At 41.5% G+C, this 141,649-nt stretch overlaps 9 protein-coding genes across 18 annotated transcripts in view; 5 read left to right on the forward strand and 4 right to left on the reverse strand.

Moving 5' to 3' along the window:
* Nucleotides 1-6,026: 6,026 nt before the first annotated feature.
* Nucleotides 6,027-8,716, reverse strand: neflb (neurofilament light chain b). Its single transcript, XM_075469100.1, has 4 exons — nt 7,615-8,716; nt 7,111-7,235; nt 6,613-7,022; nt 6,027-6,526 (listed from the first exon to the last, which is right to left on the reverse strand). Exons 1-4 carry the CDS (start codon nt 8,683-8,685, stop codon nt 6,324-6,326), a joined length of 1,809 nt encoding a protein of 602 aa, XP_075325215.1. The 5' UTR covers nt 8,686-8,716; the 3' UTR covers nt 6,027-6,323.
* An 848-nt stretch (nt 8,717-9,564) lies between these two features.
* On the forward strand, nt 9,565-50,533 carry cabin1 (calcineurin binding protein 1). Of its 5 annotated transcripts, none has more exons than XM_075468434.1 (39): nt 9,565-9,734; nt 10,274-10,341; nt 10,484-10,576; nt 10,679-10,792; nt 11,124-11,258; nt 11,409-11,589; nt 11,682-11,811; nt 11,926-12,075; nt 12,376-12,683; nt 12,807-12,993; nt 13,087-13,220; nt 13,309-13,526; nt 14,685-14,757; nt 15,094-15,281; nt 15,394-15,531; nt 15,728-15,916; nt 16,191-16,433; nt 16,517-16,670; nt 16,752-16,867; nt 16,996-17,157; nt 18,445-18,651; nt 18,836-18,981; nt 19,143-19,404; nt 19,575-19,745; nt 20,327-20,416; nt 20,567-20,727; nt 20,819-21,030; nt 22,879-22,944; nt 23,579-23,758; nt 23,870-24,261; nt 25,980-26,093; nt 38,866-39,029; nt 39,115-39,211; nt 39,324-40,007; nt 41,769-41,843; nt 46,440-46,701; nt 48,264-48,422; nt 48,537-48,739; nt 48,853-50,533. In XM_075468434.1, the coding sequence occupies exons 2-39, from the start codon at nt 10,339-10,341 to the stop codon at nt 48,994-48,996; spliced, it is 6,705 nt and encodes a 2,234-aa protein (XP_075324549.1). In that variant the 5' UTR covers nt 9,565-9,734; nt 10,274-10,338; the 3' UTR covers nt 48,997-50,533. The 5 variants fall into 5 exon arrangements, with proteins under 5 accessions (XP_075324549.1, XP_075324551.1, XP_075324553.1 ...); XM_075468436.1 differs by having other exon boundaries at nt 46,443-46,701; XM_075468438.1 differs by having other exon boundaries at nt 48,826-48,914.
* Nucleotides 50,534-55,697: 5,164 nt separating this feature from the next.
* Nucleotides 55,698-59,023, forward strand: tbx16 (T-box transcription factor 16). Its single transcript, XM_075469101.1, has 9 exons — nt 55,698-56,278; nt 56,436-56,592; nt 56,679-56,781; nt 57,085-57,249; nt 57,354-57,500; nt 57,591-57,661; nt 57,743-57,831; nt 57,920-58,133; nt 58,222-59,023. Exons 1-9 carry the CDS (start codon nt 56,263-56,265, stop codon nt 58,658-58,660), a joined length of 1,401 nt encoding a protein of 466 aa, XP_075325216.1. The 5' UTR covers nt 55,698-56,262; the 3' UTR covers nt 58,661-59,023.
* A 2,551-nt stretch (nt 59,024-61,574) lies between these two features.
* klhl22 (kelch-like family member 22) lies at nt 61,575-69,113 on the reverse strand. Of its 3 annotated transcripts, XM_075468442.1 has the most exons (8): nt 68,802-69,112; nt 68,306-68,628; nt 66,495-66,660; nt 66,099-66,422; nt 65,574-65,983; nt 63,773-63,965; nt 63,391-63,624; nt 61,575-63,143 (listed from the first exon to the last, which is right to left on the reverse strand). In XM_075468442.1, the coding sequence occupies exons 2-8, from the start codon at nt 68,551-68,553 to the stop codon at nt 62,802-62,804; spliced, it is 1,917 nt and encodes a 638-aa protein (XP_075324557.1). In that variant the 5' UTR covers nt 68,554-68,628; nt 68,802-69,112; the 3' UTR covers nt 61,575-62,801. The 3 variants fall into 3 exon arrangements, with proteins under 3 accessions (XP_075324557.1, XP_075324558.1, XP_075324555.1); XM_075468443.1 differs by having other exon boundaries at nt 66,111-66,422; nt 68,306-69,113; XM_075468440.1 differs by having other exon boundaries at nt 68,306-69,112.
* Nucleotides 69,114-81,165: 12,052 nt separating this feature from the next.
* npy8br (neuropeptide Y receptor Y8b) lies at nt 81,166-85,521 on the forward strand. The gene is made up of 3 exons (XM_075469102.1): nt 81,166-81,307; nt 81,619-81,769; nt 83,296-85,521. Exon 3 carries the CDS (start codon nt 83,427-83,429, stop codon nt 84,516-84,518), a length of 1,092 nt encoding a protein of 363 aa, XP_075325217.1. The 5' UTR covers nt 81,166-81,307; nt 81,619-81,769; nt 83,296-83,426; the 3' UTR covers nt 84,519-85,521.
* Nucleotides 85,522-91,770: 6,249 nt separating this feature from the next.
* LOC142382978 (progonadoliberin-1-like) lies at nt 91,771-93,500 on the reverse strand. The gene is made up of 4 exons (XM_075469103.1): nt 93,448-93,500; nt 93,174-93,312; nt 92,978-93,076; nt 91,771-91,925 (listed from the first exon to the last, which is right to left on the reverse strand). The coding sequence occupies exons 1-4, from the start codon at nt 93,456-93,458 to the stop codon at nt 91,878-91,880; spliced, it is 297 nt and encodes a 98-aa protein (XP_075325218.1). The 5' UTR covers nt 93,459-93,500; the 3' UTR covers nt 91,771-91,877.
* Nucleotides 93,501-93,802: 302 nt separating this feature from the next.
* Nucleotides 93,803-98,560, reverse strand: kctd9a (potassium channel tetramerization domain containing 9a). Its single transcript, XM_075469104.1, has 12 exons — nt 98,391-98,560; nt 97,969-98,090; nt 97,837-97,880; nt 97,656-97,746; nt 97,479-97,537; nt 97,262-97,390; nt 97,098-97,165; nt 96,923-97,018; nt 96,680-96,829; nt 96,249-96,354; nt 96,040-96,173; nt 93,803-95,350 (listed from the first exon to the last, which is right to left on the reverse strand). The coding sequence occupies exons 1-12, from the start codon at nt 98,436-98,438 to the stop codon at nt 95,234-95,236; spliced, it is 1,164 nt and encodes a 387-aa protein (XP_075325219.1). The 5' UTR covers nt 98,439-98,560; the 3' UTR covers nt 93,803-95,233.
* A 456-nt stretch (nt 98,561-99,016) lies between these two features.
* Nucleotides 99,017-102,201, forward strand: ankrd39 (ankyrin repeat domain 39). The gene is made up of 4 exons (XM_075469105.1): nt 99,017-99,438; nt 99,559-99,662; nt 99,761-99,964; nt 100,068-102,201. The coding sequence occupies exons 1-4, from the start codon at nt 99,348-99,350 to the stop codon at nt 100,212-100,214; spliced, it is 546 nt and encodes a 181-aa protein (XP_075325220.1). The 5' UTR covers nt 99,017-99,347; the 3' UTR covers nt 100,215-102,201.
* A 13,309-nt stretch (nt 102,202-115,510) lies between these two features.
* fgfr1a (fibroblast growth factor receptor 1a) overlaps nt 115,511-141,649 on the forward strand; it is a 27,277-nt gene continuing 1,138 nt past the window's right edge. Inside the window, exons 1-18 of one of the 4 annotated variants that reach the window (XM_075468444.1) lie at nt 115,511-115,830; nt 120,505-120,685; nt 127,133-127,375; nt 128,340-128,429; nt 129,556-129,728; nt 131,481-131,604; nt 132,497-132,687; nt 132,924-133,074; nt 135,999-136,195; nt 136,591-136,736; nt 136,926-137,047; nt 137,612-137,722; nt 138,206-138,396; nt 138,507-138,629; nt 139,734-139,804; nt 139,888-140,025; nt 140,596-140,701; nt 140,814-141,649. The exon at nt 140,814-141,649 is cut by the window's right edge and continues 1,138 nt beyond it. In XM_075468444.1, the coding sequence (XP_075324559.1) occupies nt 120,532-120,685; nt 127,133-127,375; nt 128,340-128,429; nt 129,556-129,728; nt 131,481-131,604; nt 132,497-132,687; nt 132,924-133,074; nt 135,999-136,195; nt 136,591-136,736; nt 136,926-137,047; nt 137,612-137,722; nt 138,206-138,396; nt 138,507-138,629; nt 139,734-139,804; nt 139,888-140,025; nt 140,596-140,701; nt 140,814-140,990 (2,508 nt within the window). In that variant the 5' untranslated portion in view covers nt 115,511-115,830; nt 120,505-120,531 and the 3' untranslated portion in view covers nt 140,991-141,649. Of the gene's footprint in view, nt 115,831-120,504; nt 120,686-127,132; nt 127,376-128,339; nt 128,430-129,555; nt 129,729-131,480; nt 131,605-132,496; nt 132,688-132,923; nt 133,075-133,836; nt 133,982-135,998; nt 136,196-136,590; nt 136,737-136,925; nt 137,048-137,611; nt 137,723-138,205; nt 138,397-138,506; nt 138,630-139,733; nt 139,805-139,887; nt 140,026-140,595; nt 140,702-140,813 lie in introns of all 4 variants that reach the window. The other 3 variants (XM_075468446.1, XM_075468445.1, XM_075468447.1) reach the window with 3 other exon arrangements.

The following is a 141,649-nucleotide window of genomic DNA, read 5'->3' on the forward strand; positions in this document are numbered from 1 at the left end:
ATTTAAAGCTATTATTGAGCAAAAATATCCAAAAGAGCAATGCTAGAGGCCTTTTACTGTCCAAAAGGGGAATGAAATCAACTAGAAATAGGCCTACAATCTGCTCTCTGGAAAGTTAACATTTTGAGTCGTGTCTTTTTGGTGCAAACTTCTGATTCCTTTTTCCTCCCTCTCAAGTCCGATAGCTAGTTTTCTTTCTATTAGATGTAACAAATCTTTCACAGCTAAATGATTCAATTTCACAGACTGGGCACATCCTGAATAACAGAGCGTATGAGTGCATGTTGCAGCTTTATGCAGATTTTTTATTTTTCCAGGTTATGACTTGAGTCCTTGTCAAGATTATTGTGACCTATTTCTGGGTGAGCTGTAGGTGCTTGCTGGGTATTTGGATTCATTGTAGGGGGTGCTTCACATCTACTCCTGCCAATTCCACTTTTGATTCTCCTTATACTTTTGGCAAAATCTCCCACAGCAAAAGATAAAGTGCTGCTTCTGTGCTATCAAAACTAACAAGAGAAAAAACATAATCAAAACTGCAAAAAGGAATGCAATATCGCCACCACCTGACTGCTCTTTGCTATTGCATACTGTAAAAACCTCCACATTGTGTCACATGTAGTCATCATTTGCTTTTAAGCTACTTTTCCATAATTCAGTGGTTAACTGGTGTGTTTGCCTGTCTGTGTGTGATGGAATCCATGTGAGTGGGATTGTGCATGCTTTACATTAACGAGCGTGACAGCTTGACAGGCAGCGTTATACTGAGTTCACCTGGAGTTGAATGCTCCATAAGCAGTGGGAGAAGACAGGCTTCCCCAGCAATTCTCTCTGTCCTCATCTTCTAATTTAAATCATGTGGTTTTATGTCTCAGACATGCTGATAAATCCACACAAGGTGGAGTATTTTAGTTATAAGGTTCAGAAAAAAAGAATCTACAAATGTCTAATTGTATAATCCAGCCACGAGCAGATGTGCATGGTAAATGGAAACAGGTGTACATGTGGATGAAAAGCCTGAACAGCTGGGACATAAAGACTGCTTGTGCTCATTTTCTGCATGAAAGGAAGGAGGAGGTCCTGGTGAGTACCGGCTGTAGCATCTCTAGCTAAAACGCAGGGATGGAGGTACTATTTTTGTTCCCCCATGGGGATAGACTTTCTGTTTACCTTGACCACGGCTTTCTCTTTGTGTTGCCAAACAGATGAATGAACATCTAGCATGACATGCAGAGTAATACATATGTTCCCTATCTACCAACCCTCATTCTACTCTGTTCTAGCATTTTAGTTGGGTTTCTGTGCACACATGCTTGAGTGCTGATGCCCGTGTGAACGTTGTCTTTTATGGACTTCATAAAAAATGAAGCACATTAAGCATCCATATGTATGAAATTTAGTATATGAATAATGCTTGACCTGACTGGATTCCATCAGTGGCTGGCATTACTAAATTCAGTGAACTGTGATTTATTTTATGGAGTGACAGAGGGATCTAAACACATAGTCATACAGTCCCCACTGACAGGGTTCAATTCTTCAGACACAAGCAGACAGAAGAGGAGCCTAATGGATTTCTGGGTCCATTGCCAGAACCACAGGATGCCAGAGGCAGCTAGAGGTCGAGCCTCCACCTGGCTGTCTGGCTCTGGAATCAGGTAATTGCTCCGTCCAGCAGTGCTTTGAGGATGGGTCAATGCACTGTCCTCATCCTGGGGAATAGGCTGGTTTTGCAGTTAGCTTTTATTGAAGGAAGTCATATTCAAACTTTTCCTGTTTCACAGCAACTTCAGGCATTGTCAAAAAAAAGAAAAAGTGAGTGTATGTTAACTGCATGATACCTCATTCAGGATTTGCATAATGAGTGCTGTGTAATAATGCAAGCCAGACCAATTTTGCACAGAAAGATTTGAATAGTTGGCTTCTCTGAAGAGATACTGACAAGACTGCTGGAACTAATCGACTATATGTTATCACAGAATCTGCAAATTTTAAGCAACCCCACATTTTTCTTGATATATTTCCAGTAAAACAGGAAATAGGTGCAGGAATTTATTAGAACATGTGCAAACATAAATGGAAATATAGCACATAAGCCTAAAAAAGAGTTTGTGCAAATCTAACAAGCTTGAACGTCGATATTTGGTAAGAGCACCTCACCTATGTTCTTCAACACAGCCTGAACCACCTCAAAAAGCTTGCTTGTAATTCCTTTAATTTGTCTCCAGGAAAAATTCTTCAGGTTTCTTTAAGGACATCCAAAGTTCTTCTTTGGATGTTGACTGCCATTTGTTCTGTTCTCTATCAAGATGATCCCAAGCCATGGGAAGGATTCATCCCTCCATAAGACCTGTTGCCTCTGATTTTCAGTGCAGTTCTTGTATCATTTGGCATACCTCAGCCTTTTCTTCCTGTTTCCCTTCCTTAAGAATGGCTTCCTTACAGCCACCCTTCCATGGAGACCATTACTGATGAGGCTTGGCCAACAGTACATGGATCAGCTGAAGGTCCAGATGCATCTCTCAGGTCATGTGTCAGGTCTTTGTTGGATTTTTTTCCTCTTTCTTAAGATTAAGATTAAGATCAGATTTATTTGTCATGCATACACACGAAATTTGTCCTCCACTTTTAACCCACCCGTTGGCACCTGTTGACACGCACATGCACAGGGTCACACACTCATAGAGACAGATGCATGTCTTAAGGGCATCACTTTCAGATACTGGTCATCTGCTGTTAATGTTTTTTTCTACCCACAACTTCTTTTTTTCCCCCTCCACTTGGCCTATTTCCTCATGTTTTTAAGTACACATTGCACACCATGCTGACAACAGCTCATTGGGAATTAACTTGTTGGTGCAAGAATATAATTTTATGTCTGTCAAACTGTGTTATCTTTGGTATAGATGCCTAGATGCAAAGAAATTGCAATAAGTGATGTGTCTCTGTGATGGCTGCTGTTAACAGAGTGCCTAAAAATACAATTCAAAGTTATTTGCTAAGTTGTCTGTTATGTGTAGACACAACACTGGAAGTTAGGTACGTTTTTTTTTTTTTTTTTTTGCTTGAATGATGCATGGGTTAGTGTTAAGAAGCTTAACAAACAAAAAACAAATTCCTCTGAAATTGGTCGGGTACAAAGATTGGACTGCAAATAAGTGGAAAAGCAGCCAGTGTTCAAAGAAAAACAAAAAAACCTTCAGTAAGCCTGTATAACTATTGTTCAAGGTCACTTCAGATATACAAGAAAGCCTGGCTCCTTGGAAGCAAAATAAAAAGAAATGAGGGTTGGCTCAAGACTTTTGCACATTACTGTCGGTTCCTCATATTTATTCACATCTCCTTCCTTGTTTGCATTTCAAGTCAAATAATTTCACCCTGAGGCAATATTGCTCAGGAAGGCATTATTTGTACCACTGTGTTGGTAGATGGGTACATGAAGCCATTTGATAACTACAGGTATAACCTTTATGCACTCCAGAAGAAACATGCATAGTTTTAGAATTGAAGTCCAATATCTTCCTTTGGAATAACTCCTGTGTGCTGTCCATCAGTAAAGACTCTTTCTCCAGAGGCATTTAATTAGGTGATAGTCTCAGATCAGCAGAGGGAGCCCCAACTCTTATCTAGATTTCCTTTTCTTTACATGAACAAAGCACAGCCGTAGCTGTGTGATATCCAAAAAGACATACTGCAGCATGAACACAGTCACAGTGCGGACAAGAGCCTGAGGGGACCACATACACCCATCAAAGACTATAGAAACCATTATCTGGATTAGAAGTGCTTCTTGAAATATCATCACTCAAAAGACATCAAGGGCATCAATTCTGGTTTTTGCTCTCTGCTACCAATGTTTGTTAGATGTCTCCATAAAGCTGTATCTTTCTTTTGCATGTACCAACATAATTTTACCTCAGCTTCAACAGTGCTGGTGGTAGTCTGCTTTGTAGATTTCCCACAGCCTGCAATCTAATATGTATTTGCATTAAATGAAAGCTTATAGTCTTTTTGTTTGCAGCCAAGCCACACATTTTAAGAATGTGCTGTCATAAATAATTAAATAAATGGTCATTTAAAAGACTTTGAAAAATGTAAATGTCTCAATGATTTGACAATACCCTTGAAGGTTCCTCTCAAAACATAATCAAGCAGAATGTAGGAAACTTTGTAACAATCACAGTCATTTCTATTTTGGGGGAAACTGCCGCACACTTTTTCCTCTCTTGTTTTACAGGAAGTTCAGCTGTTGTTGATATCTCCTGCTGCATGTTCAGTTCTTTGTTTTTCATGCAAAGATTATAAGTCTGGGAGGTCTCTGTGGGCCCCACTGATGGGCCTGCCTTCCTAAGACTTAATGTATACCCCGAGGATATAGTGAGTCATAGGATTTATGTAGCAGTCAGTTCACAGCCCAAAGGTGACAGATGAAGCACGGGTGGAGACTCAATATCTGAAAGATAAAATGTGATAAAAATAACACAGCAGTGTTTCGATACACTACATTTGCAGGGGATCTGTTTCCTTCTGTGCTCTGAGATGCACCAACAAACATACGATACATGCACAACACACACAGAGCCATATAAATGCAAGTGGGTGAGTAGTTTACTATGTGTCTTGTGAGAAGCTTTATCGCTATCACTGCTGTTTTTTTTTTAAAACCCAATAAGGAAGCATTTGCAGTATTGCTGTCTTTCTAAGTGATGAAAAGTGTGGGTCTAGCAAAGTCAAATTCATTGTAAAGTATAATGTCTTACAATTAAATTGAGTGCTGCTTTGGACCAGCTTTAGTTCTACTAAAGGAAGTGAGAGTGACAGGAGGGGAATGAGTGTGGTCCAGCTCAGGGAAGGGTACACTGAGGGCAGGGAGAAGCGAAGAAGAGTACTCTCATCTTAAGGTTGGTGAATTTACAAGTGCAACATCAAGTGGAGCATGTACTGTATGTTAAAGTGCAACTACGGGCTTATGTTCTAATGATTTGGTGCGGTATATCAGGGGGTGCCTCTAATGCATCAAACAGTGCCTTCTCCATTCATGTGCACTTATTTGTGTGTGATCATCTAAATCAGTGAGAACAGAAGAGCAAAGGTAAGGGTGATAGGGAGGCCCATGATTCTTCTACCTCGTTAGTGAATAATAAACATACTGTCCTCTGTCAAGGTTTAGTGCAGTGAAATATAGCTCTGCCTCTCCCCTCTCCTGCTCCCTTCAATTCCTCCTCAACCTATCTCTCTCTTTAATGAAATAAAGAAATTGCTCTGTCTTTTTCCTCTCCTTCTTTACACTCTGCCTGAGCTGACACTTGGCCAGATTCTCTGGTGCAGCAGGAGCTGAGTCATAAAGGTTTCAATGAGCCCTGATTTATGGACAGAGATGTAGATGGGGGTGAAGCAGCGGGAAAAACACTGGTGTCAGCTCACTGATCACAAAGAAGCTCGTCAGAAGATGATCTGCTAACTACAAATAAAGACAAAAGTGCAACTGTAACTCAACTGTTACATTATACTCAAGTTATCAGAAATTGTACGCTTTATTTGCTTTGTCATGTTGAAATTGGTGTTTCTAGTTTTATTCTGTTTGTTTCCCCCTTGCATTTTAATTGACTTGCTGACTGTGCTAGTTCACTGCTGCATCTCCATCCTGTCAGCTCAATTTATCAGAGGGGATCGAACCAGAGATTTTTTTCCTGCCATTTATGTACTTTTCCATTAACCTCTATTAAAGAAGAAGATTAATGAAAAAGGACCTCTGGGCTAATAATCATATAAATATCTATTTTCTTGTTCATGAATCACAATGTTTGGACTTTAAATATGATTTTGTGTGTGTGTGTGTGTGTGTGTGTGTGCGTGTGTGTGTGTGTGTGTGTGCGTGCGTGTTAAATATGATTTGATTTGACTCCTCACTGCAGCTGTTTGTTTATGTAAATACAAATGAAAAGCCTGGAGGTAGTTTTAGGTTGACAAGGCTTCAAGGCTTTATTGGAGTTCAGTGCAGCACACCATGGACTTAAAAGCACTCAGTGGGGACTTGAGGTAAGGCATTTCAAACTGCTTATTGCACATAGATAGTTGTACAAGCACATTTTGGTGACAGTAAAGCACCTGCGAACAAATCTCCACAAAGCAGATATTGTTTTTTCCTGACACCTTCTGTCTTCACAATTGGTCTAACTTCTTTGCTGTTACAGTTTGGACGTGTGCATTCATGCTATAAGTCGCTCAAGTGCATCAAACAGATCATAGATCAGTTCAAGAAATTTTCATTTGATTTGAGACATTTCTGCATATCAAGCACCAATTAACTTCGACGACTACATTTAAACTTTCCTGTCTGTTGTTTTACCACTTTTCTCTTCAGTATCCACCTCTTCTTCTTTTTCAGTTTCTTCCTCTACCTCTTTTCCACCTTCCTCGACACCCTCTTCTTCTTTCTGCCCGGCATCCTCCTCTTCTTCTTGAGACTGGCTCTCCTCTTGTCCTTCTTCCTCATCTTCTTTGTCTCCATCTTCTGCTTCAGCCTCTTCATTCGTTTTGAGGAGGGATTATGGTTAGAAAAAGTTTCTCATGATACACATGCATGTCAATAAGGCAAATGACTATACTGACCTTCTCCATCTGCTTCCTCGTCTCCCTTTTCTTGTTCTTCCTCCTCTTCCTTTTCCTCCTCTTCCTCTTCCTCACCCTCCCCGTCTTCCTGCTGCTCCTTTTCCACCTCGTCTTCCTTCTCGTGTCCCAGCTCCTCTTTTTCCTCCTCCACCTGTTCTCCCTCCTCCTCTTCTTCGGGAGGGCTGGCCCCTGCCTGATATGCTTGGCTTGCAGATATTACCTCCTCTGTGGAGAGTGACGATGTATACAAGCGGGAGCTCAGCAGGTATGGAGCTGCTGAGGCCAGCTGAGATGGCATGGAGACTGGAGCTCTTCCAAAGGATGGAGCAGAGTACATGGCTTGGGAGTAAACAGAGACAGATCTTTGTCCTGCCACGTTGAAGCGATTCTCCTCTCCTTCAAGAAGCTTCCTAATGGAAAAAATGATTGGGGCTGCTGATTCATTTCAACCACACAGTTGCAACACAGTCTCGAAACCACTGTGGATAAAACACTTACCTGTATGCTGCAATTTCAATATCTAATGCCATCTTTACATTCAAGAGGTCTTGATAATCCCTTAAGTAGCAAGCCATGTCATTCTTGTTTGTCCTCAACTCTTCCTCCAGTTGACTTATCATATCCTGTTTAAAGAGAAACATCAAAGAAGCACATTATAGAAATGATGCAAAACAAATATCTCATTAAATCTTTTAAGCAGCACAATTAGAACTGAATAACTGGTCAGGCTTATCCGAATCACAGAAACTAGAAAAAAAATAACCCAAACAAACAAAACAAATTAAACTTTTAAAGTATTTTTTTGGGCTTTTTATGCCTTTAATGATAGGACAGTGTGAGAGAGACAGGAAGCAGGGAGATGGGGAAGACACACAGCCGCTCAGTGTGGGAGTCGTACCGGGGCCCGCTGCATCGAGGACTAAGCCTCTGTACATGGGGTGGCTGCTTAAGCCACTATGCCACCGACCACCCCAAATAAAACTTAATCTTAATGTGGTTTACCTGCAGTGCAGAAATCTCAGCACTCTGTTTCTCCTCGACATCCTGAAGTTGGTTTTCCAGAGCTTGGTTCATGTCTCGGCAGGCATCAATCTCCAGTGTTTTACCTTTGAGCAGTTGACGGTACTCTCCAGCTTCATCTTTGGCACTGCGTGCGCTCTCTGTGTTGCGAGCAGAGCCTACGGTCATCACATTCATCTTGTCACAGAACCATTCTTCGGCCGATTTAAGGTTGCGTTGTGCCAGCTTCTCATACTGGCCTCGAATGTCACGAAGAGCAGCAGACAGGTCTGGCTTGGAGATCTCCATCTCCACTGACACATCTGCGCTGTACTGTATTTGGGCCTGCAGCTCTGCAATCTCGCCCTCACAGAGGCGCTTCAAGAAGGTCACCTCATCCAGGAGGGTCCCAACTTTCTTCTCAAGCTCAGCCCGGCCCAAAGCAGCTTCATCTGCTCCTTTCCTGGCATCCATGAGCCGTCCTTCAGCCTCCTCTCTGCCCTGAACTTCATCATCGTAGTGTTTATGCAGATTTTTCAAAACATTCTCCATCTCATCCCTGTGGTCCTGGGCTGCTTGCTTCTCATGGCGGGCTTCTTCAACAGCAGCACGGAGCTGGCGGATCTCATGCTCATACAGGCCCCGAAGATTGGTAGGCTGTGTCTGCCTCTGCCGGAGCAGTAGCAGCTCAGTCTCCAGCAACTTGTTCTGCTGCTCCAGTTCATGGACCCTCTCAATAAAGCTTGCGAAGCGATCATTCAGGTCTTGAAGCTCAGCCTTCTCCTGGGTCCTTAATGTTTTGAACTCAGAACTGACTTGGGCTGCTTGGTCAAGGCGTAGCTCAGTGGCAGCTGCAGCACCTAGACCAGGACGTACGGTAGAGTAGCTCGAAGTAGCTCGGCTGTACGTTGGATAACTTCTCCATGAAGATGCATAGGAAGTCACTGGAGCAGAGTGGGTGGAGTAGGCAGACCTAGATCCAATTCCTCCTCCAGCTCCATATCCTGCACTGCGCACAACTACTCTCCTCTTGTAAGTAGGAGGGAGGTAAGGGTCAAAGCCGGCCGAAGTCATGACTTGAAAGATGGGCTGCTCTCTGTAAGGGAATACAGCTGGGTTGACTGCACAGTGAATCTGCATTACTCCGGCTTTTATAGAGCCAGTAATGACTGTGACGTAAGCTATTTTTTGCTTGCATGCTGACAGAAAGAATTGATTATGGTGCCTGCCAGCCAGTCTCAGTCAAGAATGAGATAGGGAGGGGTGAGGATGAGTGTGTGGGTGGAGGAGGTGGAGAAAAGCCAGGATGAAGCAAAAAGGGACTGCAACAGACAGGGTCACCAAGGACACAAACGGTATACTATTACTCCCTAAAACTGCATAAGAAGTTAAAAAATGCCACCATAAAACCTGACAAAGACATACCTATCTGCCACGTGCCTGCTCCAAACTCATCTTGGTGAAAGCACGATTTGCTTAATTTTTGCTTTATTTTTCACTAGTTAAACAGAACATCAATAAAAATATTATCAAGATGTATAATCAGATAAAAAGTATCACTGTAAACCAATACAAAGATGAAGGTAGAATGATAAGATTATCCTGCCTTACATCTTACATTACATGTAACCCTCTAGTGGTTGTCTGTTTTTTAATTCAGGTTACACAGAACATTTTTATTTTCATATTTATACGCATATATATATATATATTGCATGACATAGTTGCATATGATTCTAGCCTAGTTTAATAAGCTGTTTCAAAATGCTAAATTATTACTTATGATTTATTGCGAACAGGAGCTTGGACACATGTACTTTTGTGACATATTGCATCTCAGAAATTATTGTTGATAGCAGTGTCATCCAATATCTAAATATATCATTGGTCAAATGAATCAACCCACAGCTCATTGACCAATGAGTGACTACCTTACTTATTGGCGGGTAGCAAATGTCTTCCTATGACGCAAACGCGTAACATGCATGTCTTTTAACAACAAAGGATGTTTATAAATTTAGTTTCGAAATTTCTTTGTGATTTATAATCACAGTCGTTTAGGAGTTTAAAGTCTTGCACATGTGTTTTCAACTTTAATCATGCAGTTACACCGGGAATGAACGGTATGTCGCCTAGCTTTGGGAGTGATGGTTGCCCTGTGAAACACAAGCTAACGTTAGCTCACATAATTTCTTTACAGATTTTAGCTAGCTGAGGTAACAATTTGAGTTGTAGATTATTTGAATTTGCAGCGTCACCGTAGCGATTAATGTATATCTACTGTCCATAGTGCTGATCGTGTTCCTCACTGATACCTATACTTGCTCAAGGCAAATTGAGCTTTTTTTCCCCATCTTATACTTAAGCTAACCAGGCTAGTTTAGCAAGTCGGTTCCAAGCCCCTCTGTCTGGGTAATTGTGTAGTATTAACACTTGACTACACTGTATTTCCTTGCTCTGCTCTCCGTCTTGGAGGATATATTTTCGTCTCATATTCTCAGGCAAACTAAATGAATGACAGAAATAGTCGAATGGTATCAAAGTTTATATTGTGAAAGATATTAAAAGTTTTACATTTCGTTCCTCGGGTCACCGTATATTTCTTGCTGAGTTGTTAATGTTCCCTGTTTGTGTCGTTTTCTATCCCGTTTGGACTCATCAGTTCCTGAAGAACCAGTCAGAAATTGATAAACTTAAAGGTGGAAAATCTACTTTCCAGATATTAAAATGGTAAGTGGTTTTTCTTAAATATGAGGAGGAAAATATGATATTAAACTGCTGATGATTCATTGTGTACATTGTTCTGTTCTCAGCTTATGATGTATCACGAGTTGTTTTTTGCTTTCTCCCTTTTTCTTTTTGATCTTTACAGATTCGCATTGCAGCTCTAAATGCTGCTTCAACAGCTGCAGATGAATCTCAAGACCCATTGAGAACTATCAAGAGTCAGACAAAAGAGGCTCAAGTACAGACCATATGAAGATGAATTAGCAATATTTAGCCATACTGCATGATGCAAATTCTGTTCATGCTAATGAGTCTCATTTTCTGTTGTCTCTCTCTACAGGAAGCAGAAGCCTTTGCTTTATATCATAAAGCTTTGGATCTGCAAAAACATGACAAGTTTGAGGAATCTGCCAAGGCCTATCATGAGCTTCTCACAACTCCTCTGCTCAAAGAGGTAAAAATACACCACAATACATTATGTTTCCTGTTAATATTGTCACAGCAAAAAAGTAGCCACAGTAGTCTTCAGTGAAGCTGTTGGAGGCATTTATTTAGTTCCAGCTTTGCGTTGTCGCATCACATATCTCCTGCTAAATACCTTTTGTACGCAGTGTGTGACATTTGGTCAGTTTTCTAGTCTTGGCGTGTAAATTTCCAGTTTTTACTTCAAATTTTGCATTTTGCTTGCACAGATCTCATTCTCTTATGAGAGCTGTAAATGTCATTATTCATGTTGCCGCTTTAGATTGTACTTGCCAAATCTAATATATCCTGTTGTATGGAAGGCCATGCCCTCGGATGATCAAAGAGTGGGTCTCAAACATCCTGGACTGATGCTGAAGTATTCAACTTTTAAAAACTTGGCTAGTATGGCTGCATCTCGGGATGATTTGGAGACCGCTATGGAGTTTTATTTGGAGGTAAAGCAATGAAAGTGTCATCTTAGTAATTTGTTATTTCGTAATTGACATTTGGTTGTTACATATCAATCCTTTGTGTATCATTTTAATGTATTTCAATAATACTGATGAGTAGTCATGCAATATTTATAGCTCTTTCTTGTTTTTCAGGCAGTTATGTTGGATTCCACTGATGTGAATATGTGGTACAAAATTGGTCAGGTGGCTGTGCGACTGGTGCGCATCCCTCTTGCTCGTCATGCATTTGAAGAGGGATTGCACTCTAACCCAGACCACTGGCCATGCCTGGACAACCTCATAACTATTCTCTACACACTCAGCGACTACAGCTGTATGTAATATATAATCTTAAGCTCATTGCTCATTACAAGTATGACAGCCCAAGTTTGGAAAGAAAGGTAACTATTATCTATTATTTTCCAGGCTGTTTGTACTACATTGCCAAAGCCCTGGAGAAGGACCATTGTTACACTAAAGCCCTGGTGCTGAAGGAGAAAATCTTTGAGGAGCAGCCATGTTTGAAACGGGATACGATGCAGATGTTCATGAAATGGTGAAACCAGCTCGCTTTTTAATACGCCATCTTCTTTATGGTGCTCTCTGTCTGCATCTTCATACTTTCACAAAACTGAAAATCTTATTTTGCTTTGGTGTGGATCATTTTCAGCGACATGTCGATTCATTATGTAGAAGTGGAAGAAGAGGAGCGCAGATCCATCGTGGAGGAGGCACTGGAGATAAGAAGGCGCAGGCAGGCTCTCTCCCACTGTGAACCAATGCCTGACCTTGTCCTTATTCAGCCCATCCGCTGCCTCTCGTGAGTTGTTGTTTACTTTTCCTATTTTGGATGTTAAGTTTAGATGCTACTTTAATTATTTGAAGAAAGAAGAAAAATAATACATGCACAGCTTTCATACAAAGCTGTTAGGAATTGGGATAAAATGCACTCTATTGAAGTTGTTGGTAGAGTATCCCTAATCTTGATGTAGGTTTCTTTATCCTGGGCTCAGTTTTGTGAATCTTTTGTTGACCTCTACTGATGAGGGGAGAAATATTTAGTTTTTCCCCCACAATTTTTGATCTGTTTATCAGAAGTCTCTCCTCTGTTTATTCTCAGATGGAAGCATGTTGGTGAAAGCCTTCTTGCAATGTACAAACATCAGACCACATGTGAGCCACCACGCCCGAGTCTCGGCCGCAGAATCGACTTGTCGGAGTACCAGGACCCAAATTTGCTGCAGAACCTCCCCCAACCGAGCAGCCCAGTCAGTATGGGCCAGACCCTCGTGCTGAGCAGTAGCCCCAGTTCCTCTCTGCCGCCAGTTACCTTCTCTGAGCCAGCAGTGCTGCTCCAACCTGGCGTTCAACCTCAAATTACAACAAGCCAGATGATTGTAGAGATCACTACTTGTCCACCCCCTGCTGGTCAGTTTCTGAAAGGATTTTCTTTTTTTTCTTTGCTTGTCAACATGATTCTTTTTGGAAACTGAAAATTAAACTGTTTCACAAATTTTCTGTAATATTGTTTGTGTTTACATATGATTACAGCTACGGGATTGACAGGAATGGAGGTTTCTCTGTCAGATAAAGTGAAGAAAGCTCCAAAAAGGAAGCGCACAGTGGAGGATAGTGGCGAGACAGCAAAGCGTCGATCGGCACGTGTTCGAAACACAAAATGCAAGAAGGAGGAAAAGATTGATTTTCAGGAGCTGCTTTTTAAATACTTACCTTCGAGGTATCTGGTACTAAACCTAACACACAAAGCACAAATACAAAAGCTGTCACAGTTTTGTTAAATTTTAAAATGGATTTTTCTGGTCTGTGTTAGGCTAAAAAAGTTTGATCCTGATAATGATGATGAGAGCCTAAGTAATCTTGAGACACGGTGTGATGGGAAGGAGGCTATTCAGCCAATACATGGGAGTGGTATGCCGCTCGACTCAGTTGAATACATGGAATCTGGTATGTATTGCATTATGTATATGTATTTACTATAAGCTGTTCTGTTTTGGCATTTTTTTTATACTAATAGTGAGTATTTTCTTTAAAGAGCAAAAGGATGTCCACAACTTCCTGCTCAGTAATATGACCAACGGTGGAATACTGGATCTGATGATGCGTTATCTGAAAGCAGTGGGTCAGAAGTTCACGGAGGAGTGGCCTCGGGGGCTAACTGCTGTGGTGCTAGAGGTCTATCAGACATGGAGGAAGCACAGCAGTGGCCTGCCCAACCCTCTCCTTCGGGACTGCAGCAACCAACACATCCGGGTAAATGACAGGAAAACTTGTTCATTTCATGACTGCTTAAACTCGTTTTTGGTGTTAGAGTAGTTTACTGTAAGCCCAAGACTTCTTGACAAAAATAGATAACTAGATTGAAGTCCATCTGCTGCAAAAGAGCCCAGGCAGCTTGTTCTTCACAAAGGATAATGCTTCTTTTTTTTCTATCAAAAGTTCTTTTTTAGCCTACAGTCCAGCTCTGCATCAGATGTCATTATAATGAGCAATCCCGCTAACAAACAGTCAAACGAAACAATCTTGTTCCTCCAACTCAGTTCTCAAATTGGCGTAGCAATTACATGTCATTATTTCTGTAGGATTGATTTAGTGACATATTAAATTGCAAGCCTTTGTTGTAATTACAGCTTGGGAATTGTTTATGTTTATTATCATTAAAGTGTCATTTCACCCCCAGTTTTGCGTCCAACTCCACCCCTTCCATAGTTTTAAATAAAATACAAAAACGGGGGCAAGCTTGAGCTAAACGGGGCCAGTGGGCAGGATGTGAGACATGGAATCATCAGACATCTGTCCATTTCAGAATCCCTACAGTAAACATCAATGTGAGGGAGGACCACAGTGGTCCTAACTAAGTTAACTAAGTCAATTCAAGCTGCTTATTCCATCCATAGTCATGCCTGAAGCTGGTGCTCTGGAAGCTATGGTTCAAGCAGAGGCAGTATTTGGCCAAAGCTTGCGTCAAGCGTAAATAGTGAGTTGATCAGCATTTATTGATCATGGTCTTTGAGACTCAAACTCAGTTTGGAGAGCTGGGGGAGGTGAGCCACCAACATCCAATTAAAGGCTGCTAACTTTTTTTTCAAATTTACATTTATATGAAGTTTGGGTTGGAAATGTACATGTTCTTTTCTTGATTTTTGATGACATTGGTGAGGTTCGCCACAGCACAGCTGTATGGTAGATGTTTGGCTGAAACTGGTTTACCGTTGCCTTACAAACACTGTCCGGTATTCTTCTGGTATTATTAGTGTTTCTAGAACACTGGATACAGTTTTGAAAATGTCAGCAGAATTTAGTTTCTCGTTCGGTTTAAATTTTCTTAGATTGGAACCGAGGACCAAAGACAAAAGTGTACTCGTCAGACTTTGCCTCAATTAAATGATTTCATATGTTTTACATGTTTAGGAGATGATGGCAATGAGCTTGGCCAGTATGGAGTTGCAGTTGGAGCAATGGTTACACAACAAAGGGAAGACTGGTAAGTCAGTGAGCTCAATCGCATCATGTCTGATTGGCTCTTTATAAAAACTTGGTAGCATGATGCTTTTCAGTGGTATGCAGGAGTATTTATTTTGCAATGACTTGGTGTAGTCCAGAGGGGAGCTGCAAAGTCTGTTCATCAGCCTGTATCAACTGTCAAAGCTCTTCAGTAACTGTAAAAACGAATCATAACATGCATGATTTGTTAGTATCACTGCTATATAACAGTCCATAGATTAATGCCACCTGCCAGCTCATTCTTGATTTTTTTTTAATTTACTGGAATATAATTATTTACACTTTGGCTTTTAGTAACATATTATTTCTTATCTAGTTACTCCAAGAAGAAGCTGTAGTAGTCCCAGCAAGGATGCAACGGACTCAGAATTCCCTGGGCCGCACTTCCATAGTGATTTATTTCTCCTAGCCCTTGGTTCTTCCCAAAAAGATATTTTTGAGAATGATTGGTTAGATGTTATGGTGCGTGTCTACTGGCTAAAGGCGCGGTTCTTGGCCCTCCAGGTAAAGCCAATAATTTCTTCTTTCCCCTAGCTTGATATTTGGTTATACAAGTCTTTTTCACACATCTCATTCATATGTGACCTGAGAGGCTGAATTTATTCTCTGTTGACAGGGGGGCATGGAGTTGGCCCTTGAGAGCTATGATGTATGTATAGGCTTGTTGCAGAACAAACCAAAGACCCCTGAAGGAAAACATTACACAATCAACCTGCCCAACCTACGTGTAGATGCAGCCATATCTGTGGAGGAGGTCAGTTTAATGGACAAAAAAACATTTCTGTTTCATTTCCTTATGTCTAATGTATTATTCCTCCATGTCCAATCCTTAACACTGCCAAACAAAGTTTACAGAGGTAGTGAGATGAATGCTGAAACATGTTACCATGTCCAATATAAGCGCTTCTGTTGCAACTGTTTGGCTGAGTTTCCTTTGTTCCCATGGACAGATTGATAAGAGGCTGAAGTCTCTGGAGCGATGTCAGTCTTTAGAGGAGATTCAGCGTCTCTTTGAGTCTGCAGACTTTGAGTCTGTTGTGCGTCTGCTGCAGCCCACTCTTAATTATGGAAACAGGAGCAAGTCTCTGGAGTTTGTGAGCTCAGCACCGGAGCGTCCTGCACAGCTGATGCTGCTACAGGTTAGAAATACCACAACAACAAAAAAACTTCCTCCGCAGGAGCAAGCGAGCCGTTTTAAGATGAATTGCAATATATGCTAGCACAACAAACACCAAAACAGCTCTCCATTGTCATGTTTTTGTTTGAATAAATCCATAGTTATGTTATGTTTGTTATGCTCAGGGGAGCACCTGTTCTGTGTTCCTGCTGTGGAAAGGAGACTGATAACAACTGAGTATCTAAATCATGATGTACATGTCTCCACGTGATGTGAGTTTTGATTCTCTGCCTTAGAATTCGTTGTTGAAGCTGCAGGAGCACCAGCAGTGTTTGGAGTACAGCGAGCTGTCTTTGAATGAAGCCCTGCAGCAGCTCAACTCTGCTTCAACCGGCTCCCCCCCGAGCAAGGAGGAGTGGGTTAGCACTATTGGAAAGTTGCTGGATGGGATTGAAGTCTGCTTCACCAAAGAGTCTGAGCTTCTAACCAACGTCCCCCACTTCTCTAGCATGGCTCGACTTGCAAACAACCTAATTCAGGTGGCTGATGTGACTGTAAGAAACGGATTAAGATTTGTGAATTCATCATTTGTGTGTTTACTTTCTTTTCTTTTTTTTCCCAGTTGATTGATCTTAGCATGAGCATTTCGGATGATCCCAAAGAGCCTTATTTCTTCTCAGTTCTGCCTTGGATTATCTTGTATCGCATCATTAAACACGAGGAGGCTGCTTTTGACTGTATGCTCCGACAGCATATGTCTTTAGATGACGATGAAGGTTTGTTAGCATCTTGTTTTCATGCCTTTGATCCTCCCTCGTATTGTTACACTTAGCAAAACTTTGAAGTCTTATTTTCAGATGAGCCAGACACTCCCATGCTGCCCTCCTCCCTGATGCTCTTGAACACGGCCCACGAGTATCTTGGTCGTCGTTCTTTGTGCTGCAGCTCAGACGGTGCACTCCTCAAATTCTTTGTAAGGTTGATTTTGATCTTTTCCATCAAATACTTTTAAAATGTCAGCATGGATTTTTGCATGTTGGTCTACAATAAAAATAAATCTTTTATCAGTGACTCATTTTGTTGCATTTTTGTTTGGTGTAGGTTCGAGTTTTGGAGAAAGAGTTTGCAACTTCTACCAGCGTTGACTCTCATCCCTATAAAGAAGAGTTAGAGATGGCTTTGGAACAATGCTTTTTCTGTCTGTATGGCTACCCCAGTAAGAAGAGCAAGGCCCGTTACCTCGAGGACCACTCATCTCCACAGGTCATACCTTTAATTTGCCACTTAAAAGGTGTTCTATGAGCTTGAAGGGAATCTGTCAATTAGAAATAAAACTGCAAAGTTAAATAGCCAAAATCTAATATTTTCTAAGGTTGCCGGACCCACTTTTAATAAACAGGTTATTTAACTGAAAATGTAAAACCAAAAACAACAAATGTAGCTGAGCTGCTATTTAGATAATAACCAAATGGCGATGAAGAGGCGGTGAAATAACGAAGAGGTGGCAACGCTTTGACTAATTGGTACAATTACTCAGCGATATTGGCAAACTCATATAAGATAGGTGTCTGAAAAGAAGCAGACTGCTGACGATGCAAGCAAGCGCCCTCACTGACCTTCACAAAACAGAAGCAGGCAGTTTTTTTTTTTTTTAGCGTCATTGAAGTACGCTGATCTGGTAGCATTGAAATAAATAGAGGCATTTGTAATAGCATTCGTGAAATAAAAGCATTAATTCAATTAATGAGAAATGTGAACAGATTTAGATAAGCCAGGTTCGTATTGCTCACTGAAAGTACTCAGTTGTGCTCTCACTGTTATTTAGCGTTTGATGGACTCTTTCTCTTCTCCTCAGAGAGCTCATAATGTGCACACTCTTGTACAGCTCATATTGTCTTTACAGAAAAACACACAATTACTAACCACAACTTGTCACGCGGAGGTTTCGAGACTGACAACTCGCATACAAAATCAGATGAGATTGATTGATTTTACAGTCTGTAGTAGAGCTGAAAGCTCACTATACTCTGCTGTGCAGGGCTGACATCCGCAAACCAGTCAAAAATGATAAGCTAATTATCTCAGATAGTCGTGCTTATCAGAAACTGTTATCCAGCACAGCCCTGAGGATACAGTGTAATGCTATTGTCTCATGATGCCGTGGTTACAGGCTTGTCCCCTGATAGTAAACTGAGTGCAAACGTGCTACAACTGGCAGCGAGAAAGGATTTGATGGGCTTGTTTTAGCCGGTGTACCCACGATTTAAAAACCCATTTAAACATGCTACCTTTGGGGCGGGGAATGGCATTAGAGTTATTCATAGCCGCAGGAGAGTTTTGTGCAACACCTGATCTTATGTATCATCTGTGTAATACCTGTGTCCAACCACCAGGTGGGTGTCAGTGTGTAATTACAGAATTCTCTAATTATGGACTACCACAGTGCAGGAGTAGAGTCCCCTTGTTGCAGTACCAACATTTTTCTGTAGCACAGTGTGTTGAAATCCCATGCCACTAATGATTTCTATGGAACTGATCTGTGATCTGCAGGTTGAGCTCCTGTGGGGTGATGCCCTCTTCATGTTCCAGTATTTCAAGCCAAAGTCACTGCCTGAGTTTGACAGCTATAAGACGAGCACGGTGTCTGCGGAATTGGCCAATCTGCTGAGGAGGTTTTCCGGCATAGCCCCCACAAGTGACACTCCCATTCTCACCATGGATGAAGTGGCAGCCTACATTGAGGGCATGACAGAAAAGGTCAATCAGTGGGACCACATTGAAAATATTGAGCTCCAATGAGTCAGACATACTAAACATAGATTTCATTAGGGAGCAATCTTTTTTGAAAGACTACATCTCTGTCACTCAAATCTTCATTTGCAGGCTTGTCATTGTGTGAAGCAAGATAATTAAATGCATGTTCAATTTTGATTTCTTTAAGGCTCCGTGCCTTCCTGTGGGCAGTGTCCCTGCACCTCCTATCACCAATGAAATCTACTACCTTCTGGCTGACTATCACTTCAAGAACAAGGAGCAGTCCAAAGCAATTAAGTTCTACATGCACGACATATGTGTCTGCCCTAACAGGTAGCTCATTTCTCTACTTTGGTGTCAGTTACATTTTTTTTAATTAGATTAGCTTTGTTTTTTTTGTTTTTTCTTATTTTACAATGATACTTGCACTGTAGTAACTGCAGTGACGTTTTTCTTCAGCGGAAATGATGCACAAAAAAACCGTCTCTCCTCAGGTTTGACTCCTGGGCAGGTATGGCTTTAGCCAGGGCCAGTCGTATCCAAGAAAAGCTCAATTCCAATGAGCTGAAAAGTGACGTACCCATCTGGAAGCACTCACAGGCTGTGCTTAACTGCTTTAAGAGGGCCCTGGAGATAGACCTTTCAAACCTTTCCCTGTGGATTGAGTATGGCACCATATCATATGCGCTGCACACATTCGCCTCACGGCAGCTCAAACAGTGGAGAAATGAGCTTCCCCCGGAGGTTGTTAAACAGGTACGGCGCACGTAGCTTCCCACATCAGTATATGTTATGTCAGCTTTCATGACAGCTGTTTGTGTCACTTTTGATTCTCCGCTTTGGAGTTATAAGCAGAATGAATTGATTTGTCGCCTTGAGATAAATGACTCTTGAAGTCTCTTTTGTGTTTCATGTTTTGGATTCAGATGGAGGAAAGAAGAGACGCCATGTTGGAGACAGCTTTTCAGTGTTTTCAGGGTGCCTCCGGCTGTGAGGGTGACAGTGATGAGGAAGAGTGGCTTATTCACTACATGCTGGGAAAGATAGCAGAGAAACGCAAAAAACCTCCGGTGGAATATATGCACCTTTACAAAAAGGTAAAAAAAAATCTGTAGTTGAATTCCTGGTGTGTTACAGAGCAGACAGAGAAAAAGGGTTCAAGCTTAAAAGTCGTTTTACAACTTTAACACGGTACTGTACACTGCAGTGTGAGCTGCACACAGTGTGTTTGTGATGCTTGGGCCAGGTTTTTTTTTTTTTTTCTAAATGATCTCTATCCACTCTTCACTATGTAACAGCCAATCCGCTCAGTCTGATCTGCTAGAGTTTCTGTTAATCAGCCCAAACCGATCTGATCCCCAGCACCAGTTTGGGCGTTTTCCTTGCTCTCCTTGGAGTTGTTTCAAATTACACCCACAAAAACAAAGGCCGCTGCCTTTACACACTTGCATTGTTTTTCATTTCCCTTGATGGAAATATTTATGGAGTTAGTCATAGCTTTGCTTCTATGATTCAATCATTGGAAGCTGGTGAGCCAAATGAAACGCGCTGTCATGGAGGTCAGCAGTGTGAATGCAGTGAACCCTGATGTCACCACACATAGCTGTCTCCTACTCCTTGTCACGCTTCATTTTATTACTTTGGGAGTTAATTTGTGTTCTGTCTTCTGTATTTATAGGCAGCCCACTATCTGCATGAAGAAGCTGCCAGGTACCCCCGCAAAATTCATTACCATAATCCTCCTGACCTAGCCATGGAGGCCCTGGAGGTGAGCTGTCAGTGACTGGTAGCTCAGACAGTTTTGCTTAAGTCACACTGATACAGTGTTACATAAGATGCGTGTAAGAAAACATTAACATTTGGAGACAAAATCCACTTACCTTCTGAGCTTTAAACCTGTTTTTCTAACTTCATCTAGCTGCATTTCCGTCTGAGTGCCAGCATCCTTAAATTACTAGAAGCTGAGGAGCCTGACCTGGAACACGAGCTCTTGTTTACCTTGTTGGTTGAGGCAGCTACGGGGCCATTTGCGAGGGGTGAAGAAAAGAGCATGCCAACCATGCCAAGGTCCAACGAAAAGTAAGCTATATGGAAATAGGACTCACTAAAAACTACAAAAAAAGGTTGATTTCTCAGAGGAACGTTCATTCTTGTTTTCATTTCATTTCAGAGAGAAACCTTCCTCGATAATGGATGAAGACTTTAATTGTTCCTCAGTTTGCATAGGAAATGTCCACAGCTCCTCACTTCCATCAGTTGCCACTCCAGGTCTGACATCCCCTCCTTACGTGGCCACGCCATTTGACCACGATTACGCCAAACGTAAAACACTCCGAAGGCAGCAGTGGCAGCAGCAACGGCATGAGGAGCGGCAGGCTGATGGTACAGTCCCAGTCCTAGACGCTGTCTCTGGGGTTGGGCTCTTTGCCCTTTTTGCACTGGTACAAGAAGCCCACTGGGGAGTGCTCAGATTGCTAATCACCATGCTCAATGGCTTCGTTTTCAGTTACTATGGTCCCCATGCACGGGGTGATTGGGGTGTGGTGAAATGGGCAATATGGCTACTGATTATTTGACTAATTTGCTTTGCATGATAAAGCACCAGTTTTGAAACAAACAGAGGCCTTGGTGGAGCTTTGATGAGAGCATTAGGGCCTGTGTGTGCATGTGTAAGTGTGTGCTGGTATAACATCAGTCTCTTTTTGCTGCTTTATTTCGATTCTTATTTTCTCACCAATCATCCAGCCTTTCCTGGTAAGTTAAAATTGGTGTTTCATTTAAACTTCCTTATGCTCATAGCGTCGCATTGTGCACATTTGTGCTGTTTTTTCATTCTTCCAACTGCTCTGAATTTGCTCTGTGCCAAATTGATCCCAGTTGCCTGGCCCGAATGTTTTGCCATTTGTGAAGTTTTTTTGTTCCAGTTGTTATATGTTCATCAGAAATAACCATCACTTATAATCAGATATTTCTTATATGACTACAATAAGTTGAAATGTAGCCCCTTGGATGGGATGTTTGATGTTTTTGGTGTTATACAGTATGACCCATATAGATGTTTATTTTTTTCTCCCATCAAGCTGGGGATGAGAAAAGGAAAAGGGCTGATCTGAAAACCATGTAAAAGTTACTACCATCACCATCTTTTATATTTGCATTTGAAGTGGTTTGTGCCATTTCTGTGTAACAAACACTGTGATATTTGTCCTCCCACCCCATTCGTGTATGGTGTTTAGCTTGAATGTGCAAATAACGCAGCCATATTGCCCATGTTGCCAGTTTTGTCACCCTTTTCAGATTCCTTCCTACCTACCTGCCTACCTACCCACCTACCTACCTGCCTGCTACCTCTTTGCCTGCTTGCTTTTACCACCTGCTTTGCCATTTATATGCATGTAGTTCTAGTGGGGTGACTGTTTTCACAGCTGGGCAAAGTCAGTCCTTTATAACAATCCACTAAACTGTCTGGTGTGTCATAAAGTCACGTTGTTTGGTTTGGGGGTATTTTCTCAAAAAGGGAGATGGGAAATATTTCAAAATCTTCCGTGAATCATGTTTGCTCTCTTCCTAATTGGATAAAATGTCTAATTATGGTCAATTAGTTAAAAGAATGTGGCTGCCTTATTATTGGAACACAACTCTGAGACTGAAGTCAGAAAATGCCCCACCATGCACATGGCTGCTGGTAGGTGTCCCATCTCTGACTTGAGACTTGGTGAGTTTGTCGAGGTGATAAACTGTAGAACCAAATTCAGACATGCATTTTCAAACCATACTCAAGTAATCTTTTTATTGTCTACAACATGATAATTATGCCTTTATGTGTATTATGAGTGATCGAAAGTCAGTTACTGGAAAATAACTGCAACCAGGACGACTTCTTTGTCAGCTAAGCTACTGTTTTCCACATTTCTAAACAAGACTGCTTTCAGATCATAGATTGTGGCCTTCATTTTCAAGGTTGCGGTGTTTATTTGAACCTCGTAAGACCACTGAAATAATACCATTTTGCATGCATTGCAGATTTGGTGTAGGTTTTTGTTGGGGAATATTTGTCTGAATTAGGTTCTACGTTTTCAAGGGGAGTGCCATCAAATCTGTACTCCATTAAGAAAGATACATCATTTCATTTAAGTTTATTAAAGATATAATTTTTGCTCAATTTAGAGGTGCAATTATGGTTTATCTTCATTTTATTTTTTTAAACCAGCTTCCTCATATCTTCAACAGCCTCACCAGAGTTTGACCATGATTACTGCCTGCCCAGGTCTGCAATATGGCTGGCTTCACTCAATGGTACTGCCCTTCTAACCCACCAAAATAAGGTGCTCTCTAGTAAGAAGCACTGAGTACACAGCTGCTAGCTTACACAGTCTTTTACAGTACCATAGTAATTTTGCTGTTAACTCACAACTGTTGTGTGCATTAGTGTTTGATTAGCAAACTTGCTTTCTTATTAACAGTTCCCTGCTGAGGATGTTTTGCTGAGGCTGCAGAACATTGCTTTTAAGAGGAAAGCTGGCATTTTGGTTTTGGACCATTTGCAAAAACAAACCATCTCTCTTTCCGAACAATGTGTCATCCGTGATGCATTGATAAGAATTTGTGGCTATTGACTTATTTTAGTACAGTATGATAACTATATATTCTGTTGGTCCCCACATTAAAACAGTGAATGTTTTTGTTTTTTTTCTGAGCAACCACCACCTTAAAAATTTTAAGGCATTTTACACAACCAGAATAATTTAATGTTGTTTACAAATTAGATTATTATTTCTGAAGTCACAGAAGAATTTATTTAAGCTTTACGTTTTGGACAAAAAAAACTCATTCATAGCTGTATCGGTCCACATTGTCTCAGATGCTGAGAATATCTCCCTGTGTGCGGCCATGCAACTGGCAGCATAATCTGTGTTTTCTGTTTTGGCAGAGCGAAGTCAGGACAGTGAGGTAGTATTGCTTTCTGATTCCAACTCCACCCAGGATGCCTTCACAGATCCGACCAGCTCACAAGACAGCAACCACAAACCTGCCTCTGTCAAAACTGGTTCATCGTCATCGGAAAACACAACCCCTGTGAAGGACGGGCAGCCTTCATCAGAGGACACAGGTAGTCCGGCTTCAGAAAATGGCATTTTTCTTGATATGCTTTACTTTAATTATCATTACTTCTCTTAAAAGTGGTAAACTCAGATCCTTAAGTGTCAATATGATTATTTAGGTTCACATAGAGACCATACTGGCATCCCGACAGAAGAGAAAATCATGCAAGAAGTAGAGCCCGTAGTGGTGGTAGTCCTTGATGCTTCAGCCCCGAAGGCCTCTTCAGACCCCTGTCCTCATGCTTTGCCTGTCCCAGCCACCCCTCCGAAGCCAGCAACTTCTCAGCAGGCCTCTGCTCAAACCCCAGCCAGTGAAAGCAAGAGGAAGCCAGAGCCCCCTCCTGAGGTGATCGAAGTCCCCAAAGCCCTTCCCGCTGAACGAGCAGATCAGAGACACATGCTGGTGGAGATGTGTGTCCATGCTCTCTTCCTCTGCCTCAGTCGTTTCCCTCAGCACTACAAGAGTCTCTACCGGCTAGCCTTCTTTTATACCAACAGCAAGACCCACCAGGTCAGTCCTACACTGTCAGCTGATGGCACTTGCATTCATGTAGCACTTACAGGTCAAGCCATCCATAAAATCCAGGCCACACACTCATAACCCGTGTCTGCTGTGAGCAGGCCCGCCGATGGGGGGGACAAACGGGCATTTTGTCCCGGGCCAAGGAATGGGGGGGGCCCAAAAAAAGAAAAAAAAAAAGGAATATGTGCATTAGTCCGCAAATATGTCCAAATGTTTCAGGCACGCACGCCAATCAGGCTGAATTGATTTGAGAATCATCCCCGGTCAGCTGAATGACAGCCAGTGTAACGCGGCTCTGGTTTAACCTTATTTTGTTTAAAATAAGCCGGTATAGACATGGCAACGTGTGAAATTGCCATTTAGATAGAGTTGAATGTAACGAATGGGTTATAAACGTGACGTTTTGGGGTAGCCTGTAACTTTCGTTTAGACTGATTTAACTTGACACTCGCCAGATGAATGGGCTCCGCCTTGTTCCCCGAACATTCTCAGAAAGTTCAGCGGACATACACGCGGGTCTGGCGATAAATAAAAGTATCCTTAACATGATTCCCTTGGTCAAGTGAAAAATGGTTGATGAAATGTGCAGTTTAGGGGGGGGCATTCAGAGAATTTTGTCCCGGGCCCAGCCAAACCTGTCAGCGGCCCTGGCTGTGAGTAATGTTGGCATTTACAGAAGATTGAGATGCTAAGAATTCTATATAGTTCACTCAAAAGTCCCGTCCATCTTTGACATCTTTTGTCATTTATCTTAAAAGAATATCCGATGGTCTTGTTGATCATCGTATTTAATTGCGGGTTTTTCTTGTGGGCCTGTAAGCACTGCAGTGATGTATGAGTGGCTGAAACAGCCTGTGTTGGCTATAAGGCTCTGTGGGCAGAGGTGTGTGTGTGTGGGGGGGTTTTAGCGCAGTGCTCTCTCAGCTAGTTTGGCACAGGGAGACAGTGTTGAGCCTTTCTGTAATGGCAACCTTCTGTCAGCACTGAATTTAATACAGCCTCCGTCCCTGATCAGTAAGGGCAAATGTTTTGTATGATAATTGTTCAACCACAGCACTATCTCTGCAGTATTGTGGTTTTATGGCTCATGTTTGTACTCACCACATTATTATTTTGATTCAATTATTTGTGGTGAAAAAATACATTTTAGATATCCTCTTAAGTTCCATAAAGATGATTGTCAGTAAACCTTCCCTGGGTTTTTACATTTCTTGGAGTTTTCAGCAGCTTGGATGAAAGCAAATAAACCCTGGCAGTGACTTGATGACAGAGTCTGTTGATATGATGTTGTTGACACAGGTTGCTTAGCCACCCTCACAGCCCCAACACTTTCAGTGTTAAAAGCTTCTGTGCCCCTTTTGTTTTCAGGAAAACTGTTCCACTCACATTGACTGGACATTTTTACCCTCTCTTTTAGCACAGTGGAGGGAGCCTTTGATTTCAGGCTTCAGGCAGGTAGTATTGTGAAAGATAACACGAAGTGGCATTGGCGTGCTTTCTTTTGAAACGGGGCGCTCGTATCGACACTGAATTTATGAGTCATCGTGCTGTGAAGAGGGCTGCATTTTCCTGATTACAAACGAGCAATATTTTCCTTTTCTCATTAAGATTTGTAGTGTGTGTGTGTGTTTGTTTATGAGTGTGTCTGTACAAAATGTACATGCAAATGCATGTGGGTTTTTTCTCATTTATTTATTTTCCATCAGAACCTACAGTGGGCCAGAGATGTGTTGCTAGGAAGCAGTGTCCCATGGCAACAGCTGAAGCACATGCCAGCACAAGGACTTTTCTGTGAAAGAAACAAGACAAATCTCTTCAATGTAAGTTCATATACATTCTTGTTCTTAGTCATGTCAGCACATTTTGAATATAGACAACATCATACCCCCTAAATGTGTATTTCTTAAAGTCTTTGTAATTTAAACGGGACAATTATATGTAAGTGTACCCCCTATTTAGTTATTATGAATGAAGAAATTGGCCAAAGGTATTTTTTGTTGTACCAGGCTGTAAAATTCCTCATGTTGGGAATTTTAACATCGTGGGTTGATTTGCTTTTGGAGCCAGCCTTAAGTTTCCTTTTAGAAAAGATTTGAATATTGGCAGTCGCTTCATGGGAACCCAGAGTTCCCAAAACAGAAAGTCATTTGCGTTTTTATGTGTGTTTATGTGAGAAAACCGAGGCTGGGGAGAATGCTTTCCATCTGGAAATCCCAGCCTGCCTGAGGAGAATGTGTAGAAGTAAAGATAAAAATCCAAGAGAGAATTCAATTCTGGCTACAGCTGGCTATCTCTCTCTTTTAACTCACAGTTGTCAACATTATAGGTGTAATTCTTCTGAATAATTCTGATTAACACAAAAAGAAATCTTAGGAATCTGTAGCCAGTGTCTGAGCATCCTTCGTCACTTATTGCAAGGCCTGTTTACGCCTGCTATAAAGATGCATTTTGGGGATCTGTTCACAACCTTTCAGCAGTAAGAATGTGTTTAACCAGAGCACTGTCTTTGCAGCAGTGTGGTTTAATGGCCTCTGGTGTACTGTCAACGTTACTATTTCCATTCTACTATTTGTTGTTCACACCGAGCTTTACTTCGTGCCCACACTTGGATCCTGACTGACTACTGATGGGCAGATCTCAGTTACCTACCTGGTAAATATGTACAAATAAATGTCTACCCCACTTCTCACAGTCTGCTGAGTAACACAAAGGACATCAGCAGTTCTACTGAGGTTTCTGAGTCTGAGCAACTGGATCTGAATCAGTCCTAACTCGGTGCTTCCTGAGTATGTTCACACCTGTAATTAGCACTATCCACTTGTGATTGGATCGCCCAGTATGCATGTTGGCGTTAGTATCCTTGAGACGCAATGTAGTTATTCCAATATGCGTCAAGTATTTCCAGTTCAAGCTTTAAACATCACAGCTGCAAGCAGCCATAGATATCCTGTGTAGCTTCATTTTATTGTAAAGAGAATCAAGTGCATGGCTAAACTCAAACTACACTCTTATAAAAATAAATTAATAATGGGTACTTCCACAGTACATCCTTCTTAGGCTACCATGAAGGAAGAGTCATAACAAGTGTGCTAACATGACACTGATGATCACGCCATCACCTACACCCTACACACACAACAGCTGAAAAATTGACATACATACAATGCATAATAAATACATACATATACATACAGTTACACAGGTAGTATCCATTAGCAGCTACCAAACAGCCATCTTGTGTATGTAATTTATCCTTTGCTGTACTTTAATGGAAGACATCCTGGGAACAATAGCTGTTAAAGTGATGGTTCGGAGTAGATTCACCCTAGGGTCATTTGAACCGTGACATCCAGCCAAGTAGCCCACCCGAAGTTTTTTCGATCTTGGCTGAACATCAGCTGAGTTACTGAGTTATCCCGAATAGCTTAGTACAAGCGCCAATGGAACCTGGCAGTATCTCCAAAATTACCACACTAAAATCACATGCCATGACACCAAACTTCTACAGTAGTACAAATATGGTCTGTACTCACAAAACGATGCATTTGGAAGTTTGTACATAGTCCAGGAGTTTATTATTATCAACACAAGCCTAATAGCTTCTCTGCTGCTAAAGCTGCGTCGACGTCACTTCCTTGATCTGGGAGCTTCAATGTAAAAAAGCAAGGCTGCTCAATTTCTCCATTGATAAAATAAATTCACAACTCTACAACATAAAAATTCATGTAGAATATAGCATTTACTTTGTTGTCTACAGTAGTAGATCAACCCTCATCTTACTTTGAAGCTCCCAGATCAAGGAAGTGACGTCGATGCAGCTTTAGCAGCAGAGAAGCTATCAGGCTTGTGTTGATAATAATAAACTCCTGGACTATGTACAAACTTCCAAATGCATCGTTTTGTGAGTACAGACCATATTTGTACTACTGTAGAAGTTTGGTGTCATGGCATGTGATTTTAGTGTGGTAATTTTGGAGATACTGCCAGGTTCCATTGGCGCTTGTACTAAGCTATTCGGGATAACTCAGTAACTCAGCTGATGTTCAGCCAATATCGGAAAAACTTCGAGTAGGCTACTTGGCTGGACGTCACGGTTCAAATGACCCTAGGGTGAATCTACTCCGAACCATCACTTTAAAGGCCAACTTCCACTAAAAACCGGTTTTACTCGCTCCTTCTGAAAAAGGGAGGGTCACCCCTAGTTACATACACATACTAGGCTTCCAAGTAAGATGTTAACTCAACTTAAACTCACTTGTATCAGTACAATGCAGTATAAAAACATTGAACAAAGAAGAGGGACAGGGACGTCTGGGTTTCTCTGATCAAGCTGCTGCCCCCGCGACCCGACCCCCGGACAAGCGGAAGAAGATGGATGGAAGAGTGCACACGGCGGTGCTAATAAAACCATTGACTTACCCTTAAAACTTCCCAAAGGCCTGCCTGCCTCTCAATGTCCACCACTACTCCGAAATCACGCTGGTCAAAGCGCCTATCGTTGTGAAGAACCTGTCCCTTGCACCCTCCTGGTTCTTTTTAGCACATCAGGATTGCTTGGTTGATGAGGCGTTGTAAGATCCGTGCAGCACTCACTTGAATAGTGCCCATGGCTTGCCTCAGCGAGGTTTGGTTCGGTTAGTGTAGTAGTTGAAGAACATTCGTCACTTGCCCCTTTCACACTGAGACCATCGCGGGTCCAAATTGCCACTTCGACCTGCGTCGAGCAATGTGAAAGCTTGGCGTATTAGGTGACCCGTGTAACTTGATGTAAAACAGAGTGAAACTTGTCCTCACCTGTCGCTGTTGTTCTGAATCAGCTGTCCATTCTGTCTTTTAAACTCCTCACGTCACGCCACGCCCACCCCACGTCAATTGCTTTCACATCAAACTCGGCTCGGCAAAAAGAGACGTGGGTCGAAAGGCGAGTCGAGTTGACACGCCAGCCCGGGTCGTCAGTGCGAAAGGAACAGCGGACACGCTAAATTCGCGAATTAAACGCGGGTTCTTCCTCAGTGTGAAAGGGGCTTCTGTTGCTTGGTTGGTCCACAGTTGAAGGTTGGGGCACAGCTGTCCCATCAGATGATGCTGTGCTTTTTACTTGTTTTGCTTTGAAATATTCAAAAATGGGTTTGTGCCTTTTCATTTTGGTTGTATATTCCACGCCACGAACAATCTCTGCAGTCTACCACAATCACTACTTCTGCCGCACGATTTTCAATGCTGCGCTGTTATAGGCCTACATTTTGCAACATTGACGTGTGACGTGAAAAATATTGGTTAAGGAAAACGCTTGATTAAATTATTAACGCATGGGTTGTGTTTAAGTTTGATCTTCGACAGGTTTTGAGTTGGAAAAAAAACTTGCAGGCTTTCGGATACACACAAAGCGGGGAGGAGGGGGATTCATTCATTCATTCATGGGAGGGAGCCAATCAGAGACGCCTCATTATCGCGTCACGGATATGCATGTGAAGGACCGGAAAACCCTGTCGTATCTCATCAAGCCATTCTTCCTGCCCACAAAAACAGCTTGAAACAAAGCAACCATAACGTTTTTTTAAACAGAACCGACGCCCAATGCATTGAAGGATTTTGCTTAAAATCAAGAGAATTATGGACAACCCTGAACATCCTCTCCATGAGACTGTTATCGGAAAACAGAGTCTCTTCAGTCAAAGGCTTCTTCAGTTTGGATGCAAAACGGACCGCTACAGGAAATCTTTCCTGCCCACAGCCATCAGCATCTATAATAACTCCTTGATTTAATTGAGCTACATCAACATTTAATTTCCCTCTGGGATAAATAAAGTATTTTTGAATTGAATTGAATTGAATTGAATTCAATTCAATTCAATTCAATAACAATGGTGAACACAGCAGTATTAATGAAATGACGATGGAAGTTGGCCTTTAAGGATCTTTACATGACTTTGAGAAGCTCCTCGTGTGTCTCCTCTGCTATGACTCTGATGGAAATGTGCTCGTGTCATTGTTTTTACGTTCATGTGCACAGCTCTCTTCAAGTTGAACATTCATCCTTCACGAACCACCGACTCTACGCTGTATTTACACAAATTTCACACGTGGGGAAAAGTGGATCGTACAGTCCTTAGAACTTCCTATCTTCCACTGTTGCTAGGCAACCAGCATGACGTTTTCACTCTATATCCCTTTTTTAAATTTTGTTATTTTCTCATTATTCTTCTTTGCATTTTTCTTGCACCCAAGAGAGTTGTGTAAAAGTTAATATTTAATTAACAATAAAGTATTGTTGGCTCTTTGATGGCATAAATGATGCATTTGCATTTGACTGAAAATAACTTCTTCTCTGCTGCAAGTTGTTCTCTAACTAAGACAAAGATTGTTCATTTCTAGCAATATCATTACTTCTAGCTGTTAAGAATTCCCCATCCTATTCTTCCTTCTTTTCTTTTGGCTGTGTATTTGTTTAGTTTATATGCTTTTGGGGGTGTTGCATATGAGCCTCTATGTGATTTGCTGTGGTGTGAGGAAGCTACTTCAGAAGCCCAGTGATTGTATGGGATAAGGTTGCTGGTCTTTACATGTTATTTAAGAACACGATGATGACTAATGCAGCCTCCCAAAGGAGGAACCTGAACACTTTATTGTGTGTTCTGTCATTTGTGCCTGATTAGCTGTGTGTTTTCTGACTGGCCTACAGCTGTCAGGTTTACCCCACTCACATATATTATTCTCTTGAATAAACTGGATGCACACAAACCATCCCTCTATCAGAATCACTGGATGCAGACACTTCTATAATTGGAATCACACAGTGGGAGATTGTTGAATTATCTGCCTCTCAGAATAACAAAGCCTCTGTTGGGTTGCTGTGGGAGCGATTACTATCTGAATCCATTTTCCGCTCTGCGTGTCTGTTCACTAGAAGAAGATATTATGACTTTCCTGTGTGTCCGGGAATCGGCTCACCTTTGATGTATACCTAATGTGATTTGTAAAAGCCTAAAGGCTCCCACATTTTTTTACAGAGCAGAGGATATTCCAGGCAGAATGTTGCATCTAGTCAGCACCTTATTCAATCATTCACTTGTCAGGTGTGTTTTAGCAGTGAACAGGATTTTTGACACAGTTGAATCTGTGAGCTTCAGAGTCGAATGCTGTTTTCAGAACAGACTGTAGACGTGATGTGGGCCAGCTCTGAGCTGGAGATGAGCTGTGCTGTGCTCTGGCTCCCACTGGGTTCTCACAGAGCCCCTTCTGGAGGCAGACCTGCCACTGTGGCACACCAACTGTTGGAGCTTAACTGTTCTCCTTGAACCAAGGCACGGAGGCCTCTCCCATACGACAATGCAAATATTTCTAAACTGGAATGGAGTCCACAAGTTCAGAGCAGATATACACTGTGCTTTGTGAAAGATTCTATAATCTGATTTTAAAAACCTCTTTTAACCTTTTAGCTTCACGAGCGTCTTCCTGGAGGCTCCCTCTACTCGGCTCAGGCAGGTCGAGATGGCTTTGAACCAGTACCCATGAAACTCAATCAGTTGTATAAGCGTGTTGTATATGTTCATTTCTTCCGTGACAGAATAGTCACACAAAGGGCATGAGAGATATTGATCTCATCAAGCATTTTGTATCACAAATTGTACCTTCATGTCAGAAGCTGCATTTTAACCTGAGGTGTACTTTTATCACTTATATCCCTACAGTTGCGTTTTTTTGTTGGTTGTCAAGAAACTAAAAACATTTCCTTCAGGCTGCAGATTTCAGCTATGATCTAAAGTGCCAGTAACTGCTGCTCGTCTGTGTGAGGCATGAGTCTGAGCTGCAGTACGCTGAGAGAGCAGCGAACCTCCAATGAATAGAGAGGAATGCCCTTAAGCTGAGGTCACTCAAATCAGCAATGTGACACTTCCCTACATGGCAGTGCTGAAGTTTGGATGTTTTCTTTTTTGTTTTTTGGTACCTTATTACATAACTACTGTGAAATGTTGCGAAACAAGCAATGGAGACAGAGAGGTTGAAATAATGGCGGTGAGATTGCTCCCTCCTAACCAAGTCCATATTGGTGGTTAAGATCTCTCCCTGGGTAAGAATGCAGCTAAGGAGATCAGAATCTCAGTTGAGCACTTCAACCTCATTGGTTGGTTTAAAAGTTCAATGTGTAAGATGTTGTGACATCTAGTGGCACAACATGAAACCAACCAAAACCCCTTCACGTACCCCTAAACTCCTGTGGCAGCAGAAAACGCATAGGACCCCCTCTTTAGCCCCTCTGTATGTTAAAATGCGCAGGTGAGCTACAGTTCCAGATCAACTTAGCTATTCATTGGACTATTATTCTCGTCTCAGTGTACATGCACGTGAGAGACATCAAGTTATTAACAGAAATATGTCCGGCGCTGTAGATGATGAGAGAAAACATTAAAAGTATTCAGCCACAATATCTGAGCCGTTTAGCTGGCCGACATAAGAAACCAAAAAGGTCTGTGTATTAATATTAGTGGTGGGCATAGATTAATTTTTTTAATCTAGATTAATCTCACTGAAATCTTGAAATTAATCTAGATTAAAATGGCTCATTCAGGGGTCCGGCAATCCGCGGGGTTCGCGGAAACAGACGTGTAAACTTTAGTTCCTATCCAAACAATAGTCGTTTAATCCTGAGACTGTTGCAATTGCCGTGTCGAGTGCTTCAATACAATAGTGTAGTAACCCCACGCATACCTTTCTCACTGCAATTAAGTTTTATTTCGGATTTATTTCGGATTTTATTTCGAATTTAGTTTCTTTTTCACAGCTGCCTCTGCTATTCCTGCTCTTCCCAGGTGTACCTAATGTAGTTTTACATCATTTGTAACGTGATGTATATCTTGAATAACAAATTGTAAATAACAACACGTTTATTCGTGTCCCTGCCCTCTCTTTCCTCATGTTTTTTTCTCGCGGGGGTGCTGCACAGCCGCGGGGCCTTTAAGAAGTTAACATTGTAAATGTGACGTCACGAGCTACCAAAGCAAATTCTCAAGCGAAGCTTCTCCAGCGAGGTCGCTCTTGGTGTACACGCAGCAGGCAGACCAGCTTATTCACATGCATGGCTCCAGCAGTTTCTCTAGCTTCGCCAACTTCTCATATTCAGCACTTGTTGGGAGGGCCAGGTGGTGCTGCTGTTGCGTTGTGTGCAGTGCGTCTCTGTTGCGCCACACGCGCATGATCATCTCGAGGGTGGAATTCCACCGTGTTGGAACATCTTGCACGAGCGGCTCCTGAACTTGCCCAAGGAAGGTTTGCTGGACTTTCAGCTCGTCTGCGTTGGCCGGACTGTGTTTGATATAAAGTGATATAAAGTTTGGTAAAACTCATCACAGTTTGCTTACCTATTTTGACCCAGTTCCCAACCCAACTTTGAGAATAGATTAACAGCGATATTTTTTATATCGCCCGATAAGACTCTCAAATTATCGCAGCACGTTAACGCCGATAACGGCCCACCACTAATTAATATACACTTCCACTTTACTGTTTTTACAAAAAGATTTAAAAAACATGACACTTTGAAGCACCTTGGTCAATTTAAGTTTTGCGAAGCATGTATCCGCAGACATGATCTGATCCCCAACCACATTATCAGGGTTTGTCAGTCTGGTTTTGAGATGCTCAGTGGAGTCAGATTCACATGTAAATCCATTTTTTGCTCAGACTAATCATTATTTTTTTTCTTATGTAATGTAAACATGCATTTGGCTTGTCCTTTTTCGTCTGCCATATAAACACGGTAGAGGAATTTGGAGGGGCAACCAGAGACCTTTTTGGCTGTACAATACTCAGTCTAAAGTAACTCTACTTTGTTTTTTTTTCCACACAATTCAACACCGGTGAAAATATAGGCATGCATTTCTGCTGATGGATGGCCTGAAATGTTACACACTAGAACTTTGATACCAAGTTTCCTGATGTAGGTCATGATGGCCTACTTTTCCTTCTTGCTTTGGCTGGGTTGCATTAGCTGGGGCCTGCGTAAAGTAACCTACATGCAGCTGCAAAGAAATGATCCAGACGAGGTAGTGTTGCATAATTTATCTGTGTGGTTGTCAACATGATTGATTTCTAGGACCAGCTCACTTTTACACAAGTAATAAACTATTATTAGTAATGTAGTTGTCACTAAAAGGAAATGTCGAGGACTTAGACCGTGCATGTTAATCGATTAAAAAATTATATTAAATCATGTTGAGATACAGGCAAGACTACATTATAATACACAGAAGTGTGTTGTGATACTGTTTGGGATACTGTTGTGCACGCGTTTCCTACCTCAGTCGTCTTAACTCTTGACAGCGACATGCATATTCATATCTAGTTTAGAAGGGTCAGGCCTTTTCAGCTGCCTTTGAAAATGTTTAGTTTTTTTAATCTAGCATGTATTTGTTTTTGAAGAATTGCTTTATTTCAGGTATACAGTTTCATCCTCAGAAATGATTGCACATGGTGTTACGTAATATAGACCATGGAAACATTAGGATTAATGTTAACAATCAAAAATAACAAAAAATAATGTCATGAAATGACATTAAACTATTGGAATACAGTTATTCCCAGCCATAGCAATTGAACATAAAGGTTGACTGTAGCACTATTGGGTCTAATGCTGCTGTAATAGCAGCCCCTCTGGCTGTCCAGGATTGCTGTTGAATAGTCGTGAGTAGTGCCTGTGCATTCACTCAGGCACACTGTTACCTCCTGCTGCCTCCGCCCTGTGCAGCACACCCCACACACATACTTACATCTTGCTTACATATTCTTCCTCCCACTCAGTGCACTCTCGAAGCTCCAGAGAAAATGGATGTCCTTACTAAAATATTTTCCGACAAATGTAGATCGAATCAGTTTTTATTTTTCTCAGTTTTTATTTTTTATTTTATTTGGAGTTTTTTTTCTCAGAGAGCATCTGAATTCTTAACCGATTGGGCTGTGAATAGGTAGTCCGCAGTGTGTTGTTCCATTAGGTGAGCTCAGTCTTATGGGTTATACAGTTAGACTGGCATTACTCAACTCGGTTCGGTTTGTGACTCAAACATTTGTGTTCAGCTGTGTAATGTGCTGTAGGTGGAGCCTCGCTCAGGAGGACCTCATGTTTTGGTTTTTCAATATATATATTTTTTCCTTACAGAAGAAGTACACGTCCAGTGAATACACTTTGTGAAAGTTTATATGTTGGAGGTTTTTTTTAGATGAATTCTTTTGGCTTGTAACTGGACGAGCTTGATTTTTTTTTTTTACCTTGCTCACTAAACGGGAAGTAGGAAAAATGAGGTGTGTTTGCTTTGTATGGGTTTGGTGGCCAGCTGGAGATGCACGACAACAGTTGAAAGACGGTGAGGGTTGCTGTCATTACGCTGCAGACTGACTGAGGAAATGTGTGCTCGCTGAACAACCTGTTCAGGCAGCACTGTTCCTCACTCTGTCAGTGGCTAATGTGGGCTTTATTTATGCAAACATTTAGCCTTTTCCCTTAAGGTTCTTGCTCATTATGGGTCTGTCGTCCTCTGGAAGGCTCTATCCACTCTGATGGGGTAGCACTGAATTAATTTTTCATCCTGTTTATGTTCTCTAGTTCTTTTCCTGTTGCTCAGTCTTCAGGGTGATCACACTCTGCCCCTCCCCCTGGCTTTTTTTGCTTTACTCATCTCCTCTCTGTGTTGCACTCGTTCTTTTTCCTCATTACTCTCTCTGTCACTCCCCTGTTTGTGTGTATATTATGTGGGTGTACACTAATGGGCGGGATTTTCTCCAAAAGCCTGCGATTGGCTGGCAATGGCCCACCGTGATTGGCTGTGTGCTGTATGTAGTGGGAGAGAACTCCAGCAAGCTGGGGTCAGGGGAGAGCTGAGCTAAAGTGCGTGGGTGTTTTTGTTTTGAGATGGCAGGGTTTGAAATCAGGAGAGGAACGAGTCAGCTCGCCTGTCAGTGGCATACTGAGCTCATAGGCCCTGACTCCAGCGCTGTTTCTCGTCTTGCCAAGGCAGCTGCCAGTCTCTTTTTTTATTCCTGTTCTGCCATGTGCAGCGGTGCTTCCCTCTTTTCCTCTCCAGCAGTTCTCGCAGCCCTCGCACCCGAATGCAGCCCGTCACTTTCTCTCAGTGCGTGAGCCTCGTTCGGGGTGGAGGCGCCGCCAGAGCTGCTGGTTCTGCTACCGACCAGCAGGAAACTGTCCAAAAGAATACTAGCACAGGCGCTGTGGAGTAGCTTTCTTTGGTGATGGTGAGTTGCTTTCTCTTTTTTTTCTTTTTTTTTTTTTCTCCTGGCTTTTACAGAATCAGATTCATGATTGTAGGCACTGTATTTTAGAGTCTAGTCTGTTTAATGAGTAGTACTCCAGTAGAAGAATACAGAACTGCCAAGAAATAGCTTTTCTGTGTGTGTGTGGAGAGTTTTTATTCGACTTTTTCTATGATTTTTGCGTGTCTGGGAAAACTCACGAGAAGAATGTGAGAACCAACCACCTGCCAATCTTCCATTTTATTTGATTTACTTTTTCTAAATTTTGTTTTAATTGTTGTGATAAGTAGGCTGCTTCAGTTAACTGCAAGTTGCTACAAGACAACTTCACAAAAGGTTGTGCAACTTACTTTCTGTTTTTTTTCACCAGTGGCATGTTAATATATGAGTAGATAAGAAATAAAGGTCAGGGTTCGGCTGATGTTTTTCAGGGAGTGTGTAATCCAGCATTTTGTGTTGGCTTTCACCCAGCAGAGTACATTTTGTTCCTCTTTAACAGAAACATTCCCTTGTGCTTTTTGTGATGCAGCACGTCTGCTGTCCAACTTTTGTCTTCTAGCATTTTGTTTATCTTCTTTTCTAAATCTGAATGTAGTTTTAGGAAGGTTGCATTCCTTTTTGGAGGAGAATGTTCTTGCTGTACTTTCCCTTGATTGCCTTGCATCTTGATCTTAGTCAGATGCTTGCGTAATTTACTGGTCACGTCTGTGCCAAAGCTGCCAGTCCAGATATCAAGCAGTGGTCATGTTTTCTGTCACTGAAATAGAAAAAAAAAAAAGAAAAAAAGATGCTTAAAATTACTGCATTTAAAGTCTTACAAATCTGCTTTAGCTGTTGTGCCTCTCCATAATCTGTGTAAAGCCATGGCTCTGCTTTCCCTTAAAGAGATTTGCTGTCATCGGAATGTCCTCTGATGAAGAACAACTTTCCTGCATTATAGATGTCTTTCTGAGTGAGCACAACCCACCCCCCCATCATACTTGTCCCTCTCATTTTGAAGGCTTTCTGTAATCTGTGCATTGAAAGTTAAAACCTTCTGGAGAACTGATTGATTCCATCATATAACAATTCTGAATCATATTTTAATTCAGGCATTTGTGCCATATTCCTCTTTCTGGTTGTTTTTGTGGTTTTCTGGTGACATCTGGTTCTAAGAAGCGTTGAGAACATCAGCTTGAATTTAATCCTCGCTGTAAAGAACATTCCAAAACACATTTTGCAACCCACATGAACTGAGAATTCTGATGGGATTAAGGAAAATTTAAGGAAAACGTAAGAATGAAATGAGTTGGTTTTCTGTGTTTTATTTGAGGTGACCTGATCTGACACCTTCTCAGTGAGAAGGCTGCTAGCTCATCCTCAGGAATGTGCTTTGTTGTGTTCCCCTCCACTGGCTTTGAAAATGTCATCTGACAATCTGGAGCCATGTGTTTGGAGCACCCAGCTCCCTTTGCCTCCAGCAGTGGATAGAGCCATCGCATTTTGTTTTGTTCCATTCTGATGTGGTCATCTTTGTTTTGTCTCACACACATTTTGAGTCTGCGGCCATGCTCTGTGCCATGTGCTTTCTGACTGTAGCCTGTATGCTGCCTGAGCCACCATCTGCACTCACATCAGCAACTTCAGAGTGACGACCCTCGGCTCGGTTCACCTGCTGAGAGGACATGTGCTCGCTGAAAAGGTGGACTCTTCCATCAAACAAAACCCTCCTCAGGCCTTCTGCAAAGCATGACAGTGTTTTTTGGCAGCCAGTCTGCTGGTCTGTTACATGGCTTGGACAGAATTTAACACTAATGAGGCTGCCTATCATGTGTACCCATAGATGGAGCCCCCTCCAATTTCTCCTCTACACCTGCTACAAGGCCAGCTAGTCCACAGATCTCTCCTGCAGCCTGTCCATCCCCTCATTAGGGCTTTCTTTGAATGCCATGTGTTTCACTCGCATTAATTCCTCTCTCCTTTCGGTTTTTCCATATCTCACTATTAATTCTTTCCATGTGTCATACACTCTGCAGGCCTTTGCAGCATAGAACCATGATTAAAAGACAAAGTTAGAGTTTCATAAAGTAGCCCGATGGGGTTTTGACCAGTCGTGTCATCTTGTCATGTGACATCTTCTCCTCTGCACTATTTGACCTCTTTCATTCATTTTTTAATAATGATGTGTATCTGCACACTATCTTTTGTAATTAGCAGTGGTGTTTTAGAATTATTCTTACTACTTCCATTTACAAAGGTGAACATTAACAATATGCTAATCAGTCAGAATAATGGTCTTTCTGGCACAGTAAAAGTTAACTCATGATTAATTGTCCTCCTTGTTCTCTCCAGGGCATTTGGCGTATTCCAGTAGATGAGATTGATCGCCCAGGAAGTTTTGCATCTCATATGAACCGATCTATTGTTCTCTTGCTGGAGGTGCTGTCTCAGCTTAAGGATCACGATACTCTGCTGAAAGTCTCTTTCATGCTGCACCGCACCCCTGACCAGGGAAAGTAAGGGTTGACTTGATATGAATCTCTTATTTCTGTTATGTCTTATGTATTTGTTTCATGACATCTTTCCTCCTCTTCCATGTAGGAAGTATTTACGGGATGTTGATCGCCAGCTTTTGGCCAAGAGAGCATTTTTCCTAACTGTAAAAGTCCTGGAGGACAATCTGAACAGTCTCACAGGGGTAAGGAGGCACAACCCACTGTATACATAGACTAACAGACGAAAGCCGTTCTGTGTTGTGGACGTCTGGCATGCACACTCTTCATGTTTTGACAGGTTCTGTTCTCTCTCAGGTGTCTGAGCAGCTTCCAAAAGCGCCTGCCCCCTCCATGGGGGAGATGACCACGACGGACATATCCAACAGGCCCAGTTCAGAGGACGGCAAACATGCAGTGCCTAAAAAGCCTGCGCTCACAGAGGGAGTCTGTGTTGCTCAGAGTGGGCCCAGGGAATCCTCCCAGGCACAGCTCGCCCCTCCACAGCTGTCTGCAGATAAAGGGAGTAAGACTCAAGAGGGCCTCCCTGGGAAGGTGGAAAGTGCTGGGAATGAGGGGCACAAAGCAGGGCCAGAGGAACCTATGGAGCTGGACATTGGCCTCTGGAAAAAGCCCTCTACTGCCACAGATTCTCAGGGTAACCAAACGGAGGCTGAGACCTCCCTGAGCATCATGGAACCCCCGCAGAAAGTGACTGAAATTGGTCGGACACCAGAACTGTCTCTAGAAGAGCTGAGTATCAGTTCAAGGCAGCAGCAGCTTCAAGCCTCAGCACCAAAGGTTACCATGGCAGCCGGTGGGGCTGATCAGGGGTTACCACGAAAGCCAAACAGAAAAAGGAAACTTCTAGAGGACGTGGAGTCCGGAAAAACCCTACTGCTTGATGCTTACAGAGTGTGGCAGCAAGGCCAGAAAATCATGACCTACGACCTGGGCCGCATTGAGAAGATCATGTCAGAGACATACATGCTCATAAAACAGGTAAACGTCATAGGGTGCGCCATGCAGATAGCCCGTAGATGACATTATTGTGTGTGTGTGTGTGTGTGTGTGTAGACATGTTTTTATTCTTTATTACTTATCTGCTAAGTCATGCATTCATGAAATCAGTCCTTAATTTTAACTTGGGAAACCCCTCTGTTAACAGAATTAGTAACTGAAGAGTAGGGACTTTCCCTCTTTCAGTTTTCAGACACAAATCTCTGTTGAGTTGTGTTTTTACTCTCAATAACCCAAATTTGGTTGCGTCTTTGGTTGCTGTAGGTGTAACCCTGCTGGGTATTTTAAGATGAATTGGGCTTTGGTTTTTTTTGTTTTTTTTTCTATCGCTTCCTAAACAGTTTAGGATCAGTAATTGCTTAATTATTTATATGAATTACAAACTGCAGGCACCCTGGATCTTTTTTTATTTACAGGATTAAAGTTGGAAAGTTCTTACTTCCAAATAAAACACTGTCCTTACAAACTAGTCAGTTCTTATGCTCTAATTAGAATATCTTGGATTCATGTTTAGAATGCACAGTGTGTTGATTGCACATTTTAATTGTCCGTGTTGCTTTATGAACGTGTTGCAGATTCTATTTTTTTCTGTACAAGACATAAAAGAGAACGCAGTAAAATCAAAACACACAAGAGAAATCCGAAAACAGCTGTAACACGATTCTTACAAACAAATGTTTTGATATTTTTAAAAATCATCTGCTGATTGTGAATCTACATGCAGAAACTGCAGGTGCTTTGTGGTTTTACGGTCTATTGCTGTGCACTGCTGCACGGAGCATTTCCTGCCATCAAAGTATTCCATCTCGTCAAGTTAAGAATGAAGGCAGCTCAGCTTTGCGCATAAAGAGGCCTCACGTCATCATGCAAGAGGCTCGTCAACTTTTCAACTCAAATCATTGCTTCAGAAACATGTTGAACCGCGATAGTTAGATTCACCAGATGACGACTGTTTCATAAGCCCTCCATTGACTGGATGTGTCAGACTGCATTCCCTTCCTCTCACCCCATTTACATATTACATATGTCCAGCATCCCTTTCACTGCGAGCAGGCAACCTACAATATGAAAATGGCTTTTCAAAGTTTTGATGAAGATTTGGATTGTGTAAAAGAGCAGGTTTGCTTGCATGTTCTTTTTTTTATTATTATTTAGAGAATGACTTCTCTGGCTGGGAGGAGAGGTGTACATGTGGTTTGACAAGCGAGGCTTGCAGAAATGTCAACTTGAAAATGCAAAGCTTTGGTGCGGGGCAGCTCGACTCGGGTAGTTTAATAATTGGAAAAATTCAAAAAGTCAAATTGATTCTGTAAAATGTATCCCTTTGGGGGGGTGGTGGGGGTCCTGAACTTGCTCAAACTGCTGCTGAGGGGAACATGGCAGCCGTCATGCTCACACAGCTGCTAGTTCTGCTGTGTTGCGCGGTGGCTAAGTTTGCCAACTCCCACACAACCACCAGCTGAAGTGGGCCTTAACATGAACCTTTCTTGACCCGTGCTATTCATCAGAAGCAGAGATTCAGAAGAAATCCTGCTAGTCGTGTTACAGAAACAGATTAACTTGTTGGTTTGGCATTGGTGTAAAGTGAGTACCTTCCAAGCAGTGCTCGCAGGACAGGTCATAAGAATTATAACTTCTTATGTGCTTCATTGTGAGATTGTTACTTCCCAGGAAATGACACCGATTTGACACAGAGGCATGTTCTGCTCTAATGTCCATGTTTTGCCTGTTTTCTTGTTTCAGGTTGATGAAGATGTAGCTCTGGACCAAGCTGTGAAGTTCTGCCAGATACAATTGGCAGCTTCTGCACAAAGACAGGTAAAGCTGTATTACTCAGCAGGGTCTGTCCTTTTTCCACCACCTTTTTTCATGCCCTTTGTTTCTTTCCATTGTGACTTTAGCTCACAGTTTAGAGTCTGTTTATCTACACTACAAATTCATCTACAACACTCTCCTCAATTCTCTTCCCGTCTTTTTCTAAGTGTGGTATTGGTATTGATCAAAAATAGTTAAAGCTGCAGTCTGCAGGATTTGTTGTTGTCATACGTAAAGTCCTAATTTTTGGCATTTTAAGAGTTTACATAATCTATCATAACGCTTGAAGTTGAAAACGGTGACCTCCGTAGTCGCAAAATGCAAGAAATGCTTATTTTTTTAACCGAAAAATAAAAAGTTATTCAACTTCCTGTCCCACCCCATCAAAACACATGAGAACTCGTGCACGTCTACGTGCACGTCTACATGCACGCCAGATGCGCGTACACGACTCCTCATTCATCAACTCACCTGTCATTTGCGATCATGGAAGACACAGTAAGTAGACTAGCCCGTAATGAAGTTCAATAGTCTAGATAAATAAGCGTTGGGACGAGCCTACCTTGTATCGCGCGTGCACAATCGGTGATTGACAGGCAGCAGAGCCCAGCTCATAAACCTGATTGGTTACCTTTTACCGGTCCGGTCTGCAATTTTGTAAACAAACCTGCTGGCTTTGGAGGGACCTAGCGGGACATATAGGGGACCTAGAGAACTCTTTTTTTTTTTTTTGTATTGGGGTATTTAATGTACTACTTTCAGAATCCCCGGACAGTTCAGGCATTATGCTTGAAAAAGAGTTGCAGACTGCAGCTTTAAATCTGGATGTTTTAAGGTTCTGTAGCAACTGTTTATTTCAGGATTTTAGTGATTTAAAGGTAAGTTTTGTAGCTTCGGTCTTTAAAAAAATATAACCACAAGTTCCAGAATTTTACAAGGCCTATTTTTGCATTCCTGTTCAAGATTTAAGATTAATTTATGTGGCATTTCTTTATGTATTTCCATATATTAAAAAAACTATAACACATACATTTGTTCGGGTTATATTACACAGTTAGCTTAGTTTTTAGCCAAAGCATGGTAGCAAACATATTAACGCCATCAGAAAAGTTTTCAGATTTCAGTCCTTTAGAGCCCAAAAGCTGTCTCCAGCAAAAAAAAAAAGTAACACCAATATTTACTCTGGTTTTAGTTCTATTTTTGTCGTTTTGTCTCAATGCTGCTGAATGTGGTTTCGTCTTGGGAGGAGGTGGTGGTGAACTTCTACTCTGCAGACGGCTCTGTGCACAGTTCGTTTGCCTCTGTGCTCTGTTGTATATCCGTCTCTACAGCCTCATCTTCTCCTGGTGGCTCAAGGGCAGATTAGATGCTACGGGGATTCACATCCCATCTAGAGATGCAAAGTAAAATGTGGTCTGTCCCCAAAGGATCTCAGCTGTATAGCTACACTGCATTACATGGGTGTTATTTATATAACATCATAGATATTTTTTTTTCTCTAGTTCTGTTCTTTCTGTAATTGAATTTTTGATGTTTTAAACATTTTTTCTACAAAGAGCAGCTTTAATGACACAAATAGAAGCTATGAAGATATGGCTGTCTTGTAGTCTAGCTTACAAAGGTTTGATGAACTGTGACCAACTTGACGCTTAACAGATATACTTTCCGTCAGCATTACACATCTATGTTCCCAAAGTTTAAAGATGCAATAGCTGTTTTTTTTTTTTTTTGTTTTGTTTTTTTTTGTAGAATTTGCTAAAACTTACATCTAACTTAGTTAGAAGTCAGTCCTTCCGCTTCACTCATTTAGTCAAACTTGTCATTAGCCGCATTCGGACAGAGCAGTTCTAAGAACGCCATTATGAGAACGGTCCACTTCAAATTTCGTTCTAATAACTGCCCTTCCCCAGAGGAACTGTTTCATTTTGCATTCGCACATGAGTCAGGACCTTGATAGGGACTGATGCGACGCATAGAACCCAGAAAAGACCCAGCTGAGGAGAAGGAGCTAAAATGGTTATAGGAACTGAGGGCCGTGGTCCCTAGTTCCTGTTTGTCCAAATGCGGGGAAAAAACGTCCCCTGTAACCTGAAAAGGTTATAGGAAATGCAAAAGGGTCCTACAGTGCGAATGCGCCTAATGCAATCATTAAGAGTGTCTAATTCTAGTGAATGGACTGGGTTATTCTTGAGCTACAGTAATAGTTATCTCAGTTTTTTTCCTTCAGGATTCATGTTCCCTATCCATTCATTAGCTGCTCTGCCTTCTGTGTCGGTGTCTCCCCCTTCCTCTCATCCCTCCTCCTGCCCACACAGTCATCAAGGATCTCTCTGCCCACATCCTGTTGTCACGGTGATGTTTCCCTGAACCTCAGATTTATTTTGCCCACATCCACTTCTCACGAGCCTGTGTTCCTAGTTCAGCGATTAGATAGTCTCATTTTCTAAATAGTTCTTTTAGTTGCCGACTGCGTTCATTTTAGTGTTTCAGGATAATTGGCCTGTGTGACGCTGCAGTTAATGTCCGTCTCTGCCCAAGATGTGAATAAAGAGGGGTGCTTTTATAGAAATGCTCATCCTGTAGTATTATCCAACTGCTGTTAATGTGTTATTATTGTGCCACTAGCTCACGTTGTGGTTTGTATTTAGTTTCACTTCTGTCGAGTGGGTAAATCAGCTTGAAGGCGAGGGGAAATTATTTCCTGCTTCCTACAGATTCACACAATTTTTTTCTAAGCTACCACAAGTGCAGAAAGAGATCTCCCCTCAGCTATAATGATGTGTGCGTGTTTGCCCTTTGTTTGATGCGACATCAGCAGGAAAGCACTGGCCTTCTTTCACTGATTGATCATTTCTTCATTGTTGGGGTTTTGCTCTTCCTGCAGGTGATAGATAGTTTAGCTTTCTGAATGGAGGCACTTCATTAACACACCTCAGTCTCACCTGCTTTATATCAGGAGGCAGATTCTAAAGTACGACCAGACATCAAGACTTTTATGTGCTCTCAGGCTTTACTTTGCTGGCAAATAAACTATGTCCATTTCAGGCCAGACGTTAATGTATGTGCATTAATTCTCTGGAAGGACACAAAGATCCTGATGGAGACTAAAACAGCCTTTGATTTAAGATGCTGCATTTGTAATACTTCCAAGTAGCTGCGGCAGCTCGTTGAATGTTTTCAGTTTAGCGTTCTGCGTGTCTAAAAAGAACGGGGATGGAGGTGCATACCTGCTGTACCCCTTTTTGAACCAAAGCGGCTCCAGTTTTGGTTTGGGGCTGGAGCCGGCACTGTAGCGGTCCAAACAGAAGGAACTGATTCTTATTTGGGCTCTGGCTCTGAACCATCACTGGAAGAAGTTTGGTGGAAACACTCAGATTGTTGGAGCTGTGTTTGGCTGACACTCTGACCGCAGCGGCACTCGTGGAGCCTGCATTCTGCATGCATGATTTGTGCTTTAACTTTCCCAGGTACAGTGCTTCTCTGATGTGTACAGTCCAGCTGACTTGCTGGTTTCTTAGTGGGTGATGTTTAATTCATGAACCATGAATCATCAGAGCTGACTCTGGAGCTCTTGAAGCTGCTGTGCTGCTCTGTGCTGGCTTGAAGGATCTGCTCCTGACTAAAGCTACTCTGTTTGTTTAATTTGCCTGTGCTCTGTGTGATACCTCTGGGGAACTTGGTCACACACAGCTGGGATTCGGAGCTCAATTTGACTCTAACTCCCAGCAGATCGCCTGAGATGAATGGCATAAGAGCTCGGTTATTGCCAAATGATCTCGTGCATACTGCATCTGTCAGAGCTTGTTCGTCACGACAGTATGTAATGTGACCGCGAGCATCGGCTCTAGATTTTTGTGAAATCTTGACAAAGCTGTTTGACATTTAATCATCTAATTAACCTCTGCCATGACAAATCTGCAGTCTTATTTACTTTATAAAAAGCCTGCATAATTGATGCTGTGTGGTTCTGTGCAGCCTTCCAGTAAATATAAAAGTCTTTGTTTTTTCAGCTTGTTAAATTTAGCTTCATGTAGTACACCAGGCTGATAGTCTCCTCATTTCTGGATTTAGATTCTCAGAAAGGTTAGTTTTCATCCAACTTTTCATCCATTTTGAATCGAAAACTAGAGAGGGCTGATTCATTTCTTTTTACTGTGCTCCTGTGTTACCATGACAGCAGCTGTTGAAGCAGGGCGGCTGTCGCAGGTTGTTTGTGCAGCTCTTGTGTTTGTAAGTGGTCCTCCAAAGGACACCCAGGAAAGTGGCTCAGAGGGATATTAGTGTAGAGCTGAGCTCCTCACCAGCACCCAACACTCTGTCCAGCATGCAGGTACTGTAAGCGGGACAACACTGCAGCTCTCTACAGGATATTATTACCTTTTATGTGAAAGAGTCTGGACTAACTTTGCTGATGTATATTGTTTGAAAAGTGCAGTGGTACTGGGTGTGGGTCAACACTGGGTCTCAAGGGTAGGAGATGTACTGTTCTCAGAAATCTGCCGGAGCAGGGGGTGGTTAGCGTTTCAGAGGGTCCCCTGCTGTCACTTTCATCTCCTCTTGGCAAACTGCTATAAAAGCTGCACCTTCTTCTGTCTCCAGCAGTCTGCAGGCGATGCCCCGACCACGCCCAAGTACACCAAGGAGCTTCGAGACATCTTCTTCCCCGCCTCTCTCCCGACGCCCGTCCTGCTCAGCCACTCCACCTGCCACCCGTTGTCCGCTCAGGACAACCAAGCCAAACTGGTGTACGAGCCCCTGAGTAAGCTGTCCAGACCCCCGACGTCAGGCTTCCACGATCAGCTGCAGCACAGGAGAGCAGGCGGCCAGTCTGCTGCGGCCATGACCTTCCCCCCACACACAGGTATGATGACCTCTTCTCAAGCTGCATCTCACCACTGAAGGGTTAATTATAGAAGTCATAATGAAATACACAAAAGCATCTGTTTATAACGTCATTTTTTTAAATGAAACACTTTTATTGTTAAAATGTTTACCATTGTTGCTGAGGGTCAGTTGAGTTTTCAAAAATAATATGCTTCAGTCCAGGTGACCAGCAGAGGGCGCCTGTGGTCTTCCACAGATAAGTTACATAACAGCAGTCTTTGCCCTGGTTATATTTTCCCTCCTGGGCTTAGTCTGTCCTCCAGATTGGGACTCTTTTCTACTTAAATGAGCTTCTAAAGGGATTTGGAGGAATAATCATTGTTGATCTCATTGTAAATATTCAATTTGTGTCATACTTAATATCTGAGAATGTAGATCCCTCACTCTGTGTTTTCAGCATGAATTCCCCTGATATTCAAAATGAAACTGTGAGCTTGAGTCTCTATTATTCACATTTTTAGTTCCCTTTTCTTCTCAGTAGTCTAAGCTTTTATTTTGTTACTGGATATGTTAGTTATTGTCTGTCTCTTTGAGTAGAACTCATCTATCCAGGTTATTTATTTTTTTTATTTTTTCTCATTTCAAGCCAGTGATAGCAGATCAGTCTCTGGAGCGCTGACACACACAAGCCCAGTGATAATTTGTTTAGTTTGAAATTACAGGAAACAGAGCTTCCTTTTAATTTTAAAGTGCCTTCAATCATCTGTTACATCGACGCAGGGGCTCAGCTTGAGCCAAAAGCTTCCGGCTCTCACAAACACAAGCGAAAAGTTACATTTTACTAAAACTGCTACTACTTTGTACTGGCAGTGAATCCAGTTTGTTTACTTTCTTACTATCAGTTTCCTAAAATTGGGTGATCTTTGATGTCTGTGTAGATGCATGCAAAAACGTGTTTGTATAAACACGCATTTACATGCAGTCAGTCACAGGTTTGCGTCAAGCAACACCTCACAGTTGTTTCCAAGGCAACATTCCAGGATCAACCTGAAAGAATAGTACATCAATTGTTTTCATATTTGTCTGCCAGGGCTGCGTAGGAAAGTTATTTCCCCTGACTATTCCCACTTCTACAAATACTTGTCAAAGAAACTTTGCTTCAAAGTCACCGTCAAGTGAGCGGTAAAATTGTTAGTAAACCTGGCAGTTATTGTCTCCCAATGAAATGACAAAAAAAAACCTTCTATTGAGTTCTGTTTTATATCTCCAGTCGGCATATGTGACAGCCGGAATCGCAAGTTGGTAGTCTTGATAATGTTAAATAAACATTACATTTAGATGTGATGTTGTGTAAATGGTGCCAGCAACAATTCTGCAGATCATGCCTCCAGTTCTCACACATAGTTTATCATTTTAGTCGTCAAATGGCAAAGTCATTCATCAGGTGAAGTCCGTTTTTTTTCTGATTGTCTTTGATGAGCAACTGTCCTTTTGAAATTGAAACTAGTTCAGTTATTTGTGAAGAATTGCACCAAAGGTATTTTGAAGTTGGCAAATGTTTCAGAATTGAGGACTATCATATGTTATTTCATCTGACAGAGGAGCGGGAGGAGCCCTCAGAGGGACTCTTGTACCGTCAGCAGGAGTCGCACCTTTGCCAGCAGATGAAACTCGCCACTGTATCGCAGGTGCAGGAACCAGCAGCTGGCTGGTTCCAGGAGGAAACTGCAACATGTAGCACGACACAGCCTTGCCCAGGTCAGAACAACAGGATGAGAGTTTGCTTTAAAGTGCATCCAAACAAACTCTCTTTACAGTTTCGAAATGTTGGGATATCAAGTAATACCCTGTTAATTTCTCTCTCTCTCTCAGACCAGCAGCAGTACGCCAGCAATGAGCAGTCAAAGCTTCCAGACCCCAGCAGAATCCGCTCCAGAGTCCCCACCAGTATGCCAAAGCTTTTCATCCCTTCCACCGTAACCAAGTTCCCACCAGAAATCACAGTAACGCCTCCGACACCCACGCTTCTCTCCCCAAAAGGCAGCATCTCAGAGGAAACCAAACAAAGACTTAAGGTATGCTCTCTGTTTCTGAATGTGAGCACCATGCCCATCCATAATGCTCTCTGCAGCAGCAGCTTGTCCAATCTAACACTCAGCAGTGACCTCTGCTGTCTGCTCCCGTACAGAACGTTATCTTGTCATCCCAGTCTGCCGCCACAGTCAAAAAGGACACTCTGAGCCAGCCGGCGCTGGAGGTGCAAGAGACATCCAGCCAGGAGTCGTCTCTGGAGAGCGAGTCGGACGAGGAGGACGATTACATGGACATCTGAGTCGCCCCAAGGCCTGAAACTGAACTCTTGTGCCATCCTGGCCTGACTGCCAAACCCCGTCTCTGCCTGTCTTAACAACAAAAAAAAAAGAGGAATGGTTTACACCTCTGCAGCTGTCCATGCTAATGCTTTTGTTCCTCACGTGCATTACAAAAAACAAAAACACCCTCAGAAGGCAGCATTCTCATCAGCTGTCCGCTCACAGTGTTGCTCTGGTTGTCTGCAGTGGTGACAGTGTGTCTCAGGTGGTTTTAGTCCCACAGCATGCCATTTATGCATATCACACATCAGCTTCTCGAGCTCTCCTGCTGAACAGTGAATCTGCCAAAAAGAAAAAAAAAAAAGAAGAAGAAGCAAAGACTCGGCCTTTAAAGCCTACCAGCGCCATGTTTATGCATCTTTTGTATGTTGTGTGCTAACTGTATCTCCGAGCTGCAGCTAAACGCTCGTCTCGAGAGCTCACCGATCTGTGGTGCCTCAGTCTGGCTTGACGCTCAGCAGCATGCACTCGCTGTCCTCCACTTTAATAGTTTACTCTGGCATGAGATTTCCTCTCTGAGTCGCTTGCATCGGTACATGATACATGTCATTGAAAAGAAAGGTGAAACGAGGGCATTCGAGGTTCGTCTGTGGCGCTAACAAGCCACCAAGCCTCATAACCTGTAGCAGATTGAAAACGTTTACACTTAACATTAGGGATGTTTTTCTTTTTGCACTTAACTTTGTGCTATTTTTGTACTGACTGTATTTCTCGTAGTCCTGTATATTTTCTTAAGTGTGCATCTGTAGCTAAGAGGAGCAGTTCTTAACAGGAAGATGTCCCGTCACCAGCACTGATCTGAATTAAATGAAGAGGGGATTTCATTTATTAGAGATTAGCTTTTGTACATATGAAAATCCAAAAAGAATCTTTTCAACAGGTTTGGCTGTAATGGGTTGAGTAATGAGCTGGAGAAACGTGTGCATGCATGAGAGTGTAAACATTAAGATTAGGGTCACTTCAGTTCCAGTCAGCTCAGGAAACGACTCGCCACTAACAGCCGCTTCACACGATCTTTCCTGATTTCAGAGGAATTGAAAATTATGATGATGATGATGATGACGAGGAGGACTTTCTAATACTGATGCCTTTCCATTGAAACCATTTGGGTAAATTTGTCAGAGTTCTAGCTTAACTCAGAGGAAGACAACAGAATGTTTTTTTTACAGATTGTTTTCTATTTAAAAAAAAAAAAAAAGAAAGATTATGTTTCTTGATAGCTGTCTAAAAGGACTTTTTAAAAAGAACACAAATGGAAAAAGTTGTAAACTCTCACCCTTGATTTAAGAGGTTGTTTTGTAATTGAGTTAATTATATTGCTTATTTTCTTCGGGGGGTGTTTTTCTATTGTTCTGGTGAGCTTCTGGGATTATACCACAGCTAAAGAGGTGACCGGGCATGAGCTTGGCCCAGCCCCCCTGGAGTGGAACATGTTCTCTGTCTCTGGATTGAATGCATTATAGATGTTTAACCAAAAATATATTTGAGAAACACAAATTTGTTGTTTGAGTCTTTGCATCATATGAGGTGGCTGTTTGGTTTCTTCAGCTCAGGCTTCCCACACCTTGAGAATAACATAAAAGGTAAGACCACCTGCCTCTGCCATACCTGTGACTTATCTTACCCGTGATATTCCACGAATGCCTCTGAATGTGTCACTTTTGGCACAAGGATGCATTATTCGCAACTAATCAACGATTTCTGGCCAGATTTGTTTCTCTGAATAGTCTGCATTCAATTTAGAATGTATACAGGGGAAAATGCAAATGAGCAAGATTAATATGATCTGATTATTTTTTTTGATTGTTAAACAAAAAGAGATTTTCATGCAGTGAAATAAAAGACTATTAATATGTAAAATGGGCCATAGAAACCGTTATTAGCCGCCTTCACTAGTACCTGTAGAACCTTTTGCGTCAGTGATGACCTCTAAATGCTAAATGTAGTCATCATGAAGAGTCCTGCACACATCTGCTGGGGGGTTCTGACTCGTTCAGGTATGCAGGACTTATTTTTGCAGACCGTACATCTTCTCTGTCTCAGATATTCCTTTATGATGGTGCCGGCTGAAACCGCCACTGCAGAAGTCTTGTTTTATTTTCTACATTTTATTCCAGGAACTCATTTAATCATTCGAGTGGCTGTAATCCATTTTGTGAGATCTGCATTTTGAGGTTTCTATTTCTTATTCAGTATGACAACAGTTTTTGATGGTATCCAGTATCATTTCACATTTTTAGCAAAATAGGCTAATTTCACAAAATTGGTGCATTAGCAGCGTGTGTGTGGTTGTTTGTCTCTGTGTGGCCCTGTGATGGACTGGCAGCCTGTCCAGGGTGTACCCCACCTCTCGCCCAATGACCGCTGGGATAGGTTTCAGCCCCCCCGTGACCCGAGCCACGGATTAAGCAGTTATGGAATATGGATGAATGGATGGTGCATTTGCATTTATTCATAAAGTTAATGTAATTGCTAAAATTAGGGGCTGATATTGATTCCATTTTGGGGAGTCAATGGTAATTTGTTCTTGTAATTGAACAGGTGTATTTCCCCTTCGTGTCATTGCTTTAAGGTTTGCTGTATCTTTCATATTTTGTTTGGAAAACTGTTTCAAGTTAAGAAGCAACTTGTTCATTTATTAATTTTTAAAGAAAATACTCAGCAGGAAGTGACTCCAGTTAGACCCACACCCCCCAGGGGGACTGTGACACGTTCATTTACACTGTGTGTCACAAAGCTCCCAGTTGATTTGATTTGAGTTGAGTTCTTTTGGGTCAGATATGTCAAAGCTTCCCGTGCATGGGCCCTTACTCTGTCCACAGTACATTGTACAAGTGTTGATTGTGAAGATTTTCCTGAAAAGTCTCTTCTCAAAAATTGAAAATTCTACAAACCCCATTTTCAGAAAAGTTTGTTTTTTCAACATGAAACAAAAACTTAAATCTGTCATTCTCGATCTCGTTCGAACCTTGGCACAAGAACAGAGGAAATTATTTTGAATGGTTTCTTCCTTGTTCTGGCATAAAGCTATTCTCCTTCCATATTATCCATATTAAATCAATGCTTTACAAAATAAAGCATTGATTTATTTATTCAGTGAATATTGAATAATATTCAGTGACCTCACCAACCAACTTCGTTGTATTTAAAAGATTTGATCAAATTTAAATGTTCTGGAAGATTTTACAGACAGGAGATTGATTGTCATCAGGTGGAAGTTTCAGAATTTTGTGTAAAAGGAACATCGACTAAAGGCTGAGTCTAATTCCAAGAAAGGATGGTCACTTCATCTCAAACTCTTTCAGAGAATAATCAGTAAGTTCCAAAAAAAATATATGTATCAACGTTTTTGTAATTCACAAGGAGGAAGCCATGGATCCACTCTGCTGCTGAGTTCTAATGGGCACAAGCTCATCTCAGGTGTGGTCAGATGAGTCCACGTTTCAGATACATTTGGGGAAAAAAGAAAGAAGAAGAAGGCTTTGGGTACTGTGTGCTACCACTGAGAAAAATTCCATCCAACAAATAGTGCAAAAGTCACCGCTTTTGATGGTATGGCAGTGCGCCAGTGTCCATCGGTAGGGTGACTTCCATTTATGTGAAGGTACAACTGATGTAGAGGTGTATACCGGAATTTTGGAGACATTCGCTACCATTTAGATACATTTGTTTGTGTGTGTGTGCACTCCAGATCTGTGTCCTAATGAAAATGGGAAAAAGGTGCATTATGAGAACATGAATCGCACAACAACCACACACTTCTAAGCCACTGAAATCTTCTATTCACCAAGAATGGACACAGGCTCCTCTTGATAAACTGCAGCACTTGTTTTCTTCTATTCCTAACTAATTAAAAAGTATCATTATAAGGAAGGCTGATGGTAAACATGATCGTATTCAGCCTTAAATTTAAGGTTCAAATCAATTTTTTAAAGTGAAAATTGAAGTTTTAGCTGCAATGTAGAGATGCTCCAAAGTGTTTTCAAAATGTGGTTTTTGAAGATGTTGAGATAAAGAGTTGTTGTGCAACATCTGTCCTCTTCCGGTCGCCATGTTCTCTGAGGTGCTGTGGAGTTGCTGAACTGCTGTAACTGGCAGACCTCCCTGCTGACCACACCGAGTTTGTGGTCAAAGGGCTTGTACACTCTGGTGTGAATTCTCTGACACGAGGGAAGTCATTAGTCTTCATTAGCAACTTCCAGGAGTTTCTTATGAAGTGCTGTGAAGTTGTCATTTGCCCCTTTGCCAGGAAAACTAGATCTGAGCTTTGTTTTCTTATGTGGAGGACCAAATGTGAGCTCATCCAGCCCCAGAGATCATGTTCACTGTAGATGCAGGACACGAATGAAGGAGGAAGCAGATTTTTCTTTCTAATTTTTTTTCCACTCGAATGAGAACTGTTGCTAATGAGCACAAAAGGAAAATGTTGAATTGGCACTCTACTAATAAAATGAGTCATGTCTCCACGTTGACAAAACACAATAATCCATGCTATAGCCACATTATCTGTGCTTGAACGTTATGAAAATCATTTCAAATCATTGCACATCATCTACAAGTATATGTAAAAGCATCTTTCTGCCTATATCATGTTATTTCCAGCCCAAGTCCTGCCAAAGTGGCCATTTAAGCATCAAAAGAGCATGCTGCATGGCTAATGTGGGCGAAAGGTGTGAGATTTCTCGTCAGTCCACTCCAGGGGCTCTTTATTGGGCTGCTGGAGAGCCGTCTGATCCCCGGGCCTTGGCTGTATATTGGCAGCTGTTAACTGAGGAGCACATGGGGATCTGCACAGTTAAAGCAAATGGCCAAAGACTGACACCTGAGAGGTGGAACATCGCTGCCAAAGGTGAACTAGGAGTATAACTAGGGAGGACAGCCACTGTGGAATCAAACCCAAGTCAGTGTGAACAGGAGGGATTGGCCATTCAGCATAACTTATTTTTGATTGCTCATTTTTCTGTGGGGGACTCCTGCTATCACCTGAAAACAATCGCTCCAGTATTTCTGAGCCTTAAGTAAAATAAGTCTTGTTGCAGCCTCTACCAGCCTTCTCCAGACCTCCCTGCTTTGTCGCCAGGCCCGAATCACCCGCAGACTGCTGTTACATAAGGCAGTGCTCTCTGTCCTTGTCTTTGTGCCATGGCCGTGTACTGAAGCCTTCCCCAGTAACACCTCCCAGACCCACTGCGTAATGGGACTGACGCTGCCACTGCTGAAATGTACACCTCTGCTCTGTCACGCTCTCTGCACTGAGTCATCAGAGGAGAGCTGATCTCTTTTACTCTCCCGCTCCCAAACACCCAGAAGCTGTGTGACCTCTCTGACCACAGAGGTTGTTTAAGGGGATGTCCATGTAGGCCCAGAAAAGCCAGCTGACTGCTAAGTGAGGACAGTGGCACTGAACCTGTGATTAATAACTCCTTGACAACAACTGGTTTCACATAAGGACGATGAAAACTCATCGCACTTCCTCAAGGCCAATGTTGTGCCAGCAAGTTCTGCTGAAGGAGGGCCGAGGGAGAGCCCTTCATCCAGGCTGTTAAACAATCAGATTTAAATGTCTGCATCTCTAAGTGCGTTGTTACAATCGGACTGTTGTCCTTTTTCCTTTTTATTTGACATCAATCCTGCCGGAGCTTGTCAATATCTTCACAGGGGGAGGCTACTTACTCCTCTTTATGCACACTTAACCACTAATTCCACAGAGGGCCGTGTTGCCTTACAAACGGCATGACTGTGCTTCTTGAATTGCTTTAAAAAGTCTTGGCTTTGGTATTTAACTTGTTATCCATACAGTACAGCACAGAAAAACATACCTTAGTGTGTGGGTGTAAAAACGCTGTGCCTACAGAAGGCATTGTATGCAGCACACAGGAGTGAGAATACAGTTAAAAACCTTTTGTGGAAGTGTAGGGTCTATGCAAGGGAAGAGGTTGAATGAGATGTGAAAACCAGCTGAATTCAATTCATGGGAAAAAGGGAGTGGGAATTGTGGCTTGAATTTCCCCCCTCTATGCTAATGCCATGTTTTTCCCTGTTGTAATGAGGCATGATGCAGGCAGGGAGTGACATACTGATGAATTGTGACGCCCTTGGATTTTGCCTGGATGTGGATAGTGGGGAGGTCGGCCGGCTTGATGCGGCAGGTCTTTATTCTCCTCCCCCTCCTGTTCCATTCATGGCTGACTTGGGCTTGTGGTGCTAACTGGCTGTTAATTGCCTGCCTATACACTGGGCTTTTTTCCGCATGCAGAAACTGGCTTCTTCAAGGGAAACTGGCCTAATGAGATTATCTAGCAGAGCATGGGCCTGTCTAGACAGCCCAATACACAACCACCATGATCAACACTCACTGCCTGCAGGACTCATGGAATGCCCTCAGGTAAAAGTTACCTGCAGAAAGAGTGTATGTTATCAACACACCATTATGGGTTTACACTGGGTTTCCCACCCACTGTAATTTGATGGAGAAAGCCGTGGTACAAAAAGTGTAAAGCACATCGTTGTGTATGGCAAAGTCTCACCTGCTCACATAGCCATGCTCACACTGAAAATGTATGCAAGTATACACAAGCTTACTATTTCTGCTCCGACACGTCCCTTGAAATATCTCTACTTTTAAGAAAATATCCACCCTCGTGCTTCCTCTGCATTTCTCTAAAATGGGTCAAATGAATTTTACCACACTGCTCAAACACACCAAGTGGCATTTTTGTGTGTGGTTATATGCGTGATATTTACACAGCTTCTGGTGCCGCTGCAAGAGCTGATCTGCAGCAGGGAAGTCCATCCATATTTGTTTTAAAGTCTCTTAGCAGTTAATAAAGATGCATTTCCTCCATCCCCCTTCCTGTGGGGACGGTATCAAGGCTCTGTTAAGTCTCTTTGATTTCCAGCACCCTCCAATCACAGCAGAACACTGACTCATCATTGTGCCACTTCAAAGCCTGGGAATGGCCCTCCTGGCCCCACCTACTCCAAGGTTCCCCTTAAAAGTCATGGCCACCCTCTCCTGCAGCTGCATCTCTGAAAAATATCTGCCTCAACAGGACTGAGCTTTCTGACCACTCTGAACTGCTGGATTTTTCTTCTTCATATGAGTCACAAGGCCGAGCACGGAGCTGAGTTCATATTTTGGATTTGGCTGACACTCGGATTGCTTGTCAGCCTTTTATGCAAAAACCTTTTCAAGTTTTCTCCTGCACTGCTGCTGACCCTGAAGAATGCAGTCCATCAGAGGTGAGTGCCAACGGGCTTTCACTGAATTTACACTGCATTTTCCCAAGCAATGTGTATGCCAAAAAGCGCCCCGTCTGTCTGCTCACATCACTCCTGATAATACATTTTTCATCAGTTTTAGCATCGCGTGGTTATGCCAAATCTTAATTTCTTCCAGACTTGAAGTCCAACTTCAGTGGCCCTCCTCCCAGCTCCATGGCTGCTGGCCCTGAAGCCTATCTCCAGGGAAACATCAGGATGACTCTAGAGGACCCTGAACTATGGAAGTCTTTCCATGAAATAGGAACAGAAATGATCATCACTAAACCGGGCAGGTGAGATGACAAGAGTGAGGAAAATATTTGGAAAGTGGTGCCCTCTGTTGCTGTTAATAATTTTTTCTCCCTCACATGTTTTCCAGGAGGATGTTTCCACACTGTAAAGTGAGTCTATCTGGCCTTATTCCATGCGCCAAGTACATCCTATTGGTTGACATGGTCCCTGAGGATGGTTTCAGGTACAAGGTAAGGCTTATGAACTCAAGCAGCGGCTTTGGCTATAAATAACCGTAAGTGGTTACCAGTGTCCCCAGACAAGTCCCCCCAATTTATCAGCACCCCTCTCCTAACATTGTACATCAAAGGGTGCTATCTCTTCCTGTTTTTCTATCCCCTGCCGGGAGCTAACTGTACTACCCCCTTTCTCTGTGGGTGGTATCAGCCAGTCTTTTCCCTCCACTATCATGGGAAGTTAAGGACGATTAAGTTTCTTCTGTAAATCACCTTCCTGTAAGACAGATTTACTTACCATCTGTCTCCTCCCTTCAGTGGAATAAAGAGAAGTGGGAGGTGGCAGGAAAAGCGGAGCCCCAGCCTCCCTGCAGGACCTACGTCCACCCGGACTCTCCAGCCCCGGGGAGCCACTGGATGAAGCAGTGCATCTCTTTCCTCAAGCTCAAGCTCACCAACAATACACTTGACCAGCATGGCCATGTAAGTCTGAGCACTCGAGAAACTTAACATATGATATCCACAATATGTTATTTAGGGCTGTTGAGAGATTTGGTGTCATCAGACTTCTAACTTCCTGTCTGCAGATCATTTTGCATTCGATGCATCGCTACCACCCCCGTTTCCACGTTGTCCAGGCAGACGACCTGTTCAGCGTCCGTTGGAGTGTTTTCCAGACTTTCACCTTCCCAGAGACTTCCTTCACTGCAGTCACTGCCTACCAGAACACCAAAGTTAGTTTCTGCGGCAGCCAACCCAAACAAAAGTCCTGTTCTGAGCTCATCACATATTTCTGAGGTTTTTAACTCATTTTCTTCCTTCAGATTACAAAGTTGAAGATAGACCACAACCCGTTTGCAAAGGGTTTCAGAGATGAGGGCACTAATAGAAAAAGGTGGGTTTTGTACATGGTGCATATGACTGCTGAATACACTAATTGTTGTGTCATTTTAATAAAACTGATTCTCCTCTGCAGGCGTGCAAACAAAAACCCGTCATGCCTTGAGAAAAGAGCCAAGATGCAAGACAATTTGAATAGGGACACGAAAGACGACAGCTCCCCAGGTACCCCCTTTAAGACTCTTCCTCTTCTTAATGTAATTCTTTACTCTGTCGTACTTGTAATGTCATCTGATGACTTCTGCCTTTTCAGATTTCTGCCAATCGTCATACGATGGTTATGAAGGAGACGAAGGAGACCTGCCCAAAAGGAAAGATGAGGATGCTGTTAAAGAGGAGCGTTACTCTCCGTGGGGTGCTGAGAGGGAGCAAAATGTGAGGACTGACTCTCCTGCTGGGGTGGACACAAGAGATATGTACAACACAGAGCAGCTTGTTCCCGCTCCAGCTTCTTACCAGCCATACAGGTAAATACCGGTGAAGTTACACCATAACTAAGGCAGTAATGTCCCATGAGTGAGAGGAATAGTGACCGCCATCTTTTTAATGTTCCAGGGCCCATGAATACGGGAAATCTCCATCTCCCTCCACCAGCACTGGCAGCACCCACAGTGGATCAGGACGCAGCAGCTTTGAATCCAGGGTTCCTGATGTCACCACTGTCCCTGACCATGACTCTTCAAAGCCTCGAACACACGAGGCTGGTCCCTCCCACTGCGGCCCCCAGCACCTCTCGGGCCACCAGGACTACACCGGGGTGCTCAACATGACCATGGCCCAGGCCGGCAAGCCAGGGGTCATAGGCCACCACATTTACAGCCCCTACAGTGCAGAGCAGCCCCTGGGCCAGTGGAGTGGGCCCGGTCCTGCACAGTATCCCCCTCCTCACCATCTGACCGCTGACTACACCACACAAGCTGTGCACCATAGCTATCACCATGGTAATGTGGCTGAGTGGAGCCAGTACCCACTGTTCTCTTATTCCTGCTGGTGAAGGAGATTTTTAATGTTAACTGACTGAAGAGACTTCACCATCTTCTGGCTGATGCAGCGCTCACAGCAACGAGAATGCATGCCCAAACACGGCTGAAGGCTGGAGGCCTGCAACGAGAGGGAATCAATGAAAGGAGAAAAGAATAAGGAGCAGCCCGCTGCTGGTTTTTGATCACACGGGCAGGATTCAGACTCCCTTTGTCCTGAGTGGAACTAAAGTGTAAAAAGACATGCTGAGTGATTGTTTTACTGTCTATTTATTTTGTATTTCGTCTCATCTGCCAGCGTAAATATTATTTTTGTAAAAATGAAAGAATAAAACATAAGTGTGCAATTAATGCCTGTCTTTGAATTGTGATGTGAACTGAGAATAAATACCTAAAGTAACATGATTTGATGTCTTGAGTGTGAATACATATTTTTTATTGCATTTTACCAAATCCTTCCTGAATTTGTTCCAATGTTCCAAGTACGTAGTGGCACAATTTAGATAACTGGCCATCATCACCTGGCTGAAATTAAGGACACAACAAACAACATGTGGTGTTATCCTGCTGCACAAGGTAATTGGATGTTTTTTTTTTAAATAGTACTTTTGCAAGTTTCTCCCTTATTTGGCTTACGTTCATCTGAAATGTGGTTTGTCCAGTCTGTTTCTATTAAAAGCAGCAGAAGGCCTGATTTCAGCACAAATCTGTAAATTCTGGATCAAAGTTTCAATCAGCATGTTTGCAATTTAGTTTTTCCCATCCAGTCCATATTTTGCATGCAACTTTACTGAAAGTGTATTTTCCTGTCAGCGGGTGCACTTCTGCAGGCTTTCGAACTGACCACCCTGATAAGCAGCCCAACCTTTGGTGCTGTTTGTTTGTGTTTCCACTAATGGGGCCCACTCTTTGGTTTCGACAGGCCCAGCATGCATTAAAGACATTGTATTACAGTGACTCCGGCTCACCTGCTGAGGTTTACCCACCGGCACATAAAGCAATGCACGACCCTCGTTCTCCATGTCAATGAGCCTTAAAAGGCATGAAAATAGGGGGCTGTTGGCTCCTTTTCACGACTGAAAAACACAGGCAGGGCCTATCGCCTTCACCCTGAGTGGATATGAGCTGCTAATGACTGTTGTAAAATCCAAAGGGAGGGAGGAAGAGGAGGGGGAAGTGATGGAGGTCACCCTTCAGGAACAATCTAGTGTGGTGTGGGTTTTATTTAGTGCTATTCATTAGGGGCCTTGCTTAACCAGTGTTTCCAACCTCCAATTTTCTAATTTACTCATTTTATGAGGACAAGAAACAACTAGTCTTTTCATTAATCTGGTGAGGAGGTCACAATGACAAAGTTGAAAGGATATATTATATTTCCCAGACATTAGCCTTTTGATTAATCCCAGTAAATCCAAAGTAACAATACTTGGAACTACAGAAATCTTAGTTAACTCACAATTGTGATTTTGCAACAAACTATTATTAAGGATCCTTCATGTCTCAGAGTTTGTTGTGTTATGTTCATTATGTAAATAATCTCAATTTTCATACATACACGTCTTTGACAATCCCAAATTTGAACCTTATCTTTTGAAATCAATCGTATATTCTCGCTGAACCCTAAAGCCATACTGTGCAAGTGGGGTTTTTTCATACATGTTCATGCTATGAAAACCGTTTCTGTTTTCAGTATTTGTATTAATGCAATATTTATATATGTAATATAGTGATATCACTGTGTTTGGATATGAGGTGGACATGTAGTTGAGTCTATTCTACAAAGGGTGGTGGTAGAAGCTGCAGAGCACTCAGGAAGAATTGTAAATTAAAGACGCAAAAGAAGAAAAAAGTTCAACCTTTTCTGGCCTCATTACTTTTGAGGGATTTTGTCAAAGCAAAGAAAAAAGCTATTAGTCTGTATTATTTAAGCTGTGGTCACATTTTCAGGCTAATTTCACAAGGAAGATCCAAGACATGAGAGAACAGTATACAGCGAACTTCAGCAAAGGGAAAATCTGTCTTATTAAGAGATGAAAAATACTTTTCTTTCCTTTGCATGTAAAACGAAGCTTACTGTGAGAACGAAATACTCGTTCTAGTGCCACGGTTTCAGCACTCACTGAACAAGTCGTATTGGTGAATATGTGTTTTAAAAGTTGTAAAAGAAAGATGTTTTGTGGCTCTTGGGCCCTGATGCCACAGGGCTGATAAGAAGGAACATCTCAGAGTAAAAATCTCCATCCACCAGTAGTTTTCTTTGTTCTCCACCGATTTCCATTTCCTTCCTCCTCTCCAGCACAGCAGGTGAGTTGAGAGTGAAAGTGGGCACTTAGTAAAATTCCCTTGACTCACTCACATCCTCAACTCCACTGGGTTTAATCTGCATAGCTCTACATCAATGGCTAATGTGGACCTTTTAATTGCTTTGATAATGGTGTAGCAAAGAGCGCCAGATCGACCTTTACTCAGATGTTTGTAAAGCCCACTGACATGGTTAAGTGCCTGACATATGTCCTAAGTGTCCCCCAGGTGGTACTATAGCTTTGGAATAAAAAAGACTGACCCATAAACACAACAGACTGTTGATCCTGGATGTCCAGTGCTGGTGTCAGCAGATCCTACCAGACTACTTGCCGGGGGCTGGCACAATAGTGTGAAACAGAAGGAGGGAGGGGGGGGCTCACTTAGAGCTGGTGGGGGGTAACAGATGTAGATGAAACAGCCTCGGAGAGGAAAACAGCAGTCAGCCTTCATAAAGCTGATGGAGTTTAGAGCCAAATGGAGAGGAACTAGTGGAGACTGGGTGGAATAAAAGGGAACAAGGTAACAACCACCGCTGTCAGGAGTTCAAACGAGGACAACCAGCTGTGGAGATTCCACGTCATGTTTATGAAACTGTCTTGAATAAAATAAAAAGCCACACTGAGGTCATGAGTAAAAGCTCTTTATGCCGTAAGAAAGTCTGCCGGAACTATTTAAAAAGGTCACGTGGATTACAAAAATTCTTTGAAATGAGCAACTGATTCGACTCAACTTTCCTTTATTTCACTGTGTTATTGGTACAAGATTACAGGCTCCTTCCAAGACAGTCCCAAGAAATTATTGCTTTGTCATCCAACATTAAGTCTAAACACCCACCACACATTCAAGACGAACCCTGATCCCCAACGAGATGTGCACAGGAAAAAAATGATATATTACTATTTTTATTTTGATGTCAACACTAGGCTACTGGGACAGCCTGCTTTCTTTTAAAACATAACTGTCTTCTTATTAAAAATAAATACATATCAGAAGGGATCGAACACGCAACATAAACACGGGATGCAAAGTGTAGAAGGTGTCATTTGTCTTATTTCCTGTCTCTGTTATATAGAGTTAAGAAAGAACAGTGGCAACAACCGGAAGCATATGGAAAGGCTCAACTCAGCAAACAGAAATAATCCAAAACTTGTTCCTCTCTCATTTTGATGCATATTGACTTGTACGAGATGGCTCAAATGACACGAAATACATACAATAGTGGTTTGGTTTTACGTTCCACAAATATCAGGACTGGGTGCTCATGTCATTTACTGACGTGGTGAGCTCAGGTCTACAAATTGTAGCACCACTGCCTCATCACTCGGTTGCAAACAAAATCATCTACAATGATAACATAAAATAAAGGCTAAGGATGTGACAACAAGACAAGGCACAATTAAACAGCAGTCCAGATGTGATGATACCTTCACTGTATATCTCACCGTAATAGCAAACTGAGAAACAGAAGCAGCTGTCTAAGATCAGTTTTAGAAGAGGTCCTATGTCCAAAAGCTTTATTTGAATAAACCTTGGCAGCTGAATATAGCCTGCGCCAAGCTACCATGTTTTACAACGTAGTCTTCGGCTTCACATCATGTAGACAGACAGAAGAGAACAGCAAATATGGAAGCATTAACATTTGAGTTGGGAGGGATTCCTGGATTGTGTGTTACCGTAAATGTGAGAACTGACAAAATGGATGCAAAGCTCCCAAAAGACATTTTTGTTCAGAGGCGCTCAAAGTGGTCCACATGCTAAAAAGGACACCATGTTGCTGTGAGGAAGACCACCAAAAATATCGGAAAAAGAGAAATGCATGACTGCCGATGGATTCAGTTCAACACAGCTGCTTCAGTCCTCACTTGAGTCTTCTGAGTTGCTCATGTGCAGATCTTCCCACGAGGCCTTGGTGCGCTGCTCCCAGCTTCTGGCCTGAGCAATCACAGCAGGAGGCATGAGCACCACGCAGGCTGCCAGGCCTGACATGCGCTCCTTAAACTCCGTCTCGTTTTCCCACTCGTCTGCGTCAGTGTTGTACACGTGAACGTATTTCATCCTGTTTCCTTTGTCATGTGAGCGACCTCCCAGGACGTAGATGCGACTGCCCAGCACTGCTACGCCAGGCTCTCCGTGTCCAGAGGGGAGGGGGGTCATTAAAGACCAAGAGTTGGCGGTGGGGTCAAAGCATGCCACCTGGAAAAGGACATGAATTACTTTTCTTTTTTCTTTTTTTAAAAAAGCTGCTCAAACAGCCTTGCTCAAGAATCAATTTAGTTAGCTCAATAAATCAAACCCTCTGGCTTCTCAGCTCATGGTGGCCTTCATAAGAACAACCACTCCAGGCAACATTTCATACTGCATGACACATGTCGAGACCACCATTTACCAGCAACCTTTAATGAGCAACAATAAACAGTGGTGATAACTCGGGACAAAGTACCTTCAGGACATCACGCCGATATCCACGCTCATCGTTACTACCCCCGATGACATAAACGCGTCCATTGACAGCAGCCATGCCATGCCACGCCCGCTCCACTGGTCCCTCTGCACACGCTGTCCAGTGATTGGCTGCAGGGTCATAACAGTGGGTCTCTCTGAGGTACGCCATTCCTCGACGCCCACATGTTATGTAAATCTTCCCATCCACCACTGCTCCAGCATGGGCATACACCTGGGGGGGAGGGGTAGAGTAGTATAAAACGAAATATCAAGAAATGGGGAACATTACATGTACAGCAGGTGACCATGTGGCACCATCAGGTGGGCAGTGGCAGTATCACATGCACTTCTTTTTCATCTTCAACCCTGAAAAGCCATACTTCTCTCCTCAGAGGTGTTACAAATTCCCACACGTTGTTGTGTGGGTCGTAGCGCTCCACTGAGTCCAGCTCGCAGCTGTAGTCGCGCCCTCCGATGGCGTAGATATGGCCGCCCACCACACAGACACAGTGGTCAGCATGCTGGTGCTGCAGAGGCTGGATGGCGCACCAGCTGTTGTGACGAGGGTCGTATCTAAGAGGGGCAGACACGTCGCAGAAGATGAGATACAGATATCTGATCATACAACGTGGGCAGAAAAAACTGAATAATCTATCAGGAGCCGTTCTGGGATCAAATCATTTAATCTTCATCAGAAGCTGGAAACTGCCCAGCTCTCATGGAAAAAAAGTGATTTTCAAGCTTGATCATATAATCATATAATATGATCCAATAAATCTTGTACCTTCTGGATCACCTTAAGTTTACTGGCAAAATTTCAGGTATCAGACATTTGGCATAAACAGCTCAGGTGACGTAAAACATCATGAAGAGGAACTGAAACTGGGGTTTACAATTAACAGCGTGCACGATGAGTCAGCTAAAAACTCCACAACAAATAAACAGACCTTGTGCTTCAACTCATTCCCAGCGGCCACTTTCCAAAGTCAGAAAAAACCCTGATCCTCAGCTATGACGCAAGTGTTGGCTAAAGCTCTCTTGCTCAAAAAAAAAAAAAAAAAAAAACTGAACAAAGTCTATGTGCTGATGGGGATCATGGGATACAGCCACAGCCACAGGCACAGAACAACCAGTGACCAAATCTTGTTGCAAGATAGAAAACATTTTTAACTGAGAGGGATCACAGTGAAACCTCCCCAGCAGAAAAAGTCAGTAAGATCATGCGCTACAAATTTGGGATCTCTTTCTGGCACTTGTTTACACCCCCCCCCCCCCCCAAAATGCACATTTGGGGAGTAAACAGCCAGATACAGACAGTTTTAAAGAATTAAATCTGATAACACAAATATTCAGTTTGTGGGTAAGACAAAAAAAAAGAAAAGGTTTTGGTGTTTGCGAGTACAGCCAGGTGTTGATTTATGGCTCAATGCATGAAAAACTGGTTTTGCTTATTTGTTTTTTAGAAAACAGACGTTTAAAATCTGTATTGTAAAAAATTCTGACTCATAGAATGCACCATCGGTACAGCCTCTGTAACTGTTGTTACACAAAAAAATAAAAACAACAGAGAAATATTGGCCATAAAGGCAACAGTTTACCAAAATAAGTAGGAATGGAGCGACAGTGCAGTTCAGAGTTTATGGAGCCAAAATGTGCCGGAGGAGTTATGAAGAGTTCTGTGGTATTATTAACCGACCAGGGGCTGTTATGTTCTGTGGTGCGTATTTTAACAACTTAGAAAATGCTTTAAAATGGACAGCTATATTTGAATTTTGGTTGTTTATTTGTAGTAGTCTGAAAAAAAGACATTTTATGTGAGCAAATTAGCCCAAGATCTCAAAACTGCAATCGATTTAGACTGAATTCAGTAAGAGATGAAAATCCCAATTTTATGACATTTACATAGATAAAACAAGGTGATTAATGGTAAATGGTAAATGGACTGTACTTGTATAGCGCTTTTCTAGTCTAGCTGACCACTCAAAGCGCTTCTAACTACATGCCACATTCACCCATTCACACACACTCATACAGCACGTCTATGTCTATACACACAGTACGTGCTTTCTAATCATTCACACACACATTCATACTTACATCTTACATCAATGATGAGAACTAATCGTGATATAAACCAATAAAGAGGTTATATGTTGAGTAAATATTCTGTTGGGTTCTCACCTCCAGCAGCGATTCTCTGCTCGAAAGCCACTGCTGTTCTTATCTCCTCCAATAAGATAAACAAAGTTATTGAGCACAGCGACACCCTGGTTGGACATTCGGGGAGCGTGAGCTGCAGTGAGCGTCCTCCACTCCCCCCAGCTCGGGTGAAACACCTGAAACAGGTGCTCGATGTCTGCAAGAGAGCTGGAGCTGAACATCCCACCGAAGCCCAGGATACAGTGGAAGGTGGACCGCGGCTGTGTGAGGGGACTCTGCAGGACGGGCTGCCACACCTCCTGCTCGTGGTACCGCAGGGCAGCTGAAACGGAGTCTTTCAGTGGACACTGCTTCAGTCTGCTGTGCAGTCTCTGCAGCACTTGTTTCTCAATCAGACAGAAACGCACAGCATCAATCATCTTGAGATTGTCCTTTGGGACAGAAAGACAAAAACGGTTCATAGCAATTAAGGCATTCAGTGTAAAATGAAAAGGATTTATGATAAACAAAAAAATAAATAAAAGAGAGAATAAAATGAAGACACACCTTTGAACTGACCTGCAAGTACACCTGGTCAGTTTCCACCTCCTGAGGACTGTAGTGATAGTGAAGTGCAGCCTCGTACACCTCGTTCTCACTGGTCACCTGAAGCTCGTCACTGCTCAGCGCTCTGAAGACTTCATCTTGGGGGAGCTGTCGGTACTCATCTGTTTGAGACAAAGTCTGAATGTTCCTGAGAATGAAGAAGTGGATCCGGTCTTTAAGCTGCTGCAGTCCGTAGAGATCGGCAAGGTGATGCACCTCTAAAATGTTGCTCTCATCCATCCAAGAGAATAGGAAGTCGCAGCAGAAGCCAATTACATTTTCAAGCTGTAAAAACACCAAAGTTGAGCTAAACAGAACAAAACAGGAATAAATAACATCTTATAAGAATGAGCCTACCTGGACCAGCGTGGCAGCTATCAGGACCTCCTGGACACACTCCAGGTCTAACTCTATCTCTGAAGTGTAGATGTAGTCGAGTATTTTTTTCATGGCCATGTAGGATACTCCATGAATTAAAATCTCCTTTTGCTGCGTCTCCCGCAGGCCTCCAGCAAACATCCCCCTGGTGGAAAGGGTGGGACAATGGTTCAACCTGGCCCCCGTTTTTGATGATGAGGCTCACACCAGATTGAATTCAGGCTGCCTGGCACCCAGTATCATTTACTGCAAACCTTTTTATGTTCTGCACCAAATCTTTACTGAACAGTTACTCATTCAGCTGCTGAAAGCACATCTGACATGTCATTTAGTTCAACTTTCTCTGTCAGTGGAAGCTATAAGGCAAGGCAAGGCAAGGCAAGGCAAGGCATCTTTATTTATAATAATTTATAAATTTATAATTTAATTCTGGATATGTTCTTAAGTTGATAAAAGGCTGATTTGGTGACTGATTTGATATGATTGTTGAAGGTCAGGTCTGAGTCTATCAGCACGCCGAGGTTCCGGACTTGGTGTTTAGTTTCTAGAGACAGTGACTCAAGATGTTTACTGACAGCAAACCTCTTCTCTTTGTTGCCAAACACAATGACCTCAGTTTTTTCTTGATTTAACTGAAGGATATTTAGGTTCATCCACTTTTTGACTTGCTCTAAGCAGTCGCACAATGACTCTACAGGACTGCAGTCATCTGGAGACAGTGCGAGATATATCTGTGTGTCATCTGCATAGCTGTGGTAGTTGACTTTAGAGTTCTTCAGAATTTGACCCAGAGGCAGCATGTATAGAGTGAACAGAAGGGGTCCAAGAACTGACCCCTGAGGAACTCCACATGTCATAGCCACTCGATCAGATTGATTACTTCCAATAGTCACAAAATAACTGCGCTCCTCCAAGTAGGACCTGAACCATTCTAGGACTGCATCTTCAGCCACCTCTTTAGTACAAGATTACAGCTCTACTTACAGAAAGGAGCTCTTGACAGTTTACTGACACAAAGTCTATTCCAGAACATTTCCCTCAGTAGGATGAAGTGCTAAAACTTAACTTTTGTTCGGCTGTCTGAGCAAAGCTGTATTAGCAAAGAGACACACGATCACGCAGTGTTAGCGATTAGCAGCGTCATCTCACGCAGATGAGTTGTTGTTCTACAATATGCAGCAACTGTGTTTAGATTAAAACTACAGATGAAGTTCAAACAGCACACTCTGAGAACAAAGCTGTGAAGTTTTCTTTGGTTGGACTCTGGTGCAGAGAGAACAGGTTTAAACCAGTATGGCAACTTTAACCGCACCTCTGCAGACAACACAACAGGAAGATTCATGCGGTCATCTTATGACAATGTTGATAAGCTGCATCATGATGTGCAAGAGGAGAATATTTGTTTAAACTGGACTCTGCAACAAGCCTTGGCTGGGTCTTGTGACAATAGGCTACAGATTCCTTAACTGATTAGAATACATTCATGCATATTTTGAATAGTGGAGGAAAACAAAACAAAAAAGAAATGACATCATCTGAAACTATTTACATTGAGATACTTTAAAGACAAGGGAAGTAACTGACCATTCAGGCTTGTTTAGATTAGGAATAAGACCAGTATGCTAAATGCTGCCACGTCTGGAAGAGAAGTCTTGGCTGTTATCTTGTATCTTGAGGTAAACGTGAGGGTTGCACAAAGTGATGCTGATTAAAGTGGCAAGCAAACAGCAACTAAAGCAAAACTTTTGAAATAAAAACAAAGCGGCAACAACAGCTTCTGCAAGTTTTACCTGAAATAATCACAATAGGCTGCCAGAAGTATACGGTGGGCTTGGATAGGTCGACCCTCAACCACCAGCACAACATCGAACAGGATGCCACTCTCTCTGAGACTGAGCAGGCCGTCGAGCAGGTTGCGGAAATGGTCTGAACTTTTGAAGATCTGTCGGCCCGGACGGCCCGACGAGCCTGCGCGTCCTCCCATTGGACTCAGAGCTGCATCCTCAGCCATAGTAGGACAGTGGCGTTCAGGTTTCATTGCTTCATCTGTCTGTTGCCGACATAAGTCAAAGTATTCTTCTCCAACTGGATTTAAGTCACAGCGGAACGCAGACTAATAAACAGGAAAGGGAGATGTAAACTGCGAAGCTAGCGACCGAGGAAGGCTGCTTTCTGTTTCTCAGCGTAGTCAGTGTAACATTACAAATTTATGACATGTCACACACACGCAAGTTTAATCTACATAGCTCTCAATGACATTAATGTCGTTAGAAGTATATTTCCTACCGTCAACCTGCTGCTGGATATAACTCCGCTGCAAAGCCGCCAGCTAGTGTCATATTATGTGTTATGCAAGCTAAAAGCTGGTTAGCATGCTAGCTCATGAAACGCACTACAGAAAAAGCAAACGGGACACTTAAAAACCGAAACTCTGTGATTGCACAGAATTATCGTCGTGTTCCCCGAAACAAAATTGCTCCTGGGCAACACACTGAGCACAGTAACTTGAAATAATGTTCATAATTCAGTTGGCTGAGCCTATTGATCTTTTGACATATCAAAACAAGTATGTTTACTTTTTGGTGTCAGGCAGAAACTCAAACACTATTGGTCCGTGCTGCCAGATTGCCCCGCCTAGTTTCTAAATACGAGCCAATCTTGGGCGTCTCTTGTATTACAGCGAAATAATACGGAAGCGCTATTTTATCTTTTTAAAATAATCACTCGTGAACTGTGTTGGTGACTATGTTTTTGTCGTTCATATTATTTAGTTTGGATATTTTAGACAGTTTAAATATGTCAAAGGCAAAGCGGGAATTTGTCTGACAGTGACGTAATGTTTTGGTATGTGACTGTCTGCTCAACACAAGAGGGTGCTACATGCTCAGATATTTGTCACTTATTTACGGTCATGATACTTGCTGTGTAAAGAAACAGGAGAAAAATGGTCTCCGGGGTGCATTTAATCTTGTACTTAAATTGCAATTTTATGTCATTGCCTGTACGACATACTGCTGCAATTCAAGGTAAACACTGAATTGTGGATTACATAGCTTGATGATGATGATGATGATAGTAATTTATTTCAGACAAAACATTTCACCGGTCAGTGCAAAGCAAACACAAAGTACATAATAAATTATAAATAAATTTCTTGAAGACACATCACATCGGTGATTATAAGTCTGAAAAGGAGTATGATGAAGTATAACTTATATAATCATACCCCTTTTCCAGTAGTAATTTATCACATTATTTTCAGTTTCCAATATCCTTTCTGACAACATGAAATAATAATTATAGTTATATTTCCTCAGAGAGATGAAAGTACTACATACACACACATATACATATGTACACATACATATATACACATCCACATATACATACACCTATACACACATATACACACCCATCTGCTTATATACAAAAATAATACACAACTATTTACAGACCTATATACATTTACCCACACATGCCCAGACCTGCACACACTTGCTGAAATCATACATAGAGTTTTAATTCCCAGCCAGGATCATCCCCCTTGTTCTTCCTTATACCTTTGAATAATAACCATTTTGAGGCCTTTCTTAAAATATCTCATGCTTGGACTTTGCTTCAGCTCTTTAGAGAGTTTATTCCAGATCTTCACACCAACACCAGAAATGCACATTCTTTTCATTGTTGTTCGAGCCTTCAAAGTTCTGAAGTTGAGGTTTTCTCTATAGTCATATCCCCCCACTATCAGAAAATAATATTTGAATATTTTCTGGCAATGTTTTGTTTCTGACTTTATACATAATCTGTGCAGTTTGAAACTCTACCAAAAAAAAAAATCTACAAAGTGATTGACAAAATAACATCAAATCATTATGATGTGTCAAGTCCAAAGGGTTTTTTCACCCAGTTATTTCAAATCATCCACACCAGCTGTTTATTATACCCCCCACCCCATTTTCAGGATTTGGTCTGTCTAAATAAATGCTTTCCAGATTGATTTTCCACAGTTTCAAAACCGCATGAACTTTCAGACAGATTTCCAAAGACAGCAAGTCGTGATGCTTTCTTCTATATAAATGACTGTGGTGCTTATGTTTGTTTGGCTTTACTGTCTCATTCATCTTCTGTCAAGGCTTCAATTTGCATACATAATTTTTCGAAATGCAGAGAGGATTTGTTTTTTTCAACATGCAAAAACACTGTTACAATAATCCTTCACTTTATCCATTTTCCAGTCCAATATGCATAGCTTTGGAGTGCACCTGGAAAATTGAGTTACAGGCAAGGGGCTGCTTTCCGTATTGAGTGCAAAAAGAGTGTTTTCTACACTCAAATATACAATATGATGAAAAGCGAATCAAAACGATTTAAAATTGTGTACATGTTTCATCTGGATGATGAAAAGCCTCACCACGGTTACAGAGCAGCAAACATGTTGACTCAATACACATCTATTTTTATTGATCACATCATGCAAGCAGGTACACCAACTTTTCATGCATTATCCCAGAAAGACATCAAGGTTGCATGAATCTTTGCTCTTGTTGAGACATTGTTGAGACAGTGTGGTTTTTATTGAACCCTCCTGGTAACAAAAGTTGGTTTCGCTATTACAGAGAGTACAGGATTCTAATGGATTAGCGGAGCATCTCCTTTCATCGGGAGCTGTGCAGAGGGCGGACCACAGAAATGACAAAGGAAAACAAAGCAGGAAGCATTTGCAGAATTAGTTGTCAAGTTATACCACACAAACACTTAAAAAAAGGGATGCTGGCAGCAGCGTTTACCAAGACACAGATTAGTCCATTCAATGACCTTGGGCTGTTATAGTAATGATACACACTTAGGCTTACTCAAATAATTGCCCATGGTCCAAAGCTTGGCTTCTGTTTACTACTTTTGATAAGACCCAAGGACAATACAACTGATTAGTTTGGGACCGCAGAGCTCCAGTGGTGACAGTCAGTTGGCTGACACCCATTTTTTTTCCTTGCACAGAAATTGTGACTGGCAAAATATGACACACATTTAGATAAACAGTCGATCACTCTTGCACGCAGTACTTGAATTTGTAATATCCTTATATCCAGGATGTTTAAACTGAATAGCAGAAGAGGGGGAAAGCCAAATCTGCCGACAGCATGAAAACCGCATGTCAAAATTTAAAAATGGATAGCTCATAAAGAAGCAGCATCAGTGTGCATGGAACCGCATCTACTTTATTTTATATATTACCTGCGCTGTGATTCATAAGTTGAAAGGGTTGCTGTGAAGTGACTTACTGTAGGTAAGGCCGTGGCAGGTGCAATTTTCTTCGGGCTGCTCGGTGATTGTGAGGGGGAGCAATCAGTTTTTTGTCACCGCCAAAGTCTTATAACACAACAACTTCCATTGCTGCTGTACGATGAAGCCTGCCAACAGCTTTAAGATAGCACCCACAAGGTGATTCATGGTTGTCCCTAAATGATGAACAGTGTGGGGCCATTTACACTTCCATGAGGCAGATCCGCCTCAGTGTTTTTTGTTTGTTTATTATGAATCATTTTTGTTGGACACCACAGTGTAATTGTTGTAAAGTAAAAATAACAATGCAAGTTATCTTTTGTATTCAGCGAGGAACTATGCTGATTGCTGACATTTATTGTTTGTTTTATTAATTTTTTTCTTTGAGTTTATCTCTCACATAAGTCAGAGTCTACTTGAGGTAAGGCTGAGAGATTCCCCTCCTGCCTGGGAGGTAATTTCAGCAGCAAACCAATGAAATATTTAAAGCTCCCCACATTATGTAGAGCTCTGGAGGGTGGATGAGTTGTTAGTTAACATTGGTATTGAGAGAAAAATATGGGGGAAAATCCACTGTTATAAGCTGCTCATTCAATATTTGAAAAAAGCTGGGTGGTAACCTTGTAGCCTCTTGCAGAGCCAGGCTGAGGGTGGGTCATCACTTTTTCACACATGGCCCATACACATCAGGAAGCTGTGCAAGTCCCAGAGGAAGGTATTATACAAGACAGCAAGCAGGGACGTGATGGCACTGGATAGCTTAGCTAGACTCTGCCTTGACAGCAGCGCTCTAAAGGGAGGTTTGTTCTATGTCATGAGCATTTTACTTTTACTGCTACAGGAATTTAAGAAACAATCTCCATTTACCATGAGATTTTCTAAGTGTCATAGATAGCGCCTCATTATAACCACCATCCTCTCTAACCCTTGTAAAGAAGCCAAGAGAAATGGGACTGACGGTGGATAAAATTTTGATTGGAATAGAATAAACTGGGTTCGTAAGTGTCGTGTCCTAGGGATTGAGATAAACTCTGTCTCTCCAGCTGACATGTTCTGCCGTCAGTGAATTCAGGTTTCACCCATTGATGTTATGAGATGTGCTATTTTTGGATTGTGACATCTACCACCCTGTTTGCAGTGAAGCTCGTTGTATATTCTGAATCATTTGTGGGGAACACTGAGCCAAAAGCAAGGTGGTTAAAAGAAGAAAATACAAAAAAAACATTTTAGTCAATAAAAGGAAAGGGGTAAGGCATACCAATGCATATTGGATTGATTCTACCTTTCGGTCTGCTAATTAGCAATTGTCTTTTAATAAACACCAATCTTGGACTTCTACTTTATTTCTTCTTATTTCTCTTCTTTTGTCTCTTCCACTGTTCATTTATTCCCTTTTCTCCACTTTTAATCCATTTATTCAACACCTTATAAAAACTTTTAAGAGGCATGTTTCTGAAGTGAAATCACATTTTAATTTATCTTTATCTCATCCTCTGCAGATTTTCCATGTGTTTTTGGCTGGGGAGCAAAGAGAAACTGGCTTCAATACTTAGTTTAAAGGAGAAGTGAAATACTTGAGCCATTTTAATGATGCAGGTGGAAATTTTGTAGATATGTTAGGATGTAGTTTGGCTTAAAAGTTAGTTTAAAATAGCTGAATCTGGAGGAGAAGTGGAAGAAGAATTTGGGAGAAATTGGACCTTACAGATAATTATGCTGCCAAGAACCAAGATCAATAACATAGATTCATATACTGAACTGGATTACTGAACTTGATGCCATGGATTCACTCAGATATGCAGCTTGTAAAATACCATTTTGGACTAAGTAGATGTCCTTTGAGTGATTTTAGAAGTGAAAAAGCTTGCAAGCACTTTTTGCCATAATTGTGTGGAAGTTTTGCAAATAAACAAGCAGGTTTCGTGTGAAAATCAGATTCTTTACATTAGTAGTTTCCTTGGAACATTAGTGCCTATGAAACTGACATCTTGCAAATCTGGAAAGGTTTAGTCAATGAAAGGTATTTACAGGTTTTAAAGCAACATATGCTCCCATCCAGATGTCATGTTTCTCAGGGAAGACCTTGCATATTTCAGTGAGTCAATATCAAATCACAAACTGCATCTATTACAGCAGCATGGCCTCATAGAAGAAGACCCAGACTGACCTGCCTGTATTTATTACTTTTCATCAACTGATAACATTTGGCATATTGTGAAACAAGAAATACAACAAAGAAGACCCAGGAGTGTTGAGCAGCTAGAATCATCTATTAGATAAGAATTGGACAACATTCCTCTCCCAAAGGTCCAGCAACTGGTCTCCTCAGTTCCCAGACTTATACAGACTGTTGCTGAAATAAATCGGGATGCTACAGCTACACAATTGTAAACTTTCCCAACTTTTTTGAGACGTGTTGCTGCCAGAAAGTTGAAGATGAGCTGGTATTTGTCTCACTTTCTATATTTGATATGTTTTCAATGTTGTATCGGAAATTGAATTTTGGTTTATGAGACATACCGTTTCATTTGCATTTTATACAGCTTTCAACTTTTTTGGAACAATGATTGGATTTAATAGACAGTAAGATTATAAATCTGATTGGATTCTGTCTGCCCAACAGAATAAATGTTCAGATTTTCCTTTCAGAAACCTGGTCACATCACTGCAGGTTTACCACAGCAAATTAGATACCGTTGACTCGCAAAGCAGCATTTTCATCCATTGTTTATATGAAGATATTGATCTCCACCTGAGCTGCGGTTTTCTGTGACGTAAAAGGCCCCAAATTTGCAGGATGTGCTGCTACCAAAAGTCACATTTTAAGAGAAGAGCATCAGGGTGAGCTTTGTGTCAGATTAGATCTGTACAACTGAAGGTTGTTTGTCATCTTGCACTACCTGAGGCATTGTGGCATTTGTACTTGGCTGGGGTTATTTACAGCCTTGAGGGATTTATAGAACTGTGTTGCTGTGATGGTGTCAAGGATCACTTCAACTTGCTTCATGAAGAAGGCTGTTATACTGCAGGGGAGAGTGTGTCACAGTTCAAAGCACGACAAAAACAGGCAGACAAGATTTACATGTAGTTTCCTTGAAATTAGAGCACTAAACAGGCACACAAATGGCACAAAAGGAGCTGGCAAAACATTTGGTTACACACACAAATAGACAAAGTAAAAACTGTCTCTGTGGATGCAGGTTAGTATGGCCAGAGCCCGTTGAGTAGTAGCGCAAAGGTAATCTGGCAGAATAAATGGACTATAAAATTTTTGGTGAGTACTTAGTCAGCATCCTACCTCCAGCAGACAATGGTCAGAGTGTTCTTAGTTTGAAGAAGCAGAAAGTTTCCTGGAGGGCATGCTAAACCTAAAGAGCTATTCAGAAGGGGCCATTTTTCACTATTCAGCAGTTTTCATCCATTTCATGGATTCTTACACTGCATTACTTTTTCATCAGACAGTTTTTGAAATGTCGCTACACTTTTAAAACCACTGAATTACTGTGCTGCAGCGCAGTCCGAAGTATGCTCCTAAACGGTCCAGGTTGCAACGCACTCTGTACAACTCCTTATGCAAATATTATACACTGTTTCAGTGGTTAAGACACTGACTACTCATAACAGCTCTGCCAAAACCACAAAATATCCCTTTAAGTAAAGGAAGGGGACACACTCAGGGGAAATAGGTGAGTTGGCTGGGTGGGAAACAGGCAGAAAGTAGTGCAGAAGAAGCTTGGCCTGTCATTGTGCTTCACTCACTGCACTATTTTGGTAAAATGGTTGTTCTGTATGATCGATACAGTTTGTGTTTGATTTGAATTTTTTTTTTGAAAATAAGTTATAGTTAGAATTAGACCTTAGTCCCTTTGTACTGTTAGCTGTAAGTTTTTCAAGCCATTCAATTCCTGGAGTAATATAGCTGCATGAAGGTGCTATGTTGGATTCAAATAGAGATGTATCTGACATATTCTTCTGTGTATTTCCCTTGATATTTATCACACCTCCAGTTCCATATAATTAGAATCAGGGGTTTAAGATTAAGTGTGAATTTGTCTTCTTTAAACCTATCACATGTATTACTTGGCGCTATCTTTGCAATTGAAGTGGGAGGTGTCATTTGAAGAGCTCTTAAACCTATCCCTTTTTGATCAAATAAAAATAACCACACACATGCTCACTCTTAGGGACAATTTAAAGTCACCAATTAACCTAACACGCATGTTTTTGGATGGTGGGAGGAAGCCAGAGTACCCGGAGAGAACCCACGCATACGCGGGGAGAACATGCAAACTCCACACAGAAAGGCCCCAGCCGGGAATTGAACCTGGAACCCTCTTTCTGGTGTAGATTTCTTACATCTGCCATTCTAGCCAGGACTGATTGAGTTCAGATATTTAAATGCAAAAACAAATCTCTATTCAGCCTGAATGGAATAATTTGCTGACCTTTTTACATGCCTGTGATGGACCTACAAGACAAATTTATTGATAGTTGCGAGATGTATGTTGAGAGAATGTGAACGCATCTAAAAAATGTGGGGATGATTAGATACCGAGGTAAGTAAACGCTGGGAGAAATACAATTCACAAGGAACATGGAGAGTTACCACAGTTAAATGAGAACAATCTGGCTGGTTGTTCCTGCAGCTCCTATAAGTGTCTCATAATGAGGGTAGACGAGGAACAGGGGTCCGTTTCACGTAGCAGGTTCAACCAACTCTGAGTCTATTCCTGATCTCTGAGTTGATCTACTCTGAGATAGAAAACCCTGAGTTTTCGGTTCCACAAACGCTGATTTGAGTGAGGTTAATCAACTCTGAGTAAGTTCCCCTTGAGTTTAGCGCGTGCACCACAACTTTAAAAAGCCAGTAGGCCTATCAATGGAGCCCCGATTCGACGAGTCACCTTGGCAACGGGGAAGAGGAGGGGCTACGTTTTTCACCAACCTCGAATTGGAAATCTTAATGCGCTCATACGGCGAGTTTCAATACGTTTTTAGAAATAAGTGCAACACCGCTGCAGCAGCAAAAGCGTAAGTTTAAATGTAGTCCTTTGCAATCACAATAATATTACAGGGAAACTGCTTGAATGGTAGCCCATTCATTTATTTCATTTAGGTGCAATCCCACAGGGGAGAAGCGCACTGGGCAGCAGTTTAAGATGAAATATAAAAACATTGTTCAAACAGGTGAGACCTCGGCATGGAGGTACCTCATTTTGATCATGTTTTACACTGTAAAATAAATATTAAGTGGCTATTTGACTGTGCAGTTATTTTATTCCCAACATAATGCTGTTTTCACACACATAAACTATGTCTTCTCATCTATACCATCCATCCATCCATCATCTATACACCGCTGAATCCGTCAGTCGGGTCGCGGGGGGGCTGGAGCCTTTCCCAGCGGTCAATGGGCAAGAGGCGGGGTACACCCTGGACAGGCCGCCAGTCCATCACAGGGCCACACAGAGACAAACGAAACAAACAACCATGCACACTCACAGTCACTCCGAAGGACAATTTAGAGTCATCATCTATATCATGTTCTGTTAAATAATTAAGCCTATTTAAACTAACACAGACTTCTACTGAGTCAACAGAAAGAGGGCAGATGCCCGTAAAACGGGTGGTGCCCAGCACCACCACCTCTAACGGGAGGGCAGTGGCTGAGGGAGTCCACCCCCAAGACACGAGTGTCTTTATAAAATATAATAGGCCTAAATATGTCTTTTTTAAGCCTATTCATACAAATATTTATTTGTCTTTTATGTCTTTTTTTTTCTTTTGTCCCAACACATTCTGATGGTGCCGCTCAAAAAGATAATTGTCTGTAAATGCAAAAATCTATGCGCGGTCTGATAACCATCTCCAACGAATATTTATTTCTCTGCGCAATAATGCTGCACCTTCATCCACGGGATCGTTGTCAAAAGGACATGTTCGTGAAAAAAGTCGCCTCCTACTGTGCCTAATGGACTTCTAGAAGTAGAAGAACTCGCTCTGCTGACTGAATGAATGAGGAAATCAAATGGCGTGTGTGGCTGAAAGAGGGCGGAGACAGAAAGAAACTCGAGGTTTCTTGAATAAAACCTGGTCCCGACCAGGTTAGGTTCAGAGAGTCTGTTACTACGGTAACTGACCGTGAGGTTAAGTTACCTCTCTTTGTGAAACAGGCTAGAGTTACCCCTCTTTCTCGGGGTTGAGTTACCTCCCTTTGTGAAACGGAAAACTCAGAGTTTCCCTCATTTCAGGGTTAACCAACTCAGAGTTTTCACTAAACCTGCTACGTGAAACGGACCTCAGGTGTGGTAGCAGGAACAATCAAGTCTCCGCCCCAGACTTCCAGAAGGCCTGCCCAGCCCCGCCCAGAACTCAGAAACAACAGCCACACATGATCATGACAAAAAATAAGTTATTTCTGCAAAAAGTTGCTTTACAGACCAAGTGTGTTCTCACTATTCCACAAAACAAGATTACATTTTTGAAAATTTCTGGTGAATAAATGTTTGAAAAAGCGAATATTTCTTGTGGATGTGTTTGAGTACCTCTATCTTCAGGCTTCAGGCATCACAACCTGTACATATACACATCACAGTAAAATACTGCAACAAAACAAGACATGGGTGTCACCCATCTTCTAAATGTACAAATAAAACCTATTTCAACATCTTTGTCAGACAGTATGAGCAGCATTTTTGCATATTTTAACATATTTTTCCTTACTTATGTAGGAGCTACACAGTGGTGTGGTGGTTAAAACTGTCACCTGACAGCAGGATCGTTTAAGTCCTGTTTTTAAGTCTTGACTGGGGCCTTCTTTTTAATTGGTAGGTCTAAATTGAGTTGGTGATGGTGAGCTCGCATGGCTGTTAGTCTCATTTGTTGTGTACTCTACCTGTTGACCAATGGTGAAAGGCTCCTGTAATCCCCCAAAAAGCTATGTGGGAATTGAAAATGATTATACGTTGCTGTTCTCTGCCTTACAAATGCGTGTATTAATTCTAAGTAATATACTGTATGCAGCCATGTAAATTGTTGGTGTGGAACACTATTCCCATAACCTCCTGACTGACTGTAAATCTCTTTGAGGTTTTTATACTGACATCATAACTGAGCTGTAAACAGCGATCCCTGAGCAGGCAGAACTCAACCTCTAATTCATATTTACATTGCCACTATCTTTGTATTTTATTATTTACAGTATTATATTTATATTACAGTATATTTGCCATGTTTTGACAAGCAATTTCCTTTGAAGAAAAGCTTATCATTTTGAGTATTACTGTTGGCTTTTGTTGGGGGTTTTTGAGCATCAACAATAATTAATTATTAGCCGTGAGTAACATTTCAAGCCTGGATGCACACAGCACCAAAACACAAAAGTTCTTTTAAATCAGTCCTCATATCATCCCTGAAATATTTCCCAAATTGTCAGCAGTATGAAACTCTTTTCTTTCTTTCTTGCCTCGTTGGTGGTAAAAACTGTTATGAAGCGCCACTGTACAGCACAGGATTTTAAAAAGTCTGTTAAAATGAGAGCCTCTGTAAACACAAATAAATCAACAAAAACACGCTATGGCTCCGTACTAAATCCTGAAAATGGGGAGCTACAGCAGGGGACCAATTTGTTGTTAATGGGGCAGAGTACTTTATTGATTTACATTGCCACTCAAACAAAAAGTTATTAACAATATTCCCACGAGAGCCACTTGTATAAATGCCTTATGTAACACAAGTCTCTCTCTGAATCCAAATATGGCCATATTGAATCAGGTTGCAAATTGTATTGTGTAAAGGGACACAAAATGGGTGACTAAACATCTGATAGCAGGTACAAAATAAAAGAAGTGATCAGCGAGAGATCAGATATTTCATGTGTCGATGGGGTAATATTTTTAAAGATACGTTTGGAACATGTTATCTGTTTCCCTCCCTTATCATACAACATGGAAGAAACCACATCTGTTCTCTGTTTGTTTACGCACTCTGTGGCTGAAATGTTGGCTTTAGAAACAATGTTCCTCGTTCCATGAAGAAGCGCTCTCCTCTCCAGACTGTACAAACCTTATTGGCCACAATTCCTTGTACAAAATCAAGCTGACACTTTTCAGTCATATTAAAGTGGTGGACCCACTGTCAAACAAGCAATTTCACGTCACAATAACGTCCAGTTGTCTTGACATGTAAGAAATGTTTCACAGACAGCCCCCTACCATCAAACCAACACCAGTTAAGAAAAAAATCAAAAAGTGACTGACAGTACTGCTGATTGCTCAAGGGGAGAGGCTTAATAGCTATTCTATGCCTCAATGTATTAAATAGTTGTTCATTAAAAAACAGCCCATCCAATAATTTCCATCTAACCTGTAGTTGCATTCCTGCTTTACTCTGAGAACTATGCATAGATTGGTCTTCTTGAGTGATTTGACACCGGCGTCTCCGTATCAAATAAACACCCACAGAACTGTTGTTGGTGGTGGCAAGTCATTTCGCCATTTTGCCTCTCGGACAAACAGCTATTACTGTTCTCTCAAACAGCCTCAGCTTGAAGCAGGAGTGTGTGGGGACAGTGTGAAGAAGCAGTTAACAATCTGTTGCACAAGCAAAGGAGGTGCAAAAAATGGGTTGAAAATAGTCATAGGTGTTAGCAGCAGTGGGATTCAACCAGGGACTGAAATCGTGATGATGTTTCATCAGGTTTGAATGTAGAAGAATTATGTAAAGGAGCCGACTGAAGATGCAGATAAAAGTGGGTCCGGATGGTTTGTCAAGATTAATGATCTTTTTAAAAGAATCAGGATGTTTGTTTGTGGCATCACAAGACTATCTCCTTTGATAAAGATCCATGTCTTTCAAGGTTTTTTGCATCACGTTGTTGTATGAAAAATGTATGTGTCAGTGTCTCTTACCAGCATCATCTCTAATCACAGCAAACTATTAAATCCAGAATTTGCATGTGGTATTACTCTGAAAAATCCACCATGTGGAAAGCTGAATTGCTAGTGTGTTTCGCAGGCATGTTATAATGAATACATACAAAATATCCTACAGGATTTTTAATCACTGCAGTACAATAATTTCCAATATGAATATTACATTACTTAAATATTATAGCCGCTCTCCCTGTGGGATCTAAAGTTGACCTCAGTACGTGAAGTCTCAGCATGCTCCTCAGATGATTCATCTAATGTCTTTGCTAATACATATCTGAGTTTCAGGTGGGTGAACCACACCATGCTCAGCCTACACATTTCAAATAACTCAATTTCCCCGTCTGCGCCCCTGTATTGGCGCGCGCCTGCGCCCGCATGTGCACGGAGAAGTTATTACGTAAGATGTTCCCAATCACATCCCTCCCGGAGTCTGAAGCATGAGTGGCTTTAAGAGATATCGCAGCTCTTATACAGGCAGGATACCTCCTACCTTTTCCTCGAGCACCTGATGTCCAACAGTGCCACAAGTCACAGAAAAAAGGATATTTCTGGAAGAAACGACGGCTAATTTGAAGGGTAATTATGATATGGTATTTAGTTCTTGCATATGGGGATGTGGGTTATCTTTAAGTAGTTACATTTTCCTGTGGGGTCCTGTGGCTATTTACTTTTCCTAATTAGCCACAGCAAAGCTCTAACGATTCAAATAATTGATATTTCTTCATAGAGTTTAATAACAGCATCACACAGCCTGCGCAAACGTCTAAAGTATTCGAATAGGACTCATTGTTTCCTTTTTATTTGCCTCTGCCTGCACTATTCTCCACACCAAATGCTAAAAGTGTAAGTAGCGGTTTTTTTTAGTGGCCATTCCTCTGGCTTTTTAGGTGGAAATCATGTTGGGTCTCCCCCGGCCAGGAGAGCAGTGAGCTCACACGGACACAGAAGTCTCCGCTCTACCCGCCTGGACATTAAAAAAGGTTCACCTCAGGAGGTGCGAGCAAACGTTTGGATTCAGGACCGCTGCAGAGACCCCAGGTAGGATGCACACAATTTGCACAACGTCTAATCAGAATTCTGTGTGGTCGTTTAATCTCTCAAGTGGCTTAAAGACGCAACTCAGAAAGGCAAATATTAAGTTAAAGTAAAAATATATAAATACATTTATATATAAGTTACAACAAATCTTAAAATAGCTGAACGAACCAAGCAGTTATTCGTCAGTTGTTATTTTCTTCTGCAGGATCTTATAGATTACAAACAATTAGAATGCTATGATTTTTCACATTAAGGATCAAATCTCATGTGGGCTTAAAGTGAGTGCTTTAGTTTATTTCCTTGCTAAATTGCTTCTTCTGTTGACACAACAAAACACAGTACACATCAATGCATCATTTTAAGTGTCCAAATTCTGCCATAAATAATCAGCATCAAGGCGGCAGATATGTGCTAGCCACATACTAGGAAATACAGTTGGGTTAAGCTCCAGGAGAGTGATTGTGTTTCACAAAGAAATTAAAGTGGTGCTTGAAGTTCTTTGTACAAGAATGCCTTTTGTTAGGAATACTCTGGCTAATTACCGTGGCTGAAACAGCGCATCCTTATAGGACATTACAGCTCATAACAGAGACAGCCACAAGCAATTAATGTCCCACCTGTCAACATTTATCATAGTTAAGGAGTCCTCCATTAAAAATGATAAATCACTGAAATCCTGCATATGTAATTCTGCTTGCATAGCTGTGTTGCAAAACTAATTTCTAGGGAGCCGTGGGCAAAACAGATCAGTTAAACAGTGCTGTTTTCCAGTGATCACAATGTGAGCACATTTAGAAAAATGCACACAAAAATGGACACACTACTTAGCTTGGCTTTGGGGTAATGAAATTGTATTTCTGTTATGTTTTCGGTTGGAGCTTGTAGGGACCTCATGCGCTGTTGAGGCTGGGAAGCTGCTGTGTCTGTTTAGTGACAATGAAAGGTGCCGTTTAAGGACAGATACAGAATAAATTCTCACCATCAAAATGGAAGAAAGCAGTGAGAGCGAATTATTGTCTCATAGAGAGCAGTCATCATTACTGTTATTGTGATGGAAATTCAAATCAGCTGCTACAGCAAGAGCGCAAAATCGGAATGTGCTGTTTTCTTGATGATTTTCCATCAGTGCATTATTCTTTTAGCCTGCACTAGAGGAGAAGGACAATCTGTGTTCTGCTCACAGCTTCATATCTGCAAACTCACATTAATCACCCTCCTCTTATATTTCTGCTTTTGTTACGTCAAATTCCAAACAAATCGCTGCACGAAAAAGACATTCATTGGATCTACATCCAAAAAGTGTTGCAACTTTAAAATCCTTGTCCTCCCTAACCAGAATTAATTTAGCTCGTTTTTGGAAAAGGTCAAATTCCAATGATGAAATCAACTCACAGCAAGTTAGAGTCTCTCTTACAGTTTTGATTTGAAAAAACAATCTCTTATTATGCCAAAATTTTAAATTGTAAAATGACCTTTACAGGACTGAACATTTGTTTGACTTTGCTCACTTTTTAAATTTTTTTCAGACTACAAATGAAGACGACTGTGAGGAGTGCCAGAGATTAAGGATCAGGCAAAACTCTGAAAGATGCAAATGTCCTTATATTTACTGCAGGTTTGACAAAGTAAATTCATTCTCAAGCCCACAAAAGTTATCATGGAACTGCAGCAGAGCACCAATCACAACCAAGCGAGCAGTCCTCGGTGGGATTTCACTGAGGACTGCTCGCTCTCAGTCAGTGGCACCACTTTCCTTATAATTGCTTACAGCGCAGTTATGGCAGTGGGCCTCATCGGGAACTCTTGCCTGGTGTTTGTGATCACACGGCACAAGGAAATGCACAACGTTACTAACATCTTCATCACCAACCTGTCTTGTTCTGACATTCTAATGTGCATTATATGCCTGCCAGTGACTATTATCTACACACTGATGGACCGCTGGATCCTCGGAGACACCTTGTGTAAGCTCACACCCTTCATCCAGTGTATATCAGTCAGTGTTTCCCTGTTCTCTCTCGTCCTCATCGCCATCGAGCGCTACCAGCTCATTGTCCATCCAACTGGATGGAAACCTCTGGTAAGACACTCCTACGTGGCAGTGGCTGTCACCTGGATCGTGGCCTGCCTAATCTCCGTGCCTTTCCTCTCGTACAACGTGCTTACCTTGCCTTTCCAGAACCTGAGCATCCCAGTCAACGACCACCTTGTTTGTATGGAGATCTGGCCATCTGTTCAGCTGCGGCGGGCTTACACCACCTCCCTGCTTGTCTTTCAGTACTTCCTTCCTCTCGCTCTCATCACGGTCTGCTACCTGCACATCTACTTGCGTCTCAAGAGGCGAAAGGATATAGTGGAGCGCGGCAGAAACACCACTCAAAAGAAGAACAAGGGCTCTACAAGGATCAATGTCATGCTAGTCTCCATAGTGGTGGCAGTTGCCCTCTCCTGGCTCCCTCTGAACGTCTTCAACACTGTGTTTGACTGGGATCACAATGCTATCTCATCATGTGGCCATGACATCATCTTTTCATTCTGCCACCTCACGGCCATGGTTTCCACTTGTGTTAACCCCATCATCTATGGTTTCCTCAACAGTAATTTCCAAAAACAGCTCAAGTCCACGCTGTTGCGCTGTCGCTGCTGGGGGGTGGCAGAGAGGTACGAGAGTGTCCCGCTCTCCACTGTCAGCACAGAGATCACCAAGGGGTCAGTCTTAAGTAATGGCTCAATAAGCATCAATACATAAATTCATGACTTAAGTAGGAGACAAAGAAACTAGTTGGTGCCCGTCGGCCATTATTGTGTCATCATTTGTGCTTTTTTTCCATTATTAAACCTCAGAACAGCAGTGCAGCAAAGCAAACTGGGGACACTTAGCTAGCTTTCACACAGTGTTCTTGATTCATTATAAGTCCACATGTAAGAGGAAGTAGATAAGAAAATGATAGTGCAAATGTTGGGCAAATACAAGTATTGTAGGTGAACTGAGGACACTTTACATGTGCACATTTTCAGTTGTAGTCTGTACAGTCCATCGCCGCCGTGCGCTGTGGGCACATGCAGTGCAAATTAAGAGATACGTGTATCATGTTTTCTCTCTAAAGTTTGAAGATCTGTTCAGAAGTCATGTTGAAATAAAAACCAGCTCTTATCACAGGCTTTTCACACTATTACCTGCAGTAACCACTAGAGACTAATGAAGGGGACAAAAGCCAAACGCTATATTCAATTTGTCACTGTTTTATGTTGAGGGTATTGATGAAAATATTAAGGGATCATGAGCTGTGATGTGTTAATGATTATCAACAGAAGAGTTTATTATGTGACAGAAGGAGAGAGTATTAGTGCATTGGATGTGGCTCCAGGCGTTCATTCAGTCAATTTACTTGCATCATCTTAATGCTTTTTTTATTACCCAAAATCACCACTATCGGTGTAACGATCTCTTACAGAGAACCTTGGTAAGAGCTGTATACATCTCACGCTGTCAGCCAAGGTCTGAATAGTATATATTTGTGTGTGTGTGGGATGGTGCGTCGTAAAATGTGCCATACAACAATCATATATCAGCTGCAATAAAACAAAAATAAAAGTGACAGTAAAGGACTGTGTCAGAGCGGGTCTCTTGTGCTGTATATATCACATGACAGAATTACAGTTTATGGTGTGGTCTGCAATAAAGAGCACTTTGTAGCATGGCAAGCATCTTATGGTAACCTGTTGTTAGTCACTGTGTGGAACTGAACTACATTAAATATATACTTCTTCTTCAACAATAATGCCTGTGTTGTAGTATTTGGATTGCACACTTTTCGATCTTCAGTTCAAAAAGCTTTTGATTAATTTAAAAAAAAATTTAAAAAACATTTTTGAATAGCTCATGCTGGATCACAGAGACATGTAGCTGATGTTGAGTTATGAAGGACATTTCCAATAAGTCAGTGTGCAGATTTGACAAAACAACCTTTTTCTTTTTTTTAAAAAAAGGATTGATGATTTTGATCAGAAACACACACACATACACACATTTGGGACTACTCACTTAGCACGTACAAAAGATTTTGAGCTTCAACTCTAAAGAGCAGCAAAATTTCAAAAACCTTTATATCTCATAACTGGCTACATTGTCACGAGTCAGACAATTCACCTTCCAAAACCTTAAAGAATCACAAAAAATGCACACATACATCTAAAAAACCTAAAATGTCCATGACTCTGTATTTTCTGAAAATTTGAATAAGGGCAACTGGATTTTTGGATCGTGGAGGACGTTTCACCTCTCATCCGAAAGGCTTCTTCAGTTCTAAAGTAGTTGATGGGGAGTATAACCTTACAGCTCACCCTGTATTTTCTAAAATATACAAATGTATACACAACTACAGCTCAAGTTCCAAAGTTTTACACTGTGTACAAAGTAAAAAATACAAAAAAAACCCCAGAATGCAATGATTTGCGTAGCCATGTTTCCCACTGTGTAAAATGCTCTTTTCTTTAAAGAACGCTCTGTAAAAGTCTGGGAACTGAGGAGACCAGTTGCTGGACCTTTGGGAGAGGAATGTTGTCCCATTCTTGTCTGATAGATGATTCTAGCTGCCCACCACTCCTGGGTCTTCTTTGTTGTATTTGCCTTTTCATGATGCGCCAAATCAGTTAATGAAAGGTCTGGTCTGCAGACAGGCGAGTCCATTACCCGGACCGCTCTACAAAGAAGCCCTGCAGTTGTAATCGATGCAGTGTGTGGTTTAACATTGTATTGCTGAATTATACAAAGCCTTTCCTGAAAAATTTGTTGCCTGGATGGGTGCATCTGATGTTTGGAATATTTACGTACCTTTCAGCATTGACTGAACCTTTCCGGATTTGCAAGATGCCAGTTTCATTGGCACTACCATCAAACATGCAATTTTTTTTAACCGAGCATTGATAACAAGCTGGACGTTCCCCTCTCCCCTTTAGCCTGTAGGATGCAGCGTTCATGATTTCCTAAAAGAATTTCAAATTTTGATTTGACTGAACACAGAAAAATTTTCCACTTCGCCTCAGTTAATTTTGAATGTGCTTTGAGAAGAAGACAGTGTTTCTCGATCATGTTCACTTGTGGCTTCTTCTTGCCTTTTCAGATGTGCAAGTTGTCACCTCCATACCATCAGAGATTTTTTTTTAACAAGACAGATGTTTCCTCCCCTCTTTATTTCTGATGAAGCTGCATCTATAATTTCCAGAAATAATTTTCTACTTTGTTCCAGACTGTTTTAGAGTTACTGGATCATTTTCACATATAACTTTTTACACGATAGAGCTTCAACCTGCTTTTGTGGATGACACGGTGAACATCAAAGTGTTCCTGACTCCATGCAGTGATTTCCATTAAAAAAAAATATGCCTTTAATGCAGTGACGGCCTGAAGATCATGGTCATCCAATATCAATTTTTTTCCATGTTCCTTTTGTGCAAAGCTTTCTCCAGATTTGTAGAATATTTTGATATTATGTACTGTAGATGATAAAATATTCTTCACAGACTTTAGATATTCACAGACTTCTGAGCCCCAGTCCATCTTAACTTCTGACAGGCTCTGCTTCTCTTAGGTGCTCTTTATTTTATACCCAGTCATGTCACTGACCTGTTACTAAGTAACTAAATTAGTTTCAACATGTTCTTCCAGCTGTTTCTTTTGTACACCGCTTACTTTTCCAGCCTTTTGTTACCCCCTTCAAAAGCTTTTTTGACACATTTTGCTGCCATCAAATTCAAAATGAGGTCTATATTTTCTCATGAAACAATAGAATATTCCACTTTCAGTATTGATATGTTTTCAATGTTTCATTGTAACTGAGATGTTGGATAATGAGATTTGTAAATGATTGCATTCTGTTTTTATTTGCATTTTACACGGTATCATAACTACATTAGGAATTGGGATTGTACACTCCTAGAAAAAAATCTATTAAGTGTTTTGAAGTGACTCTAAGGGATTATTGAGCTGGTGTATTTATCCGAGAGCTACTGAACACTTGACTGACATGACAACTTTAAAGCTCACTTTGGACAGGAGGTTCACAAAAAAAAATCTTACAATGAATATTTCAAAATATTGCTCAGGTCAAACCCAGTGTGCTGCCTCTGTTTGCATTATTTAGGGGAATGTCTGAGATCACAAAATTTTTAGACGTGCTTGTATTGTTGAATACATTAGTGGTGCAATAGATGTAGAGAAGCTCAATGGGAAATGGTTATTAATATTCATGTGGGAAAACCCACATTGAAAGAGCAACTGAGAAGGAAAGAGAAGGTACGTATTGTGCTGTTGGTTAACTTTTAGCTCTGACCATATGTGAGGATGTCAAGTGAACATTAAACAAAGACTAACCTGTTTTTCTGCCAGGTTGCTTTCTTAAGGCATTTTCACCTTTAAGAGATCTCTCATAGGTCCATGTAAGCATAATTGACTGTGTGCTTCCGCTCCTTTGGTTTGAGCTGGCCTTTACAGACTGCCAATTCATACTTGACTCCTCTCACCTGACTCTCCTTTAGAGGCCCACAAAGTGAACGTAGCACTGTTCATTTTGATTGGAATACAGGACCCAAGATGCCGGAGGCGCTGATGTGCTCCAGTGGCACTTGGCAATGAGTGGAACTTAAATTACACCATTTTGCGTTGTTACCCAAGAGTAGGGACACATTACTGTGCTATGAAATGAAGCTCAGCGGGAGACAAACACTTAATGAGTCCACCAGGCCAGACTCTCTTCTTCAGTGGTGCAGATCCAGATAGATTAGCATCTTGGCTCCCTGCATTTTAATTTAGAGATACTCTCATAGAAGATATCACTCCAGATCACAGGAACAACATGTACTAGTCAGCCAGAGATTCATGCAAGCTGTTGTTATGAGAATTTAAATTCTCCTCTGTCATTTCTGCCCACATTTCTACTGAAAGAACAGGGCATCATTCATCCTGTTTAGCCTTTCCCCTTTATCATTAGAGATGGGGTTTATGGTCTTGAATCCGAACAGTACATGCTGAGCTCAAATATAAAAATCAGCTAAAAAAAAATTGTACTTGCAATGATGTCCGACAGCGGACGTGTGCACCTTTGATCCCTGTGAGAACAAACTTGTCCTTTTAGAAAAGCAAATGAAAAGGTCATGGAGTCAGTCTGCTGACTCTAAAACCCCTTATCTTTGTATAATACATACAGTACTAGCATCTGTAGAAGGTACTTAAACAGGCAGATAGCTCATTTATGGGTCAAACACACATATCAGCTCAGTCAATATTTTCTTGCTCTCTTATCTTTCGATTGAATTGCCCTAATGGTTCCACCTTGTATCAGGTGCTTCCCCACTCATCAGACCTGCAAGAAGAGTTTATTTCATGTTATAGTTCCAGCGTCTATCCATTTATTTCTATCAAAGCAGCCTCCAAAGCGAATTCATGGCAAAAACTCTCTTAGATGTCCCAATTTATTTATTTTTTTAATCTGAAAGTATGGTGACATATAGTGTAGTACATTGTATCTTCTTTTGCATTAGTAACAAACAGATTGTTGACAAATGTTGGTAACACACAGCAAACCATGGTACTGAAATTAAAGTTGTATTTGATTAAATAAAGACTAAAGACTGCTAACTAATTAGAAGTTATTGCAGCTATGGAGCCCATGATCAGCGGGGTGTGTGTCTTCAGTAGGTATTTATAATTGGTTCTTTTGGAAATCATCAAATATTGATATCTAACATCTGAAATAAACTACAAGGAATGTTTGGGAAATCTTTGATTTGAAGTAAAGAAGGTATCGTTCATGATGGTGTTATATCCTGCTGTGCTGTTGCTTCTCATTTATTCACGCCTTATCAAACCGCTTTCAATAAGCGACAATACTTGACCCATGTGGTGTTGGCTGTATGTTCAGGTGAAAGTGTCATCATCTCATCAGTAACATGAAACCAGATCAAATGATTTTCTGTCATGTGTGTTTGCTGAGTAACACCTGAGTGACAGACTGATTGAACACTTTGAAAAAAGCACACTTTCCATAGATGATAAGAGTGTGCTCAACCCATATGCTCGTCAACAGGATAATACAACCTGTTGTATTCCTGTCAAATCACCATGATGGATAAACTTCGATTTCTTATACAGTTTGTTTAATTCCATATACTACTGGCAAACATGCCTGTCACCTGTTCAAATAATTGCAATTTTTCTTATCCAATAATAATTAAACAGTTTTATAATCCAGCTGAGATTCTGGATTGCACAAGATACAAGCCAAGCAAACAATGATCTAATGAATTGGCTTTGAGTACATTTCCTTATGATGAACAAACGCAGTAAAGTACTAAAAGTTTAATTAATAATGCCACTGACAGAATCTCGCAGTCTTGTGGACAATATTAGATTCAAAACTTCACAAGATGTCAGGCAGATATCATACAGATTCAACTGTTTCTGTCAGACTGTTTCTTAAAGCAGACAGGCACGACAATAACACAGTGACAGACTAGAACCTTCAAGGATGAAGTTTTATGTCGATATCTTGTGCCCTCTGGTGGATGAACATACCATCTCACGCTCTGATTTTTTACTATACGTGATGTGGACAGCCAAACCCAAACTATCCATCCATCCATTCATTTTCTATACCCGCTGAATCCGTTGGTCGGGTCACGGGGTGCTGGAACCTATCCCAGCAGTCCAAACCCAAACCCCCCTATATTTTGCCTAGTAAAAAGGTTGATTAACTACACACACACACACACATACAAAAAGAGAGAATAGAATAGCACAATCATCCTAGTTTTCTGTCTTCATGGGGGCCCCACCCCCCTAAGAAAAATCATACCTCGATTTGACCCCAACCCGAACGTTAATTCAAATGCCTAAGTACGATAATAATTCATCCCCCCAAAAATTTTTGAATAAATAAATAGAAAAGTAGGTGGTTTGTCAGAAGGTTTCCCAAATTAGCCAATGTTACACAGATATTGCATATTTATATATCAGCCTAACATTGACATCACCCGATACTCAGATAATCAACAAATTGGATCCCATTAACCAATGGCAGCGATTGATAATATCAGGTGTGTCTGTTCCATTTATTTAGCCTTGAAATTTAATTGTTTTACAAATTCGTATGAATTAATTTGTACTCCTTCAAACATGCTGTGATTAAGGGCTGAGACACTACTAACTTTGGGCTTTCCAACCCGAGCTCAGCACACACGTTCCTGTCACTTGGTGGTGGCGTTCCATGTATGCCACACCTACCTGATCATAAATCCTGTTTTTTCTGTTTGACTGTCTCTCGGTCAACTTTGCACCTTGCGCCTGCATCTTGCTTCCTGTCTGATGTCGCAGACCTCAGCCTCTTTAGCTCTCATGGGGTTTTTTCTCACAATCTGTTCTTTTGCTACAATGATTTGCGTCTCCATGCTGTGTTTCGGACCAGCCTTTTGTAGCCTGATAGCACTTCTTGATTGCAGCCACTTCTTCAGTCTGTTGGGTGTACATGCTGGGACCTATTGGGTTTCTGCTGCCTGAGGTGTTTTTTTACTTTGTCATGATATTCCTCTGGATCTTTATCGTTTCATCCTTTGAGAGTGGCTCTGACACTCACTTGCCCCTGATCTCCTTCCTCTTAGTGTACAGTCCCAGGGTTTGTGAGGAGCTTCCCTGCCTTGGTATCGCTTCTATTTGTCTGGTCGTCCTACTGAAAAAGCCATAATGTATAAAGGGACCACAAAGTAAAACGGCTGAAAAGTGAATCTTATTATTCCACACTCAACCCATGTTGCTATATCTGCAACTATCATCACCTGAAATTCATTAGACTGCAACTGTACTTCTTCTGTAATTCTTAATCAAACTTTAATGAAAACAAGCAGTCCGAGCAATTGGGAACTCTTGTTTTGAGAAACAAAAGTTAGGTGTTGCTGCATGAAATGTCCCAAAGAAAATCAGCAGAAAACTAAAAGCAAATGTTTCCGTAGCTTTTATTCTTTTATTATTATGATTTGATTAAACAGTAAGTCATAACATGCAGTAATCCCATCAGTTGTGATATGCTGATTTAATAATTCAACATAGGGTTAAACATCATTTTTTGTAGACGCGGCGTCCATTTTCCCTGTCGGTTACACCGCCCTGAAGAAACAAAAAGAAATTAATTCATGAAAAATTTCACTTATGCCAATCTTTGACAGTCCAATATAAACACAAGAAACTTGTGCTAAAGAAAATAAAAAATAAAATAAAGGACCAGACTCAGTGAATAATTCCCTACACTCCGTATTATATAGATCAGTGAGCAGTGCTGACCAACATATCATTGGGGTCATCAGGTGGGAACCTCCTTTCATCAGTGTTTCGTCTAGTTGGGCCCACGACACCTCCAGGAGGCTAGACAATGACCACTGGCGTCCCAGAGTCACCCCCTTAATGCCAGCCAACACTGCCCCTCACACCACAACAACCATAATCTACCTCAGCTTCTCACCAACTGCACACCAGTTACAGCGGGGTGGGGATGCAAACCCTGGTTCGGGTAGGGGAAGAAATAAAAGAGGTAAGAAAAGCAGGAATGGGATTCAAACCCTGGTTCGGGTAGGGGTAATGAAAATATAGAGGGTGCCAGAGGTGGAGGCAGGACAAGACACACTAGCAGATTCAGCAGACAAACTCACCTAAACAATCCTATAATCACTAACAATGCCAGCAAAAACAAATCCATACAACTCACTCCAAGCCAACTCACCCAAAATGGCCACCTGGTTTCAAAAAGATCACATGTGCCAAACCCTCCACTTAAATAGCTTGAACTTCTTCTTTGCTTTTTCAAAAGTCTGTTTACCCTAAGTGCCCCCCCTGCTGGGCCCCCAGTTGCTATTGCATCTTCTAATCCAAATCCACTGGCTGAATTTTACTGCTTTATCTGAAACCTCCTTCACTATTTTTCTCACACTCTGTCCACTTACACCCAGCTCCCTCAACAATGAGACAACAGACTTTGCAACAAATCCTCTACATCCTACTTCCACTGGACAGATTCTAACCTTCCATCCTCGCTGCTCTGCTTCTGCCCCCAACTCCACATATCTAAGCTTTTTCCTTTCAAATGCTTCCTCTACTAATTCCTCCCAAGGAACAGTAATGGTAGATGTCTCAGTTAAACCAAATTATAAATGAGTTTCACATACAAGAAATCCTTTCATTCTGTAGATTTTGGCAAAAGGAGACTCGTCCGCACAACCCACAACACGGCAAGGTGCATCCATGTGTGGAAAACCCTCAACTACCTGCAACAGAAAGAGACAGACACACATCAGAAAGAACACTGAGGAGGAGCAGTAAATGTTTTGAAGAAGCGAGAGGTGCCGCCAAACAAATGCTCACATTGTCCAACGTGTCTGAAAAGGTGTCCAAATCTCTCTTCCCTCCTGGACTCAGGCCAAACGACCAGTGCTGACAGGTGACCTGCAGCAGCACGCTCCCCACCAGCAGCGGCCACAGTGCCCACGTTCTTACAGCCATTCTGAGGGGGTAAAAAGGTTTGGACCACACATATAATCATGTTAGTGATTTTTTTTTTCTTCTTCTTCTTCTTCTACAAGCCCACATGTTGTCATACTTCTCAGCACTAGACTGTATAAGGTGATTTTCTTTTCACCTTTTGTTCATAAGCCAGGGAACGTCTCCAACCTGCGCCGTCGTGCTTTGTGAATCCCTCTGCACACTATGGTTTATATAAGCCTGTGCTGCTTTGTTTCCTCCACCACTTCACCACAGGGGGTCACAAAGTGGCATTAAGCAACGCTGAGCATCACCGGCAACCCGCAGAGGTGTTTAAAAGATTACACTCGGGATGGGATTTTTGCTGTTCCATGAAAGATTAAACAAGTTACACGCTGTTCCACAAACATTAAGATATCTTCAGCCACTCTCAAGTGGGTTTTCTTCTTTAATTACACATTTTGGACGTACATTCATTCATAAGTGAAACACAAAAGATGGAAGACTTTTTTTCTTCATAGCAGTTTATTTTTAACAGTCATTTACGGAAACATATTTCCATGTTTGAGTGCATTAATCAGAGACAAGTACACCACTCCTTGCTTTTTAAACAGGAATCAGTATCTGCCTCATACTGCATTCAGTGAGATGTATTAAAATAAATAACCATAGCTCTTTCATTGATTTTCACACTCAAGTTGAAATACACAATTTGATTGCCTTCATCATTCATTCTCGCAGGCTGGGTACCTACTATTGAACTGAGTGAATAGTATTGCATCGGAGCAGCTTTGAGCTGCCGCCAGACTTCACCAGTCGATAAGGAACATATCTCCGCACACATGCAAACGGACACGTCTCATAAAAACTGAGGTGAGATTCTTTACAAAACAACAGACAACACCCAACTACTCTTTTTTTTTTTAGGGGGGCGTGGTTTCAGAAGCACAGGATGTGATTTATACAAGAGTACATACGAAAAGCATCAAACATTTTTGGTGAAAGGGTATACCGCACAACACGTTAACATACACATGTGCAAATAACTTCAAAGCATGATTATGTGATATACTCGAGTGAGTAAGCTTTAACAGCACGCGCACATGGAAATGACTTTTCTGTTAAAGCGCGTTGAGCTGGTTTATCTTCTCCTAACTGGAATATGAGGAACAATGAATGTTAAACATACATTTTTCAATAAGCCATGGCACATTCAAATGCATGCACCTGTGGATCACTTACACACTGGGTTAATAAATAGAGGTAGATTCACAGAACACATACCAAGAGAAAGCAACATTTCAAAGGAGGAAAGGAGAAACCTTGCAGCTCTACACAATGTATTGCATACTCAAGCTGTGTTAGAGCTTGCCTGTAGCATAGTTTTACAGTGCACTAACAGCACTTCCAGCCTCTCAGACTGTGCTCTTGTACTCTATGGCTTTGGCTTGCATCGCTTATTAAATCCAGCAAAATTAAGTTACATACTTAAGGAGGCATATATTGTTTATGGAAACAGTAAATGATAAAGTAACCCCTTCTATTTCTGCTACTGCAGCATTCGGTGAAGCTCAGCTTTACCGCTCGCCGGTAATCAGATTTGAACTCCTATTAACATGTCAAGTAAATATAAATTACGCAAAACATAACTTGAGTTTAAACACTGGACTACATCCAGACACATTAACAAACACGATGAACATGACTTTGTTTTGGTGAATTATGCAGCTGAACATTTAAAAAAGAAACACCGACAACCCTCGATAAACTCTAGTGCAAGATATTTAAATATTTTGGTGCAATTCAAGGGATGTGCACGCAAATTCCTGCACTGCACACAGGAAGAAAAGAAAGAGTGAAAGATGGACCATATTGAGTGACAGGCTGGAGGGAAAAAAAAGCCAGAAAGATGCCAGCTGGAGTCGAAGGTGTGCGCTGGTGAGTTATCTGACACTCTGTGACATGTGCAGAGGGGTCAGCATCTCTTCAAAAATGGCTCCTTTCACATTTGACCCTCTCAGGTTGGCTTCTTGTAGATCACAGCCGGACAGGTCGCAGTTCTGCAAAATGTGACAAAAGCAATGAATATTAAAAGCTTGACTTATTGGTCATCACTTTATCGCCTTTTCCTTTTCAGCTTCTGTTCTATGGCTTACATCCATCAGCCATTACAATATGACGACTAACAGTGTAGTGAAAAACAGTGATTATCTTATTACAATGGCGCCTGTCAGTAGATGGGATATATAAACATTTAGTCCTCGAAGCTGATGTGACGTAAGCCGAAAAATGCCAAATTGTTATGGCTACAGCCGGGTCATAACATCTCCACATATGCAGCTGTGGCATGTTCCACATCTTGCACAAAAAGAAGTCTAAGGGAGGAAAACCAGTGAAAACCAGTGAAATCAAATTCCCTGATGGCAGTGGCGTCTTCTGCTAAGATAATGCACCCGTTACCCATTATAATGTTACTTTTAACAAGAATCAAACAACTTGTATAAACCCCCAGCAGATGTTATGAAACAATTATGTCATCATAAAATGATAATATGATAAGATCTTGATGAGATTTAGCATTATATAAAGTATAATAAAAAATAGTCTATAGAGGGACAGAAAATTACATTTTGGATTTGTTTCATTAGTTTTTTTCATTAACTGACAAGTTCTCATAACCCAGCCTGCCATCTGAGTCAACATCAACGACTGCTTTTAAAGATAATCCCGTCTGATAGGTTTAATTTACCTCGAGATCCGTCCCTGCTAAAGTGGCCCCCCGCAGGTTACAGTTCTTCAGCTTTGCATTTTTGAGAGTGGCCACACGCAGATTGATGCCGGTCATTTGGCTTCCTTCCATGTCGACTCCTTTGAGGTTTGCACCTGATTACAAAAAGATGACGTGAGTTGGCAAATGTGGGACAATGCGTTCTTTGATTAAGAATCTTGACAGAGTACCTTCCAGATTGGCCTTCAGTCCGGATGGATCTTCAAAGTTGCATCCTTTGAGAGAAGCCCCCTCAGCGTTGGAACAGAGCATCTTCACTCCTTGTAAGTTAGCACCCTTCAAACGACAATACAAAGATCATAAGCGATGAGAATATTCTTGTTTACACTGAGCTATTAATTTAAAGTCTGTGGAATAAATGTTCTGCTTTTTCTTATTTTTGTGAATGAGGTAACTGCATGTCAAAAAGCCAAATGATTTTATAGACAACTAAAGGGAGCAGTACCTTAAAAGTGAATACAAATCAAGTATCAGCAATGAAAAAGATGAGCAACAAGATGATGACAGGATTATGACCCACTGTGAGACCATAATGTTCTTCTGAGAGGATTCTTCACTCACTATGTGTTTGCTAGCACTGTGAAATAGTGTTTACACCTACATCCAGGTTGGCTCCAGAGAGGTCAGCCCGCTCCAGATTGGAGCAGCACAGATTAGCGTGGGACAGATTGCAGCGGCTCAGATTAGCCATCTTGAAATTGATATAGCGCAGATCAAGCCGGGACAGATCAGCACCACTGAAATTAAGCCCCTGAGAAAAGTAGGCACGACAGCATCAAATAATTGATCAACTTGACACCGTTATGTGATGGGGTCCAATTGAAACATTTTAGACTAGCTCTACCTGACAGCGGAGCTCTGACTTGGTGGGCGTTGCCAAAAGAAAACGAACAAACTCTTTGCGGGAAATGGGAGAGTGGTCCTCAGGTGGCTGCGAGTTCTGTTACAAAAGCAAGAACTTTAGGTCAAAACAGATTCAAGGGAAAGACCCCATTATACACCAGCACATTTCATACCACCTTGATTGCTACTTCCAGCTGCTCGGCCAGCAGCTCAACTCCAAAGAACCGAGCCTCCTCGAGGACCCCTGAAAGACATTTAGTATGATTATATAATTCCCCTGCTTGTCTAAAGCTAAGTTTAAAAAACACTTCATCATTTAGGACTTATTTGAAAAGCTCACCTCTTATATTTATGCCTTCGTTGAAAATAAGCTGACCGTGTCTCAGGTAGTTGAGAATAGGCTCAAAGTATTCAGGGCTGCGGTCGATTAGGTAAGCCCCATGCTCGTCCTGCTTGTTTCCCCACACATCTGGAGTGAACACAGACAAAACCCCTTCAACAACATGTCTGTCATTAAACACAAGTTGAACACTTACTGATCAGCTAGTTCCTGGCACCTTTCTCACGGAACATGTGAGCAAGCATACTCTCCGGCTCCTTGCTGACCAAAGTGCTCCTGATCAGACAACAGACACATTCAACGGATAAATAAACAAGTATGGACTGTAATATAGAAGTTTTGTGTAATGTGCTTACTGGAGTCTAGTGGAAAACATTAATTACACCACAAATACCTGGTGGTGGTGAAGAGACGCCCACCGATATTCAGGGTTAGCCAGTCAGTGTGTGCTCCATCAGATGTAACCTTGGCTTCATTCTGTGGGTCTGTGATTGAAAAGAAATAAGAGTGGCTGAAACCATGTGGACACTTTGACAGGAAATAAAACTTCTGCAGCAGTAGCAGAAAACACTCACCAATAAATGGATCTCCTTCTGACACATACAGCACATCGTCATCGCTGTTACAATCACAAATGGTCACAAAATGAGGAGATACATTCATAATGCTGAAACAACATAGGTTGTTCTTGCCTAAAGTGAGCTTACCGGATTAGGGTAATGTCATCTATGAGACCACCCTTTCCATTGTATAAACAGGACGCTTTGATTCCCAACTTATTGCTTGCTACGGACAGTAAGTCAGACAAGGTCCCATAAACTGCTACAACCTAAAAACAAAAGAGAAAAAAAAAAAAAAATCAATGGGTTAAAGTGTAAACCAGAATGAGTCACTCCAATGTAATGTGAAATGATCAGCAGTCAGCTGAGAAAGGCAAAGTTGAGCTGTTTAGTGTGAAAAAACAATACCATAAAGGCCCATGTTAACCTCTACTTCACATTTCAACAGATATTACGAAGCAGTGTTTATTATCCATCATCATAGACCTACTGCACAATTTGTTCAGTGGAAAAAGCCAGTCATTCTGCGGCCCATGCTCCCACACTGAACAGTCTGACTTTTTACCCACCTTGCCATTTTTAGATGTTCCGTTAACAAATAAGGTAACTCTTCTCATTCTTTACTCGCTTTGGTTCTAGGTAATTTCATATAAACACAGTACTAACGTTATACTAGCCAGCTAGCTAACAGCTCCACGAAACAAATGAAGCTGGCCAACTAACTGCACCAGACAACAACACGAGACAAATGATGCCTTCAGAAACATCCGGAAAAAGTAGTATTATGAGTTGTTGTTTTTTTTTTTTTTAGTAAATGGAACTGAGAGCCTAACGATGAATTTACAGCCAAGTCTAAACTGTGCTTGAAGTTATGACGTTTTGGTTCAGCTAGATTTTCTTATATAATAGGAGTGGATTATCAACAAATATGGTAAAAAAAAAAAAAAAGCCAGTTTAGAATGTAAGAGGGAAAAGGATGATAACATAAATATTAGCATTTAGTAGATCAGAAAATAATGTAGCTGCTTATTGATATTATATAAACGGCTTGAATCGTTGTGCCCTCACATGCCTTTAATTTAAGCAGAATAGCCTATTAAAGTGACCATTTTGAACAGCACTTGAAGATCGCTTTCTGCATTCAACTCTCCAATTGGTTAAAGACATCTACGTAAACACGTTTCGTGCGTCGAGCTGTTTGGACATTGCTGCTAACCAGAGCCTTATATTTTATACCACTCTGCTGCTAACGTTAGCTGCTTTAGAAGTGACTTTTGTCAAATAAAAACAGCTGCATGTAGCGCCGTTACCGCGTGAACCTTAGTTTAAATATGAAACATCTGCTTGTTATTGAGTTAAAGATAAATTTGCCGTTTCGCTTTCAAATTTGAGCTTGTTTAGTACGAAGCTTGCCATAATGAAACAAAGTTGTCCGTTGCTTGTGTTTTTTTTTTATTTAAAAATTAGTGTTCAAGCTCAGTTTTGAAGTCACGTGGAACTTTTTTTTGTTGCTGCCATTTAATGCCATGTCTGAAACACCCCATTGCTCGTGTTGCTCCCATCCAGTCTCCTCTCCCAGTGTACACCAGACTCTAAATGAAATGGAGTTTGAGCGAGGTTTGCATTTATGTGTCAGGCATGTGTCGGTGTCAGTGTATGGTACCAATAGACTTATGTAACATACTAGTAATTGTCAATGTATTATAGTGTCGCATTGTGTGTCGTCCTCCGGTGCAGGTATCTGGTCTGCTGCAATGGATGGGGACTTGGACAGAGTAAAGTCTCTTGTCCAGAAAGGGACAGACCCAAACCTGAGAGATTCTGCTGGATACACAGCTCTGGTAAGTTTGCTTGGAAGATGTTTGGCTGCAACTATTACAATACAGACTGTGCTTATTTTTCCAAACTTACCATTCCTTATTTTTGTGTTTTGTCTCAGCATTATGGAAGTCGCAGTGGTCATCTTGCTGTATGCACCTTACTCCTCGAGAAAGGTGCATGCGCATCACCTCAGACCCCAGGTGGGGCCACGCCACTCCATCGGGCAGCTTACTGCGATCATCTAGATGTCGTTAGACTCCTTCTGCAACACAGAGCAGATCCAACGCTCTGTGACGATGATGGTGCATCTGCTTTACATAAGGTACAAAACTGCCTGCAGTAGCTTAATATAACCATTGCACTGCAATAGTTTGATGATCGTTTAATCAGTGCCTTTGTTTCTTTTTCTACTCACTCCTAAGCAGGCTGCAGAACGGGGTCATGAAGAGATGTGTCAGCTGCTTCTTGAGCACTGTCCCACTCTCTGCAGTCAGGGGAACAAGAGGCTCCAGCTCCCCTACCAGCTGGCACAGCAGGCAGACCTGCAGGAGCTCTTAAAACCACCTCCATGATGACGGATGCACACAATCAAGGGCAGGCTGTGATTTCTGATTCCACAAAGAAACCACTGATTGTAACATACTGAACGGGACAGCGCTTTTACAGCTTCAAATGATTGACAAGATCCTGTTTTTGATCTGTACTAAATAGCTTTTTTTTTTTTAATTGCTCATGCTGTAGCAGCCGTAAAACCTGCCAAAATGACACCCCTCTTCTTCATCTGTTACTGTTAAATCTGTCAAAAGCAATTTCTAGCAATTTTTTTTTTGTCACTGACCGTACGACTTTTAAGGAAAAAAAAAACTGTGGATCTGTTATTAATATTACCAAGAGGACAGTTGCAGGCCAATGTTTTATTCCTGAGAAGGGATGAAGAAACAAACGAATGTGATTGATCAAGCTAACACTCGTTGGCGACTAAATCTGCAGATAATGTTGTGTAGGTGTGCCAAACTTTAGTCTGAATATGTGGTATTAAACTGATGTACAAATTGCCAAAATGATAACAGGAGCAGAGTGAATCAACAATGTTGGGTTCAGACAAAAAAAAAAAAGTCTTCTTGTGGTTGAAACTTTTAGACCACACAATAGCTGTAAAAGAGCTGTGCTGTGTTAAACCACTGCTGATGCACGCACCCACGCTGTTGTGTATTAAAAGCTTTCCATTTGCAAACCACAAGAAATCTTTCAGGCGTTTATGTTGGAGCACTAACAGGAAACGTAGCAGACTTTCTGAAGTGCTTTTCCTGTGTTTACATGGTGGACAATGGTGATGTTTATGACAAGCAAATGTTCACATCATCAGACATCTAATCTCCAGTACCTGAGAAAGACTACTTATCCTGTACTGGCTACTTGTATTTCTCACCTTGTGGACTTTTTCCCAGTATAAACACTTACTTTGTTGAGATTAGCAGTCCTTCTGGGGACTGAAGCCTGGCCAAAAATGTCATTTTTGGGATCATGGTTTGGGTGAAGGGTAAACTGTGAATGTGGGTATGGTCCAGGTTAGCATTTGAAATTATTATCTTTAAAAAAAAAAAAAGTATACCTCTCAATTTCAAGGCTTTATGCATCAGGACATGATAACTACTTTATAGTAGTCCTTCAAGGGTATTAAAATAATTTGAATACAACCTCAAATGAACAACAACACATGGCATGTTATAACTTGTCATTAGTTATTTAGCAAGAAGCTGAAATGCAGAAGCAGTGTGAGAAAAACTAAATACACTCTTCCTACTTCCTACTTAAAGAGGATAAGTAGCAGCCAGGTGCTGCGTGTCAAATTGACTTGATTGAATGATCATTAATTAAAAGTTAATGTGAGCACCTCTATAAAAGCAGAAGTTTTAGCTGTTTGCTGGTCTGGAGCATCCAGGTGTGTGTTAATACACTGTCACAGAGGAAAGACAAGAGCACATTCTTGGAGAAGCAACTGTTGCTCCCATCCATCTGGGAAGACTTTTAAGGCCATTTACAAACTATTTGGAGTCCATCATTCTATAATGAGAAAGATTATCCACAAGTAAAATACCCTGTGGCACAATATAATGCAGATTAAGTGATTCATAATATATAAATGTACCTGCATATTGTTCATTTGAATACCTGTTCAGAAAGTCCCATGGAAATAATTGAGTTGACGATGATGAACAGCTGATTGTCATAATGATCAGCTGGATGCTGTGTTGATATGTACAATGTTTGACAGTTGAATCATACTAGATCATTTAAAACAAACATCCTTAACAGAGAGATTTTAAAGTTACTAAGTTACAGTTACTTTGTGCTGATCAACTTTTTAAAAAGATTTTTTATTCCTTTGCTGTTTCAACTGAATTTAATTTGACTGTAAAGCACTTTAATCAATGTTAGTTGTCTGTAAAATGTCCTTCATGAATTTATTTGACCTTGACATCTGCTTTTACCAGGACTGTGGTATTGGACACAATGAGAATGTCTGTAATTTTGTGAATAAAAAAGAGCCTTACAAAATGTTACATATAAGTTTCTTTCCTTGTCCACCTGAACTTAGATCATTAAAATATTTTCAGATTAGTTGGTGAGTCACAGAAGGAATCAGAGCAGCCGTTTGTGTTCCCCAAACAGCAAACCATACTGTGATTACTTAAGGTTCACTCTCTGCACCTTTCATCATCAGCGCCGCCGTGGATTAACCATGGTTAACACTTTTTTAAGATATTTTTTTAGATCATTACATGAATAAATAATATGATAATCACACATAAACCTCAGATTAAAGCAAAAGAGACCTACAGTCATTACACTAAGCAGCAAAGTGGATGACATAACAGCCAAACATTACAGACCACAAACATTTTCTCATGTTATGAAATTAGAAATACTGTATCTTTTACCTATATAAAATAATCTTGGAATAAAATTTAAGCGTCTCAAACATCTACAGTGCGTTTACAGGTGGCTTACTTTTCTTTATTTCGTCTATCAGCGTACATACGAACACCTGACATTATTTTACAACAGTTACAACACTACAGATGTCAGACATCTTGAGTCAGAATCAGAAAGTGTACAATATCAGTGTACATGCAAGACATACAGTCCCCTCCAAAAGTATTGGAACAGCAAGGCAAATTCCCTTGTTTTTGTTGTTCACTGAAGACATTTGGGTTTAAGATCAAAAGATGAGTATGAGACAAGAGTTCAGAATGTCAGCTTTTATTTCCTGGTATTTACATCTAGATGTGTTAAACAACTCAGGACATACCACCCTTTGTTTGAACCCACTCATTTTTCAAGTGAGCAAAACTATTGGAACATGTGACTGACAGGTGTTTCTTGTTGACCAGGTGTTGCCTTTAAGGTTGATTGTTCAAACATTAAATAGCTCTGCATGTTTAAACCTATAAAGACTGAATTTCTTGTTAAAGAGGATAAACCAACATGAAGACCAGAGAGCTGTCTATGGGAGAAAAGCAAGCCATTTTGAAGCTGAGAAAATAAGGAAAATCAATCAGAGCCATTGGACAAACAGTGGGCATAGCAAGCACAACAATTTGGAATGTCCTGAAAAAGAAAGAAACTACTGGTGTACTGAGCAACAGACGTCGAACAGGTTGGCCAAGGAAAACAACAGTAGTTGATGACAGAAATATTGTGAGAGCTGTAAAGAAAAACCCCAAAACATCAGCAAGTGACATCACCAACGACCTCCACAGTGCAGGGGTGAAGGTATCACAATCCACTGTTTGAAGAAGACTCCGAGAGCAGAAATATAGAGGCCATACCACAAGATGCAAACCACTCATCAGCAGTAAGAGTCGGAAGGCCAGATTGAAATTTGCAAAGAAGTACAGAGATGAGCAGCAAAAGTTCTGGAACACAATCTTATGGACTGATGAGACCAAGATTAATCTCTACCAAAGTGATGGAAAGGCCAAAGTGTGGAGAAAGAAAGGAACTGCTTATGATCCTGAAGCATGGTGGAGGTAATGTCATGGCTTGGGCATGCATGGCCGGTTCTGGAACAGGCTCATTAATATTTATTGATGATGTAACTGATGATGGTAGCAGCAGAATGAATTCCGAAGTGTATAGAAACATTTTGTCTGTCAATTTATGGAGAAATGCATCCAAACTAATTGGGAGGAATTTTATCATGCAGTAGGACAATGACCCAAAGCACACTGCCAATAAAACAAAGGACTTTATCAGGGGGAAAAAACTGGAAGGTTTTAGACTGGCCAAGTCAATCACCTGACCGTAACCCGATAGAGCATGCATTTCACCTCCTGAAGAGGAGACTGAAGGGGGAAACCCCCCGAAACAAACAAGAACTGAAAGAAGCTGTGGTAAAAGCCTGGAATAGCATCACAAAGGAAGAATGTAACAGTTTGGTGATGTCGATGGGTCGCAGGCTTGAGTCAGTTATTGCAATCAAGGGTTATGCCACCAAATATTAAATGTTATTTACTTTAAGATTATTTGTTCCTTTACTTTTGCTCACCTAAAAATGCTGTGGTGTAATACAAATGGTGATATATCCCAAGTTGTTTAACGCATCTAGATGTAAATGCCAGGAAATAAAAGCTGACATTCTGAACTCTTGTCTCATACTCATCATTTGATCTTAAACCCAAATGTCTTCAGTGAACAACAAAAACAAGGGAATTTGCCTTGCTGTTCCAATACTTTTGGAGGGGACTGTAAACAAGGCAGTACAGCATATTCTCCCCAGGAAACTTTAGCTAGGGTTACTATACGTTTATATCGCTACTTTTTCTATGTAGAATTATATTGAGAAACTATATTTATGATCTACTATTCTATAAGCAGATTATAAATTAAATGGAAAACCGCAAACCTTTTTAGTGAATCGCTGTGTATCAAAATATTTCTGAATGATCACCTGCTGATTAAGCTTCAGCATTTTCCATTAATAAATAGTTTGATGGAGTATATCCACCTTAGGTTTTTTAAGGTTTCAGATTCATTCTTGAACCATAAAAATTGTTATAACCTATTATTCTAACTAGTTTTGATAAAAAGTTGTTTTTGTAAAATTATATTCATTTATACAAAGTTCTAAAACAATATATTTTATTTGCCACTCAGGGGGATTTTTGCTTTTGCAGTGTTATTGAAGTAAGTCTATTATTAAAAAAAAAAAAGGATACATAATGTGCTTTAGTTTATGTAAGTTACAGCTGAATAAGCCACAGTGATAGGCCTTTCACAATGTACTGCCTATCAAGTAAGATGTTTCCACCTCCCTAAAACCAACAAAACAAACCATTATGAAACATACCAGCTTAAAGTAGCATACAGCAGTATGACTGCGTTAAAGAGGCGCTGTTAGAATCTTGAAACATTCGGTGTTTAGCTGAGCCCAGTGAGCTTTGGATTTTTAATATTACAAATGCATCATTTTCAGGTTACCCAAGAGTACAATGGATTTAAGATCGGTTGCACCAGTTTCTAAGCTGCCTTTTACAATATGAAATCAAAATTAAGAAGTGCAATCTGATTTTTAAATGAACTTCATCCTGTTTTTATTGTTTGCACCAAGAAGAAATTAGAGCCGCAACATGGATGACAGTCATATGCTCAGTTTTATGTTACTACGTTTTGTTTTTTACTCATATCGGCATGTAAAAAGGGTTGCTTTTGATCTATGATGTGTTAACTCTGTATCTTACCCGTCTGATACCCTCATCTTCTTCACCTGTCCAGATTTTATGGCGTTCCATCTGACTATTACGCTCTTCATCTCCTCTGCTCTCTATTATCCTGGATTAAGAATAAGTTTAGCTATCAAACTAATGCATGAATTTAAAAAAAACGTCAGGATCTTTTTTGTTGTATTTGGTGTTTCATGGATGCAGCATGGGGTTCCACAGCCCCCAAATGCCCCTCAACACTGTCAGAGATGCAGGCTTTTGATCTGAGCGCTGGTAATAAGAACTTAGTTCAAATTTCTGGGTCATAGGCAGGGGGATGGAGGAATAAGGAGAAGAGGAGGATGAATTTAGGCAAGTGAATCTCTGGCAGTAGGGGGAGCTATTGTCTTAAAGGAGAGAAACATTTTTTTCTTGAGCACCATGTGAATTTGATGGCAGCATCGCAGAGTGACCTCATTCAATCCTCCTAGCACACTGTTGGAAAACTTAACGATGTAACTGTTGTGAAGAAAGAAAGGCATTAGTGTAACTGTTACAGCTGACAGTAAGAGATTATCACTCCACGTTAAACACTGAAGCAGATGCTGAACTTTCCTTTTAAGTGACTGAAAATTGTTACTTTGATGTTGACAGTTTTTTTTATCTTTTATTTTGGTGAATTAACTCATACTCCACAAGCATCCAATAACCTGGATACTTTTAGCCTCTGCATCAGATTTGAATAGGTTTAACTAAGAAAAATGTTCATGTAGTGAATATATGTTTTTAAAAAGAGTATCTGATGCTTTCTTCTGTCTTTTGTCCTGCCACTTTCACTAAAGTGGCTTGGCACAACAAGTATGACTGCGTAGCTCGATTAACCCATCTTCTTAAACCCAAGTTCACATTTACTTATCAACTGAAATAGATGAATTCTCTTCAATTGTCTCACATACTTACTAATTCAAAGCATGTTCCGTAGCTAACACAAACATGTACATGCATGAGGCAGACACACTCCTCTCAGACCTTTGATTTGCAGAGCAGTTACGCTCTTCTTCTGTCTTCCCTCAGTCCACATAAATACGAACCTTCGACAGAAACCTCTCACAGCAGTCTGAGGAACTTTCATTGGGTCCACTGGTGGGTGGTGTTTCCAAACTACCTTCAAACCACATCCATGCTGTGACTGGAGGGGTGCCAGGCCGCATCTGGAGCTCATTGCAGCTGACGCCACACAGCACAAGGAGATGGGGTGTTGGGGGGTAGATGGGGTGGGGTATTTAAGCCAAGAGAGCTGTTTATGCTCAGTTACAAGTTCCTCTTTTTTTCACACAGCTGAGGTGCTGTAACTAGGATCACCCTTTGCTGATTGCCCCATGTCAGTGAAAGCAGGGGTTTCCTGTGCGTTTTAAAAAAAGCATTTTTAATCGCTGTCTTCTAAATCGTACAAAACAAAGGCACGTAAAGCTATTTGACTTTAACAGGTCATTTTGACTGACACACTGACCACCAGACCTGCCCACAGCACCCTCTAATTGTCCCTTTGCCAGCTTCTATGAAACATAATCAAAGCTGATGTTTCAGATTTGCGAGCAGTGAGGTAATGAAAACCCTCTGTGTCGCTCTGTAAACTGGAGGAATGTTCAGGGGCCTCATCCGTTATTGATAATTTTTCATGAGCTGTGTTGAATTTGAGAGCTTTTCTTTTTTTTTTTTTTACCCTTTTATGTGGAAACAATCAAAAAGTACCCTTTTCCACACTTTTGTTTTTACTCAGTCTCTTTGAAGCAACTGTGCAAGTTGACTCAGTTTTGTTAAAACAAAGGTTACGGAAAGAGATCTAGATGGATAAGATGTGATTTTTATGTCTGGCTTAGAAAGCTTAAAGTAATGTGAGGACTTGGGAAGGACTCCACAAGATGAGGAATTTAGACTGCAGCTCTATTTAGCGAGATTTATTTGGAAAGCAATGAAACTTCCTGGCCTTGGAACCCACTTCCACCATAATGAGCCCAAGTTAAACCAGGACTGGATGTTATTTTCTTCAGAAATAGACGGTGGTCTGTGTGCCATGCTTGCATGGAAGATTTGAAGTCAGTGCTCGTTTTTTTTTTTCAATTTTAGACAACATTTTCGTCTGCTTGAGGATAATGAGAACAGCTTGTCTTTTGTGTGTACTTGGACAGACTGAGAATTATGTTCAAGCGATAAAATTAGTAGCTTCTGTGGCTACCAAAGGAGTAACAAATAAACACACAAACATATTGTGCTCAATTGTGCCAAATATCCATTTGCTCTATGTTGGTTTTATTTTTGCCTCCTGTCCTCTGGTCCTTATCTTTCCTGAGTCCAACTGCACAAAACTAATGCCATTCCCTAATGTCCCAGCTGCCGGGGCAGAGCCGGACCTGCCTGAGCTCCCCTGAAGTAATCAGGTAAATGGCTGGCAGATGGGCACATGTTGAGACACGGAGTGCCAGACTCTGGAATGGAGAACAGTTCAACGTTGTCTGTTCTGAGCTAGTGAGATTCTGGGTGAGGGGGCGTGTGTAATCAAATATATGGGAGCTGCTTCTCAGAGACGCTGCATAATCCAATTTAGGTCCACTCCCACTTCAAAGAAGCATATCGTGTGCTGGTTGATGTGGTGTTTGCAGATCTTACGAGCCAGTTTTCCAGGTCAGCAGGTGATGGGATCCATGAGTCCAGAAGCTCTTCCATCCAATCAGCATGGTGGGAAATGCCAGGGTAATCAGAGGATCCAGGCAAACACAAACAAGATTGTAAGATACATGTCTGTTAGCTTTAGCTGCAGTTTCTTTTTCAAAACTATATTATAGATCTTACAGTTTGTTATGTTGGATTTAGTACACATGTCTTGGACTAAACTGCAACTTACACATCTGGACGATATCAAAACATCCCTAAAATCCACCATTATTGTGTATATAGCTGAAGTGGGTTTTTTTTCTCTCCAGACTCCAGAATGTATGGTTGAGTTCCTTTTTATTGATCATTAAGATGCAATCTTCTTAAAAGCATTGTCCAAGAAACAACATAAGTTGTTTCATATGAGTTGGAAGACAATTAATGAGGCTTTTGAAGCCATACATCTTGGCCCCTTCATAATAGACTTTGAAATCACATAATGAATCATCAGGCACATCTGCAAAGTAGCTCTGCAAAAGCCACTTTATGTACTGGTTCTGTGCAATTCCAGCATGCTGTTCATGTGCACAGGTTTACCTGTTATCAGCTCAGTCCTAAAGAAAACAAACATTTGATTACTGAATATGTTAAATTAATGTCCATAAGCACACCAAACGAAGCCCTGAAAACTAAAATGGCAGATCACTTAAGTATTTCCTCAGGTATCTATCAAACAGAACATTCACATTAGATGTTAAAAATCAGCAGGAGCTGTATGTAAAGAAGGATGATTCTGGATGTTCTTTTTGCTTCCAGGCTGATTCTTCTATTAATTTATTTTTCCTACACCTAGGTTAAGATATCTAAAGTGTTGCCAACTGAACCACTGAATGCACCATTGACTCATTATTGTTAGTTTTTACGCCAGATACATGAAACAATAATATGCATGAAGCCGTCCAAAAGCGGTACATCATGTTTGCAGGGAGCCTTCGCCTGTTAAGAGGAGCCAAGTCTCCCCATGTTCACATCGTGGTGAAAGGCTGCTCTTCTGTGAAGACTCTATATTTATTCTCACTTCCTGTAGACCAAATGTAAAGCTGATACATAGTCTTAACAGGCTGATATTCAGTCACAATTTCTGACAAAATTTGCCTTTTGATTAAAAAAAAAAGAAAAGAAAGAAATATGTTAATGAGAGCAGCTTTATTGGGAATTCAGCTGTGTTGACATACACACACTGTTTTCCAAAAAAAGATGCAAACGTAGTGCAAACTGGGAGCGCGTGCAGAGCGCCTAGGCACATGTACGTCAAGTTGGGTGCATTTTTGCTGGATTCATTCCATCCCCAAATGAATTAAATGGAGCACCACGTTAGTTCTGGCAGACCACGTAGTCAACGCGCCCTTTGCCTATTGGCTGACGCCGACCCAACCCTTATGGCTCCGCAACCAGCTGCGCTCAATGGGTAATCAGCTGATGCTCGCAATTGGATGCTGGCATTTGGGGCACTTCATTTAAACTTGGTTTGCTGTCACTGCTTTTTTTTGCTCTCTGCTTGCACCCACCACCTCCCCTGCTCCACCGACTTCTCATTGCCAAACAATGTCATACTGTTGTTCATTGTTGCTTGCTCTGTTCTAGGGGGTTTGTTGCCTTTACAGCAAATGGAAGGCACTCCACCTGAGGATGCTGCTGTTCCCTGTCTTGGCTTCCATGGAGCTCATGGAAAAGTCGGGAACTTCCTCCGAACAGAGCCATACCGCCAAACACAAATTGTATGCATTCAGAATAAGCTTCTGAAATTCATCTCTGTTTCTCGTCTCGTTTTGACGAGAGTGGTTCTGACAGAACTGGGTTTTTTAGTACTTTTTTGAGAGCTTTAATTGTGCAGGGTGCCAGTCTCAGATTTGCCTCCGGAACCTCAACCATATTTTAACATAGGTAAAAGGCTTCATTTTATCTCTTGTAAACAAAGAGCTCCTCTCTATTCTTGATTCCTGTTTTTTTTTTTTTCAAACGTCATTCCAGTAGGACTGCAGGTTTTCACAAATGTTTGTACCTACTTGTTGCATTGTGCAGAGCAAGCTGGAGCCACCAATCCAGATTGTTCATAGATGTCTTGTGCGGTGTTTATCTCAGGCTTGGCAAACTTCCCTTACTTTTCCTCATAACATCATGCCCTGGAAGACTCTCAACAGTTTTCATCATCATGAAAGAGAAAGTGGAAACAACCGAACCCTTTTTTGTAATCAAACCCTTTTTCATTAGTTAACTTTGGAACTAAGTTTGGAAAATGAAGCACAGGTGAAACCTTTTTATGTTTTGTTTGAAGAGTTGAAGACAATAATCATATTACACTTTTACATATTTAATTGCTTCCCATGAAATACATTTTTTGGTCATTGTTCTATAAATATGGTGAAAATATTGGTTAATTCTCCAATTTCCTTACTCACAGCTCAGGGGTGCGAATCATTTTGACCAGAACTGTAATAGTATGATACACACTTGTTCTTGTTACTTAATACTTTGAGTGCACTTTGCATGTAATACTTTAATACTTTTTCTGATGTCACTTTAAATTAAGGCATTTAGTAACCGTAATTTACAGAAACACAATGATGACTCTGTTATTCACAACGTTTAATGTAAAAGTAAAACATCAAGGGGAAAAAAAATCCCTCGATGGAATATACTGTACCAGATTTAATGCATCACCAGCACTGGAGCTCGTAGGCATCCTTCGAGTTTTACAAAAATCATTTAGTCTAGATTCCCCAGTTGCATTCAGACCTCAAGGACAGGACATGGTTTGAGCAAAACAAGTGATAATCAGTCACAACTAAGGCAGAGGAGGTGGCACCTCATTCATTAAGAATTCAGCAAGAATAGTAAACAGCAAAATAGTCACAATGGTGGTACAATGCTTCCATTCAGCGTGAATGACTATGAGGAACGCAACACCAAGCTGCACGTGTAATTGAACAAGATGGTTACGCTGATGAACTAAGACTCATAGGGGCACGCCGTTCCTCTGTCAGCAGGTGCCCAGCACACACTAGTCCATTCATATGCGCATTCCTGTCTCTCTGCTCGCCGCCCAGCAGGTTCCTCCCGGCTACTCAGGACAGGGGCTGACACACACAAAGGGTCTTCAATCTGCCTCAGACAACAGCCAGCATAAAGGCCCGGAAAACCACAACAGCATTATGTCAAAGAGCTGGCTGGGGGTGGTGAGCAAAGCTTGGGGGGCCCTGTGTAGAACAGGGGCAATGCTGATGGATGGATGAGGGCTGGACATAGGCAGCATCGTGGAAGGCCGAGCTAAGGATTTTGTCCATAAAGGAGGATATTTGTACTTGCTCAGTAACAATGGAATGCAAACACAGAGAGCAAGGACAATAAAACACCACATTGGGGCGATGAAAAAGCTGCGAGGGAAATCATCATGCAAAGCAATGATATTGTTGTCTCTGCGGACTGCATGACTGTATTTTGTTCTCATGCTGATGTGTGGCTTAGCCTGCCTTCAGTTTGCTTTTGCATAAGGTATTCCTGGCTTTAACAGTGTCCGGCACATTTCCTTACTCTGAAAGGAGACGAGGAGTGACCAGAAATGCCCCACCTCATCTTGAAACAGATTCTGTTTAGCTTGAGCTTTTGTCAGCTGCATCTAAGCAAAGGTTCAACTGACTTTAAAACTTACAATGTCCTGGCCTTACATCAGATAATGACTCATTTACATTATGTCCTCCTTTGTAGATTACCTGTGAATATTTGACCTATTCATCACAGGTTAAAAAAAGACCTGCACTGTGTAATTATTAATGTAAAAAATTAACCTTATGCCTTCACTTTACAGCCTTTTTGTCCAGTCTTTTCAGTTAGTGCCACTATAATGTGCGTAATTTGGGCTACCATGGCATGTGCAAATCACAGAGGCAGGTTAATGATTAAAAGGGCTTTTTTTTTTTTTATTAGCTCCAAATAAAAGTTTGCAGCTTTCATTCTCTAATGTGGAGAAGTGAACCAGTGTAGGAATATAGAAAAAAATGTATCTCCTGTGCTGCTAAAGCAACCAAAAGCTTTTATCTTATCTTATCTTATCTTATTTCATCTTTTGTCTCATCTGCTTTGCACAGATTTTTCCACCCTAAGCTGCCTCTGGCTTAGTTTCTGACATATCACTCATCTCCAATCGTCATTGAAAAACAATAAGCAACCAAATGCATAAACATTCCCCATATGTTGTGAATTCTGCCAAGGCTTTCATGTTCTGCCTAAACCTCTTTTTATCGTTAACAGCTTTGTGCACATCTCAGGGAAAAACTTTGACACACATCAACACACACTAAAGGAAATGTCTATAATGACTCCAAACTACTGCTGCATCAAAGATCTTCTAAGTCGTATTCTGGTGTTGAGACTGTCAGATGTGGCTGATTGCTGCACATGCTTGTCTAACTCTCACTGTTAGTTACCCTAATAAACATGCCTGTTTTGCTCTCTGGTATGTATGTGGTTGTCAGATTCACACTCCATCTGCTGTGTAGTTAGCAACTCCCTTTGAGGCTGAGAGTTTAGAGGCGCTGTGTTGGGGAATAGTTAAAACATTGGGAAATGCCTGCATTTGCTTTCTTTCAGAAGCTTCAGGAGAAGATGGATCCCACTCTCATACCTATATGTTAAACAGCAACAGCCATCGGGGAGTTTGTTCAGCTCAGATCAGTTTCTCTAAAGAAATCCATGCCCTGGTCTTCTCTGGGTGCAGACATGCAGACATCCTGGAAACCTCAAAATAGTGACAAGACTTGAGGATTCACTTTTTTATCCAAAGAAAAGTCCACCAAGTTGCTAAGTGTAAAATCGCACAGCTTAACACAGGTTAAGCAAAGCTCTGCAGATTGACTGTTGACAGCAGCCTCATATTTGCAATAGAAATGACAGTAATTTAGATCCATGCTCCAATTACTGACTAATCAATGTTTTTTTTTTTTAAAACCGCTACCACAGAACAAAAACCTGAAATTTAGGCCTACTTTATACCCTCTATGCAGTTTATCAACAGAAAAAGGTCTATCTGTGGTCTGGTAGTCAGAACCCCCTCCTGCTGCCTCAACATAACCTTTCCCTAAACCTAACCTCATGTCTTCAGGTGAAGCTGGCATAGCGTGTTATGTAGCTCTATATGCATGCAGACAGTTGCTTGATTTAGTCAGAAATTCAGGTGCTCGTATCTGCTAATGTAGCCCAGAAGTGTGAACAACCAGTGCTGAAGTCCATCGAATTAGACTTTGAATCATAACCCTAGAGACAAAGTAAGAAGCAATATGATATGACATTCAAAAATGATATCTAAAAGTGATTTCTATTATTTCTGAATGGTTGAGATTAAAGAATATATTCAAATTTGAGCTTAATTCACTATAAACTCATCCATTTGAGTTTTATCAAGGCCGTTTACTGTAATCTTATGTATGTTTGTATGTTTATACAGTTCCTGGTGTTGTTAACCTTGTAGCACCCAAGCATATGAATAATCATTGAAAAAAATCATTTTGGCTCTTCTTGCATCTTTTTGGGTGGGAATAAACCAATATTTTTGGAATTTTTGGAATTGGGCTATTTTGATCATTTTAGGCAATGTTGCATGTTTGCAACTGTGGGCTTTCCTGATTCATTTTGTTCACAAAACCAAGTCATTCTCTGCAGATCGCTTGGCAAAAAGGTATAGTGAAAGTTCACCAGTAACTGCTGCTACCACAATAAAATGTATATAATAGACCTTTATTGAACATTCTTAATACAAAGTGCGGAACGCAACCATCATAAACTTTCCATTCAACAACAAATCAAACAGATTTCACAGATCTTTGTTGTGAAAAAGTGAAGCACATATAAAATGCAAAAAATATAATGTAAATAAATAATGTAAATAAATAAAAAGCTTGTTGCATATCTGCAACTGTGGGTGCTACAAGGTTAAAGGTTCTGTTGGTGTGATCTCCTCACACACTTTTAGGTCATCATCTAAAAAGATTTGTTGTATAGGCAAAGTATCGGCAAAGAGCGTCCTATATCATCATCCTCCTGTGTTGGCTGATAGGAGTGTGGGATGAGGTCGGAGTTACAATCAATACAACAAAACACCAATGTTTGCTATTTATTTAAGGAAAGGAATAAAATACTACAGCTTCTTGACATTTACTGTATAAACAACCCTACAGCATTGACTTCCAATAGAAATATCTGATCTCCTGGAAATCAAAGCAAATATTAAAGTTAGATCAAGTGTCAATGTCCTTAACGTCACATTGAGAACATAAAAAGGCCAACACATGTTGGAGCACAAATCTTTCCATTCTTTATTCTAACCATGAGGCTGGGCTTCACATGTCTCTGCAGCTTCAGTTGTCAGTAATTCGTCAACTGTGACAGAGAATCAAAGACCATATGAGGTCTTCAGATATGAACTATGTGTTTGATCAGGCAGAGCAAACTTTGCGTTTGTGCTGAGCTGGCAGACATTTGAAATTCTGACGCTCTTTGAAATTCTGCCAATTCTTTAGGCCAATACAATAAAGGATTTTTTCCCCCTCTTTGTTTATTAAAATAGCAACAGGAAGTTGATGAAAGTGGTTGCTCTCTGTGAGACAACAAATATTCATGCATGTTTGTTAAAAAGTAAACTCGTATTATTGCCCACACAGTTGGTCAGCAAATGTGGACACTGAAAAATCTTGGCTTCCTAAGTGGTGTGCCATTAAAAAATGAAGCCTGTCTCCAATTAACCAGTTGGATTTTCCTCATGTGCGTCTTTAATTTCCAAGTTTTCTGTTGTTGTTGTGGTTGGGACTTCATTTGAAGCGATTTGGGCTTGTTTTATAACCCTTTGTTCTATTGAAAATGTTAATGTGAGGGGCCCTCCGTCTGTAGTTGGAGGGCCTGCCTGTGTGTTTACAGGGTCCCCAGTCCCACAATGCAAAGAGCGCGGTTTGAGGATTGTGGTGAAGCTCATCTGCAGAGTGGCTGTGGATGGCAGGGGGAGCCAGGTTTCCACAAGATGCAGCATCAAGTTGAAAAGTGTCAGCCCGACGAATGGCGGAAGTTTAACATTAGAATAAAAAAAAAACGGATAAAACGAAGAGCGCAATTATGGACCAGTGTAAAAAAATGATTCCCACCATGAAACGGCGCACAGCACTTCTATGTCAATTGCCATCCTCTATGGGTAAAGTTTACTTTAAATGTACTTTAATGATCTTAAGTAGAAATAAGCAGTTTCTGTAACCCCCCCTCGAATCTTGAGCAGTCTCCAATAGTTTAGAAAACAGAATAATAGCAGCATAAAAAGCTGCGCAACTTGGTCCATTTAACTAGACAAACTTGTGGGTTTACTGCTTAGTTAGCAACTATAACAATTCTCAACTTGTTTTTTATGTTGTAACATCAGACCGGAAGTTGTCCGTGTATTGCCTCCGGCTTGCCTTTGGTAGGCCTACGGAGAATGTGAATACTCTCAGATTTAAGAGGGGGAGGTTTGGAGCTACTCGGACTCTCGTTGTGGAACAGCGTTTCTCCGCCTGGAATGGTCCAAAAAATACTTTCCAAGTTTGATTCAAATACCTCTTTTTTTTTTAGTACTACTACAATAGCGAGCGTCATTTCTCTCTCCGGGTGTTTTGTTGGAATGAGTTGAGCAACTTCGGGATACAGTTTCCAAAAGAGAGGACCCAAGATTTCATCGCGTGCGAGACGTGTTGGGATAAAGGGATTACCAAAAAACCAGCGCACAGCTCGCTGCGTTTCATCGGACCTGATTAGCTAGGTAAGATAAAAGAAAGTGCTGAAGCCCAAGTTAAAAATGATAAAGACCTGACAAAGGAAAGATTCTTTTAGTGTGTTTTTATTTTTTTTATCATTTCTGCTGTTCACTTTGTCTCTTTCTCTGATTGGGGCGACGCTATTTGCGCTGAAGTAGAAGTGGTAGAAATCTGCGCAAACCTGTTCGCTAAACCTTGGTAGCGAGACAACTTAGTTAACGGCCCACGCATTAAAGTCTGGATATATAGCTCTGGAAGTTTTCCTGCACCTAATCTCAGCTCGGGGCTCCTTCCTTATCTGGCCGTTTCACAGCTCCCCGCCAGGAAGGTCAGCTGGTCGTTTTATACCTTCACTCTTTTGATTTGGCTTCATTTGACTGTTTGTTGATCTGTTAAAGGGCTTTAGCCACTGTTTGCCATGGTGGTGAGTTGATGTTATTGAGGGACTTCATTTGTTTCAAAGAGACTGAATAAAGAAATGCAGCCCTTAAATTGGCAAGCAAATATTTAATTGCATTCTGGCCCTTTTTTCTTCTTCTTCTCCCCCTTCTTGCTCAACGCAATGGAGCTTTCTTGAGAGGGTTTTCATGCGTCGTAACACCAGAGCCTCCCCCATGCTCGGAAATGAAAGGGTACGAGAGCACAAGACTCCAGTGTTGCCTTCAGTCCTGTAAAAACTTGCTTTGCTGTCCTTTCTGCCAGAGCAGGCGCCTTAAATGAGCCCAGCTTTGATAAATACTAACCACGTAAATGAGAGTGCCCAGAAAGCTAATGTTTCCCACTGCACACAAGAAGAGCATGGATGCATGCACTTTTCTGAACTTCTTTGTAGTCTTGTGATGAGTTTAAAGTGGTCCCATGAAATGTGTTGCAGAAGTTATGGTGCCCCCTTTGCTTGTGTCTTAATTCAGTCCCCAGATTCAGACGCCCAGTCAGAAAAAGTCGTTCTCACTCAGAAATGATGTGAAGTTACATCTTTGAATTTCTAAGTGGACGGCTGTGAGCCATCATTTTTTTATTCTTTTTTTTTTTCTACATCTGTCACAAAGAGTGGGCCTGAAGGGACCGGCCTGATGTTATGTAAAGCTCTAAATGTTATGTTATAAAGGCAGAGGGACAAGATGGATGGTTAAGACGAGCTGTAGGTCTGCAAGGGAGTTCACCGGGAGAGAGAAAAAAAGAAGTTTTTCTTCAGCCGTATAATGAGAAGTGGAGAATAGTTCTGCCCTTTAATTTATGAGGCTGCTCCCTTAGCTCCGGGTTGTTGTCACTTGAGCAGCGTACTTGAATAAGTGTGTTATTCCGACGTTCAGTATTTCCTCTACACGTGTGCGAGTTGTGCTTACAGCCACTGGAGTAGTCCAGTTGTTTCCAAGAGGTTGGATTGTTGTGTCTCGGGCTGATGTGAGCACAGCACATTCCCCTCATCTTGGTCAAATCTCAAAGGCGAGCTATGAGCATTGTATGTGGGGGCAGAGTGAAAACTCTCAGGTACCAAGCGGTGCTGAGAAGCACTTTAGGTTTAAGTGCCAAACCAAATGGCAGAGTGTCAGATGGCTTGAAATTGATTGTCTCTACATTTTAGTGTAATCTCGTGACACCTGATCTCCTGCCATGGCATGCTGGTGGTGAGCCGCTGCTTCAGATTGTATTTCTGCAAAGACGGAGAGAAAAAATAAAAACAGAGGTGTCTGTTTTTGTGAAAACAGTAGCCCCGGGGAAATGGGCTGACAACCACTGAACTGCTGCCATGTGCAGATTGGCCTGTTGCTGGCTACAAGTGCAGACTAAACTGGATTGGGGGGGGGGGGGGGGTTACAGAATTTGGGAGCTGAGGAATTTTATGCATGGATGGCAGTGAACAGTAATTATGGTGAGGGCCATGTTATGGGTTAGGCTGGTAACCTTTGTCTTCGTATAATGAGAGGAGCTAAATGTCTCACGCATGTTCTAATCAGTTTAGTCTAACCCCTTTTTAGATTGGCAGGTTTTCAGGGAAACGCTTTTATTTCTGTAGACCACAAGCGGGACTTCACCAAATATTTAGTCGTGCACCACTTTTTTTTTCTTAAAGCAGTAACAACAAACTGCATTTTTCCAGCTACAGTGTTTATTTTCAGACTGTTAATGAGCTAATGACCGTTCTGCATCAACCAGGAAAGTTGAGCTCCAAAAGAAGAAAGGAAAAGCTCTATTTTCCGGCCCTATTTTTAGTTGGATTCTTTCACTGCTGGATGGTTTAGACTTGCTTTGTCAACTCGCAGTGAAATATCGTTGGATATGAATGAGGTGCTTCCACACCTCAACCACACCTCTTTAACACTGTCAGCAGTGCAGAACTGTGCTTTTTGACTGAGGTGTTTGTCATTTTTTTTGTTCCTGCAGTCGGTACTATGCTGTCTGTGGTTACGTTTAAAATGCCGACAACAGAAATGATTTGCTGAAACGTGTTTTCTTTTCTCATAGTCAAATTTAGTGTTTTCTTGAAACTGAATTATTCTAATGTAAGTGAAACACATGAATATGATAGCTAAAGCTTTAGAGTCTTGTGCAATATTTCTGATAGCAGGATATCAGATGCTGTAACCAAAACAAATATTGATTTTATTCTGGATTAGGAACCTCATATTTCCCATGGTGTGTTTTACTGTTAAAGGTGGGGTAGGGGATCTTTTTCTGGAACATTTTTTTACATATTGCTTGAAATACTCTTCACAACCCCATTGCAACCAATTAATTAAAAGTTTTGACACAAATATGAAAAGTTTTAGTGGCCTCTAGAACGTACAATCTAGGAAAAACACTATCCAATCATACTGAACGGACCGTTCACAATGATTGGATTCTGATGCCGTCTATCAAACTGCAATCTGCTCCTCCCTCCCCCTCCTTCCCCCTGTGCACGTACCCTGCTCCGTGAACGAATTACGCGTCCAGAAGCTTGGCAGGAAGCTAAACTAGAGCCAGCTTGGCTAGCACCTAGCATTATTAAACGTATAGTTATCATATACTAAATACTAAATACGGCAACGATCGATGCTTGCTGTCAGAACAGCGCTCGTGCACCTTCGTGCTCGTGCACGTTCATGTACTCTAGAGGCGTGCCTTCGGGGGGAAAGTGAAGAAAAGGGTTGGGACTTTTTACCTGTGTATTTTCAAAATGCAGCTTCGCTGGACTCAAAATCCAGGATCTCCTACCCTACCTTTAAGTAATAAAGTAAAGATGGTTAGGGAAGTGCTTGAACGTGATAAAACAATATCATCCAGGAGTGTGCCAGTGTGTTGGCCTCGGTTCACGACTCCTCCTTACCACAAGGAGAGTATGCCCTCGAAGATGACAGTTAGACTCACCCACTGTGTGCTTAACTCATACTCCCCGGGGCGTGGAGTATAACAAAACGTCCCGTCTTACTTTAAAGAAGCTACTTCCTCCTCTTTCAACTATTGATGGTTGTTTTAGTGAGGAGGGCCCGGGGAGCAGCGACGGGCTACTCTTTGCGGTTCCTTCTGTCTGGCAGCAGGACCACTTTCTTGGAGGCTTCCCAAACACTGACTCACAGCTTACAGAGCAGAGATGACCAAGCTTCTTTATCCCCCCCCCCCCCTTCTCAGCCCTCCCCCTGACCCAGCTCAGCTGCTGGAACACTGGACCATTCTTGGAAAGTGAAATTGAATTGGTTTTGAGGAGAACACAATGACTGTTTCAGAGGGGAACATTAATAAAAGCTAAACCTCTTAAAGGAAAGCACGGCCTCGTCTGTCGGGGTTTATGTGAACATTTCAACCAAGGTGGTCTCTCTTTAAATCAGAAATGACCCGGTGGTTGTAGTTGTTGTTTCACAGAATTGGCTACTTTAAAAAAAAAAAAACTATTTATTTATTGATGAGGGCTCTAAAGTAAGCCTTGAATTTCTGTGAAATGTCTTGTCACCTTATGGGAGCAAATGCTTGCGGGGGTTGGGACTGGGAGTGGGAGTGGGTGGGGGTCATATCGAGTTTAGGAACTAAAACCAACTGCTAGGTGATAGATCTCTGTTTGGAAATGATGGCCTCTCTACACGAGTTTCGTACAACAAGGTTTTTTATTTATTTACTTTTTCTGTAACAAATTCTTCAATTGGGAGAAGAAGAATGTTTCAGTTATGGTCAAGCGTTAATCTCTGTGGCCAGATGCTGCTTAGGGTGATTATTCAAGCAGATGTGCACGTAAGAGTCACCCACTCCTCAACTCGGAAGGCACTGTAGATCCTTACATGCTTCTTCTACTTCGCCCACTGTCAGGCTTTGAGTATGGGCACAGTCTCCCAAGTTCTGATTGAAATAGTTGCGTTAAAGTTTTGAACATTTTATTCCCAGCTTGAGCTAGATGCGTCTAACTAAGTTATCTGCCCCAGTCTGGTGAGCCTCACTTTCTTATCAATGTTTTGTAGGCCTAAATGCTGAAGAACCTGACTTGACCCTTACAGACAAACAGAATATTCTCTTCCTTTTGGTCGGGTGTGAAAATGCCTGTTAACAAAAATAACGTGTTGATTTTGCTGTTGTATTTGGAGCTTAAACCGAGCTTTAGTCTTGCGTGTTAAACTGAGCTTTAGTTTCCTTCAGCATGATCAAAGCAGACCATTCTTTTGAGATCATTTGACTTGCTTCTCATTGGTTCATGCTTTCTTTCTTTTTAGTGGTGCACTGTGAATGACGCTCGGCTGATGTCCCAAGGATCTGAATGGAGTTCCAGTCGCGTAAAAGCCAGCGGTTGTAGCTCCGTCAGCAGGATGCTGATGAGGCCAAGTTTACTTCTGTTTCTGTCTTTCTTCGCCTTGTTTTTAAGGACCCAATGCCGGCCTGCTAACAATGATGAAGGTAAGATCGCTTCGTAACTCGCAGCTGCTTAGTCTTGATTTGTACGTTATTTTATATTCTTTTTCCAGTTCTGGTTTCAGTTTTGTACGGTAACATGTAAAGTTTGAGCTTTTAAACCCATTCAGACGGACTTATCTTGACTCTTCCCTTGAAAAGATGTCAATTGATAAGGAACGCTTTGTTCTTTGTACAGGAATGTAATCCTTACATACTCCAGGCTTTGGTGAAGTCTCTGCTTTGTAGCGTCAGTGCTCACTCACCACCCCCATTTGCTTGAGTCACTTCTAGCACAATTGTGTTTCGTACTACAAGTTGCACTTTTTTCTGTTTTTCCCACATCTGGGCAGAGCTTGTTGACCATAAGACTTTCCATACAGAATTCAGACGTGCCTGGCTGTTACACAAGTTTAGCCCAGAAAAGGGGAAACAGGCACTGAAATCAAATCCTTAAAAATGTGTTTCTTGGATACTGTCCAGCAGTGTAATAGCTGGCTGGGCTTGTGGGTAGATGGGTTTGGATGTTTACATTCTGCACTCGGAAGTGGAGAACAGCTAAGGAATATGATAAAGTTCAGCATTATAATTGAAGTAATTAAGCAAAAGGGTCTCTCTTGGGCTCTGAGCCCTAAAATAAACTTGGTGTGGCTGTGTTTAAGTCAGCAGTGGGAAAGGGAGGAGAAAATGAATCCCATCTGTAGCCTGGGGGCAGCTCTACTACCTAGCAACCCCTGCTTCTCTCCTCCTTTGTAATGAAAAGGTATTTGTTGTCACTGAAAGAGGAGTTAACTGCCAGGGAACTATAAATTAACCCGTTTTTGAAAAAAGATGCTGCTTTAAACCCTTCCTTATCCTCAAGGATAAGCTTTCTGAGGAGAGTGTTTGTCTTCTTACGTGAGCTATAAATTTCCACTGGGGTGGGGAAAGTCTGATGCATTCGCACTCCACCCAGTTCTTGATCACCAAATGGCCAGGTACTATCTGTGTGTCTCTGTGCTTTTTCTGCTGCTCCCCCACTGACATTTTGCTTGGGAATGCTTCACTTTCCCCCGCCTCCCTGCTGGGTGACGGATGGCTTCAGCTGTCGACAAACAATCGCAGCAGAGGCATTTAGTTGCAATCCTTTTGTCTCGGGTGGAGAAACAAAATGGTTATATGGAAATGCTTTTGTTTCATGCGTGCTTCATTGCTTGTCTCGGGGATTTTTTTTGTTGTGCGATGCTCACATAAGAAAAGAATAACTCCTTGAACAAATTCAGTTCATTGAATTTCCTCAGGGCTCACGCTGACAGACATTCAAATGACTCTAAAGCTTTAAACCTTTCCCAATACTAAGACTTGGCTGATTTAGTCCTCAAGTTCCTATTTATGTTTCATATCTATCTAACCAGGTTATTTGTGTTTTCTTTTTCTTGGTAGAAATGTTTTACTTGATTGCAGCAGGAGAGCTGCTGAGCCTTTTAGGTGCTGTTTACACATACCCGGGAATTTTGAAAAACGCATATTTTCTAACCTTCGTTTTTAAAAAAAACTTGGTGCACACAGCCCCGTTTTAAAAAAAAAAAAAACACGTCTACATTGACCGCATTAATACGCTATCAGGAGCTATTAAATTACGCCAAGCCTGACGGTGGCAGTGTTAGAACAATGAGAATTCCACACAAGCCAATCAGAAGCCTAATAGAGAACCGCTGACAGGAAGAACTTCCGGATCCTTTTCTGTAATTTTCAAAATCACACAAGCGAGTATAGCCACAGCCCTTTTACAGACTCTCTGGTATAGCTCTCAACAACAGAAATGCTGCTAGTACCTCCATGCTTGCCAGATAAACAATGAATGGCGTTATCACGCTAGCATCCTGCCAATATGGCGGATAGGGGCGGGGCTCTGTACTATGACGACAACTCCGCATTCCATTCTGAAAACTCCGTTTTCGTCTCTTTCAACCAGTTTATACACAAACGCTAAACGGAGTTTTTAAAAAATCTCCACTTTTGCCGGAGTTTTTTTTTAGCATCGTTTTCGGAGGAAAAAACTCCGTTTGTGTATAAACGAAAGGCACAAACTAAGGGAAAGGTCTTCGTTTTTCAAAATACCCGGGTATGTGTAAACAGCACCTTAGAGGAGGGCTTTTAAAATGTAGGGTGCTCACAGTGCTGAGTGCGACTTATTTCAGACCCAGATGAGCAAGGCTCCGCTTCTTCTGGTGTAAGAGATAAGTGGCATTTTCATGTGAACACAATCGGTCTTCTTAAAGAGTTCTTCCCAGTGAAACACCAGGACAACGTGAAATGATTAGATCCTGAAAGCAATAAATATTTTCTCTTTTAGTAATAAAATATATTATTTTCTATCAGCTTCTTCATCTGAAAAAATCATGACGTCCAGATAATGATAATGGCTTTTCTAAAAAAATTTAAACGCATTTATAGCTTTTAAATTCATAATCTCAGAGGAAGTCACAGCTAAAAGTTGCCTCCTTACTTCCTGATATGGGCAAGAAAATGATCTTTTTTTTTTTTTTTTTAAAGATTGAGGTTTAGGAATTGATGCAGAAGATGTTTTTTCTTTAGATTATTTCAGTGGTAAAAAGTGGTTTTTCAAAAGAACCAGAATTTAAACATGAAAAGAAAGGAAAAAAAAACTGTTCAACAAGTGACCAAAAATCTTTTAAAAGCTTGAGAAGTTTGATGCTTTCAGCAGGATTAAATTGACATTTCACTGTAAACTTAATAAACACATAGAAACAATACAGCCATCCAGGAAAAAAGATGAGGCCAACGGTGCATATGTTAAGAGATTAATGTATTTATCATGTATTTGTAATGCGTCTCCACAAAAATCCAACCCGTGAAGCTGACTTTTCACTCTCAGGAAGAAACCTAAAGTGGAGATAATGGTAACAGAACAATGTGGTCTTGGTTTTATTATGTTTGTCTATTAAATACAAATGCTAAGGCTAAATGCAGCAGAGCTGATTTGAATAACACAGCCCCCCTTGTTGTTACCAAGTGCTAATCAGTGCTGATTGTCGGTGGCTCGTTTAAGAATGAAAGGGCGCCCCACTGGAGAGCTTTACGGACGGGCACGCTGTCTTTTTGTTTTTTGGTGCTTGTGTAATATGCATGGTTTTCGTTTTCTTTTGCTTCCTTCCTTCCTTCCACTGCTGCATTTTATCAATCCCCTCTGCACATCAACCATCGCTTGGCTTCACCTTGATGTGGTCAAATCTGCAAAGGAAACTTGCCATAATCGTTTTCTCCGCATGCCGCCGCGGAGCCTCGACTTGCTCGGCTTTCCTGCATTCAACCATCACTGAAGCGAGAGCAGGAAATCCCACAAGTCATTCACACCGCGTATTGCTTCCTATGTTTTAGCCAGAGAAAGTTCCATAGACTGGCGCCAACCCCTCATTTTACTTGGTCTTGCGTTTACAGATTAGTTACCCCCTCCCCTCTTGTTTTAAAGTATCACTGTTGTTCTACATCAAACTTCCTGCCATGGTTTTTAGAATTAGGCTGATTATAAATGGTGTCAGTCAATTTTCAGAGATGGTTGACTGAAGCCATGTCGGAGCATTCCAGGTGGGTTGTTTCCTGAAACTGGTCCTTAATCCGTTTTAATCTGATCGTGGTAGCAGGAAGATTAATGCAGATGAAGCCTACTTGATTCAAGTAAAGTATGAAATCTTTACACTTGAGTTCGTAGTGTGTGTGTGATACGAGTGTGTAGCTTTTTGGAAAAATGGTGCGTCGACACTGAGTTAGCTGGAAAGACTTTAGCTTTAGCCTTTCGTTGAGCAGGACAGGATTGATTTTTCTGAATTGTGTTATTCTTTTGCTCCAGTTTCAAGAGGGCTGTCACAGAAGCACAAATGGTCTTCCTGTCCGTGGCTTTAAATAAAACAACAAGTAGATTTTACAGTTTTATGGGTGTTTTTATGATGTCTGGACCCAGATTAACAGCTGGGATGTTGACACTGTCTTATCAGGGACATCTCCATTTAGCGGATGGACAGAAACCTACTGGACAAACCCTACTCAATGCATACACACTCTGTGTTCAAGGCAATTTCCAGGTTGCATTGCTATGGCCCATCATGTTATAGTATGTCTACACTTACCATTCTAAGGCTTAATTTAAAACATTTAAAAAGTTTTACAAATTAAAACTACTAAACCTCCCATTTTCTATCCTCTAACTATGAAATGAAAAGTTAAAGGCTTTTATTTAGAATATTTAACTTTGCATTCACGATCATGAAAAGAAGAACTACCATTCAAGGAGTACCTTCAACTTTCTGTTCATAATTAAATTCAAATGACAGATTTGTGGATTTGAATTGTCTGCTGGTTAACATGGTATTGGTGGGTTGCAATGAAAGCACAATAGAAATGGGGAAAAAAGAGGAACGTTGGCTGTGGATTTGGGCGCTCTGAGAGCTCGGTAGTAGTGGTGGTGAAAAGAAGAACTCGCCGAACAGAAGGGTGATGGGCTGTCACTGTTACAGATGGCATCTCTGTGGCGTAAAACTGGCAGGTCTAGCCAAATGATACGCATTCGTGTTGCTTTTATCAGGCGGTATCCAGTGAAGGAATGATTTTTATGTGCAGGTCTCCCTGTTCTTTTTCTTTCTTTTTTTTTTTTTTTATGCTGAGAGGCAGTTTTGTTATCAGTCAGCTGAACACTCCAGGAATAAGAATGGATGTGTTCACGTCATTATGTAATCTCAAGAGAGACCTCTAAAACAATATCCTGGTATGCTAACGTGACGGAAATGTGGCTCACGTGAGAAATCGGTTTCCAGGTTTAAACAGCTTAATGCAGATGGGGTCTAAATGCCTCTTCTGCTTTCCCCACTTTGGTTTTGTTTTTGAGGAGAAAGTTGATCCTACCCCCTGGCCCCTTTTCCTGCTGGGATTAAGGGCCTGTCAGACACATGTGATCCAGGAAATACCTTTACTAGGCCCAAGTGGGGTCACCATAGCAACTGGCACTAGAACCTGCCACTGCAGGGCCCGCTCTTAGTCGCTCCTATGCACATGCTCACTGGCTTGCTCGCCTTGCTCTCTCTTCCTCTGTATTGTTTGAAGTTCTTTGTTGTCTTGGTGGGAGGGATTAGTCAGGTTTGCGGATGTTGTCCCGAGGTTGTTCTGTATAGATGTGCTTCCTGTTGTCAGGGGAAAGTATGTTTAAACCAAAAAAAAAATCCACTTTGCTCTGAAAATGGTTTTCGTAATCTCATGTTGAAGGATTGTTCACCACTGCAGTACTTGACTATCTAATTCAATTTTTTGTTATGACTCTAAAAGGGGTTGTGTAGGAAATGGGAAGAGAGGATGAATAAAATGAGATTATACACAACAGTGCTGCCATAGGGGACTTTGGGGAGGCTAAAACAGTAGAGCTGTGCCAATAGTTCCTCCATAGAGGTGCTGGGATTGTTAATTAACAAATCATTCAGTTCAAATTAATTTCATCCACAACTACTTGAACAATGATTCATTATTTGAACATCTTTTCAAACAGCCTCTCAAATTGGAAAATTCTGTTTCTCTATCATTTTAAAATGAGAAACAGAATATACTCTCTAGTGAGTGTTTATGTCCACAGAATTTAGGATCCTTTTTTTTAAATTTTTTTTTATTGCTGCATATCCTCAGAGTGACCTCTCAAAGCAAAAATTTCGAGCAAGTTGGTCAGTGACAATCTTTAGCTTTTGTAACTAGACAAACAACACCGCTGATGGACAACATGTCAGCATAATTGGTTTACCCCTTCCTAGCAGACTATGTAGTCATTTAGAACAGGGGGGCTCAGGTGTCTCTCTTCGTGACACCTCCCCTCTTTTCATTCTTCTAATTGAATTTCACCTTCCTTTCCCAAGTAGCTCCCTGCTCGCCTGAAAATGGGGGCCTTGACTAATTTGCGATGCAATTTAATTCTGGGGAGAGGTTACACAGGCATGGTGGGAGGAAATCAAGGTGGCGCTTTTGTGATGTGTGTGTTTTGGACCACATTTTAAGGCTGAAGTACTTTCTTTAATGAGTTTACCGTAAATATAGCGCCCCATTTTGTGCGAAAGGTTTTAGGCACACTATTCCATCTATTAGTAGTTCTATGGTTTGCTATGGAGTCTGCTTTTCAGTAGGAGCTATCCTCAGGATGGAAACTGAGAAAAGAAGTCTGAGAAGACACAAACCCTCTTTACGCAGTCCTTTCAAAGTGGAACCATTAGTTGTGACTCAGCATTTAGTTTTTTTTATGGTTTGGAGGTGGATTCAGGGGTCAGAGTTCTGAGCCAGCAGCTTAACCAAACTGACATGTGCAAAACACAAACCCTATTGTTACTCGTCTTATGGTTCTGAAAGTGGGAGATTAAAACGTCATCATTGTTGACCATCGGGGCCTATTCGGTAGCCAGTAACCGTGTCCTGCTTTCTTTGCAGCCTCTGCGGAAACGCAGGCAGAGCAGTTCACCCGTTATCGTGGGGATCGTCTGGATTTGAGTTGCTCTGCCAAGGACTCCCTCCATGCTGTAAACTGGACCAAAGACCATGCTCCTGTTGTGGATGGAGAGCACACACGCATCCGCAATGGCCAGCTGGAGATCGAGACTGTAGAGCTGACTGATTCTGGCATGTACGCATGCACCACTTTTGGCAACCACAGTGTCCACTTCAATGTCACAGGTAAATGGATAGAAATGGTAATATTTATACAACCTTTTTTTTTTTTTTAACTAATAATTCCCCCCACCCAGATCCCCCGCAATACAAACGCACGCACTCTGCTTCACCCTTTTCACAACGATGTAAAAAAAATCTACAATAAACAAAGTTATCAGAAACTGTTCATCATGGCTAAAAAGAGGGGAAAAAAATTGCTTTGCTCTCAAATTACAGCACATACTGGTGGTAAACCTATGGCACGCTAGCTTTACCCAAAAGGGTTTGTACTGGACGATGATCTGGTTTGTGTTTTTTTTTTTTTATAGAGACTCCACACAGACGTGATTGACAGCAGCCGTCTTTAGCTTAGCATGCGTGTCTTCTTGGACCACCCTCAGCCTCTAAGCTCACAGTGCCAGAGACGTTGTACCGTGGCCCGGCTGTACTGAGGCACCTTTCTGTTATGTTTTTTCGTGACATTTGGCAATCATTTCTGTGCATTAACTCAGCTTGTAACATATTAATACCAGCTGCCAGTAAAAACAATTAAAATGCTGCGTATCAAGACGATAATTGCATAAGACACTTGATTTCTTATCGTTTCAAAAAGTCTAAAAACTTTTCTAAAATCTTAGCCCATCGCTAGGAGAGGATGCAACAAAGCCAGGTTTCATTCACGCTGAACAGCACAAGATCCGCCTTTTATAAACTCAATGTCACATTTATTAGTTTATTCCAACTTTCTTATGAACAATTGATGGTTAAAAATCCCTTGCTCTTAATTTTGAATGGGGACATATTGCAGTAACACAGTTTGCATATCATTCAGTGAACATACTGACCCTTGTTCTGAGTGCATGAATACATAACAATACTCAAAAAACCCTTTAAAATAAAGCTGATTTGCTCTCCTAAATGTGGGTTTACTGTGTGAATAAGTACTCAGAATATAAAATTGTCCTCCTGTTTACTTTCTGTCCACCAGTTGATACCATGGCCTCATCTGAGGATGATGATGACGAGGAAGAGTCTTCATCTGAGGAAACCAAGTTGTTGGGCAGCCAAAAACTGATGCGTAAGTGGTCTGATCCCTATGTTGTTTTTTTTTTGTTTTTTTTTTAGCAGTGCTACTGGTCATCACTGACTCAGCCCAAGTTAGGTCAGTGATTTAAGAGTTTCGTAATTCAATTATAGGCCTGTCCTGTGCGTGGATCACAGCAGGGTGAATGATTTCACCCTGAATCAGTCCCTGTGGTGACTAATCGTGGTAAACCTTAGATGCCCCCCAATTTGTCTGTAGAGCAATAGAGACACTGTGGTTTTTCTTTCATCAGGTCGCTGCCGTGCACTCTGCCCACAAAGAATCCAGCAGCTTTTAAGCATGCTGACCATGAGTCTGAATTTGGACAACATGACTTAACTGAAACTATTTTGAAGCTACATTTGTTTGATAAAGGAGGGACTTTTGTTTTATTTTTTTTTATTTTTTTTAAATAAAAAGACCTGGTTATTGCCAAGCCATGTGACTAATTGAGAAATCTTCTGGGGTGACGATCTTGATTATATCTGAAAGAAGCTTGATGCTAAGGGTGGAGACTTAGCTCAGTTTTTTTTTTTTTTAACTCAAAATATCAACAGTTCCTGGTTTTCCATTGAAATTTATCTTTACCTTTTTAACAGAATTTTCCCTAAAACGGGCAAAATAACGTGAACATAAGCGTAGGTTTTGCGGTCAGAGTTGCGTAACAAGACGGTGCAAGAAAATGATGTAATTAAAAGAGCACCAGTCAGAAAGCAAAGTGAATAAACCAAAATGATTGAAAGTGTGACAGACAGCACAATGGAAATTGAGGCTTTGGAGCAACTAATGTAATAAATCTCTGCTCTTGGAAGGGTTCTGGTTACAGCCCTGTCTGCACTCGTAAGTCATGTGTTTTGTGTGCATACATATTTGTTTGCTGAACTTTGGCTGAACCCAGTCCCATTGCCACTGGTTGCATTTACTTTTATGTTACCAACATTTTCACCCGATCCCAAGTGTAAAAAAACGTTTAACAATAAAATCCCAGGATTGGTTTTAGTGTGTCCACTCAGCTGATGTTTCTGAACAAATTAATGTATTTTATAATGCGTTTAAAATGTGTTATTTATCTCTGATTTCTTATTTTTCATTCATTTATTTATTTATTTTTTTCCTTTAGCAATGGCCCCACAGTGGGTGCATCCAGAAAAAATGGAGAAAAAGCTTCACGCCGTTCCAGCTAGTAAGACTGTGAAGTTTCGATGCCAGGCCAGTGGCAACCCGACCCCCACTCTGAAATGGTACAAGAACGGCAAAGAGTTCAAGAGAGACCAGCGCATCGGAGGCTTCAAGGTAAATGATGAAAACGTTTTAAGAGTTTGTCACCCAGAGCTGCTTGTTGACATTGCACCACCCCCTATAATTGAATCACTCCCAACTTATTTCCGATGAGTGAAGATGTATCGGTGATCTCATCTGCACATTAGATCACTGCCCCCTCCCCTGGAGTAAGAAAAGCTTTCTGTAAGAGAAAAAGAGAGGCAAGTTTCAGAGTTGACCTTAGTAACAATGCAAGCTGAAACCTTATGCCACAAAAACAAATGTTCTGCCATAGTTTTCCCTCCAGGTGGGCAATCCTAGCCCTCCGTTTGGATGAAGGATAGCACTGGTTGTCCTCTTTCTAGGCGTCGGTCTACTCTGTAATAACATCCCGGCAGTACTAAGTTTACCGTGATACCTGCTGTATTTGTTTCGGTGATGTGATTCTCTTTCTGTCAACATCTGTCCGTTTGTTAACAACCTCTACTTAAACGTGGGAGTATCTGTTGCCCAACTGTTTCAGAAAGGATGGTTAATGGTTGTCAGACCGTCTCTGGATTTACTTAACAGGTGCGGCAGGTGAGGGTTGTGGACCGGATCTGTTATAAAATGTTTTTACGCTCTACTGTGCTGTGGCGTTCTTATAACTCGTATGCCTTTTAGAAGTAGGCCGAGCGCTAATTCCATTAATTTGGTTTTATTGGGCACAGGCTTCCACATGGTTTCAAGTTGTCAAGTCAAATTCTAGGAGTCTGTGGAGGGCTGCATTAGGGGTAGTTTACACAAGTGTGGGATGCATGTTCAGAGTCTAAGAGACAATCTACTCCCTTCACTACATCTGCTCTTCCCATCAAGGTGTTGGCTAATCCAGCCTTGTGTCGTGCTTCCCCCAGTCTTCTTCCTCCCCAGCTGGAACACATTTAGGAGTTTCCTCTCAGCTGCCTGCTGCTCATGTCCGTCCTAAACCCTCCACCTAGCGTAACAGCACAGTTAACCATCTGGCTGCTTTTTTAAAATTTTTTCAGTCAAGGTGCAAAGGTCTGCATCAGCGGCTGGGGACGTCTCTCATCCCTCCCACGCTCTTGCTTTTATGGCGGGGCTTCTATTGTTCATATCGTCAGCACGGCAACGTGCAGGAGGGTTGCAATAATGTAGACCACATGTATATGAAGCCAAGCGTAACACATCTGGCGGCAGGCAGCTGGAATCCCTCATCACTTTTTCAGCTAAATGAGGGAGACTGTATGGCTCAGTCTGTGTATATGCATGTTTGATGTTACCATTGCCTTAGAGGTTAGTTGGCTAATCACACACTGGCAGTCTTGGCAGATTTATGGAAGAAAAATTATAACATGTCTAGGAAAAAAGAGCCAGACATCAGTTGGTGCTCATAAGACAGGTTGGGGCAAATGCATATAAAACGTGTACCCATTTTGATGTGGTCTTTGTTTGGTAGGAAAAGAATCTGCTGTTTAAAACTTTGGTTACTGTCACAGCAGAAGGGGGTAGCGAGCGCATTACAATAAACATCATTCTCCGTGTTAGCGCTGCTGTAAAGTGAACAAAATTAATAGTTATTTCTTAATCGGAGAAAGCAAATGGAGAGTAAATTATTCTATGTGGTCGATTACTGTAGCCTTGTTTATGGTAATCAACAAAGAAAACAACCTGAATCTGTATTATTTTTTTTTCCTTTGGTTTGGAGATCCATAATCCACAATCGCTCTGATCTCTTTCTCACAGAGAAAACTGTCATCTTCATTCTTAATTCCCCCTTCCTTTTAGGTGCGGGACCATGTGTGGACCATCATCATGGAATCTGTAGTACCCTCTGACAAGGGAAACTATACCTGTGTAGTGGAAAACCAATACGGCAGCATTAATCACACCTACCAGCTGGATGTAGTCGGTAAGAGTGAACTTTAATTGCCATAATGGTACGTCTCTTGTCAGAAAATCTAGTATCACGGTGGATCAATTTTATGAAATGTCTCATCAGTTTGCCTGATGACCCAAATATGATGCCTTATTCCTACAGCACAGGAAACGGTCTTTGCGTACACTGAACTCAGTCTGTTGATTATTTTTTTTCTTTTTCTTTTTTTTTCTTCTTCACTATTTTGATGAACTGTGTGTTTACTTGTTCAGTGAGTATTAGAGCCATGGAAAAGGGAGAAGTAATTACTCTCCATGGTCCTGCCCTGTGACTCGCTCTTACACCATTGGTCTTATAAATCACAGGCCCACTTCCTCCATTGCCGTCCTCTGGGCTTTGTCCTGTCTCAGTAGACGTAGAGTCTGATTTGCACAGAGATTGTTTCAGTATGGGAAAAGTACTATTACAAATGCTTACTAAGTACTAAAGCAAGTCTCTGTTACGAAAGCCTGTACAGTTGACATCCTTCCATATACATGGCTTGTAAGTTTACTTTTGAGAGTTATTAGTCTCCAAAATGATGTCTCCTGACGAGATGCTTGGCTTGCTGTTGCATCTATTGCTGCCATCTCTTGATAAGATGACAAGCGACACGTAGCCGGCGAAAGTACTCTAACTTCAAAACTGTTGACATTATATGGTATGATATAAGATAATTCAGTCAGTCGTGTTTGCCATCACCACTGGCTGTTTCCAAAAACAAAGCCTCCGCATGATGGAGTTTTATTTGCCTTGTGTTTGATAATCAGTCAGCCGTGTGTACTTTTCAAATATTGCGCATTTGTTTGTCTTTTAATGAAGCTTCTGCTTCACTGCTCACCAAACATCTAAAGTTAAGTTTCTGTGGCTTTTGGCCATGTTGCAGAGCGCTCTCCCCACAGGCCGATCCTGCAGGCTGGCTTGCCGGCCAATCGTACAGTAGTGGTAGGCAGCGATGTGGAGTTCGAGTGCAAGGTGTTCAGCGACCCTCAGCCTCATATTCAGTGGTTGAAACATATCGAGCTCAACGGGAGCCGTGTTGGACCTGACGGTTTACCATATGTCCGTGTCCTTAAGGTAGGAGCCTGGTCTACTCGGTCCTTTTTCAATTTTCCTGTAATGATTCACATAAAGAAAATAAATATTAATTGCTCCGTACTAAAAATCTATTGTTTAATTGCTATCTTATTTATTTCCCTAAATATCAAGTACATACTGTGAAAGGAGTGTGTGTCTTTTGCCTTTTTAACTCCTGTACACACCCATCAAAGTTTCTGTGTCATCTGCTGTATATGACCTGTTTTTATCTCTAGCATTCAGGGGTCAATAGCTCGGATGCTCAGGTGCTTACCCTCTACAATGTGACTGAGGAGGAGAGCGGAGAGTATATATGTAAAGTGTCCAATTATATAGGGGAGGCCAATCAGTCAGCCTGGCTGACAGTCACCAGATATGATCCCACAGGTAACCACCACGCAGCAGCACAGGGACGGCACATTGGAGGGGCTTCTAGGACCACCTGGAAAAACTAGAGTCTTATAACTGGAGACAACCTCAGCTGTTTCTCTCCTCCCTCCCTCTGTTTCTCCCTCCCTCTCTCCTCAGTGCTCCTGACTGTAAATGACGCTATGGAAAATTCCCAGCAGAACAGTTGAATGTGTTTAATCTCAAATTTTAAGTTGGACCTGCTCTCATTCCTGCCCCCATGCCTTTGCTGTGCCCTCCTAATAAGGGCCTCTCTTGCCATCTTCTATTACTCTCGCTCCCTTACCCATGAAAGTCCATTCCCTCTACATGGCTCACAAACTCGCCCCCCCCCCCCCCCCCCCCCCCCCCACTCTTTTCTGTTGTCATCCTCTGCTTATCTATGTTTCTCATACCTCCTGCTGTTTGTATATCTGGCATAGTGTGAGTGCAAAGTTCTGCTGCGGAGTTTTCCATGCCCATCTCTTGCATGTAGAGATGAGACCGAGGTATTTTACATGGTGATGGTGTGGCCCAGTGAGCAGCTCGGCAGTACAGACTCACCTGAGCATCTTTTCCACTAACAGATACTGGAGGGCTCTTCCTGACAGAGTCCTCTGGGGGACTCTTGGTGTTACATTTTGGGCATATGATGTTGGAATTGAGGAGGAGAACGCTCCTCTGTTCTCTTTCTCTTTCAGAATCCTTTACTCATGGTTCCCTTTTCCTCTTGTTGGGTCTACTTCCTTTGTCATTTTCTAGACCGCTGGCCTTAACACCACGGACAAGGAAATGGAAGTCCTTCAACTGAGAAATGTGTCTTTTGATGACGCTGGGGAGTATACCTGCTTGGCGGGCAATTCTATCGGGTTCTCTCATCACTCTGCATGGTTGACCGTTTTGGAAGGTATCAATGGTTCTGTCTCTCTTACATTTTCATTATTTCCCTTTTTTCAGCCTAAGCCTGGCTGTCCATGTTCACATTTTTCCAGAAAAGGGTCTTCTCTGACTGCTATTTCGGTGAAAAATGCGAGAAGAAGCCAGAGCACGTTCTTACTCGGTACTAAAACCTCCCCTGTCTCTGAGCTCAGCATGGCTCCTGCTCCATCTCAACTCTCTAGATGGGGGAGAGTCCTAGGCATGCTCTGCTGTTTCTTCAATTAAATCAGCAAATGCCAAACAGCCCAAGAGCTGTCCGGGGCCTGGAGTATTTTAAAAGCGAAATATCACCCAGAAGTATATTCAACAGTCTCGGCCAGGTAGAACCTCGTTTTGTAGAGGGGTTGTTTGGCAGCTCTGATCAGATTTCACTTTGAACTGTCTCTTCCATTCTGCTCTTTAAATGATGTTTGCATTTGACTTGGTATTAAGCTGATTTTCTTTGACAAGTGCAACAAATGACATGTATCGCTGATGTCATTTCCTGCTGTGAGCACAGTGGCTGGCTTTGATAATTGGCTCGATGTGTCTCATTCCAGTGGATATTGGAATAGGCATTTCTCCAATTATCAAGCTGCTTGTCCGTCAACCTTTTCATACAAGTGTAAGTCGCTTGTGTTGGTTAGGGGTGTAATGGTGCACTTCAGTTTGGACATTAAGGTTTGGGATGCATTATTCAACATGGTCCTTCTAGGACTTTTTTGTTTGTATGCACTTGCAAAGGGCAACAAACTGGGTCAGTACATTTGCAACTGGAGATTTACCATAAATGTATGTACGAGATGCAGTTAGAAAACGCTGCATTTTTGTCAGCTTCAGAAAAAGTAAATGTAGAGCTATAACAACTTTTCAGAATATATATCCACCACTGAAAAAAGCTGTGTTATTTCAGTTTGTACTGGACAGAAAATCCTTAATGTGAGGGTGCTTTAGCAGCAAGTATGACCATTCATTGAGAATGTTGTTAACTTTCCAACAGACTGGGAGAACAACAGCTGAATGGATTTTTAAATGGCTCTTTTAAGGCTTTTTTTTTTTTTTTTTTTTTTTTTTTTAAATGTCTGCATCTATATGAAAATTTAAGGAAAAGACGTAACTCGGTTAACAGTATCATTTCTGACCTGACACAATTTAAATCCACCAATGGAATAAGTAGTTAAAACAAAAAAAAAAAAAAAAAAAAAAAATTAAGAAGTTATCTCTGAGATCTGGTTTCTTTCTACAAAGCTGCCTCTCAAACCAAATTATGCTCCAGCCATTTTATTTTTTCAGAAATGTGGAATCCACTACACCCCTACTGTTGGTATGAATAAATGTTGGTGTTTTCATTTAGTGGGAGGAAAAAAACAAGATCTGAATTAGCATTTTCTTTTTCAAGTGTATCTAAGCACATAAAAAATGTTACAACAAACATTGTATTACAATTACACAACTTGTTTAACATTGCATTACAAATGAGGTGAGGATTGATATTGTCACTGATACGCTGTGAGACGCTTCTTTAGCTCCATCAGAACAATTTAAATGTCACGTGGACAGCCTGAGCTACAAAAAGTCTGTTTAAAATGTTGATATTCTTCGTAAAAGTCAGACCCTTGGCACTTTAAACTTTGTTATATATCGATCATTCGTGAAAATAAGAACTATCTGAATCACAGGATCGATGAGTTACAATGTTGGGACCAACATGCACCTTTACAGAATTTGGCTGCACTTTGATTTAAAAAAAAAAAAAAAAAAAAAACAACTATTGATCATATCTAAAGAAAAGAAAGTACAATCCTGTGGGTGGTGCATTTCAGTCTCATATGTGCTAAAGGCTCTGGCTTTATCACATGTTTGTGTGTGTGTGCGTGCGTTTCTGGTTTGGCCATTTGTTTTCTGCTGCTGCTGCTTGTTTTGTGTACTTGGTTATGCACAGTTGGTTAATCCATGTCAGCTGACCCCACCCCTCCCTGCCCCCTGTCACCCTGCCCCTCCTCTAGCCATCACGCACTACCCCCCAGCCAGCCACACTTACTTGGAGGTGGTCATCTACTGTGTGGGCTTCTTTTTCATCGCCGTAATGATTGCCATCGTAATTATCGTCAAGATTCGCACCTCCTCGAAGAAGAGTGACTTCAACAGTCAGCTGGCCGTCCACAAGCTGGCTAAAAGCATCCCGCTGCGCAGACAGGTAACAGAAAGTAGATAGGGGGTTTGGAAAACTTTAACTGTGTCACCTTTCCTGTCTGTCCTTTGTTCATATTATTATAAAAGAAAAGCTTTTCTATACATTTTGGCTTCTGATGTGACTCATCTGCAGATTTTGACATAAACTTATGTTGCTGCTATTGTTGCTGTTATTAGCTTTCAGGTTTACTGTAGACCCTGAAGGTCTTACATCAGGTAAGTGTGAGTATTTGAGGAGTGCTAAGAGTCCACAAACCACAGCAGTGTTTACACACAATCTTTCAAAGGAACTCCAGCAAAGCGTGTTTTTATATTTTTCTTCTGAGACACTGGTGGCTAGATAAACTCCTGATATTGGTGTTTGTTCCAGTATGAGAAAAGTAATGTCCCTCTTTCTCACCTCAGGTGTCAGTGGACTCGAGCTCCTCCATCCATTCTGGAGTGATGCTGGTTCGGCCCTCCCGCCTCTCCTCTAGTGGCTCTCCGATGCTGGCAGGAGTGTCCGAGTATGAACTGCCCCAAGATCCCCGCTGGGAGCTTCCCAGGGACAAGTATGTGTCTGATAAAAGCTTCAAACAATGCAATGACAGCTCTAAGGCTGATGGAAATGTATTGGACTGAAATAGCTGCACAAGTCAAAGTTTCTCAGTCTTCCCACAAATAAATTATTTAAAGTGTTTTTATGCTGGTGTGTTTGTGCCAGACGAGTATAAAATGACAGTCTCATCTCTCCTTCACAGACTTGTTCTTGGGAAACCGCTGGGCGAGGGCTGCTTCGGTCAGGTGGTGATGGGGGAGGCACTGGGTCTGGACAAGGAGAAGCCAAACCGTGTGACCAAGGTTGCAGTGAAAATGCTGAAAGGTGATTAAACTTTTCTTTGTAAAAATTGGTATCCCGTAGACTTGATTGGATTGATGCTGGAACTGAGATTTTATTATTTTTTTATTTTTTATTTTTTTTGGAATGAGTGACTTGAATTAATATTAAGTGACTGGCAGGAAGAAAATGGACTATAGAAAAGGGTTTAAAGAAAGCACAAAGCATGTGCTTCCGGGAGAGAAAAAAAAGCTTCAAACTGGAATGAACAAATTCTACCAGACATCTGCTGTTGGATCCGAGCCATTGTGAAAATGAGAGAACCGAGTAAAAGTTTATGAGAACCCTTGAAATCTCACATAAAACATTGTTCATTAAGTGCACAAAAAAGTGCACAAGGGAGTAAAGACGGATGGAAAGTAGCATTTAATGTCTTGTACTGTTCGCGCATTTTACAACGAAACATTCTACAAACTCCAGTCTGCTCCAAAAAAGTTGCAGTGTCGACGTATTTGCTTTTCAGGGACATAAATGTGAACCTTTTTCGGCCCATGCACCAACAGAAATTGGATTTATTTCCCTAATATTAGTCATTCTTCTCCTTTACAGCTGATGCCACAGAGAAAGACCTGTCGGACCTGATTTCAGAGATGGAGATGATGAAGATCATTGGGAAGCACAAGAACATCATTAATTTGCTGGGAGCCTGTACACAGGATGGTAGGATCAGACAGACTGGGGCCTGCTACTGACCTGCTCTGGTCTTCCTCGACCAGCATGCACACAGACACACACACTGTTGTTCATGAGACAAGAGTCTCTACTGTGGGCCTTACTTTGAGGGAAGTGTGGGAAAGCATGCATAAATGATTCTGACACCAGCTTCCGAGCTCACAGCTTGAATCAACCATAGCTGCTGTCATTCCTCTCCAATCACCCGGACTGAAAAAACTAAAGCAAACTAACCTCTAATGACCCCACAGTGCACGTCTCTGTGTTGCCCACATTCTGCGGTACAAAGATCTGTGCTCGCTCCACTTTGTTTGTCAGCTATTCTGACACCTCTGCTTATAAGTGTATTCATAGAACTCCATGGGAAGTGTTTTGCTGTAAATTCAGACTCATCTGAGAATGTTGTCAAAAAGTATAATAATGATATCTTACAGTTTCTGTTTGGTCTAATATTTCTCTCATCATTTTTAGGTCCCCTATATGTGATCGTTGAATATGCATCCAAGGGCAACTTGAGGGAGTACTTGCGAGCTCGTCGCCCACCAGGCATGGAGTATTGCTACAACCCAGACCAGGTTCCTATTGAGAATATGTCCATCAAAGACCTGGTGTCGTGCGCTTACCAAGTGGCTCGAGGCATGGAGTATTTGGCCTCCAAAAAGGTGCAACAAACGGTTCTCTCAGCCTTCTGGGGAAATTGTCCGAATATTTACTTCCTCACGTCACAGTTTAGGCACCCTGTGTTCAGAACAACTTTTGTTTTTTTGTTCAGTGCATTCACAGAGATCTTGCTGCTCGCAATGTTCTGGTAACTGAGGACAATGTGATGAAAATAGCTGACTTCGGCCTGGCCAGAGATATCCACCACATTGATTACTATAAGAAGACCACCAATGTGAGTATTCCTAATTTTCTATTTTCCTTTATCATTGAACACATCTGGAATGTTGAACGGGGGAGGGAAAAAAAAGTGACAAGCATATATTTTTATAACCCACAATAATGGTCTCCATGCAGTGGTTTGAATATGTTTTATTGAGATTATAAATTTGTAGAGTATGATGGATTCAAATATTTGATATTGGATACATATTTGGCTAAAGCATCTTCTGATTGGTCGACTGCGGCTCATGAACGGGCAAAAGCCCTCCCCTCGACTGTCAGGAAGCCACAACGACTCGCAAACTAAAAAGAAACTTTGACAAACGCAACATTTTTGAGGATGTTGCTAAAGCACAGACATTTTAAACCGTTTCGCTTGCCATTTTAGTGTTGGAATAGCCTCGACTTTAGCTTCAGTTTCCCCACAAAGCCATCATCGTACTGGACCTTGTTCATAAAACCGTCGTCCGTTAAGTGTAGAGAACCAAGTCAAACATTTCTCTGACTGTGTTGCTGGCTAGGAAAAACAGACCGCATCCACCGATCCAAGATCATTGGGTCTTTTGGGGCGTTGAAAAGGATCAAGGATCAACTCCAGATAGATCATTTTAATATGGTCTCAGTGGATGATGTGCGTGTTCTAGCCCTTAAGGGCCCTAAAGAGAATACGACCATTTAAGGAAATCTGGGAACTATGACGTCACGGTTGCCGAAAGAAAGTCTTGCGACCAAGATTTCAAGATTGTCGTTTTAACACAGCAGACAAGCCTGAAAATATGTTTTTTATGCAGTGGGGGTTATGTAAGTTTGAGTAGTTTCTTTCAGTCTGCAGTCGCCAGCTGTCTCTCATGTGCTCTCATTTTAGAGAATCAGAGATGATTCTGCGTTTGCTGTTGTTGTTTCCCTCTTACATATAATACAAGTTCATATCAGGAGAGACTCCATTTACCTGTCTAACAGTTTCTGCCAATTTCTGATTGGCTATCTGAAAAGTAGATGTAGATGACTTGACAAAACAAAAAAAAAAAAAAGCTGCTGTTAGGTTTTTATTTCAGACCCTGGAAGAACATGCCTCAGAAGTAGTATTACTATGGTAACTCTCATACCTTTCCCACAGGGTCGTTTACCAGTCAAGTGGATGGCTCCTGAGGCTCTGTTCGACCGGATATACACACACCAAAGTGATGTGTGAGTATTACGTGCCTTTTACTGTGACATAAACATTTAGTTGTGCCAAAGAGATGGACTCTTCTATCTACTTTTGTCTTAAGCTGGTCATTTGGGGTCCTGCTTTGGGAGATTTTCACCCTCGGAGGCTCTCCGTATCCTGGGGTCCCAGTGGAGGAGCTGTTCAAGCTGCTGAAGGAAGGCCACCGCATGGACAAGCCCTCGACGTGCACTCATGAGCTGTAAGGAAGCGCTACACAGAAACGCAGCACGCTCTGCACACTTTGCCGATTTTACTCTTAGAACCTTTAATATCTTCTTTCCATCATTTCCATATTTGGATTTGGAGGATTATTCTATTAAATAGCATCACTTTACGATCTAAGGAGAGAAAAAGTATATGATTAAGTACAGTACAGTTGGTTCAGTACAACCATTTTAAAAAGAAACCTCTTCAAAAGATGAGCCACATATCTTGTGTCTGGTCCAAACAGTTGGCATTAATATTTACTTTACCCATGTAATTGTATATCGGAAACATTCCAGGTGCTTAGCAACATAACAATGTTCCCTGAAACTGTTTGTGTGATGGAGAGTGAAATGAAATGTCCAACGCTGAGCGAGCTCCAGCCGGAACATATTATTCAGTTTTATTTTCTTGTCACCAACTTGTTACTTCTGGATCTCTGTTTTTTAACTTTTACCCAGAAGAGTTGAACATTCATTGGAGAGATTTGATGTTTTAGAGATTAATGCTGAGATAGGAGGATTATTTGGAGACTAATTGCCTTTGGATCTTATTCTCTCTGCAGGTATATGATGATGAGGGACTGCTGGCATGCTGTTCCGTCTCAGAGACCCACATTCAAACAGCTGGTGGAGGACCTGGATCGTTGTCTGGCCATGACATCCAACCAGGTCAGTCTGCCACTACTCAGCAAGAAGTATGCAGCAGATGATCAGATACTTTGTGATGGAAGTTAACTTTTTTTTTTTTTTTTCTTCTTCTCTTGTCCATTGGTGGCTATAGGAGTATTTGGAGCTCTCCGTTCCCCTGGATCAATATTCCCCCAGCTACCCTGACACCCGGAGCTCCACCTGCTCCTCCGGCGAGGACTCGGTTTTCTCCCACGATGCTGGAGCGGAGGAGCCTTGCCTGCCAAAGTTCCCCCCTCACTCCAATGGGGCAGCCATTAAGAAACGCTGATACCTCCGTCTTCAATCAGACAAATGTTGACATTTTCCTCTGCTCCCTGCCTCATGGGGTTGGACTCCTCCCCGCGTTCCCAGAGATTAAGCTAAAAAAGCGCTGGTGCTCTGTGAGAGACGAGCTCGGAGATGCTGTGTAGAAGACGGTGGATCACATGGACTGCAGAGTGCAGCCGGTTCTTGGGGCACTTCTTATTAGCAGGAGTGGCAGTTTGTCACAGCAGACTAACAATTTTCTCTTCACTTTGGGCATTTCAGTGTTGAGTCAGGAGAATCTATAGGACTGACCCCCAACTGTGTCAGATTATGTCAATTTTCATTTTGTCTGTCCCTCCATTGTCATTTCATCAGTAGTGGGAGACATAATTCTACTTTTTGGACCAAATCCAGAGAAAACACTAACAGGAGATGCGCAGCATTGTCGTCTACTGCATTATTCACTCTCTTCTTGTAAATACAGTTAGAAAATTATAAATATGAATATATATTTACATTGTACTCTTATTTTTATTACCGTAATTGATTTATTGTCTTTTGTACAAGGATGCTATTGTTTGATCTATTTTCTAATACACCGTAGGGGCAGTTATTACATGAGGGTATCGAGAGAATTACATGGCCAGTTTTTTCACTGCATCACAGCTTTGGTTCTCCAGA

Source organism: Odontesthes bonariensis, chromosome 6 (assembly GCF_027942865.1).
Source record: "Odontesthes bonariensis isolate fOdoBon6 chromosome 6, fOdoBon6.hap1, whole genome shotgun sequence".
NCBI lineage: Eukaryota > Metazoa > Chordata > Actinopteri > Atheriniformes > Atherinopsidae > Odontesthes > Odontesthes bonariensis.

Coding starts and splice junctions, on each gene's coding strand:
- ankrd39 (XM_075469105.1), top strand. CDS start 99,348: ATGTCTGAAACACCCCATTGCTCGTGTTGCTCCCATCCAGTCTCCTCT. Junction 99,439..99,558: donor TGAAATGGAGTTTGAGCGAG/GTTTGCATTTAT, acceptor CCTCCGGTGCAG/GTATCTGGTCTGCTGCAATG. Junction 99,663..99,760: donor CTGCTGGATACACAGCTCTG/GTAAGTTTGCTT, acceptor GTTTTGTCTCAG/CATTATGGAAGTCGCAGTGG.
- cabin1 (XM_075468434.1), top strand. Junction 15,282..15,393: donor CGCGGTTCTTGGCCCTCCAG/GTAAAGCCAATA, acceptor CTCTGTTGACAG/GGGGGCATGGAGTTGGCCCT. Junction 20,417..20,566: donor TAGCCATGGAGGCCCTGGAG/GTGAGCTGTCAG, acceptor AACTTCATCTAG/CTGCATTTCCGTCTGAGTGC.
- kctd9a (XM_075469104.1), bottom strand. CDS start 98,438: ATGAGAAGAGTTACCTTATTTGTTAACGGAACATCTAAAAATGGCAAG. Junction 97,747..97,836: donor AGAAGGAGATCCATTTATTG/GTGAGTGTTTTC, acceptor TTTCAATCACAG/ACCCACAGAATGAAGCCAAG. Junction 97,538..97,655: donor CGTCTCTTCACCACCACCAG/GTATTTGTGGTG, acceptor TTGTCTGATCAG/GAGCACTTTGGTCAGCAAGG.
- neflb (XM_075469100.1), bottom strand. CDS start 8,685: ATGACTTCGGCCGGCTTTGACCCTTACCTCCCTCCTACTTACAAGAGG. Junction 7,236..7,614: donor CTGAGATTTCTGCACTGCAG/GTAAACCACATT, acceptor CTCTTTAAACAG/GATATGATAAGTCAACTGGA. Junction 6,527..6,612: donor CGAGGAAGCAGATGGAGAAG/GTCAGTATAGTC, acceptor AAACGAATGAAG/AGGCTGAAGCAGAAGATGGA.
- tbx16 (XM_075469101.1), top strand. Junction 57,662..57,742: donor GAGGGCACTAATAGAAAAAG/GTGGGTTTTGTA, acceptor TCTCCTCTGCAG/GCGTGCAAACAAAAACCCGT. Junction 58,134..58,221: donor GCTTCTTACCAGCCATACAG/GTAAATACCGGT, acceptor TTAATGTTCCAG/GGCCCATGAATACGGGAAAT.
- npy8br (XM_075469102.1), top strand. CDS start 83,427: ATGGAACTGCAGCAGAGCACCAATCACAACCAAGCGAGCAGTCCTCGG.
- klhl22 (XM_075468442.1), bottom strand. CDS start 68,553: ATGAAACCTGAACGCCACTGTCCTACTATGGCTGAGGATGCAGCTCTG. Junction 63,966..65,573: donor GCAGAGAATCGCTGCTGGAG/GTGAGAACCCAA, acceptor TGCCCCTCTTAG/ATACGACCCTCGTCACAACA. Junction 63,625..63,772: donor TAACACCTCTGAGGAGAGAA/GTATGGCTTTTC, acceptor CCTCCCCCCCAG/GTGTATGCCCATGCTGGAGC.
- LOC142382978 (XM_075469103.1), bottom strand. Junction 93,077..93,173: donor TTTCAGACACGTTGGACAAT/GTGAGCATTTGT, acceptor TTTCTGTTGCAG/GTAGTTGAGGGTTTTCCACA. Junction 91,926..92,977: donor ACAGAATGAAAGGATTTCTT/GTATGTGAAACT, acceptor TTGTTTCTTCAG/GGCGGTGTAACCGACAGGGA.